At 45.9% G+C, this 139,605-nt stretch overlaps 4 protein-coding genes, 2 long non-coding RNA genes and 1 pseudogene across 8 annotated transcripts; 4 read left to right on the forward strand and 3 right to left on the reverse strand.

The window, feature by feature from the left end:
• Window positions 1-615: 615 nt before the first annotated feature.
• Window positions 616-48,597, forward strand: LOC114605181 (uncharacterized). Of its 3 annotated transcripts, none has more exons than XM_077934905.1 (11): window positions 616-744; window positions 23,686-23,971; window positions 31,633-31,784; window positions 32,349-32,634; window positions 33,747-33,898; window positions 36,079-36,364; window positions 37,380-37,531; window positions 38,083-38,368; window positions 39,238-39,389; window positions 46,609-47,519; window positions 48,095-48,597. In XM_077934905.1, exons 1-10 carry the CDS (start codon window positions 666-668, stop codon window positions 46,656-46,658), a joined length of 1,881 nt encoding a protein of 626 aa, XP_077791031.1. In that variant the 5' UTR covers window positions 616-665; the 3' UTR covers window positions 46,659-47,519; window positions 48,095-48,597. The 3 variants fall into 3 exon arrangements, with proteins under 3 accessions (XP_077791031.1, XP_077791030.1, XP_077791033.1); XM_077934904.1 differs by lacking the exon at window positions 616-744 and adding an exon at window positions 21,832-21,965; XM_077934907.1 differs by lacking the exons at window positions 616-744; window positions 33,747-33,898; window positions 36,079-36,364 and adding an exon at window positions 21,832-21,965.
• Window positions 12,758-17,876, reverse strand: LOC144328983 (uncharacterized). Its single transcript, XR_013394374.1, has 2 exons — window positions 17,704-17,876; window positions 12,758-15,673 (listed from the first exon to the last, which is right to left on the reverse strand). It is a non-coding gene; the product is annotated as an uncharacterized LOC144328983 (long non-coding RNA).
• On the reverse strand, window positions 45,937-58,012 carry LOC114605184 (uncharacterized). Its single transcript, XR_013394373.1, has 3 exons — window positions 57,748-58,012; window positions 47,279-47,488; window positions 45,937-46,629 (listed from the first exon to the last, which is right to left on the reverse strand). It is a non-coding gene; the product is annotated as an uncharacterized LOC114605184 (long non-coding RNA).
• APOLD1 (apolipoprotein L domain containing 1) lies at window positions 50,334-55,346 on the forward strand. The gene is made up of 2 exons (XM_028746118.2): window positions 50,334-50,467; window positions 52,055-55,346. The coding sequence occupies exons 1-2, from the start codon at window positions 50,465-50,467 to the stop codon at window positions 52,763-52,765; spliced, it is 714 nt and encodes a 237-aa protein (XP_028601951.2). The 5' UTR covers window positions 50,334-50,464; the 3' UTR covers window positions 52,766-55,346.
• A 46-nt stretch (window positions 58,013-58,058) lies between the features above and the next one.
• Window positions 58,059-68,958, forward strand: DDX47 (DEAD-box helicase 47). Its single transcript, XM_028746953.2, has 12 exons — window positions 58,059-58,193; window positions 59,568-59,661; window positions 61,506-61,694; window positions 62,815-62,886; window positions 63,630-63,748; window positions 64,922-64,993; window positions 65,102-65,218; window positions 65,391-65,537; window positions 65,800-65,937; window positions 66,821-66,891; window positions 67,096-67,225; window positions 67,585-68,958. Exons 1-12 carry the CDS (start codon window positions 58,143-58,145, stop codon window positions 67,711-67,713), a joined length of 1,329 nt encoding a protein of 442 aa, XP_028602786.2. The 5' UTR covers window positions 58,059-58,142; the 3' UTR covers window positions 67,714-68,958.
• Window positions 68,959-99,111: 30,153 nt separating this feature from the next.
• On the forward strand, window positions 99,112-107,775 carry GPRC5A (G protein-coupled receptor class C group 5 member A). The gene is made up of 4 exons (XM_028747361.2): window positions 99,112-99,319; window positions 101,423-102,384; window positions 103,864-103,922; window positions 105,088-107,775. Exons 2-4 carry the CDS (start codon window positions 101,469-101,471, stop codon window positions 105,178-105,180), a joined length of 1,068 nt encoding a protein of 355 aa, XP_028603194.2. The 5' UTR covers window positions 99,112-99,319; window positions 101,423-101,468; the 3' UTR covers window positions 105,181-107,775.
• An 18,316-nt stretch (window positions 107,776-126,091) lies between these two features.
• Window positions 126,092-130,305, reverse strand: LOC114605564 (retinoic acid-induced protein 3 pseudogene; annotated as a pseudogene).
• Between the last annotated feature and the right edge of the window lie 9,300 nt (window positions 130,306-139,605).

Consider the following 139,605-nt stretch of genomic DNA (forward strand, 5'->3'; position numbering starts at 1 on the left):
CCATAACAATACACAACCAAAGTGGAAAAAATTCACATAAATCAGGCCAGGTGGGAAAAGGATTAGCATTCAATACGGTCTCTTGGTTGGGCAAGGAGGCAATCTATTTTATGTAATCTGACCCAAAGGCTGCTAATGGCTTTAAAGGTTAAAACCAGCACTCTGAATTGGGCCTAGGAACAGACCCACAGCTGACGGTAAAGAGCTGGTGTGACATGATCGAGATAGCTAATCCCAGAACAAGTGTTAGATGCTTCACATGACACAGCTCTATATAGGTTTGGAGCTGGAGGGGTCTTTTTGTGGTTTGTGATACAGTGTTTGTGTAACTTTGTTCTGAAAGAAAGAACTGAACTATTTATTTACATTTAAGAGCATTGTTCATGTACTGTTTCTGATATTTTGTCTCATTTACCTCAGCCTGCCATTTATCAACCTAATCTCCTCATGTTTTAATAACTGGCAAGAGGTCAAATATTTGCTTTGACCACAAAATTGAAAGGAAACTTTGAGTGGTCTTTGTTAGGAACAGTTTTCTGATTGGAGGAGAGCAGCATCCCGGGCAGTTTAATAACCCCCTTCCCACTCTGTTGGGGGCACTCAAGTCAAGAGCGCTTCTCTCTCTCTGTAAATCTGTCTCCTGAGCCTTGCCCAAAAAGGACACAATGCTTCGAGGAAGGACTGTGAGATGCTGCCTTTTGCTGATGCTCTTGACTATCCTGCCTACACGGCCTGCATTGGAAGGTGCGTTACCAAGAATTGGGTGTCATTCCTCCCCCTAGTTTTCCTTCCTCCCCAATATTCACTGGTGCAAACCCATAGAAGGCTGGCTTAATTCCCACTGGAAAAGAATATGACAAGTTAATGGTGACTTATTGCTTTCCTGTCAGTAGGGCTTCCTATATGAGTGCCTGCCTTTAGATCTGGGCCTCTGTTTTGGTTAAGAAATATTTCTTAACAGTAGTTAATCAGAGTCAAGATAAATTCCTGAAGTGCTCAATCTGCTCTCATTGGAAACTACTGTTTGGGGTTTTTATAATGATTTTTATTTTTAATTACAATCGAATAATAGTCTCATTATAGCAATACCAATTTACAATACAATTATTAATACCAATAGTTCAAATACCAAATTGCATAATTTAGATAAGGTGCCCCCCCACATGCTAGAATTGATGGCTTGGTTATTTGCTTTATTTCTGCGTTCCAAAATCTTATTAATTTCCATTACATTCCGGTCATAATAATAATCCCTTATATACAACAACTGCAATATTAATAACTTCTATTCATGTTGACACATTAAATGATTTATAAAACTACAAGTGAGGAACTCAAACTATATCCTTCCTGTGTGTGGCAATTATTCTGTCCGTAGTTTTTTCTTCCTGTCCTTGTAAGATGTCATGTCTTTCTTTCACCCAGTTGTTGCTGTTATCCATCATGCCTTGAGTGAAGCTGATATCCCATTGTTGTTCCAGAAATTTCTCCATCACTCTGTCCCATGCTTCGTTGTTTTACAACTTTAACAACAGCTACAAAAATCACTCTGTCTCAATAAATAACCTGTTTTCACAATTTTTCCACTCAGCCTGGGGAGAACTGCAGATGACTCAATAATGAACCTTATAAGTTCATTGGCAAGTTCACAGACTCCTTTCATCCTTCTGTCCAAATGAAGATAAATGAGCAATTATGTTGTTGTTGTTGTTGTTTAGTCATTTAGTCGTGTCCGACTCTTCGTGACCCCATGGACCAGAGCACGCCAGGCACTCCTGTCTTCCACTGCCTCCCGCAGTTTGGTCAAACTCATGTTTGTAGCTTCGAGAACACTGTCCAACCATCTCATCCTCTGTCGTCCCCTTCTCCTTGTGCCCTCCATCTTTCCCAACATCAGGGTCTTTTCCAGGGAGTCTTCTCTTCTCATGAGGTGGCCAAAGTATTGGAGTCTCAGCTTCAGGATCTGTCCTTCCAGTGAGCACTCAGGGCTGATTTCCTTCAGAATGGATACGTTTGATCTTCTTGCCGTCCATGGGACTCTCAAGAGTCTCCTCCAGCAACATAATTCAGAAGCATCAATTCTTCGACAATCAGCCTTCTTTATGGTCCAGCTCTCACTTCCATACATCACTACTGGGAGAACCATGAGCAATTATACTTCCAATTAAATTAAATTCAAAGTCCTCTTAGCATTATTCAGTTCCCTCCATAAATAATAAAGGATGGAAAAGTCAGCTTTAAGTTTCCATCATAAACCTTTTGCAAAATAGAGCTTCCCTTCCCTTTTTTATTTTACACACACAGTTCCGTTTAATGTTATATTCCATATCTATAATCCAATGTCTTCCATCCTCGTTGTACAAATATAAATTGAACTAAACATTCAGAGGAGGGTTGCAAAGTCATAATTGTAGAGAAGAAAAAATTAAATAAAGAAATAAAACCGTAGGCTCCCCTCCCCCAATACCGTCTTTGGCACCGAATGAGATTTTAGCTCTAATTCAAACCTTAAAGTCCTTGCAGTTGTTTATGTTCCGCAGTTTGTGACCCCATCTTTTCCAGTACGCACCTGTAGGTAAAGGTAAAGGTACCCCTGCCCATACGGGCCAGTCTTGACAGACTCTAGGGTTGTGCGCCCATCTCACTTAAGAGGCCGGGGGCCAGCGCTGTCCGGAGACACTTTCCGGGTCACGTGGCCAGTGTGACAAAGCTGCATCTGGCGAGCCAGCGCAGCACACGGAACACCGTTTACCTTCCCGCCAGTAAGCAGTCCCTATTTATCTACTTGCACCCGGGGGTGCTTTCGAACTGCTAGGTTGGCAGGCGCTGGGACCGAACAACGGGAGTGCACCCCGCCGCGGGGATTCGAACCGCCAACCTTTCGATCAGCAAGCTCTAGGCGCTGAGGCTTTTACCCACAGCGCCACCCGCGTCCCACGCACCTGTACTTTAGTCCAATTAAGCTCTAATTAATAGGAGAATGTCTGCTTCTTAATGGTGGCATTGGAGGGTTTTCAGCAGGCAAAGTGCTTTTGCACTCAGCGCCTTCCTGCCTCTGGCAATCCATGCGAGAGCCAGGTACTGAGACAAACTGCGAGTGAAGCCCATTCCCCCTTGTCCCTAGGGGGAATTTGCAAGGATAATTACCCTCAATCACTCTTGTTTTTCCTTCTCCAACAATCTCCTGCTGTTGTGGGAGCTGCCTGCATTAAGGCGGTGTGGAACTGGAAGCCCCTCATGGGGCAATTCTAACCACATCTGCTATGGGGTTAGTTTAATTGACAACAGAACTTGCATTAGTCACAATTAACTTGTTCCTTTAGTTTCAATGGGCTTTTAGTGTCACTGAAGTTTTAGTGTCATTGAGTTCAAGGAGATTTACTCCAGGTAAGTGAGTACAAGAATGCAGTCTTAAGCACAACCAACCCATACCCTTCAACATTCCTCAAATAAAAATAGGAAAATTGCACCCTCCCCTAACAATTGACACCATTCCTCCCCCCGAGCATTTCCACCACCACTACACCAACGGGACACAGCACACCCACCCTCCACCATCCTAAGGAAACCCCCTAGTCCCAATTTTATGTTATTTTTTCTTTGGTATCTTTACAAAAAGAAAAACACACTAATAAATAACTTAAAAGGGGGCAAGGTTAGACATGGGTGCACAAAGTAGTTTTTTTAAAAGAAACCCAAGACTCCTTGCATGCTGCTCTGCTCCCCTTTTTCTGCCCAGGAAGGTCCTGCTCCGTCTGCACCTCGAAGCCAGCGGGTGGCAGCAGCAGCCTCTCCTCCTCCTCACTCGCTCTCCTGCAGCTGCTTCAAGCGGTCCATTGAGAGGCCACCTTAGAGGCACCAGGATGCTCCTGCACAGCTGCCACTGCTGGTGCCACCACTGCTGCTCCGAGCAAGCGCCAGCTCGTTCTCCTCCCCAAGCTTCGTGGCAGTGGCAATGATGGGGGAATTGGGGACATTCCAGAATCAAATCAGAAGCCAGGATGGCTTCTGTAATTCCAGAACTATCCCTGGAAAACAGGGACACTTGGAGGGTATGCTAACCTTTCGTGCTGCTTGCTGCAGTAACCTCAAGTAGAATACGACATAGGTTTAGAGGCACCATTATACTTCTGGTTTTACTTTGCACTGGAAGCTTTCATAACAAGGAATGAGGGCCTATCCACACTTCTGTTTGTGCCACAATTTCTAGGCAGAGAACTCTGATTTTTAGGCATGGGTGCAAGTGAGTGGGGGTTTTATTTGGTGCCACCGCAGAAAACCTGTTTGACTTTTGCTTTGATTAAGTGGTAAACAGTGAGTTTTCCCAGGAAAGTGGTGCAACAACAAAAAAAAGCTGTGCTTGGATCCATGCCTACAAATCACAGACCTGAAAGAAGCATTATTTTTTAAAAAATAATTTATTACAATTGCCAATAAGGAAATACAGGATACAGCTATGTGATTTACTAAGTCAATAATATAAAACATATGCAGAAGAAAAGAATGAATGGCCCATGATTACAAAGGGCTCCATTGTCTAAATCAAAACAATTACAAATATTTCTTTCAAAAAAGAAGATAAAAAGTAATCTTAAAGGTAAAGGTAAAAGGACCCCTGACCTTTAAGTCCAGTCGCGGACGACTCTGGGGTTGCGGCGCTCATCTCTCTATACTTAATTTTAAACTGTAATAAATCCAGACATTCACATAGACCTGCTGGACCTAACGCTCCAGAGCTGCCGTGGTTGTTTATGAAATGAAATAAAACCAAATGACAAATAAGCGATCTTGGGCTCTTTGGCCCATGGACACTATCAGCATTTGTGATAATTTTTTTCAAGATTTTCTATTCTTTCTTATAGTTCCCAATGTGGCTCTTGATGGTAAGGCGTCGCAGTCCAGTATCTACAATGATCTTGGAAAGCCTGAGAATGCCATTGATGGGTCACCATCTACTAACTATATGGATGGCCACTGCACACACACAAAACTAGAACGGAATCCATGGTGGACAGTGGATTTGGGAGCAGAGTTTCGTGTGTCCAGGGTTAGCATCACCAATCGAGGAGACTGCTGTGCACTGCGAATAATTGGGGCTCAAATCCGAATTGGAAACTCACCAGGAAAAGGTGGAATCACAAGTCCAAGGTAGGGTAACAGAGTGATGATATTGAAGGGGTTATATTTGACTTTTCTTTAAGATCCTAAGAAGAGCCCTGCTAGATTAGACAAAGGCCAAGGTTAAATAGCCTCTTGTTTTCTTTAGTAGCCAACCATATGCCTACTGGGACCCCATATATAGACCATGAGGACAATAGCCCTCTTCAGCCATTATCCCTAATAACTGGCATTAAGATGCATGTTACCTCTGATCCATCCTACAATATGACTTCTAGTTAATACAATACTAATCAATATGAACTGGTTCCTATTCAAGGTGTGCTACAATCATATTACTGGGCCGAGGGAGAACCGCCAATTTTGGCTGTAGAAAAATGCAAGGACGGTATGTAACTATCACCATCCCAGGCATTCGTATCCTCTCACTGTGTGAAGTTCAAGTGTTTGGTGAAAAGCTACCTTCCTCGGGTAAGTACGGAGGTTTCCTTGTCATGTTGTGGTTTGGTGGGCTGCTGACCGATGTCCTTGAAAAGAAGTGGATGGCAGATGTCTAGGCTAGGAAGTCTATAATGGCAGGGGAAGCTTTGGAGGAGGAATCCATCTCTTCAGTGGGATGCTTCTTGTCACATGTGCCTCTTTGTCTTTTAATAACTGCAGTATCACATGATTATACACAAGAGGTGGGGAATCTTTAGCCCATAGGCCTATATAGGCTTGCTAGGCCTCCCTGTTTTGGCCAGGGGGCTATATCAGGAAAGCCATGCTCACTTGCCCTACAACGGATGACATACAGGCAGTGATGACTTTAACATCTTCATGAATAAAATGCTGATACCCTGAAGGGAAAGCTGTGCCTGTAAACCTCTGCCCTGCTCGCATAGAGGCATGGAAGTTTTACCAGTAGAAAGGTGGCAACTTTAGTTAGGAGAAGACTTAGAGTCCAATTGTAGATTCAATCCAGAACAGTGTGTCCCAAAGTGGATGATACTACCCCCTGGAGGGCACTGGAATGATCCTGGGGGTCTCCCCTGGTTCTGGTGGTCATGCTGAAGATCAAGTGTTTCCCCAGGCATGGGTGAACTCTTTTCAGCTTCACCCGAGCCCGGAAAGTGGACCACAGCTTGCCAATGTATTTGGCCAATGGCAGGCGGGCTGCAGCACTGGCCCCACTCCTGGAATGGATTGTACTGAGCCAGCAGGCTTCTTTCTGGTCCGCCCCATGGGTATTTAATCCTGGGGCCTAGTCCACCTCCTTATCCAGTTTTGAAAAACCATTCGTACATATATCATCAGTTGTGTAATGATGCTTACTGATGTAACCAAGAGTTAAAGCCATAGTGATAACTTTATTTTACTTTACAAAGAAACACACCAAGTGCAAGTTATAACCGATCAGTGGTCTAGTCCTCCAACAGGTCTTGACAAGCCAGCGATGGCAGGTGAGCGTGTCGTGCATTGTTAGGAAGTCCGTCAGCAGGAATAAGTGTGCTGTGTATGTTACTGGAGGGGAGGGCGCTGATTATTATTTTTCCTTAACAGGGGGCAGTAGTCCAATTAGGTTTGGGAACCTCTGGTCTAGAAAGTTCACATCTGTTATATTCATTGATATTCCTGTGGGACATTGACAAAATTCTTCTCAAGTTCTGTGCTATTTGGGGGTTTGTGATTCCAGTGATCTCCATCAACCAAGTATACTTGGGGTTGTTGTTTTTAAGTAAGGTTTGGCATGGCTCAGATATTTTTCAACACATAGGAAGTCTTGCTTTCACATTTAACATATGTTTTGTCTAGGAGATGAAGAGGGGTCCGCATCTGGAATGGAAGAAGCATAAGGTTGGTAAATGATCCTCACATTCATGTGTTTCAAAAGCCTAAAACATTATACACTAAACATGAACAGTCAATATTTATTTAGCTGGTTAGTTTGAATCAATATGGTAAATTTGGTCTTCTTCACCTCACCAAACACTTCCAGCAACTTGACGCTTTCCCCTCTTGTTCCTAAGCCTCTATAATGCGGCTCATTTCATCTTGCAGGGCACAGCCTTCCATTCCACCCATCAAAATCTTTAAGGCAGTGACCTGGGGCCCTTCAGATCTTATTGGACTCCAACTCCCACCATTACCAGACAATATGGGCAATGGCCAGGGATGACTGGAGCTCCAGATGGGCATTTCCAGACTGGTGATACATACATAGAGTTATGTAATCATTTGTTTTTCTGCTGAGAGCTACCAAGTGGAATTATCACATGCACACTAGTGGGTAGGACAAAGCTGAGTGGATGGGGAAGCCTCCCATAAGTACCTTTCTGCTGCTCCCACCAGATGCATGTTGCCATTGGTGCATCTTCCTTGGGATATTGTGTATGCCTAAAGAAGCAGCTGGGCCTTGTGCTATCTCTAGAAAGCTGGGTTCAATCGGCACTTGATCCCCGCTTTCTAGGCATGGGTATGAGCGGTTTTCCCCTTGCCCCACTCCTTTCCAAGGGAAAACTCACTCTTCAGCAATGTTGTGTTCATGCTGATACAGAAAAATCTGTCCATGGTTCTGATCTGTGACAACTGTCTCATGCATATGCATCCTTCCATATAGGAAAAATGTCCTAGTGAGCAACACTTTTATAATAAGATTATAGTATTACTGTATATTGCATTTTTAGTATTGTTTTGCAGTACAGTCGTACCTTGGAAGTTGAACGGAATCCATTCGGGAAGTCCATTCTACTTCCAAAATCAGCAGCCAATCAGAAGTCGCAGAAGCCCCATTGGACATTTGGGTTCCAAAAGAACGTTGGCAAACCAGAACAATAACTTATGGGTTTGCGGCATTCCGGAGCCAAAATGTACAAGTTCCAGGGTGTTTGACAACCAAGTTACGACTGTATGTTGTCCAGGGAATGTTTGGGATGGGTAGATATAATCATGTAATGCAGTGTTTCCCAACCGGTGTTCCGCGGCACACTAGTGTGCCGCGAGACGTTGCCTGGTGTGCCATGGGAGGGAGGCGGGCGAGTCGGGCGGCGAGAGGCGGGGCGGCGGCGGCGAAGATCCGTGTCGAGCCGGGGGCGGCTCCGCGGTGGTGGTGCCGAGGTTTCTCTCTCCATTCTCCCCTCACACACACACACAGGAAATAACACAGGATCAGCTGACAGGACCCGGCCAATGGGGCGGCGGCGGGGCAGCGCGCGCAAAAGGGAGGAGCGCGAGACAGCGGACGAGGAGGAGGCCGGCATGTCCGGGCAGCAGCAGCAACAACAGCAGCAGCAACTCCCGGCGACGGCTCCTCAAGCCCCGGGCAACCCTACTCCCTCACCGGCCTCGGCCGCCCTCCTGCTCCACCCGCCGCCGCCTCCCCCGCCGCCGCCGGCCACCTCGGCCCCGCCGCCGCCCCCTCCTCCGCCCGCTATCGCCGCCACCACCACAACAGCCGCCGCCGCCTCAGCTGGGCCCATGCCTGCCGGGAGCGGCGGCGGCAGCAGTAGCAGCAGCGCCCCGGCGCCCTTCCCTCCCGGCGTGACGCTGCGCGCTGACGTCACGGGGCTGTAATGGTGGTGTGCCTCAAGATTTTTTTCATCAAACAAGTGTGCCTTTGCCCAAAAAAGGTTGGGAAACACTGATGTAATGAATGGAATAAATAACCCTGGGAGGTTGCATCCCAAGGAGATGCAACCTACAAATTACCCTGGTATCTCAGCTGCCTTATTTTTCTTTCTGCATAGATTATGTTTTATGGGACAGCAGAAATTGTGAAACCAAGAGCCCCTAGATTTGTGGAAAGACATCACAAATTATCATTAATCAGTGGTAACAAGAAGGAACTTGGCTGGCTGTCTAGAAGAACCTGCACCCAGAGGGACATCAACACCTTCCATGACTGCTAAAATCCCAAATAAACAGTAGAACTTGCAACTCTTTGTGGCTGGATGTACTGTCTGTTACAAGATTGGGAAACATATTCTTCTTACATATTTTATTTATTTAAATAGTTATAACTCTCACTTTTTCAAAGTGGTGGTATACCTAGCAGAAACAATTTTAAAATGGTAAACATATCAATAAAAGCTGTTGGGAAGCAATCTCAGATTTTGAAAGGCCTTCATGACTGAGTCAGACCATTATGTCCATTTAGATCAATAAAGGTAAAGGTACCCCTGCCCGTACGGGCCAGTCGTGTCTGACTCTGGGGTTGCGTGCTCATCTCGCTTAAGAGGCCGGGAGCCAGCGCTGTCCGAAGACACTTCCGGGTCACGTGGCCAGCGTGACGAAGCTGCTCTGGCGAGCCAGCACCAGCGCAGCGCACAGAAATGCCGTTACCTTCCCGCTATAAAGCGGTACCTATTTATCTACTTGCACTTGGGGGTGCTTTCGAACTGCTAGGTGGGCAGGAGCTGGGACCGAACGACAGAAGCTCACCCCGCCGCAGGGATTCGAACCGCCGACCATGTGATCGGCAACTCCTAGGCACTGAGGTTTTACCCACAGCGCCACCCGCGTCCCTTTTAGATCAATACTGTATATGAATGTACTGTAACAGAGATGTAACACATGAAACTGGAGTGTGGCCCATGGGCTTTGTTTCCATGTAGAACATATACAGTGGTACCTCAGGTTAAGAACTTAATTTGTTCTGGAGGTCCATTCTTAACCTGAAACTGTTCTTAACCTGAGGTACCACTTTAGCTAATGGGGCCTCCTGCTGCTGCCACGCCACCATCATGCGATTTCTGTTCTCATCCTGAAGCAAAGTTCTTAACCCGAGGTACTATTTCTGGGTTAGCGGAGTCTGTAACCTGAAGTGTTTGTAACCTGAAGCATCTGTAACCCGAGGTACCACTGTATAGGAAAAAACCAGCCATGTTATTCTGTTGTGGAAAAAACACACATTTGGAGTGAGCAAAATGGTGATTCTGCCCAACACGTGAGGCAAGGGTGTAGTTCTAACACTGAGCGTGGCTGTGGACCAGACTCTCCTTATTGGGTGTCATCCAGATGTTGAACTACAACCCCAGGAGCCCCAGGAGTCAGCTTGGTTGGAGGAGGTTACTGTAGGCAATGGATCTTTGAGATCACAGATTGTACTGCTTGCCTCCTGCTTCCATTCCTCCCCCTTTATGGCCACGTTGCACAAAGCTGCCAACCAAGGATTTCACTTTGTGCATCTGATAAAGTGGACACAGTCTCTCTTTTCCACAGCTAGTGTTTGTTCATAACTTGCAAACAGGTCTGTCAGGCTGTTCCCAAGGCTGCCCTATTTTCCATTCCATCTTTCAGCCTTGAATGACTATTGCTGCAGTTGTATAGTGTTTATTTTCAGGAGCTGAAGCTGCTAGCCTTGAACTCTGTTGCAGAAGAAGTTGAACGGATATTGACAGTCTTCCAAAAAACAGCAGGCAGCAGGGTTTCAGCTGTCTTTAGGCAAGACAAAACTATCTTGCATGCCTCCCACCCTGCTTTTACTCTTGGGTTGGAAAACAGGGGACATGGTCTTAAAACTGTATAGGAATGGGCACATCTGTCCATTTTGGGTTCTCTCCGATTTCCCTTCTTCCCTTCTGAAGTTCCAGTGATACCAACAGGATTTCCTAAGGCAGTTCACTGCATGTTGATTGGGGGCCCTGCATCCACCTACACAATCCATTTGGCAAGAACTGCTGCTGATGTATCCTAGTCTTGTATAAGTTACCCTAGTCTGTCTCAAAGGGCTGTTGCAAAGATAAAAAGAGGGGAGGACAAGGTTCACAGCCATGAGTTCCCGAGCTGAAAAGCAAAATACAAATATACAACAAGAATCAACAAATACGTGCAGTTTCAGAACTCTCATGGGGGCAAAAAAACCCCACAATTTTGTCAACCTTTATAAACACACAAAAAAACAACCTTATGTGTAGCCTATAGGAATTTTCACCTTCTGTAGCTGTAAGGTGTGCATTGATTATATGGGTGTATTTGCTGATTGTTAAAAATATATTTTACACTTTTGATTTATGGTTAGTGCATATGAATCAGTAACAGCCCAGTGATGACAAGCAAATCAGCAGTGGCTCTGGGGCTGACATGAAAAACCACATTGGGGTGGGGCGGACCGTATTTGCTCAAGTCTAATGCGCCAGCGCCATTTTGTTTCAAAACCCTGAAATAAAAAGCTGTGGAAAGTGATCCCTGAGTTTTAATGGCAGAATGGGTGTCTTGTTGGGGAGTTATTTGTAGCTCAGCTTGTCCTTGAATAATGTAAGGAAGGTTTTCAAAGGATTGGACTGTAAATGGATAGACAACGAGGGCAGTTAATCTCTTCACACACCAGGTCTGGGAACAGAGTGCCAGAAGGGCTGCATGCAAGAAATGGATTTCTATATGTATGGAAAACCACAATGGTGCTGACTGTATGGAAATAATCAAGGCCAGCTATGACAATGGATTAAAACTAGCAGAAGATGAGAAGGCGATGAAAAGAAGAAGGGATGTAGCAACGACAGGAGGAATTGGACATAAGTTTGTAACACGTGTGGGAAACTATTTAAAATTTGTATAAAATTTAAAAAATATGGAATGATTTGTTAAAATCTGGAAAAATAATAAAAGAAAGAAAATAAAAAAGAAACAAAAAATGTATTTGCTGGTGAATTTGGCGCATCGGCAAAATGTGCACTTTTAACAACGAGTTTCAGTCAGCCTGCTGCCCGCACTGCATTCCGCTTTCCTCCTCCTCCTCTCCCCTCTCAGAACTTGTGCAAGTGGAGGGAGCCAGGTTTTAAAATACACACACACAAACACATTTCTCTCTGCTCCCTCGGCTGTATCAACATTCCCAAATGAAACGGTGCCTGGAGCTGGCTTGAGCGCTGATTGGCCAGCCCAGGGCTTCTGATCTGCCACGCCTTCACCACTGCTACCTCTTTTGTTAGGGAGTTTTTTAGGAAAGGATTGGTTAGTTGGTTGCGTCTGTATGTTCATTTTTTAAAAAAATCTCTCTGTGTGCAATCTCTCTTAAACAACAACAACAACAACAACAACAACAACAAGCCAACCATGCTGATGGAGCCAGAAGGGGAGGGTCTCGTGGAGGGGAAAGCCGGCTTTCCCTTGCTTGCTCTGTCAAAATTTGTGGGTGCCCAGCAGCTTCATGGATAATTTTCTGGGTGCTCAGGCACTTATGAAAGCAGGAATCTAAGGGAGAGGCTTTTGGGGACCAAGGCCTGGTCAATCATGGCCTGCAAAACTACTGTATTTACTCGAATGTAATGCGCCATTGAATCTAATGCACACAGTAATTTTCGCAATGTAATTGGGCAAAAAAGGGTGCGCATTAGTTTTGAGTAAATACGGTAAATCATGCCACAATCAGCCAGTTGTGTTTTCCACTGTAAAAGCAGGACACGGGGATTGAATGAAATAATGTGGACATGCAGGACAGCACTAAACATGCATACAGCTAATCTCTTCATCCAGTGCCAGACTAGCAGGAATAACAAGATATTTCTCTCTTTTTTCTGCCACCCTGGGAGGCCATCTAGGAGTACCAGGTAGGGGTGGTCAGCATTCCTTCCTCTGATTGCTTAACAACAGAGATTAAGTTATTGTGTAGCACCCTGCTTGTGGTTAACGCTTAGCTGGAATGAAATATTCAACGCAGCAATAGAGAAATTAAAATAATAATTTATTTGTCAGACAAATAAATGAGAGGCACAGTGGTATATGGTTACCAAGCTCTGGCCTGGCCTCCTGCCATTATGGCCAGCACTTATATTCCCTCAGCCCAGCACCCTTGCTCCTCCTTTGGCTGCATCTGTCCAATCAGCCTGGTTGAAATTCCTATTGGCTGCCTGCTATATCCAATCACAAAAGATACACCCATTTCCTATTACCTTTTATGGGAGACAGAGAGCTATATTTTCTTCTATTTATAAATGGCAAACAAGTAGCCATTAACCTCTACAAGGCACCTTAATTACCAGATAACCTTTGGCCCCTCTTTCCCTATTCCCTACAAACCAGATGGTTTTTAATCTCATTTTAAACAGAGGCTCGGCCACCACATGTCAGGAGCGCTCCGATGGTGCTTCCTGCCCGGCAGGGTCTGTAGTCTCTTCCAACTCCATGATTCCATGACTCCATGAAATAAGAATCTAACATAAGAATCTAAATTTCTAAATCCTTTGCATAATTACATTTAAGCCAATATATTTAATACATAACATATATAGTTTTTTTTATAAGCAAAGACGTTCACAGTAAGAAAAAACTTAAAAACACTTTCTTCAGAGAGAAGCCCCCCTTTCCCTAGCCAGTTGCTGTTTCCATTAGCTCCTGCCGTTTGTCCTATTTGTGGCACAATACTCTTACTATTTACCAGCTTAATTGTGTTTTTGCAACTTGATTATTCTGTAATTTGTAAGTTCAGTGACCTTGCTTCTCAGCCTTTTTATGACCGCAATAAACCAATAAACCAAAGGGGCCCTCTTTAAGATGAGCACATCTGCCGATGCACTCACTGCCTGGCACGAGAGATGCTGCCTGGCATGAGAGATACAGATATTTTAAAATATATTTTAAGCTCATTTTAAGAATACAGGTATCTGATCAAAATATAAGCCAATATAAACCTTGATTAAAAATGCAGTCTATATTCAGATGCCTCATTCCCCCCTTTCAAGCTCAAGGACCTTCATACCAAGTGTCCTTGATAGCTTGACCTTCATCATATTCCTGAGGTAAAGCTCTGTATAGGGCCATGATATGAGGTAGAGTTTCATTTGAAACCATCTTGCTAATTGTACTTCTAAAACATGAAATGATACATGGCATCATACATAAAACCATTACCACTACTGTCAAGAAAAACAAGCAAGACAATAGTATCCCTTTGAGTCCTGTGACATTAGGTAACCAATTGGTGAGCCATCCCATATCCCATCCTTCCCATGTTTGTACTGGTACATGTGCTATATTCTCCATCTTTGTAGCCAACACACGGATTGCCTCACCATTATCAGAAATGTTAAAGCAACAGGCATTCCCTGTCAAGTTCAAGACTCCACATAGGCCTCCCTGCCTGGCAAGTACATAATCCATTCCCATTTTCAGCTGCAAAATGGCGGCTCTACTTTCATCCAACTGTTGTGCAATAAGTCTCAAACTCTGGGCCGTTGCATTGGTTACAAGTTCCACTACTGCTTGCAATCGAATTATTCTGTTTAGATTATAAATAGGATCCCGTGCCCCTTGTATGAGCTCACCAGGATTCCAGGAGGCAGGATCATAATAGGCTATAATGCGCTCTGGCGGCCAATCATCAGTACCGCTCCAACTTTGGGTACTTCCTCCTGCTATACGAGAAATATCAGCATTCCTTCGTGTTCGCTTGGCCGAACTAGTGGGCATAATCCACATTGGTGGTAATACCCATCCCAGGAAACAAGTCCCACTCCATTTGGAAGGGAGTTTCTTGTATGCCCATTCTCCACATATCCACCACAACCATCGGGTCTGAGGTTTTTGGTACGTGGAGTACAGAAGGCGAAATATCAAAAGAGGTAGAGAGTTCACAGTGCAGTATGTTAGATTGCCTTTTTCTGTCACAGTTATGTTCCATACCGCTTTCCATGCATGAATAAAAGGAGGTGCACAGGGCAAGGTATTCCGAGTTCGATAGGTAGTACCGTGTGCCCAGGTATGACTATTCTTAATATAATCCCAAGTATAGTGACAATGAGAAGAGCCTATCATGGTAGAATCAGCTGCATCTGATGATTTATGTACACAGAATTCCCCTTGTACAGGTATAACTCGTAATGGTTTAGTTGAGTTCCATCCGGGGAAATTCTGTATTTCTGTTTGGTGTGGCATTTCGCTTACCATACCAATGGCATCTAATGGTATCGGTAATAAGGGCATACCTCCCTCTGAATCATCTGGCCCAAGAGAGCAAACAAGGCAATTGGTCCTATTTGCAACATTGGCTACCATTTCAGCTAAACCTACCCACATATTGTGGTCATGGCTGGCTGAATCCATATTTAGCAAATTTGGTCAGATTCAAGGACCCTTCCCCTTCCCAAGGGATCAGGATTAATAATAAAATCATGTTGATGTCTAGCATATGCATTCCTTCCACAAAAGATTACCTTATTGTGATAGCAAATAAATATTAGTCCCAATATAATTCCCCCAGTGACAGAAATGGGGAACCACCAAGACCAAAACATATATCCCGAGGATCCCCAATGAGTAATATCTCTGATAATTGTTCCACAAGGGGGGGGGGCAGTCAATCAATTGTATAAGAGAATCTTCCCTTTCACAATCACTGGTTCAGATGCTCCTCAAGCTTCAGGCGTGCGCAGGTCAGCCAGCTTCCAGGTTGTGGCTGCAGCAGGCCGGTCGTCTAATGTTGCCCGTGACCTAGCCCGTTCCCGGTAGGGCTAGATACAGGGGTTTTTGGAGAGAGTCAGTTTTAAAGGATTAGAGGGGTCACCTTTGCACGTCCAACTGCCTTCGGACTTCTTCAAACGGGAGTGATGAATCCAGGGGGTCACCTCAGCTACCTTCACCGCTGTTGGAGTAGAGAGCAGGACGGTGTAAGGTCCACGCCACTTAGGTGCGAGTGGATCACGTTTCCACTCTTTCACCCATACGCTATGCCAGCCTGGAGCTGATGAATCGGCACGGCAATGCTGCACGGCGTGCGCTCGAGGACCCACCTGTTAAGATAAAAAACAAACAAACAAACACGGGAGAGAGACAAAAACACGGGAGAGATTGCACTTGTCCCTGTGTCACATGGTCTCCTATTTGTTTGAGGTCAGCTGGAATATCCTGAACAAAGGAGGGCGGCCTCCCATACAGGAGCTCAAAAGGTGACAACTTAAGTCTTTTTGTGGGTGCGCACCGAACACGAAACAGTGTTATGGGTAACACATCTACCCTCCTGAGACTTTAGACATATTAGTGGGCTTCTGGCATGCCCTGCAGATACCTTGCACAAGCGTCTGGCGGTAGGTGGTAAGCCTGGCCAGGTGAATTGCATTGTTTGGATCCCAATTAGGATCTTCCAAGGGAAAATTGTCCTGGAGATGACGGTCAATATTATAAATATTTCCCACTCTGGCCTGCTCACGCAAATATATCTGTGCCTTTTCAATTATGTCTCTCCTTTCCTCAGTGGTGAAAAGAGTATTCAGGAGCTGGCGACAATCTGTCCAAGTAGGACTATGAGTATTTACTATTGAGGTCACCAAGTCCATCATAGCCTGAGGTTTTTCTGCGAAAGATGGGGTGTTTTCCAATTCATCAGATCTGTAGTTGTGAATGGAATACATTGCAGGGTCGAAGTTCGAGGTGGCCGTGGTCCAGGTTGCCCATTAACCAGCACAGGCTCCTCAAGTGCATCAAATACTCTTCTAAGAGGGGCTACTACGTGACCTTTCTCTTCACTTTGCTCTAGGGGCCTCAAATCATAGGGGATGGTATTTGTCCCAAGGCGTTCTTTTAGCAGCTTAATACGCCTGGCTGTATTGCTTGCTGACCGATTAAGGTCTCCCTGTAACTTCTGTAATAATTCTCTAGGACTTGGATGTACAGGGGTTTGGGGTAGGCAATCAGTTGTTCCACTAAAAGAGACTGTAGATGGAGTTCTACTGGGACTCACAGATGGAATAACCACTTCTGCTTGGGCTTCATTATAGGACTCCAATGCCTCCTGAAGATATTTATCATAATCTATCAAGGAGTCAAGTTCTGTGTCTCTACCCCCATTATTCGTTCCACTTTCTTGCCTTGGGGTTACAACTGGTGGAGGGTTTGGATTAGGCTCCCTTCGATGTGGAGCATAGGGTGGAGGTGGAAGCACCTCTTCCTCTGGTCCCTCAAAAATGGGTTTGAGTTTATTTGGCAAGATTCCTTTCCTAGCTTCGGCTTTTACAGCCAATAATTTGCATCGTTGGACTTTGCATTCCCTTATCCATGGAGGATTTTTATTTAATGTGCTCAGCCAGGAATCTATATATGAAAATTGTTCTGGGCACCCTCCAGTTTCTTTGGTGATGTTAGACCAAAGTTTGCTTACTAAATTTATATCAAAAGTTCCCTGAGATGGCCATCCAGTATTTTGTTTCGGCCACTCTAATTCACATAACGTTCTCAAGCGCTCTGGCGTCATTTTGACTCCATATGCCCCTGAGAAGGCTTTCTTAAAATTATTTAACATACATTCAAGAGGTGTATTTCCCCCCTTTGAACCCCCAACTCCCATTGTATGGCCCTGTGAAGTATCCACTCAGTCGCTCACACACACGCTTCGTGGGGTTTCTTGCCCAGACGGAGTCGCCTCACTGGGAACCGAAGTACTACCCACTCCACACTCAGGTCAGCTACAGATTGCTCTGTACTTTCTCACACATACAATGCGCAAGATACTTCACCACACTCTACCTCCCATTCTTCCCTTTTCCCCCACCAGACCACCATCTGATATACCCAACCACCTAGCGTACTCAGTTCCCACTTACTGAGACGCAGAAGTTTGATCAAGACTTCTCTTCCTCCCAATTAATTGGAGGGCCAAAAATCCCTTTGTGCACTTACCCTTGGTTGGTTCCGTTTCCCCCCGGTCCGTCGCCGCCAGTGAGCAGGGTATCAGACAGACGAGACTGCTGCGTTCCCCTGGAAAAAATTTTCCCATGCGCGCTGGGTAGGCAATCAGTTGTCTTCTCTCTTGTACCCTGTCCAATAGGGCGAAGGGGCTGCATTCCAGCAGACCACTTATCCGAGTCACGGCACCATAAAATGTAGCACCCTGCTTGTGGTTAACGCTTAGCTGGAATGAAATATTCAACGCAGCAATAGAGAAATTAAAATAATAATTTATTTGTCAGACAAATAAATGAGAGGCACAGTGGTATATGGTTACCAAGCTCTGGCCTGGCCTCCTGCCATTATGGCCAGCACTTATATTCCCTCAGCCCAGCACCCTTGCTCCTCCTTTGGCTGCATCTGTCCAATCAGCCTGGTTGAAATTCCTATTGGCTGCCTGCTATATCCAATCACAAAAGATACACCCATTTCCTATTACCTTTTATGGGAGACAGAGAGCTATATTTTCTTCTATTTATAAATGGCAAACAAGTAGCCATTAACCTCTACAAGGCACCTTAATTACCAGATAACCTTTGGCCCCTCTTTCCCTATTCCCTACAAACCAGATGGTTTTTAATCTCATTTTAAACAGAGGCTCGGCCACCACATGTCAGGAGCGCTCCGATGGTGCTTCCTGCCCGGCAGGGTCTGTAGTCTCTTCCAACTCCATGATTCCATGACTCCATGAAATAAGAATCTAACATAAGAATCTAAATTTCTAAATCCTTTGCATAATTACATTTAAGCCAATATATTTAATACATAACATATATAGTTTTTTTTATAAGCAAAGACGTTCACAGTAAGAAAAAACTTAAAAACACTTTCTTCAGAGAGAAGCCCCCCTTTCCCTAGCCAGTTGCTGTTTCCATTAGCTCCTGCCGTTTGTCCTATTTGTGGCACAATACTCTTACTATTTACCAGCTTAATTGTGTTTTTGCAACTTGATTATTCTGTAATTTGTAAGTTCAGTGACCTTGCTTCTCAGCCTTTTTATGACCGCAATAAACCAATAAACCAAAGGGGCCCTCTTTAAGATGAGCACATCTGCCGATGCACTCACTGCCTGGCACGAGAGATGCTGCCTGGCATGAGAGATACAGATATTTTAAAATATATTTTAAGCTCATTTTAAGAATACAGGTATCTGATCAAAATATAAGCCAATATAAACCTTGATTAAAAATGCAGTCTATATTCAGATGCCTCAATTGAGCATTCTTGGCAATGACAGCTTCTCCAATTGTTGCCTCCACATTTTGCTTTCTAGCTTTCTTTATAGAAGTTTGATTGGCTTACCTTTTTTAAAATGGAAGTTAAGAGTTCAGGGCCCTTGCTGGGTTGGGGGCCTAGTACATGTGTGCCCCCTACATTGCCTGTTGGCAGCCCTGTTAATTTCAGATCTTCACATCACTTTGATAATTTTAGAAAAACAAGTCCCCACAATAATTCATCAACATTTTTGCATAAATTTCTCCTAATAGACATCTCTTTGTATGTCATTTTGCCCAATATACTGCTGCATGCCACTCCGATCTCTGAAAGCAAAAGTAAACAAGCGGGTCTCAAAAACATAGCACATATTGTTAAATCATTATACACATCACAGGTATAAACAAATGGCAAAAAACCCCAAGCCCTCAGGGCACGAGACTGGACTCTTGGGCTTTCCTGAGTTGGGAGCCTTTTATCACTGTGTTAACATAACTGATTTGTTCAAGCTAGACAGCAGGTAAGGCTGTGGAGAATTAGCCATGGGGAATCAGGAACAAGAGCTGTCAACTTTCAGATTTGAAATTAAGGGATCAGCAGCCTCACCTGTCCCAGGGACAGTCTACGGGATATCTAACAATCAGGGATAGCAGGTGGAAGCAGTGGGAAACGGTGCTGGAATAAGGGAATGTTCCGCAAAAAAAAAGGGGAGGTTGACAGCTATGATCAGGGACAGTTCCATGACAAAAGATCCTGAACAGCTTCCTGTGTGCTGGCATCTTCACACAACAGAGGGAGAAGAGGGAAAGCACTCATTCTCTTTTCTAAGCTCTACACAATTTCACAGTGCATGGCGATTCCTTGCACCAGAGGAGTAGTACTTTCCTACTTTGAGGGAGTCCTATCAATGGGAGAGAAATATTTTGATAGCTTCCTTTGTTGGTTTGGCTTTGTCTGGCTTGCTTAACTTGTTCCAATCTTTTTCTTTTTGCATTCTTGTAACCACCATATCAGATGGATCTACTTTACTTAATATTTTGAACTGAACTTTAGGGCCGATTCTTTTGCCTTTAATTCCTTTAATTCCTTTCAGCAACTCCCGACCTAGTTGCTAAACTCCAGGCAGGACAGGTTTTTCTCTTGAGCAAAGCAAATTTGTGCAAGATGTTACAACACTCAACGGCTTTCTTACTTGAAGGAAATGGTAAATTATAGCAATAATAGGTAGAGAGTGACACGTCACACCACCCAGTCTCTGTACTCCACAGACAAATGCCGTTCTTATGGGTTTAAAATTCATTAAAACAGACTTCCAGGTGGCAATAATTGACTGGGCTGCAGATTTTGGATATAATATAGACCTGGCAGATTGGGATAAATTATGGAATAATACGGTTAAATTTTCAGCATGCTATACATTTGGAGAAAATATAATAAAGATGGTTTTTAGGTGGTACCTGATGCCCAGAAAATTGGTAAGGATAAATAAAAGAGGATCTAACCAATGCTGGATATGTATGGATGCAGAAGGCATGTTAATCCACTTGTGGTGGCAGTGCAAAAGCGCAAAAGCATTTTGGGGGATGATTCATGAAGAACTTATGAAGATGCTCAAATGTTCATTCTCCCCAAAACCAGAAGCCTTCCTGCTAGCTGTATTAATCCTATCCCCTCAATCCACAAGAGCCTATCTTCATATGCCAGGGAGTCCCTAACACACCAAGGGTTTGAAACCCATCATCTACCCTTGACCTGGTTTAGCCGGCCAGTGAACACCATTTCCGGGGTGCGGCATCTGTTGCAGGCTGGCAGTTTCAGTAACAACAACCGAACCCCCTAGACAACGCCCCAGCCCAAGAGTCTGTTCAGCAGCCTCAGCTTCTGCAGCGGGCATTAGTGCAGGTCCCGTTGTCTCAGGCCAGGTGGAAAAAGGACTGCAAGGCAGAGAGCAGGTCTTCCACGACTCACAGCCAAGAAGGTCTCTTGGTTGGGAAAGCATGCGATCCTTCTTAGGTAATCTGCCCCAAAGGCTGCTAATGGATTTAAAGGTTAAAAACAGCACTTTGAATTGGGTACTAAAACAGACCGGCAATCATCATTGACAGTCAAGAATTGATGTGACATGATCGAGATAGCTAAACCCAGAACATCTGTTAGATGCTTCACATGACACAGCTCTATATAGGTTTGGAGCTGGAGGGATCTTCTTGTGGTGCGATATAGTGTTTGTGTAACTTTGCTTTGTCTTTTGTCTTTGTCCATGGAGTTTTCTTGGCAGGGATACTGGAGTGGCTTGCCGGTTCCTGCTCCAGGTGGATCACGTTTGGTCAAAACTCTCCACTATGACCTGTCCATCTTGGGTGGCCCTGCACAGCATAGCTCATAGCTTCTCGGAGTTATTCAAGCCCCTTCACCACAGCAAGGCAGTGATCCAAGGTTGGACAGTGTTCTCGAAGCTACCCATGGGTTTGACCAAACTGCGGGAGGCAGTGGAAGATAGGAGTGCCTGGAGTGCTCTGGTCCATGGGTCACGAAGAGTCAGACACGACTAAATGACTAAACAAGAACAAAAACAACAACTTTGCTTTGAAAGAAATAACCAAACTCCTATTTATTTTCATTTAAGACCATGGTTCATGTATTCTTTCTGCTATTTTGTCTCATTTACCACAGACCCTGCCCCTTATCAACCAAATCTCCTCATGTTGTAATAACTGGCAAGAGGTCAAATATTTGCTTTGACCACAAAATTGAAAGGAAACTTTGAGTGGTCTTTGTTAGGAACAGTTTTCTGATTGGAGGAGAGCAGCATCCCGGGCAGTTTAATAACCCCCTTCCCACTCTGTTGGGGGCACTCAAGTCAAGAGCGCTTCTCTCTCTCTGTAAATCTGTCTCCTGAGCCTTGCCCAAAAAGGACACAATGCTTCGAGGAAGGACTGTGAGATGCTGCCTTTTGCTGATGCTCTTGACCATCCTGCCTACACGGCCTGCATTGGAAGGTGCGTTACCAAGAATTGGGTGTCATTCCTCCCCCTAGTTTTCCTCCCCCCCCCCCCAATATTCACTGGTGCAAACCCATAGAAGGCTGGCTTAATTCCCACTGGAAAAGAATATGACAAGTTAATTGTGACTTATTGCTTTTCTGTCAGTAGGGCTTCCTATATGAGTGCCTGCCTTTAGATATTGGCCTTTGTTTTGGTTAAGAAATATTTCTTAACAGTAGTTAATCAGGCTCAAGACAAATTCCCAAAGCACTCAATGTGCCCTCTTCTTTGGGAACTACTGTTGCCCGCCAGCTTTTGTCACCCAGGATCGTTTGAATATCGGTTACAGCTTTTCAGCAACAATTCATAATTATGGGAACTAATGGCAGCACTCCTAACCTCTTTACCTCAGAGTAAGCTGCACTGAATTTAATAGGACTCAGGGGGAGATTCTAACCATGTTTGCTCAGGGGTTATTTTAATGACAATGGAGGTTGCATTAGTCACAACTAACTTTTCCTTTGGTTTCAATGGGCTTTTAGTGTCACTGAAGTAAAGCTCATTGAGTTCAAGATTTCCTCCAGGTAAGTGAGTACAAGAATGCAGTCTTAGGCACAACTAACCCATACCCTTCAACATTCCTCAAATGAAAACAGGAACATTTCTCAGTCCCCCTAACAATTGACCCCATTCCTCCACCCCCTAGGGAAACCCTCTAATTCCAATGTTATCTTATTTCAACCTTTGGAAGATTTACAAAAAGAAAAACACATACCAATTAATAACTTTTAGAAAGGGGCAATGTTAGACGTGGATGCACAAAGCATCTTAAAAATCGAGACTCCTTGCACCCTGCTCCACTCCCCCTTTCATTCCTCCCTGAATGGTTCTGATAGCCAACTCGCTACATGAAGCTGGATTTTAGGGTGGCAGCAGCCTCTCCTCCCCCTGACCCGCTCTCCTGCAACTGCTGCAAACTGCCCAAGAGAAAAGGCCAGCAACAGCAGCCACAGAGAGTCCCTGGAGAGGCACCAGGATGTTCCTGCAGAGCTGCCACTGCCGCCGCCACTACTGCCACTGCTCTGAACAACCTCCAGCTCGTGCTCCTCTCCAAGCTCAGCAGCGGTAGCCCTGATGGGGAATTGGGGACATTCAGGGATCAGATCCCCAGCTAGCATGGCTTTTGTAATTCCAGAACTGTCCCCGAAAAACAGGGACACTTGGAGGTGATGCTAATCTTTTTGTTTGGTTGGAGTACGCGCCTTTTGTGCTGTTTGTTGCAGTAACCGCAAGTAGAATATGACATAGGTTTAGCCAGCTTCATTACACTTCTGGTTTTATTTTGCACTGGAAGGTTTCCTAACAAAGAACGAGGACCCACCTTCACTTCTGTTTGTGCCACGATTTCTAGGCAGAGGTATGTGATTTGTAGGCATGAGTGCAAGTGAGTGGTGTGTGTGTGTGTGGTCCCAGTGCAGGAAACCCATTTGACTTTTGTTTTGATTTAGAGGTAAACGGTGAGTTTTCCCACTAAAGCAATGGGGCAAAATAAAGCCCTGCCTGGACCTGTGTCTACTTATGCCAGGCAATTGCGGAAAAAACTGGTGTGGATAGGTTAGAATTTATGTGAATGGGTTAAGAATTGATTCAGCTCTCTTAGTTTTTCCTACCTTGCAGTTCAGTGGTTGAAGCACAACAGCAACAAAATGGAACCTTTCCCCTTTCTTTCTTTCAGACACCAATGTGGCCCTTGCCGGAGAAGCTTCACAATCCAGTACCTACAGCTCGCTAGGAGCAGCTGGAAATGCCATTGACGGGTCCACAGCCAGTGATTTTAACCAGGGATCCTGCACCCACACAGATTCTGAAAGGAATCCATGGTGGATGGTAGACTTGAAGGCACAATATCAAGTACTCCGTGTCACCATCACCAATCGGAAAGACTGCTGTGCTCAGCGTCTTAATGGGGCTGAAATCCGAGTTGGGGACTCCGCAGAGAGAGGAGGCACCACAAATCCTAGGTACTGTATACGGATCGGATGCTTTGTAGCCAGGGAAGGGGAAGCTGAGGCCCCCCAGGTGTTATTGGAGTACCACTCCCATCATCTTGATCCATTGTCTATGTTGGTTCAAGCAGGTGGCAGTTGGAGTCCAACAATATTTGGAGGGCCATGGGTTTCCTATATCTTCCTTTCATGTAGAGAAGTTGTGAGGTATGATTTTCTGTTCTGCCCTGTTTTCGTCACATGCAGTTCATTGTCTGCTGCAGTTCACTGTCTGCCAAAAGCTATGTTATTATGTGTCAGGGTTGCTTCAAGATCCTAGCTCACAGAGGATCACGCTAGCCAACGGTCATTAAGTAAAAGTCTTTATTGAGTTACAGTTTCCATTCTCAAGCTGCTGCGTGCAACCCTACGTCTAGTAGCTAGATCGGCGAAGCTCCGTCTGAATCTCCGCCCCTCGTACACCAACTTAATATCCTAGCCCTGCTCCACCTTTTCCGCCTGACTGTTCTTCTCTGGGTCCCTCTGCCCCCCTGGGTCTCTTCCTTCCGGGATTCTTCGGACGCTGACCCCCCGGACTCTCCTGTCTCCTTGCGCCGGGCTTTAGGACCCGGCTCTCTTTCCGGGCTGCCTACTGCGCCTCCTTCCTGTGCATTTGAACTTGGCGCGCGCGCCCAACCTTCCACCTTCCGTCTAACCGTTTCTTCGCTCCCAGATGGAGGTGTGGCCACCCCTGACTCGTGCCCTCCCTCCTGCTGTGAGCTGCCAGCGCTTGCCCCCTGGCTCCTTTCCTCTTCCCTGCTCTCTGGCGGTGACGCTGGACCCGATCTCCAACTGCTCTCCTCTGATTCCCCTCTGGCTCTATCTCCCTGGGGTGCCCCCCTAAACTCCCCCCTTGCCTTGGCCACTGGTGCTCCTTTCTGTGAATCCTCCGACTCACTGGAGAGACTCGGAGATCTCGGGTCGTCGTCATCGCTCATCCTTTCTTCTGCCTCCTCCCCTTCGCTCTCTGTTTCCTCCCTTGCCCTTGCCTCTGCTCCTGAACCCCTGACATCCATCCCCCCCTCGAAGCCCCCCACTCCCCCTTCCCCTCCTTCCGGTGCTGGAGCTGGGTGCTGCTGCGTCAAGGAGACGAATGTCGGGTACCGTTCGGTTCCCGTAGCGGGCCTCCCTCCGAAGTCTTCCGGTTCTTCCTCCCTTCTCTCGTCGACGACGGTCACCTCTGCTTCCATCTCTGTGCCGCCGTGCTCGAAACCTGGATCGTCCCCGAAAATGTCCATGTCCGTCTCTCCCTCGCTTCCTCCAGGCGGCGTTGCTCGGCCTGGACCTTCTTGCCACTTCCTGCGCCACTGTTCCTCTGGTTTGTCGTCCCACCAATACGAGGGTTCTGAGGCAGATCCCGAGGGCGACCCCTCCGGGGAACGGACGTCTCGTATCGGGTCCTCGTCAGAGTCGAACCCCCGGAACGTGCTGCCCGAAAGCGTGGGTGTGAAAAGCCAGTCGTCGAAAAAGTCTGCTGGCATCGGTCTATGTGGGAAGAGGGCATGAAACTCGTCTTTGAGCAGAGGTTCGTCCAAGGCGTAGTCCGGCACCCAACTGTTCGCACTGGCCGGGGTGCCCTCCCTGGCGAGAAAGTATTCTACCCCTTCTTCCCCCCATCTGGAATCCAAAATCTCTGTGACTTCGTTGATGCGCTCCTTCTGTGCCACTCCTGCGTGCCCTGTTCTGTCTCTGGCCGGACTCTGCGCCGTTCCGGGTTCCTGAAACCTGTGCGGTGCCTTGTAGGGAGTGAGCACCGATCTGTGGAATACCGGATGCATTCTGGAACCCTCCGGAAGCGCCAGCCTGAAGGCCACCGGGTTGACCTGCTCTTCGACTTGATAGGGCCCCAGTTGCTTATGCCCTAGTTTCTTCTTGGCCAACGACCTGGCCGGCACTGCGTGGGCTGCTAACCAGACCCAGTCCCCCACGCGTAGCTCTTCGCCAACCCTTCTGCGTTTGTCCGCTTGTACCTTGTATGCGTGCTTGGCCAGCTCCAGGTGGCGCCTCAGCTGATCGTGGACTTCCTGCAGTTCCGACGCGAACGCATCTGCCGTCTGCGGCTCCCCTTCCCCCAGCCTTTCCAGTCCCGGGAAGGTTCTGGGGTGCCTCCCGTTGTTGGCGAAGAACGGTGTGACCCCCGTGGACACGTGCTTCGTGTTGTTGTAAGCGAACTCGGCGAGCGGCAGGTAATCCACCCACGTCGCAGGCTGTTGATTTGCATAGCACCTCAAGTACTGCTGCATGATGGCATTGACCCGCTCTGCTTGCCCGTTGGTTTGCGGGTGTCTCGCCGACGCCAGGTTGATCTTGACGTTCAGGAAGCCCATCAGCCGCTGCCAGAAATTTGAGATGAACTGCCGCCCCCGGTCGGACAGAATAGACCGTGGCAGACCGTGAACCTTGAACACGTGGTCTATGAACAGTTTGGCGGTTTGTTCCGCCGTGGCCACCTTCGCACACGGAATGAAATGTGCCATCTTGGAGAACAAGTCCACCACCACCAGCACTGCCGTCTTGCCCCTCGAGCTGGGCAGATCCGTGACAAAGTCCAGGGCCACCCTCTCCCAAGGTTCGGCCGGAGTTTGCAGCGGTTCCAACAGTCCGGCCGGCGGTCTAAGCACTGGCTTCGCCCTCTGGCAGGTGTCACACCTCGCCACGTAGTCCGCGACCTCCCTTCTCATTCCAGGCCACCAGAAATCCCTGGCTACTAGTTCCACCGTCTTCTCCTTGCCGAAGTGCCCTGCAGTGGGCGCGTCGTGCAGCTGCTGCAGCACCTTGGCGCGAAGTTCGTCTCCCGGCACGTAGATGGCCCCTTTACGGATGAGCAATCCATCTCTTAGCTGGAAACCGTCGGCCGCTGCTTTGCCCCTTTGCACCTCTGAGATCTTTGCTTGCGCGAAGGAGTCCCCTTGCAACGCTCGTCGCACCGCCTCCAGATCCACGGTTGCCGCGGCGCACGCCCACACTGTTGGTGCGAAGATGTGCATGGCGGCCGCTGGCGTTGCTTCCTCCAGATACTGTGGCTTGCGGGAGAGAGCGTCCGCCATGATGTTGGTGTCCCCCGGGACATACTCTATTCGGAAGTCGAAGTTCGCAAAGAACTCAGCCCAACGTATCTGCCTTTGGTTCAGGAACTGTGCCGTGCGCCAGTGCTCTAGGTTCTTGTGGTCCGTGCAAACTTGCACCGTGTGCTTGGCGCCGATCAGAAAGTGCCTCCACGCCTTGAACGCTGCATGAATGGCCAGCAACTCCCTGTCCCATATGGTGTAGTTCTGCTCGGACTTGCTGAGCTTCCTGGAGTAAAACGCTCCCGGTCGCCACCCCCCCTGCGGGTCTTTCTGCAGCAGGACCGCCCCCACGGCTCTGTCCGAGGCGTCAGTCTCCACCCTCATCGGCTTGCTGGGGTTGACATGAAGCAGCTGCTCTTCCGACGCGAAGAGACGCTTGAGTGCCTGAAAGGACTGTTCCGCCTGCTCTGTCCAAATGAACTTCTTTTTCTTGGAGCTAAGCGTGTCAGTGATGGCCGCCGTCTGCATAGCGAAGCCCTTGATAAACTTGCGATAGAAGTTCGCAAAGCCGACAAACCGTTGGACCTCCTTCCGGTTGCGCGGGCTCTTCCAATCCAACACCGCTCGAACCTTGGCGCTGTCCATGGCGAGCCCCTTGTCAGACAGCTTGTAGCCCAGAAAATCCACCGCCGTCACGTCAAATTGGCACTTCTCCAGCTTGGCGTAGAGCCTATGGTGCTTCAGCCTGTTCAGTACTTCCTTGACGTGTTTGTCATGCTCCTGTTGCGACTCCGAAAAGATCAGGATGTCATCTAAGAAACAGACGCACGTCTTGTAGAGAAGTCCCGCCAACACGTGATGCATGAATGCTTGAAAAACGTGGGAGCCATTTTGCAATCCAAAAGGCATAACTCTATATTCGTAGGTCCCCAGTGGCGTGAACATGGCTGTTTTCCACTCGTCTCCCTCCCGCATGCGAATGAGGTTGTACGCACCTCGCAGATCCAATTTGGTGAACACTCTGCCCTTCCGCACCTTTGCGAGGAGGTCGTCAATTCGGGGCATGGGGAAGTCCGACGGCTTAGTCACACTGTTCAAGATCCTGTAATCCACTACGAGCCTCTTTTGGGGCGTATCCCGCTTCTTAACGAAGAACACCGGGCTGCCTCCCACCGCCTTGGACTCTCGGATGAAACCGCGCTCCAAATTATGATCTATGAACTCCTTGAGTTCTTGCAGCTCGTCCTCTGACATGGAATACAGTCTCCCCTTAGGCAGCGCCGCCCCTGGCAGCAGGTCAATCTTGCAGTCATATGGCCTGTGAGGGGGTAGCCTGTCTGCCTCCTTCTCGCAGAAAACTTCCAAAAATTCTGCGTACTTGTGGGGAATCGCTTGCAGCGTGCCTAGCAGTAGCTGTGACTCCTCTTCCTCTCCTTCCTGCCTGGGCACGATGCAGTGTTCAGCACAAAAGGAAGAGCCGAAGGTCAGCTGCCTCTGGTACCAAGCCAGCGTTGGGCTGTGTTTGTCCAGCCAACTCATGCCCAACACAATGGGCGTGTCCGACAATTGAGTGACGTTGAAGCTGATGACTTCTTGGTGATTCCCAAGTCGCATCACCATCGGTGGCGTCTGCTGCACCACTTGCCCTCCTAGCAGCTCCCTGCCATCCACCGTGACCACCTGCAGGGGCAGTGTGGCCGGCAGCAACTGTATAGCATGCTGGTTGACGAAGTCCTGCCCCATAAAGTCCGCATTGCTGCCTGAGTCAATGGTGATTGGCACGTCCATGGTGATGCCATTGGGCAGCTGGAGCGACGCGGTGAGCCTCACCACTGGTTTGGGCGGGAGGGGGTTCACGGGCTGTAAAATCTCTGGGGACTGCATCATTAATACGTCTGGCTGGGCCCCAGTGCCTCTTCCTCCAGCCAGACAGCGTCGTTTCCCTGCTGTGGTTCTCCTTGCTGCGTTGCTGCAGTCGCCATTGCTGAGGCTGCAGTGAGCTTGTGGAGCCTCTGGGGACACTCTTTCGCCATATGCCCTGGCTCCTCACAGACGTAACACTTCCTGTTCCCTCTAGGAGGCTTCGCTTTCACTGCTGCTGGTGCTAGGGCTCTGGTTGCTGACTGAGCCCTGGCACCTCCAACCTCCATCGGTTCAGCTCCTCCCCCTGGCGGAGGCGTGGATTGCGTACGTGCTGCTTCTCTGGGAAAGAAGGAGGAGCCCCTGGCTGGTTCGCGCCCTCCACGCCCTTCGTCCCTGCTCCACGGACGTCCTTCCAGCCGTACCCCCACTGCCAGCGCCCTCTGCACGACCTCCTGGGTGGTCCGGGGTCTCTCCCCCCTCGCAATCTCATCTTTTACAGAGCTGTTTAGTCCCTCCCAGAAAAGGTCTCTTACAGGGGTCGCATCTCTGTCCCATTCTAGGGCACTGGCCAAGGCGAAAAAGCGGGCATGGTACTGCCGTACGCTGGCCCTTCCCTGCTTCAGTCCATGAATCTGTTGCCGAGCAAGATCCACGTCAATGCTTGATAAAAAACACGCATCCATCGCTTTAATAAAGGCATTCGCATTTTGGAGCGCCGGATCGTTATCCCTCCATAAATTGCGCAGCCATGCTCTGGCATCCCCATGCAAATAAGACATGATGAACCCCACTTTCTCTTGCTCATCTCTAAAATCTTTACTCAGCAGTTGCAGTGCACACAGTACGTCTGCTTTAAAATTGGGATACTGTTGCAGGTTCCCATCGAAGTGAGAGACCAGACCGCCTGTGCGTCTCCCCAACCCAATCCCCTCTGGTTTGGGTGTCTGTTGCCCTTGCTTCGTAAGCACTTCCAACCTGACCTGGAGATCCCTGTAGGCGGCAGCTGCGTCCTCCTCTCTCTTCCTGGATGCGAGAGCCTCGGCATTCAGCTGTGACACTGCTTCTCTGAGTTCCGCTATCTGCTGTTCAGCCGTCATGTCGGCTGCCGTTCGTGAGCTCACTAGTAGGCACCTGCTTCTCTCCTCTCCTCGAGGCTGTAGATGCCCACAATACAAGAGACGGAGCTTACTGTCAGGGTTGCTTCAAGATCCTAGCTCACAGAGGATCACGCTAGCCAACGGTCATTAAGTAAAAGTCTTTATTGAGTTACAGTTTCCATTCTCAAGCTGCTGCGTGCAACCCTACGTCTAGTAGCTAGATCGGCGAAGCTCCGTCTGAATCTCCGCCCCTCGTACACCAACTTAATATCCTAGCCCTGCTCCACCTTTTCCGCCTGACTGTTCTTCTCTGGGTCCCTCTGCCCCCCTGGGTCTCTTCCTTCCGGGATTCTTCGGACGCTGACCCCCCGGACTCTCCTGTCTCCTTGCGCCGGGCTTTAGGACCCGGCTCTCTTTCCGGGCTGCCTACTGCGCCTCCTTCCTGTGCATTTGAACTTGGCGCGCGCGCCCAACCTTCCACCTTCCGTCTAACCGTTTCTTCGCTCCCAGATGGAGGTGTGGCCACCCCTGACTCGTGCCCTCCCTCCTGCTGTGAGCTGCCAGCGCTTGCCCCCTGGCTCCTTTCCTCTTCCCTGCTCTCTGGCGGTGACGCTGGACCCGATCTCCAACTGCTCTCCTCTGATTCCCCTCTGGCTCTATCTCCCTGGGGTGCCCCCCTAAACTCCCCCCTTGCCTTGGCCACTGGTGCTCCTTTCTGTGAATCCTCCGACTCACTGGAGAGACTCGGAGATCTCGGGTCGTCGTCATCGCTCATCCTTTCTTCTGCCTCCTCCCCTTCGCTCTCTGTTTCCTCCCTTGCCCTTGCCTCTGCTCCTGAACCCCTGACATTATGTTTTGCTTTCCACTGTGGCAAAACTTCTGTCATGAACACACCAGCTCCAAGTGTAATCTTGCAGCTGGCTGCAGAATGCAGTCTGGACAGGGGGGCTGGGCTTTCATGCTGCCATAGGAGAGCCTGCAGCTGCCAGCATCAAGTCCCCCTGATCTTGGATGGCTGGCTGATAAGGAAGGAACGGAGAGCAGGCTGGAACACAGCCAAAGCTCCCCGGAAGCCCAAACAGGCGTGGAAAGTCACAGACAGCTTTTCGGAACAGGAAGGGGCTGCAGCACACTAAGTAAGTCTGAGGTGTAGGAATATAGGAAGGCTCCTAGACAAATCAAAGGGTCAATCTCTTCTGTTGACACAGGAAGAACCCCTCAGAAAAGTCAACTGAGTAATGGGGGCTGGAGGTTTGCTAGAGCCGTCCGGAAATAGATTGCTTGGGGTTTTTTTTTGCAATAAATCCTCCTTTTTAATTACTTGCGCTTACTGTGTTATCAGGCCGGGAACCTGGACTCCTAACAACTACATAACTTATGTAATTTATATAATTCAGTATGTAAATTATGTAGGTTGCATTGTTCTGTTATGCCACACCAGAATAGCTCTGACAGTAGAGCATGAGACTTTAAATCTCCAGGTCATGAGTTCAAGACCCACACTGGACAAAATATTCCTAATTTGCAGATGTTTGGGCTAGGTGACCGTCATAGTCCTCTCCAACTCTACTGTTCTCTGATTCTATGTGGGGGTTTTCGCTGAAAAAAAATCTTCCATTATTGTTTAATGCTATTCATTATTTTTTTAATGATTTCGTTTCTTTTCTAGATGTGCTACAATAAGTTCTTTGGGTGCTGGGGAAACAGAAACTTTTTACTGTGAATCATCGAAGGGCCAGTTTGTGACAGTTACCCTACCTGGGAAAGAATACCTCACGCTTTGTGAAGTCCAGGTGTTTGGATGTAAGATAGAGTCCCCTGGTACGTAGAAAAGATATTGTCATCTATTTGTGCACAAAGAGACTGAGGCTGTGGACACACCCTGTATTTAAAGCACATTTAAATGCATGACTTTCCCCCAAGAATCTGGGGATCTTTAGTTTAGGATTGGCTTCTGTGATTCTGGAATGTTCAGCTTAAATGGGGCAGTTGACGGGTATTGTATACAGGCATAAACTCTTACTTTCCATGCTCTGCTGCTACTAAGCCTGCAACTGAAATAACGGTTTCCCCTGATTACACCCAGGCTCCTCTTCCCTCCCCTTCCTCACTTGTAAGGGATTCACCCACTGCTGAGATTTTGTTTCAGCACCAGACAAATACCGTACCCTCCAACATGTTGAGGCTGAAAACTGGGATGCACATTTTTGGGCCCTAGGACCTCGCATACGATTGTGATCTCACATGTTCTTAGGCACCTGCTGAGAGCATGGCGAGAGCATTAATTAAGAATTAATTCAGCTCTCTTAGTTTTTCCTACCTTGCAGTTCAGTGGTTGAAGCACAACAGCAACAAAATGGAAACTTTCCCCTTTCTTTCTTTCAGACACCAATGTGGCCCTCGCCGGAGAAGCTTCACAATCCAGTACCTACAGCTCGCTAGGAGTAGCTGGAAATGCCATTGACGGGTCCACATCCAGTAATTTTAACCAGGGATCCTGCACCCACACAAATTCTGAAAATAATCCATGGTGGATGGTAGACTTGAAGGCACAGTATCAAGTACTCCATGTCACCATCACCAATCGGAAAGACTGCTGTGCTCAGCGTCTTAATGGGGCCGAAATCCGAGTTGGGGACTCTGCAGAGAGAGGAGGAACCACAAATCCTAGGTATTGTATACGGATCAGATGCTTTGCAGCAAGGGAAGGGGAAGCTGTGGCCCCTCAGGTGTTATTGGAGTACCACTCCCCTCATCTTGAGTTCAAGCAGGTGGGAGGTGGAGGCCAACAATATCTGGAGGGCCATGGGTTCCCCATCCTTTCCTTACATATAGAGATGTCATGAGGTACGCTTTTCTGTTCTGCCCTGTTTTCGCCACATGCAGGACTGTTTCCATTCCACAACAGTTCGCTTTCTGCCGAAAGCTAACTTACTTTGTCTTGCTGGCTGCTGTGGCAAAACTACATAAGTTATGAAATTTAGTACAGTGGTACCTCAGGTTACATACGCTTCAGGTTACATACGCTTCAGGTTACAGACTCCGCTAACCCAGAAATAGTACCTCGGGTTAAGAACTTTCCTTCAGGATGAGAACAGAAACCATGCAGCGGCAGCGGGAGGCCCCACTAGCTAAAGTGGTGCTTCAGGTTAAGAACAGTTTCAGGTTAAGAACGGACCTCTGGAATGAATTAAGCACTTAACCCGAGGTACCACTGTATGTATATTAGGCAGGTTACATTGTCCTGTTATGCCATGCCACCATAGCTCCGACAGACTTTTAATCTCAGGGTCATGGGTTCAAGATTCCTAAATTGCAGGGGGGTGGACTAGATGACCCTTGTGGTCCTTTCAAACTCTGCTGTTCTATGATTCTGTGATTTCATTGGAATGGAAATGCAATGCAAATCAGGGAACATGATTTAGTCAATTACATACTGGTTTTGGACTGATCAGCAAATACTGATCATATCCACTGGATCAATTTCTGTTCCTCTCATGGGGTGAATTTGTCAACACTGGCCATTTCCACTTCTATTTTGTCAACATTTTCTGGCATCCCTGCTTTACAGGATTATGGCACAGGGAGGACAATGGAGTGTAAATGTTCCAGACATATCCCTAGCAGTTTGATTTCCCAGAACATAGCAAATATTTGCTTTCTTTTCTGACTTTTTCATGTGAGTTCAGGTTACTGAAAAAAATTCTTCCATTACTGTTTAATGCTATTTTAAAAATAATAATAATAATAATAATAATAATATATGATTTGGTTCTTTTCTAGATGTGCTACAATAAGTTCTTTGGGTGCTGGGAAAACAGACAGCTTTAACTGTGAAGCATCAAAAGGGCGGTATGTCACTGTTACCCTACCTAGGAAAGAATACCTCACGCTTTGTGAAGTCCAGGTGTTTGGACGGAAGATAGAGTCCCCTGGTACGTAGAAAAGATATTGTCATCTATTTGTGTGCAAAGAGACTGAGGCTGTGGACACACCAACAGAATGGTTGGGGCCCATTCCGCGGAGGGGGGGGATGAACGGGGACACCCATTCTCAGGGATCACAGGGAGGAGGAGGAATTGTGCTAAGACCAGACCATGTCATTACCGAGGAGGCAAGTTTAGTCATTGTTTGAAGTCTATCCCTGCCTCCAGGTCTGGTCTAGACCAGAAGGATACTGGAATCAACAAGGGAGACCCACATGCCAGGTGAATGATTCACAAGACGGCTGTCACCCACGACTTGGTCGTGGATGGAGGACTTGACCTGGCATGTGGTTCGATGAAGCAGATGGGCCTGTCCTTGCTGCAGGTTTCTCTTACGCACAGCACCCCAGGACATATGGACGGGTGGGTGCTGCAGTAATATTTAGAAAGTCATTAGCTTACACCAGGCGTCCTATTGGGAAGACCCAGTTGTCTGAGTACATGTTCTGGAAGGTGGGCGATAGGAGCAGTACAGGATTCCTTTTGGTGTACTGACCTCCCCGCCGCACCAAGGATTCCCTATCCAAGCTGCTTCAGGTCATGGCAGATGTTCTCCTAGGGACACCTAGTTTGGGGATTTTAACATCCATGCTGACACGCTCTTACAAGGGGCCCCTCAGAACTTCATGCATAGTATGACCTCCCTGGAGCTGTCCCTGAATAAGTTTGACCCAACTCATAGTCGTGGACATGCCTTAGACCTAGTGTTCACCTTTATGAATGTGGGTGATCTGACACTAAGGAAAAGCGAAACAAAAGAAGTTCCATGGTCGGATCACTTTCTGGTGCACCTGGACTTCTCCACGACCCTTCCCATTTGCAGGGAGGTGGGGCCAATTTGTATGGTCCATCCCCACCACTTAATGGATCCAAATGGTTTCCAGAGAGTGGCAGGGAATGTTTTATTCCGTATTGATGGTCTTTCAGCTGATTCCCTGGTGGCCTGCTGGAATGTGGACTTAACCAGGGCTATTGACTGTCTGGCTCTGAAGCACCCTCTCCGATTGCATGGAGCCTGGACAGCCCCATGGTTTCCCCAGAGTTGAGGGCAATGAAACAATCGCTGAAATGGCTAGAGTGCCAGTGGTGGAAATCTCATTTTGAATTATACCAGACATGGGTTAGAGCTGAACGTTGAGCCTACCAAGTGGCAATAGTGACACCGTAGAGGACCTTTCATCTGCAGAAGACAGCTGCAGGAGACTCTTTCAGGTGGTTTGCAATCTAACGGAACCACCTTTGCTGTTGGGGCCTGGTAAGGACCCCAAGATCTCCTGCAATGATTTTGCAAATTTTTTTGCAGATAAAGTCTGCAAAGTTTGCAGAGTTGGAAGGAAGTAGACTCCACCTTCCACCCTGGGAGCAGGGCTGGGGCAGAAGAGTGCTAGAGTCTTGTCTAGTCAAGTTGTATAGGATCGATTCCAATCTGTTACCTCCGAGGATGCGGACAGGCTGCTCAAACAAGTGAAACTGACCACCTGTCTCCTTGATCCTTGTCCATCCTGGCTCATAAAAGCAAGCCAGGAAGGGCTGGGCGATGGGCTCTGCAGGGTGGTGACCTAGTGCTGGACCTTGGCACTCTGAGGTCACCATGCTCACAAGCACCAAAGTGAGAGTCTTTTGGTCTGGTGCTGTGGCATGAGGACTCACTCCAGAGCACTGGACCAAAAACGGAGAGATCTGGCAATCAAACAGAAGCCAGGATTGGCTTCTGTGATTCTGGAATGTTCAGCTTAAATGGGGCAGTTGACGGGTATAGTATACAGGCATAAACTCTTACTTTCCATGCTCTGCTGCTACTAAGCCTGCAACTGAAATAACGGTTTCCCCTGATTACACCCAGGCTCCTCTTCCCTCCCCTTCCTCACTTGTAAGGGATTCACCCACTGCTGAGATTTTGTTTCAGCACCAGACAAATACCGTACCCTCCAACACGTTGAGGCTGAAAACTGAGATGCACATTTTTGGGCTCTACCACCTTGCATACGATTGTGATCTCACATGTTTTTAGGCATGGCGAGAGCATTAATTAAGAATTAATTCAGCTCTCTTAGTTTTTCCTACCTTGCAGTTCAGTGGTTGAAGCACAACAGCAACAAAATGGAAACTTTCCCCTTTCTTTCTTTCAGACACCAATGTGGCCCTCGCCGGAGAAGCTTCACAATCCAGTACCTACAACTCACTAGGAGCAGCTGGAAATGCCATTGACGGGTCCACATCCAGTAATTTTAACCAGGGATCCTGCACCCACACAAATTCTGAAAATAATCCATGGTGGATGGTAGACTTGAAGGCACAATATCATGTACTCCGTGTCACCATCACCAATCGGAAAGACTGCTGTGCTCAGCGTCTCAATGGGGCTGAAATCCGAATTGGGGACTCCGCAGAGAGAGGAGGGACCACAAATCCTAGGTACTGTATACGGATCAGATGCTTTGTAGGCAGGGAAGGGGAAGCTGAGGCCCCTCAGGTGTTATTGGAGTACCACTCCCATCATCTTGATCCATTGTCTATGTTGGTTCAAGCAGGTGGCAGTTGGAGTCCAACAATATTTGGAGGGCCATGGGTTTCCTATATCTTCTTTTCATGTAGGCAGGGAAGGGGAAGCTGTGGCCCCCCAGGTGTTATTGGAGTACCACTCCCCTCATCTTGAGTTCAAGCAGGTGGGAGGTGGAGGCCAACAATATCTGGAGGGCCATGGGTTCCCCATCCTTTCCTTACATATAGAGATGTCATGAGGTACGCTTTTCTGTTCTGCCCTGTTTTCGCCACATGCAGGACTGTTTCCATTCCACAACAGTTCGCTTTCTGCCGAAAGCGAACTTACTTTGTCTTGCTGGCTGCTGTGGCAAAACTACCTAAGTTATGTAATTTAGTATGTATATTAGGCAGGTTTCATTGTCCTGTTATGCCATGCCACCATAGCTCCGACAGACTTTTAATCTCAGGGTCATGGGTTCAAGATTCCTAAATTGCAGGGGGTGGACTAGATGACCCTCACAGTCCTTTCAAACTCTGCTGTTCTATGATTCTGTGATTTCATTGGAATGGAAATGCAATGCAAATCGGGGAACATGATGTAGTCAATTACATACTGGTTTTGGACTGATCAGCAAATACTGATCATATCCACTGGATCAATTTCTGTTCCTCTCATGGGGTGAATTTGTCAACACTGGCCATTTCCACTTCTAGTTTGTGAACATTTTCTGGCATCCCTGCTTTAGAGGATTATGGTACAGGGAGGACAATGGAGTACAAATGTTCCAGACAGATCTCTTGCCATTTGATTTATGAAAACATAGCAAATATTTGCTTTCTTTTCTGACTTTTTCATGTGAGTTCAGGTTGCTGAAAAAAATTCTTCCATTACTGTGTAATGCTATTTTTTAAAATAATAATAATATATGATTTAATTCTTTTCTAGATGTGCTACAATAGGTTCTTTGGGTGCTGGGGAAACAGAAACTTTTTACTGTGAATCATCGAAGGGCCAGTTTGTGACAGTTACCCTACCTGGGAAAGAATACCTCACGCTTTGTGAAGTCCAGGTGTTTGGATGTAAGATAGAGTCCCCTGGTACGTAGAAAAGATATTGTCATCTATTTGTGCACAAAGAGACTGAGGCTGTGGACACACCCTGTATTTAAAGCACATTTAAATGCATGACTTTCCCCCAAGAATCCGGGGATCTTTAGTTTAGGATTGGCTTCTGTGATTCTGGAATGTCCACCTTAAATGGGGCAGTTGACGGGTATAGTATACAGGCATAAACTCTTACTTTCCATGCTCTGCTGCTACTAAGCCTGCAACTGAAATAACGGTTTCCCCTGATTACACCCAGGCTCCCCTTCCCTCCCCTTCCTCACTTGTAGGGGATTCACCCACTGCTGAGATTCTGTTTCAGCACTAGACAAATACCGTACCCTCCAACACGTTGAGGCTGAAAACTGGGATGCACATTTTTGGGCTCTAGGAACTCACGTTTGATTGTGATCTCACATGTTTTTAGGCATGGCAAGAGCATTAATTAAGAATTGATTCAGCTCTCTTAGTTTTTCCTACCTTGCAGTTCAGTGGTTGAAGCACAACAGCAACAAAATGGACCCTTTCCCCTTTCTTTCTTTCAGACACCAATGTGGCCCTCGCCGGAGAAGCTTCACAATCCAGTACCTACAGCTCGCTAGGAGCAGCTGGAAATGCCATTGACGGGTCCACAGCCAGTAATTTTAACCAGGGATCCTGCACCCACACAAATTCTGAAAATAATCCATGGTGGATGGTAGACTTGAAGGCACAATATCAAGTACTCCGTGTCACCATCACCAATCGGAAAGACTGCTGTGCTCAGCGTCTCAATGGGGCCGAAATCCGAGTTGGGGACTCTGCAGAGAGAGGAGGAACCACAAATCCTAGGTATTGTATATGGATCTTATGTTTTGTAGCCAGGGAAGGGGAAGCTGAGGCCCCTCAGGTGTTATTGGAGTACCACTCCCCTCATCTTGAGTTCAAGCAGGTGGGAGGTGGAGGCCAACAATATCTGGAGGGCCATGGGTTCCCCATCCTTTCCTTACATATAGAGATGTCATGAGGTACGCTTTTCTGTTCTGCCCTGTTTTCGCCACATGCAGGACTGTTTCCATTCCACAACAGTTCGCTTTCTGCCGAAAGCGAACTTACTTTGTCTTGCTGTCTGCTGTGGCAAAACCACCTAAGTTATGTAATTTAGTATGTATATTAGGCAGGTTTCATTGTCCTGTTATGCCATGCCACCATAGCTCCGACAGACTTTTAATCTCAGGGTCATGGGTTCAAGATTCCTAAATTGCAGGGGGTGGACTAGATGACCCTCACAGTCCTTTCAAACTCTGCTGTTCTATGATTGTGTGATTTCATTGGAATGGAAATGCAATGCAAATCGGGGAACATGATGTAGTCAATTACATACTGGTTTTGGACTGATCAGCAAATACTGATCATATCCACTAGATTAATTTCTGTTCCTCTCATGGGATGAATTTGTCAGCATTGGTCATTTCCACTTCTAGTTTGTGAACATTTTCTGGCATCCCTGCTTTACAGAATTATGGCACAGGGAGGACAATGGAGTGCAAATGTTCCAGACATATCCCTAGCAATTTGATTTCGCAGAACATAGCAAATATTTGCTTTCTTTTCTGACTTTTTCATGTGAGTTCAGGTTACTGAAAAAAATTCTTCCATTACTGTTTAATGCTATTTTAAAAATAAAAATAATAATAATATATGATTTGGTTCTTTTCTAGATGTGCTACAATAGGTTCTTTGGGTGCTGGGGAAACAGACAGCTTTAACTGTGAAGCATCAAAAGGGCGTTATGTGACTGTTACCCTGCCTAGGAAAGAATACCTCACGCTTTGTGAAGTCCAGGTGTTTGGACGGAAGATAGAGTCCCCTGGTACGTAAAAAGATATTGTCATCTATTTGTGTGCAAAGAGACTGAGGCTGTGGACACACCCTGTATTTAAAGCACATTTAAATGCATGACTTTCCCCCAAGAATCCTGGGATCTTTAGTTAATAAAAGGGTTTTGCGAACTGTAGCTCTGTGGAGGTGAATTACAGGTCCCAGGATTATCTACAGGAATCTACCGTATGTCCTTTAAATAGATAGTGTGTACTCAGCCTAATATGCAGGAGAAACACAGTGTCCATAATGTGGACTGATTCATTAATGGTCATTCAAGAAGCAGATTTTCTGCATTGGGAAGAGGTTTGAGTAGATTTCCTTTGAGGTTCCACCTAAATGTTATGATTCTGCCATGTCAGTGAACCCTGGGAACTGTAGTGTTAAATGAGGGAATCTTTCATTAAAGGAAAATTTCCCAGAATTCTTTGGAGGAAGCCATGACAGTTAAATCATGATAGAACCCAGAAGCAAGATTCAACTATTTTGTTTCTTTGTATTTACTGTAAATGATAAATCAGGTTAAGTACACAGTATACTGTCCATCGTTATCATACCTGAAATCGGGACATGTGTTGCTGCTGGGCGAGTCACACGAGATGTCCCACACTCTCACCCCTAAAAAAGTGGCACTCTGGGTTCATTAGAAGGCCGTGCCAGAGTGCTGGACCTTTGACACTGTGATGCAATCTTGCTCACGAGCTCTAGAGTGAGAGTCCTTTGGTCTGCCACTGTGGCAGGACTCGCACTAGAATGCCGGACGAAGAAAAGAGAGATTCCGGAATCAAACAGAAACTGGGATTGGCTTCTGCGATCCTGGAACATTTCCCCTAAAATGGGGCTGTTGACGGATATGGTACTCAGGTGTAACATTATTTAAAAGACAATAGGTTATTGTTATGTAGTGTAGTTTTCACCCTGGGCCAACAGGGGGATACTGTATATAGTTTTCACTCAGGTCTGTAGATAGTTTTCACTCAGGTCCGCGGCAGTTATTTTAGGCGGGAACTCTGGGCTGTTGTGGTTACAATGTGACAGCCGGCTGCCTATAAATACAGGCCGGCTGAGCTGTTCACTGTCAGTTCTATTCCAGCTTACCAGAATAAAGAGCTACTTGAAGAAATCGCTGTGCCGGCTGCTATGTCAACCCACGACTTAACACTGGCGACGAGGATGGGATGGATGGACATCAGAGCACAGCCAGATGCGGCCAGCCTCTGAACTGAGCTGAATCACTGAGCTGAATCACAGAGCGAAATCACTGAGCGAAATCACTGGGCAGAACCAGTTCAGAGCTGACTGTTCTGGCTAGAGCACTGTGTTCCATCCATCGCCCTTCACGCCGGCATCGGAATCATGGCTTCACTTGTGCCTCTACCGCCGTTTGCGCCAGCCTCTGAATCATGGGACTCCTACCTCGCTCGGTTCGACTGCTACCTCCAAGCCAACGAACTGACAGCAGTATCACAGGATCGGAAGCGGGGCCTATTCCTCAGCCTCTGTGGGCCTGAGGTGTTTGAGACGGCCCGAGCGTTGGTTGCGCCTGAAGCAGTCCAGGCATCACCATGGGACACGATCCAAGAGAAGCTCCGCAACCACTACGCACCAAAGCCGTCCAAGATTGCTGCCCGCCATGCGTTCTACCACAGGAACCAGGCAGAGGGGGAGTCAATCAACAACTACACCACCGCCCTGCGACAGGCTGCAATGCACTGTGAGTTCCGAGACTTAGACGATGCCCTGATGGATCGAATCGTCTGCGGGGTCAGGGACATCCATCTGCAACGGCGTCTCCTAGCCAAGCCAGACCTCACGCTACAGAAAGCCATTGAGGAGGCTGTGGCCTCAGAAGCTGCTGAACGCTCCGCTCAGGAGATCCGCAAGTCCAGCAGCCTGCGTCTTGCTAGGGAGCCCGTTCCGGTGCATCATGAAGAGGCCAGCAGTGAGGAGGCATCCTCCAGTGAAGACGATGATGTGCACCAGACAAAGCGGGAGCGCAGGAAGTTCCAACAGAAGTCCAAGGGCCAACCGGAATGTGCTGGCTGCGGAGGCAACCATTCCCGTGCCAAGTGTCGATTCAGAGACGCCATCTGTAGGAGGTGTTCCAGAAGGGGCCACATCGCTAAGGTCTGCCGATCGGCTCCGTCTGACACCCCCCCTTCATCGACTCGCAAGTCCAAGTCTTCACTCCAGTCTGCCAAGGAAAGTTGTTTCGCTCTCACCAACTGCCGCTGCCCGTCTGGAACCACGATTGGCCAAACCGACTCGCCTACGAGACGCAAGCTGAACGTCACGGTGCTCATTGAAGGAGCTCCATGTGACATGGAGATCGACACCGGGTCTGCCCTGTCCATCGTGTCATGGAGCACCATCAAAAGACTGGTACCCAGAGTGTCCAAAAGGCAACTCGACTCTCACCGCGTACACCTGAGAGACTACCAGGGAAACGACGTTCCCGTGGTAGGCGTTGGCCGGTTCCGGATCGCCTTCAAGGATTTTTCGGGCCTGCTCCGGTTGGTGGTGGTCGAAGGTCAGCGGCCAAGCCTCCTAGGGCTAGACTGGTTTGATGCCCTCGGCCTGGAAGTCACCGGCATCAACTGCATCTCTAACGCAGAGACTGAGGGTCTGGTCAAAGACTTTGCCGAGGTTTTTGACGGCACCTTGGGCCAATATACAGGTACGCCCATCTCCTTTAGCCTGGATCCACAAGTCGCCCCCATCAAGCTAAAGCCACGCCGGGTTCCCTTTGCTCTCAAGGCTAAGGTGGACGAACAACTGGACAAACTGATCGCCCAAGGAGTTTTGGAGCCGGTTGACCACGCAAAGTGGGAAACCCCCATCGTCACGCCTGTCAAGCCAGATGGGTCGGTGAGAATCTGCGCTGACTACAAGTGCACGATCAACAAGGCACTTCAGCAGCACGCTTATCCGGTTCCTGTTGTCCAACACCTGCTGCATTCCCTGGGTGAGGGTAAGGTCTTCGCTAAGCTGGACCTTGCCCAAGCCTATCAACAACTGCCAGTCGATGATGCCACTGCTGAAGCCCAGACGATCGTCACCCACCGGGGGGCATTCCGTTGCCGCCGGTTACAGTTCGGGGTGAGTGTGGCTCCTGGCATCTTCCAAGGCCTTATGGAGCGTCTCCTGCAAGGGCTTCCGGGCGTGGTACCATATTTTGATGACGTCTTGGTGTCTGCAGACTCACACCAGCAGCTGTTCGAGCGCCTCCGTGCCGTGCTGACCAGGTTCCAGGAGGCCGGGCTCAAGGTAAAAAGGGAGAAGTGCCAGATCGCCGTTCCACAGGTAGAGTTCCTGGGCTATCTTATCGATGCCTCCGGTCTTCATCCAACCACATCCAAGATCCGCGCTATCCAGCAGGCCCCCACTCCAAAGAACAAAACGGAGTTGCAGGCGTTCCTGGGGCTGCTGAACTTTTATAACATGTTCCTGCCCCACAAAGCCACAGTGGCTGAGCCTCTTCACCGACTCCTTAGCACTAAGACGCCTTGGGCCTGGGGTCATCGGGAGACGGCGGCCTTCAACGCGGTCAAGGCTCTCCTTTCTTCGGACAGTGTGCTGGTACAGTACAGTGAATCCAGGCCGCTGGTCCTTGCCTGCGACGCCTCACCTTTTGGCATCGGGGCTGTCCTTAGTCACCGTTTTCCAGATGGAAGAGAAGCACCGCTCGCCTACTTTTCCAGGACACTATCTCCGACGGAACGGAATTACAGCCAGCTCGACAAGGAGGCATTGGCACTTGTGGCTGGAGTGAAGAGGTTTCATGAATACCTCTATGGCAGGACTTTTGACCTCATCACTGACCACAAGCCACTCCTGGGCCTCCTCGCCGGTGATCGTCCAACTCCACCGGTCCTCTCACCACGCATGCTGCGATGGACTGTTTTCCTGGCTGCCTACCACTACCGGCTCATCCACCGCCCGGGGAAATCGATGGGCCATGCCGACGCCCTCAGCCGTTGCCCTCTTCCAGCATTTGTGGAAGACCCGGCTCCAGCTTCATCGCTCCTTCTGATTGAGGATCTTCCGGCAGCGCCTGTGTCGGCTGCCACTGTGGCCTCCGCATCTGCCCAGGATCGCACCATCAGCCGGGTGCTCAACTGGGTGTGGAGGGGGTGGCCACAAGGGCCCTTTGCATCGGAGTTCCAGCCCTTCGCAACCAGACAACATGAACTCTCAGCTCATCGCGGCTGTCTGCTGTGGGGAGACCGCGTCGTGATTCCCCAGGGACTCCGTCAGCGCGTCCTGGAGGCTCTGCACGTTGGCCACCCGGGAATTGTCAAAATGAAGGCGTTGGCTCGGTGTTACGTCTGGTGGCCTAATATGGACGATGCCATCACTGCCTGGGTGTCCGCCTGTCAAGCGTGCCAGGAGTCGAGGCCTGCACCACCGGCAGCTAAGGGATACACGTGGGAGACGCCAAAGACACCCTGGTCGAGGGTGCACATCGATCTGGCTGGCCCCTTTCACGGCCGGACCTTTATGGTAGTGGTGGACGCCTATTCCAAATGGCTGGAGGTCGCCCTGATGCCCTCCACCACTACCGAAGCTGTCATCCGGGTGCTGCGAGGCCTGTTTGCAACGCATGGGTGTCCTGATGTCCTTGTCTCTGACAACGGACCGCAGTTCACATCAGGCACGTTTGAGCGGTATCTTTTGGGACTGGGCATCCGCCATGCCCTAACGGCACCCTTTCATCCATCCAGCAACGGGCAAGCGGAAAGAATGGTGCGCTCGACAAAAGAGGCACTGGCGCGCCTGGACCGGGGAGACTGGCATGAGCGGGTCGCCGAATACTTGTTCGCGCAACACATCACCCCTCATGCGGCCACAGGGAGGAGTCCTGCGGAACTGCTTATGGGCCGCCGCCTCAGGTCACCGCTCGACCGGCTACACCCAGACTTTGCCGTGGCTGAACCCCCAGGCTGTGCCAACGCACCACGGTCATTTGTCCCAGGAAACCAGGTCTTTGCCCGGAACTATGTGGGGGACATCCCTTGGGTGCCAGCCACAGTAGTGGGAGTCACTGGACCTCGCTCGTACCAGGTGGCACTCGAAGACGGGCGCTTGTGGCGACGGCACATAGACCAACTTAGGCGCAGGGTTGGGGACTTGGACACTACCGAGGTGCCCCCAACTGCGCTTGCGGCTCCAGAAGAGACACGTACAGATGGCGAGGCCCCATCTACACCTCCCTCGCAAACTGCCAGCGTGGAGCCGAACCAAGCCGTCTCAGAACAGACTCAGACCACTCCACTTGCGGAGGCTCCACTCACAGCAGCGGATCCAGGGGAGTTGGTTCCAACGCCACCTAGGGTCGCACCACAGCCTCAGCGAGAACTGTGTGGCCCTCCGGACTTGGCTACCAGTCCCCGGCGGTCTGGCAGAGTTTCCAAGCGCCCAACTCATTTAAAGGACTATGTTGTTGGACAGGTATCACTGTTGGTCTAAGTATGGGAAATGTAACCGATATGCTTTTGTGCCTAATTGAACCATTACGCGTAGTGCTGTATATAAGGAAACCATTACGATTGTAACTAACGCCTTATCTCGGTGGGGAGGGGTGTTATGTAGTGTAGTTTTCACCCTGGGCCAACAGGGGGATACTGTATATAGTTTTCACTCAGGTCTGTAGATAGTTTTCACTCAGGTCCGCGGCAGTTATTTTAGGCGGGAACTCTGGGCTGTTGTGGTTACAATGTGACAGCCGGCTGCCTATAAATACAGGCCGGCTGAGCTGTTCACTGTCAGTTCTATTCCAGCTTACCAGAATAAAGAGCTACTTGAAGAAATCGCTGTGCCGGCTGCTATGTCAACCCACGACTTAACAGTTATCACAATTGCCAATAAGGAAATACAGGATACAGCTATGCTATTAACGCGGGTGGTGCTGTGGGTTAAACCACAGAGCCTAGGGTTTGCCGATCAGAAGGTCGGCGGTTCGAATCCCTGCGATGGGTTGAGGTCCTGTTGCTCGGTCCCTGCTCCTGCCAACCTGGCAGTTTGAAAGCACGTCAAAGTGCAAGTAGATAAATAGGTACTGCTTTGGTGGGAAAGTAAACGGTGTTTCCGTGTGCTGCTCTGGTTCGCCAGAAGCGGCTTAGTCATGCTGGCCACATAACCCAGAAGCTGTACGCCGGCTCCCTTGGCCAATAAAGCGAGATGAGCGCCAGAACCCCCGAGTCATCCGTGTCTGGACCTAATGGTCAGGGGTCCCTTTACCTTTATGCTATAAACTAAGTCAATAAAAAACATATTAAGAGAAAACAATGTGTGGTCTATTATTATAAAGGCTTCACCCAGGCCCTGAAAGTGGACCACAGCTTGCCAGCCTAACTGGGCAATGGCAGGCAGGCTGCAGCACTAGCCCTGCCTCTGGGTCTGATTGGACTAAGCTGAACAGGCTTCACTCTGGTCAGCCCCATGGGTATTTAATCCTAGGGTCCAGTCCATCTCCTTGTCCAGTTTTGAAAAAACTATTTGTATATACTTCAGCTGTTGTGTAATGATGCCTACCAATGTAACATAAAGTTGTAGTGATAACTTTATTTTACTTTACAAAGAAACACACCAAGTACAAGTTATAACCGATCAGTGGTCCAGTCCTCCAACAGGTCGCACATTGTTGGGAAGTCTGATGGCAGGAAGGAGTGTGCTGTGTATGTTACAGGGGGGCAGGCACTGATTCTTTCTTTTCTTTTATGAACAAGGGGCGGTAGGCCAAATAGGTTTGGGAACCTCTGGTCTAGAAAGTTCACATCTACTATATTCACTGACATTCCTGTGGGATACTGACAAAATTCTTCTCGAGTTCTGTGCTATTTAGGGGTTTGCGATACCAGTGAACACCATCAACCAAGTACTGTATACAGTGGTACCTTAGTTTGCATACGTCTTGCTTTGCATACGTTTTGGATTACAAACACGTCAAACCCGGAAGTGCGTGTCCCGGTTTGCAACCTTTTTTTTTTTGGATTACAGCCCATTTTTTTTGGATTACAAACAATTTTTTTTTGGAGGCCCCATTGGCAAAAGCGCACCTTGAGTTACAACCTGTTTTGGTTTACAAACGGACCTCCGGAACGGATTATGGTTGTAAACCAAGGTGCTTTGTTTCTTTTAATAAGATTTGGCATGGCTCAGGGAAACACATAGGAAGTCTTGCTTTGACATTTAACATACGCTTTGTCTAGGAGATGAAGAGGGGACCGCATCTGGAATGGAAGAAGCAGAAGGTCAGTAAATGATCCTCACATTCATGTGTTCCAAAAGCCTAAAACATTATACACTAGACATGAACAGTCAATATTCATTTAGCTGGTTAGTTTGAATCAATATGGTAAATTTGGTCTTTTTTACCTCACCAAACATTCCCAGCAACTCAGCTCTTGTCCCTCTTGTTCTTAAGCCTCTATAAGGCAGCTCATTTCATCTTGCAGGGCACAGCCCCCCATCCCACCCACCCCCATCATAATCTTTAAGGCAGTGACCTGGGGCCCTTCAGATCTTATTGGACTTCAACTCCCACCAGTCCCAGCCAATATGGGCAATGACCAGGGATGATGAAAGCTCCAGATGCGTACAGTTATCCAATCATTTTTTTTTCTGCTGAGAGCTACAAGTGGGTGTGTGTGTGTGTGTGTGTGTGTGTGTGTACACTCTTTTAATGTGTGCATCCTGCTATATTCCATGCACACTAGTGGGTAGGACAAAGCTCAGTGGATGGGGAAGCCTCCCATAAAAACCTTTCTGCTGCTCCCACCAGATATATGTTGTTGTTATTGTTGTTATTTATTAATGAGGCATGGCAGTGCTATCTGGAGCAAATAACCCAATAATATAATGCTTCTAGTCAAGACATACCCACTTGGAATGTACAAACTGCAAAAGTGAACAGGGACTTTCATCCCAATAGCCAGAAAGCAGCCACTCTAAGGAGACAGGTGGAGGTGGGCAGATGAGGACCCTTTCCCCTCATCAACTGAGGAAGCTCAGTGTGTCAGAATTGGACAGTTCTTGTTTTGGATGTAGACCCATATAATCTTCTCCCCATCTTGAATTCTGCAGGACAGCCTGTGTGAAAAGGAAGAAATATAAGTTCAAAGTAAGTTCATTTTCACTTCTCTTCAAATTCACTAACCTCAAACTTAGGCCTACCTCATTTTTTTTGCAGAGGTTTATAAGGGCTGGTTCTGAACTCTGCCTTGGACTGAATTTTGGGTGAAATTTTGGGCTTCCACTTAGACAGATCCCCCAAATTTGGCAGAGAGGCTTGCTTCAAATTGGCACCATTATTTCACATGCTGAACAGCTACCAACCTATAGGAAGTGATGTTTTAGGCTATGCAGGTCTGCCTTCAGTCGCTTCCAAACAAAATGTATATCGATCAATTGTCCTGATTTGTTTCCCAAAACTTGCACAGAGGTTTTATGGCGTCACCATCAAAGGATTATTCTGCATTTCCACTATGGTTTCACCTCATTTTTCTTACTGGAAACATTGGGGGGAGGGTTGGGGGGAGCAGATTTGTTGTAAAAGAGCTGTTTATGGTTGCCAGAACAGTTTCCATTGGTTTAGGTGTACTGAAGGACAGCAGTGTGAAAGGGACCAGCTAGAATTTGTTGAGATTTGCGATTCTGTTCTTTAATCAGCTCTTTTTGCCTTTTTTTGTATTCTAGATCTGTTCGGCACAGCTTTCCCTTTTCCTGACGAAACAGACAAAAGCTATTATGTCTTGGATTCCACACACTAGTACTGGCAGCATTTATTCTTTGCAAGAGATTAGTTCCAGAGTTACAGACATGAAATCCCTTTTCTTTCCTGTTGGTACTACAACAAATTCAATGTCTGGCAAGAGACAAAGGAACCCTCGATTTACACCTGAGCAGTACCACAGTCTGCTCACCTCAAATCTGCTGTCCACAGCCCTGTCCTATTAGGCACATTTCCTAATAGGAATTCTCTTTATCTTACTATTCTCTGTGATTTAGGATGTCTGTCTGATTTTTATTTTCAGAAGATTGTAGGTGGAAAATGTATTATACGTGTTATAGATCAACGTCATCTGATTTATTTTCACATTTCCATGTTTGTATGTACCAAGGGAGCAATACATAAAGAAGAAATAACTATGTAAGTGCTTCTTGTGTTAACATAGAGATTAAATATGGTTGTGCCTCAATTTTTTTCATTTGTATGTTTTGTATTGGATCCTATTGATTGGAAGAAGAAAACAGAAGACTTGGATCTGACAGCTGTCTACATATAGTTCCATTTGATTATTAAGGAAAGGGCCTTAGCTTAGTAGTAGAGCTCTGCTTTGCATGTAGAAGGTCTTGGGTATAATCCCTGGCGCCTCCAGCTAGGGCTGGGAGAAACTCGCGCCAGGAGCCCTGGAGAGTCGTTTTCAGTCAGTGTAGACAATATTGAGGTAGGTGGACCAATGGTCGGATTCCCTATAAGGCCAGCTCTCTCTGTGTGTCTGTGTATAATGTATATATTTATCAGGTTCAATTCCTACCAGCTCCAGGATCTTGGGCTGTAGAACACCCCTCTCTGCCTGATGCCTTAAGATAGAGTAGATAAGATTAGTCTGCCAGCTGAAGTTAGCATCGTAGGTGAGCGTCCTCTTCCAGCATGTGGATGGCTCTGTTGCATCTGGAATATTGCTTTGTAAGCAATCTTTTGTAAGCATCCACTTTCTTTCTGCTCATTGCAGAGCATAGGCTGTCTTGCATGCACTGGCTTTGTGGGGGAGTTGATGGGTTAAATCAGTGGTACCTCAGGTTACATACGCTTCAGGTTACATACGCTTCAGGTTACAGACTCCGCTAACCCAGAAATAGTGCTTCAGGTTAAGAACTTTGCTTCAGGATGAGAACAGAAATCGTGCTCCGGCGGTGCGGCAGCAGCCCCATTAACTAAAGTGGTGCTTCAGTTTAAGAACAGTTTCAGGTTAAGTATGGACCTCTGGAATGAATTAAGTACTTAACCCGAGGTACCACTGTACAGAGAATTGTAGCAGGTGACTTTAAACCAGAACATTTTCCTCCATAGCATAGCATCTACCTGCTGTGCAGGGGAAAAGCCTCTCATTTCAGTGGCCTTGCAAAAAACAAAATATGAGTGTGCAGTGGTGTGGCTTCTCAATGCGAACCTCGGGTCAGACTATTGAGCCATCTTGCTCAGTACTGTCCAGTCGCAGGCAGTGGCTCTCCAGGGTTTCAGCAGATGTCTCTTTCAGCCCTGCCGAGAGATGCCAGAGACTGAACCTAGCAGCTTCCGCATGCAAAGTAGGTGCTGTAATCCTGAGGGCTGGCCCTTCCCCAAGTCAGTAGCCGGTCAGCACAGCCACCAGAGAATATCTACCACGGCCACCCACCACACAACCATTTATCCATGTGCATCCTGCTAATTCCATGATGTCATTAGGGTAGCTACTACGATAGCTGCTTGCACTATTCTTTTAAAAGCTGGATTGCTTTCCTGCCCGCTGTGCATCCCAGACAATCAGAAAGCAGCAGTTCTATAAAACATTTCATTTCCAAAGTAATTGTGATGATTGGCTGAGATCATACCTTATTTTCTCTACATGCACACAAGACTCTGAAGATTCAGTCATCTGGCTAGCATAGTGTCACCAGTTATTTCAAGAAGAGGAAGGGTAGTGTATTCCCTTTGGGAGATGACTACATTCCCTTTGAGTCAGGAATAGTGTGTGTGTGTGTGTGTGTGTGTGTGTGTGTGTGTGTGTGTTTGTAAATGTGCTTTGGGAAAAGCGAACACATAATGTTCACTTGCAAGGATTGTTTCCTGAATACGATACAAGCTGCACTGTCCCCAGTCAGTTTCCAGTGTGTCACATCCTTCTGAATTAGTCGGGCAGGGAGGGGGGTGGCGGTGGCAGAGGGAATGTCAGGAAACGACAAATTCCTGGTGTGATGCAAAGCAGTCCCAGGGGGGCAATAGGACTGTAGTAAGTATAAATTTGGCTTGTCCAGAAACAGCCTGAGAGTCATTCTTGGGAACACTGGATTGAACCGAAAACCATGGTAGGTGGGATTATTCCTTTGTCCTCAAAAACTCTGTAGCCGTTTATTTAGAAGAGCTTTGTCCTGGTTTCTGCTAGTTTATAAAATAATGGAGTTTACCAAAAAAGAGAGACCCTATTTCTTACCCCACTGATTTAAGCAGAAGGTAAAGTCAATGATTATAATCCTGCTTTACTTTCTGTCATTCTTATGGGTCACCACTTAATTGGCGAAACTTCCAACATCTGTGATATGCTACAAGCAGGTAGATGATACACGGTGCTTGTTTTGAAGAGTATTAAGGACAGGTTTTTATCACTTTGGAAGATACCTCCAGATGACACCTTGTGTTATTGCACAGCATTACAAATGAATGAATCCATAAACAAACTAGATAAAGAAGCAAAAATGATTGCATGGTCCTCTTGCCCTTGGAAAAGTCATCCAGAAGGGGAAATGTTAATCCAGGGGGAATCAATTAATTACAATTTAAGAATTAGTAAATAAGTCCAGCAAATGAATATGGGATATTAGAGAAGATGGGTTTGCTAGCAAGTGCCAGGAATCTTGCTTTGGAGTGGCTATGTTGTGGAAGTTTCACTCAGAGAAGTTTTTTGTCTGGAGAATAGGTTGTGTATGTGAATTATCTGGGTGTCCTTCCTTTCTTTTCCCTGTGGGCTGTAGACACTTCTTGTTTGATAAGCCCCAGGGCCTCCTGCTCTCTATATCAGCATGCTACAATCTACTGCAGGAGTACTTGTCAAACGTGACAGGGTGACATTAGATTAGGGCTGTGGCTGGTAGCGTGCATTTGATAAGACAAGCAACGAGGGCAGATAATTCTTTGGTGTGTGATACGAAGCACTGAAGGAGAGTGACAACCATGTTCTTTTCAAAAGAAATGATGACATTAATAAAGAAAAACATGCAGTTGTGCCCAGGCCTCCGACAGACATAACGGGTTGTATCTAACTTTAATTATACACAGACAATTTTCAGAGGGGTAGATGTGTGCTAAATCTGTTGCACCCAAGAACAACAAATAAAGGGGTGAGGTGATCAGGCTCCAGCCTTGCTGGATCACATCAAGGCTTTTCTAGTCCAGCAATCTGTCTCCTACAGTAGCCAACTTGTGCCTATGGGAAGTCAATAAACGGGACATGAGTGCAATAGTGCTCTCTCACTGTTGTTCTCCAGCAAGTGGTATTCCTTATCCTTACCTTTAGAGGCAAAGTCTGATAGGATTTGCTCAAAGGAACCACTGGTGCTTATAGGATCTCGCTATACAGTGGTACCTCGGGTTACAGATGCTTCAGGTTACAGACTCCGCTAACCCAGAAATAGTACCTCGGTTTAAGAACTTTGCTTCAGGATGAGAACAGAAATCGTGCGGCGGCAGCAGGAGGCCCCATTAGCTAAAGTGGTACCTCAGGTTAAGAACTGTTTCAGGTTAAGAACGGACCTCCAGAACGAATTAAGTTCTCAACCTGAGGTACCACTATACTAGGGGTGAAGGTGGTGTCAATGTCCCAGCTGCATCTGTAGGCCTGGCTGCCAGAGTGTGCTGTTACCTTTCTAAATGCGCTTCTCTCTCCCCTCCCCCCCCAGCTTCCCATCAAGGTTATGGAGGACAACTTCCCCCCTCACACTTTTGATCCTACACATCACTTCCATGTCGTACTGCTGGATCAGAGAAGCAGGCTTCGGGAGCACATCAGGAGTCTCCGGGAGATTTCACGGAGAATCAACAAACTGCACAGACGCTCTCTCATCGCCAATTTCACTGGGAGTTCGTTAAGCGCCGCAGGAGCCATCGTGGCCATCGTGGGGCTGTCCTTGAGCCCTGCAACATTAGGGGCATCCCTATTGGCTTCCGGAGTGGGCCTAGGAGTGGCGGCTGCAGGAGGGGCCGTCACGGTGACTTCCGACCTCTCCTTAGTCCTCTCTAATTCCAGGGAGGTGAGGAAGGTCAAGGAGATTGCAGTGAGCTGCCATGCTCAGATGAGAGAAATCATGCACTGCCTGGAATTCTTGCACCGCAGCCAGGGCCCGACGGATCCTAGGTTACTGCCGGCTGAGAGAAACGCCTCCGTCACACTGTACAACTCCATCTGCTTCATGGTGTTCTGCGGCTCCCACAGCTTCCTGGTCCCCGAGCACAACGAAGAGGTGACCAAAGTGAGTCAGGCTGTGCTCAAGGCAAAAGTCCAGAAGCTGGCAGAAAGCCTAGAAGCCTGTGCAAGGCCCATGGATGAGATCTGCGAACTTTTGGAGAACAGGAAAGAATCCCCCCTGAAGACAAGAAGACTAGCACTCTAGGAGGATGTCCAGGGTCAAAATCACCCACATCCTCTGAAAACGACGAAGGGGGCCTAAAAGACCTAAAACACACTGTGTTATTCCTATTAGGATTGTGCCAAATCAGAGTTTTCTCCAGGCATTTCTCAATACTTGCAGCCAACGCCCCTCAGGAGCTTGGTCTGTATTGCTCTCCTGTTATGTCTGTGCACAGCAAATAGAAATTGTAGCTACACAAGTGCTGGTCTATGCTCTCAGCACATTCTAAGGTCTGGTGTCTGCATATGGCTGTCTCACAGGACATCATACCTTGCTTTTTTAGGGGGGTTGGGGGAGACTTCCACATTTCTCATTTGGTGCTAAAACACTGAACTCAGTGCAATTAATGCTTCTGCATGCATGTACTCCAGCATACTTTCCCCCATAGCTGTCAACTTTTCCCTTTTCTTACGAGGAATCCTATTCGGAATAAGGGGATTTCCCTTAAAGAAAGGGAAACATTGACAGCTATGCTTTCTCCCCACCTACCCAGGGTAATCAGGAGAAGTGGACGGGGACACTTGCCAAAGCTCTGATTAAATTTTTCTCCCACAGCGCTGAGCTAGGTGAAAACTGTGGTCGTGAGGGAACCAGAGCCAGCCTAGGAAGGAAATGGCTACAGATTCCAGAACTTGCAGTTTCCAAAGCTCTGCGAGGCAGATAATGAGGGAGTCAAAGGCCAGAGAGCCTGAATGAACCTGAATATTTTCCAGTGATGTTCTTAGTAGCGGATGGGAACTGCACTCGCAGTGCGGCAGGAGTTTAATGAGTTTGGCTTTGGTTTGTGGCTCAAACTTCATCCGCTCTTTATCATGCATTCTTCCAGTACAGGCAGGCAAATTAAGGCTCCACTAACTTCAGTCTTAGAATCATAGAGCGGGAAGGTGCCCAGAGGTCACCTGATCTGACACCCTGCAATGTAGGAATCGCAGCTAAAGAATCCCCATGATTCCTCTTGATTCCTGTGTGCTTATTCCTTCAAACCAGCCCTTGGGGGGGGGGGGTGCTGCCTGCCTGCTTCCTTCTCCTCACTCTGGGTTTTGCCCTTGTAGAACTCAACAGGGAGGAGGACGGGGACAAAGGTAGAATCAGTGCCTCCACCTGCTATTGGCTGTGGCTCAAAGATGGTTGGCCTCCCTGCCTTCTGCCCTACGAACCTAGTAGGCAACAGCTGCCACTCCTAGCTTTAACTATCACCTATCTAAAGTTGGTGGTCTCCCCTCCCACACCACATGCTCAGGGACATGGTGTATTGGTGTATTTTTGTATTTATTTGTTTTGGGTAATTTAAATGTGGATTTGAAGTTTCTATTTAAAGAAATAATAATACAGCCACTCCAAGATGGAAGAGCTCATTCTACAGAGCCAAAGTTTGTTATATCTGAGGCACGGAAATATCCTTGTTTGATGTCCCCTTCCCCTTGTCCGTTCCCCACAGACCCCACCATCAAATGACCTGGGAAAGAAGAGCAGATGGGACTAGCAATTCACGTGTGAATTTTTTTAAAAAGCCACTTCTCCCTTTTTTAAGATTTGAAAAGTGGAGAACTGAACTTACAATTAGAAAAATGAGCAAACAAGGGAAACCAAAGCTGACAGACACATTTCCACATGCCTACTCTAAGACAGAGCTTACGGTATGTTATGCAAATGTCTGTAAATATATGCTGATATGAGGGTGACTTGAGAAATCAGTTTTGTGTCTTCAAAACACTGCTGATGAGCAAGAACTAAGCAGAAGAATTAGGTAGAATATAGGACAGCTGTTCTTGTTGGCATCAATTTGTCTAGAGAGACAATGGAATAGTGCACCATCGGGGGTACAGTCAAACCATTGGAGAGTTACAGCGCCTGCTGTGGCTGTAGAGACCAATATGGGAGAGACATGTTTTATTGCAGCTGGGGCAGATGAAAGCATTCAGTTGTGCTGTTACAGGTACATTATGGCGTTTCCTCTCTCCGCCTTCCTCCCAGTGGTCATTTCTCCTCTGGTCACTTCTCCTCTGTGGGATGGTATCCCTTGGAAAATAGCAATGAAAAGTTGGAAGAGAGAAGAGGTAGAACTGGGCAGTGGGTACGTTGCTTACAAGGGCAAAACAACTTTACATGAGTAGTGGGGAGGACACTGCATAATGGTACGGGTGGCCTGTGAAGGTAAGGAGATGGTTTGAAAGGTGCATGTAAGCTCAGACGCAGGTTTACCAGCTTGGTGAGAACTAGGTCATAGATTACACACAATGATGCTATACTTCAAAGACCTGTTTGATGCTCTTTATTTCCTCGCTTGTGGCTCGGGTGAAAGGAGACACATTATAATCTTAAAGTGTGGAATGGTGGGCAAGAGACAAGATTTAAATGCACTGGATCCTAGGGAGTTTGGGTACGGGGTGAGCTTCCTCTAAACTGATCCTTGACTTTCTGCTCTTTGGGGAAAGGGACAAGAGAAGTGGCCAAAAGGATCTGCTTGCTATTTTGGGTATTTGTAAAACCAAGGAACAACTTGCACAGATAACTAACTCTGATCCAATACAAAATACAAATTAAATGAATGAGCACAAAGTAACCTTGTGTCTGCGTCTATTTGTATATATTGTTTACTCACAAAACTGCTTATTCAAGCAATGGGAATGCCACAGCAACCTTAGTGGAGACAGGCTGCTCTGAATATAGTTAATGAAGAGTTAAAGTGCATTCGTAATAATGCATTTATTTTCAAACATGCAGGTTGTGTAGGTATTAAGGGGTGCAAAAATAAGCACACTGGCTGTCTCCATAAATCACAGCAGAATCAATCTGTTTCTTTACAAGTTCTTCTCATGAGGGAGCTTTGGGCTTCTGGACTCGCCAATGCTATCTGTCACACAGAGTGCTTGTTTAGATTTCCTGCCTATTGCCTATTGTTATATAAGGACAGGATGTAGCATAGTTGGGCTCCAGTAACTGAGGGCTCAGGGACGTCATCATTTCCACAGTGCTCACGCACGTAGCCAGGAGTTTTTGCAATCATGCCTCTTGGGTATCGGAGATCCTTCAGTATCCAGAATGCGTCCCCGGGGATACTTTGCTGTGACTTTCTGAAAATCACTGTCAATCAACTGCTAGGTTTAGGTTTGGCAAATAGTCCACATCCAAGGAAGAACTGCTTCTGATTTTATGTGGCATTATTAATCATAAGGATTTATACCAGACCTTCGACAAGTTTCCTTTTGCAAGATTTGCAGGCAAATCTCTTAGACTCATTTATTGAATCTAATATCAAAGGGCTGGGTAAGATGTTGCTGTGTGAGTCTGTGAAGAACCCTCTACTTTCATACAATTTGTGACTTTTAGTCCCCTCCCTGCTATTTTGTTAAAACACGTGTACAAGTGAGGATCGCTGCCATGTTTTTAAAAAGACACTTGGAAGGTGCACTTATGAGCATGCACAAAGGGAATGCTTCCTCAACAATCCAGAAACTATCAAACTGAGCTATGTGATTTAGTGTCCTTCGCTAGCCTGACCCAGCAGTGGCTAGAGGGCTAAGAGTATACCTCGGAGGACTGGGTTCAAAGGGCCACTTACCCACAAATCTTTGCTGCGTGACTTTGAGCCAGTCACCCTTCCTCAGCCTAGCCAACAGGGTTGCTATGAGGCCTCTGTTGTGCTGCCCTCTTTTTGTGCAACTTAAGAAAATAATTAAAAAGTATTAAAAAACAACAACAAATGCAAGCCAATTAAATACAGCATCAGCTTCAGAAGAAGATGTAACTAAAAACTTCATTTTAAAAAATGCTTTCAACAGCTTTGTTGTTTCTATGATAATAAAAGATAGGGAACTATAGTTGCTTTTTGACTCCCCCCATCATGGTGCCCCAATGGACCATTACAGATCCCAACACATCAAAACTAGTTTATGTTTTATGTTTAGGTTTGGTTGTAAGTCGCTTTGGATGGTCCTGAACAAGATAAAGTAACTAACAAGTTCAACAAACAGACAAACTTAAACTGTAAATCACTAGAGATTCTATCAAGCAGGATATATATGTTGTTGAATAAATTTTGTTAAATAAATATATGGATTTTATTTCCCTTCCCCCAACCCCTTCGGGATCTCCTAACATTTATTTATTACACGACAAAAGTGCTCCCTTTTCTTTCCGAACTCGTCATCCCTGCAGTTATTTTCCTCTTGTTAGTTCCCGACCTCGCTTGCCCTCCAGAGGTGAACTGCAAGTCCCAGAACCCTCAGCGCGGACAGCAGCCCTCGCGGCTTTTTGGACTAGAGAGATAATAGAATGAAGAGTACCACATCTCTATATAAACTTTTGAGCGCTACATTGGAATCCATTTTTAAATCTCACCAGGGGAGGAAATCAGCGCTGTCCATAAAAATTAATGAGAACACCGGGATTTTACTTGGCTGTGACTAGGCATCAGCGCGCCCACATGCGAACAAAAAGGAGCAGTAAAAAGCAGTAGCTCGTGGCTTTTCTAACGTAGTTCTTGCGTCAGAGTGCTTACTTATTTTATAAAAGAACGTTTTAAAAATTTGCTTAGCTAATGCCAATTCCCCGATATGACCCCTCCCCCCCAATATTGCAGTTTGTGGGGAACGTGGCTGACAACCCTGCAGTGTAGTCCACTATTAAAATTGCAGTTCACATACCAGGCTGAAGGTGCGTTTGAATCCCTGGCTAAACATTCCGCATAGAAAATGCACTTTTAAGCTACAGCAAAGGTCAGTTTTGCTTGCACAGCGTTTCAGCCAGCCAGTGTCCTTCCTCCCGGCATGTCACATGGATGGAAGCGCCGTGCATCCTTGACTTGCACGTGGACGACCTGCGCTTTTATTTACTTCTTTTTAATTCCATCGACACCCTTTTCTCCCGAGAAGCTCGAGGAGGGGTAATGGGGTATGCGTGGCTCGTCCCAGCTCCATAGTACACTCATGATGACGACAGCCCTGCGAGATGGGTTGACTTACCCAAGATCATTCTGCAAACTTCGTGGCCGAGGAGGGATTCGAACTCAGATCTCCTCCTATGTGCTGATCCTACACTCTCACCACTACACCAGCGACGTGTTGTTTTTGTTTTGTTTTTAAGTGCTTCCAAACAATTACATTCGCCGCATGAAATAACACCCGAGGTATAAGGCGCAGGCTTCTTTCCCCGTTAAGCGCCTCCAAATTCCGGCACAATTTTCTCCATTGAAGTGGAAGACGGCTACACTGCAACCGGAAGTTGGCGTCGCGTGTAACTCTACCCCTTTCCTATCTCTGCGGCTCAGAGGCTCGTTCCGAACGCGCTTGGACTACGAGTCCCAGGGTACCTCGCGGCAACCCGGAAAACGAAGTGGGTACCGAACGTGGCGGCCGGCATGGAGGGCGAGGGAGCCGTCGAGGAGACCGCGAAGACCTTCCAAGAACTGGTGAGCGGGGAAGACTCGTTGTCTCTCTTAGCTCCCGACGACCCTTTACTTGCCCAGCGGTTTGCCTTTTGAATTTTATTTTAAAACCAAGTCCAGCCATTGCACCGGAGTAGACGAAGCTGCCCCTCCGCCCCGCTCTGCTAAGTTCTGCGGAGGAGCTGCTATGATGGGGGCAGCATTTCTGGAACCAGCCAGGCAATCGCAGTGCTCAAGGCTGGGGTCGCCCAGCTAGGTAGTGCTGTACAGCGTGGCAGTCATTTCCCACTAGTCGCTTATACAAGCTTTCTTTCTCCACTGAGAAAATGCCCCGTTGAAACCATGGGAAAGCGCCTGTGCAGAGAAAGCTAGAGGGGTTATATTATACTTTGGTTGGTGGTGAGGGTGTTTATGGCCTGGTTGGCCCAGCTCTCAGAATTGCTTAGCGGGTTTGCATATTGCTTTGAAACCGACAATGTCCTAAGGCACTGCAGTGGACAAAACGAAAGGAGAAAGATAAATGTGGTTTCCTGTGTAAAGGGATATTTTGCTACGTGATTGTGTGCTGCCGTCCTGTTAAGAAACTAAAATACGATTTCTCAGTTTTACCATGACTCAACAGAACCAGGTAAGGTCAGGTGTTTGGAGCAGGTGGTGCTGTGGTCTACTCTAAACCACTGAGCATCTTGGGCTTGCTGATCAGAAGGTCACCGGTTCAAATCCGCGCAACAGGGTGATCTCCCATTGCTCTGTCCCAGCTTCTGCCAACCTAGCAGTTTGAAAGCATGCCAGTGCAAGTAGATAAATAGGTACCGCTGTGACGGGAAGGTAAACGACATTTCCGTGTGCTCTGGTTGCCATCACAGTGTTCCGTTGCACCAGAAACGGTTTAGTCATGCTGGCCACATGACCCGGAAAGCTGTCTGTGGACAAATGCCAGCTCTCTCGGCCTGAAGTGAGATCAGCGTCACACTCCATAATCACCTTTGACTGGACTTAACCATCCAGGGGTCCTTTAACCTTTTAACTTTTGGGTGAGGAGAAGCTTGGCCTATCCACAGTACTAGTGTCCCTTTCCTTATTTTGCTTGTTTTTATTTTTTTTAAAGGGTCCCATGTTTACAAGTTATCAAAGTTTTGAGATGAAAATAGACTTGTAACTAATCAAAAAGACCATGGTCAGATTCACATTTAACAACCAAACCATGGCTTAGCCCAAACATGCAGTCTCCCTGAGAGGAGATCGCAGGCAAACCTTTGCTTAGGTGTCATGCTGCAGTATGCTGAAAGGACAGGAGAGGATAGGTTGGTTTATCGAGTTGTGTGAACCAGGACTTGCTGGATTCTGAAGATTGGGGACCCTTGCTAATTATGGTTTCTTTTCTCTTTGGAATAATAGGGAGTGACCGATGTGCTGTGTGAAGCCTGTGATCAGTTGGGATGGAAGACACCGACAAAGATCCAAGTTGAGGCCGTTCCAGTTGCACTCCAAGGTGAGAGTTGGAAAAAGAGAAATCTCTTTCTAGAAATAAGAAGAGGCTCTCTTGTGTTTCTTGTGTTATAGAACTGGTATTGCCAGTCATTTGTATTACACAGACTTGGATCCATGTGGAGTTCCTCTCAGCAATACAGCTTCCTGGTCTGTCCTGCGGCAGAAGTGTAAATCTCCCCAACTCCACAAATCTTCTGGCAGGGGAGCTGTACCATTTGTAGGGAAGCCCCATCAGCAAGAAGTCAAGTGGGACCTGGGCTTTTTTAAGCAGTGAGACAGCCAATTTTGTTCAAACCAAAAGAGACTGTGAGGAGATATGATAGGCATCTTCCAATATCCAAAGGGCTGCCACATGCAAGATGGAGCAAGCTTTTTTCTCCTGCTCCGGAGGGGAGAAGCTGAAGCAATGGATTCAAGTTATAAGAGTGGAGATTGAGGCTAAACATCAGGAATAACTTTCTGACAGTAAGAGCTGTTGAGCTCCCATGAGGCGTGGTTGGCTGTTCTTCCTTAGAGGTTTTTAAGCAGAGGTTGGGTGGCCATTTGTCATGGAAGCTTTAGTTGAAATTCCTGCATTGCAGGGGGTTGGACTCAATAATCCTCGGGGTCCCTTCCAACTCTGCAGTTCTATGACTGAATTTATTATTATTTTTTTAATTATTGTTTGTTGTTGTTGTTGTTATTATTATTACTTGTACCCCACCCATCTGACCTGGTTGAAAATGCTTTAATATTACTTTTCTCGGTGGTGAATTAAACTATGTTATTTGTCAGGAGAGACTTCCATTTTCATCAACTGCCCTCCAAAATGTCACCTGTACAATAAGGCAATTAAACAGAGAAGGGAAATGTCTTTTGAAACTCTTCATGGAGTGTTTAGAAGTGCAGATATCCACTGCTGCTAGTCTTCCTGTGCCAGCTTCTTTTCCTTCCCTTGGTAAGAGCCAAGGTTGAGGAGCTGTTAGAACAGGGGTCTTGTATAGAATGGAATAGGAAAACTGGTGGAAGGGAAGGACGGAAGTCAACAGCTCTACGGAGCATAAAGTAGGATATTTGTTGTTGTTGTTTAGTCGTTTAGTCGTGTCTGACTCTTCGTGACCCCATGGACCAGAGCACGCCAGGCACCTCTGTCCTCTACTACTTCCCGCAGTTTGGTCAAACTCATGCTGGTAACCTCAAAAACACTATCCAACCATCTCGTCCTCTGTCGCCCCCTTCTCCTTGTGCCCTCCATCTTACCCAGCATCAGTGTCTTCTCCAGGGAGTCTTCTCTTCTCATGAGGTGGCCAAAGTACTGGAGCCTCAGCTTCACAATCTGTCCTTCCAGTGAGCACTCAGGGCTGATTTCCTTAAGAATGGATGCGTTTGATCTTCTTGCAGTCCATGGGACTCTCAAGAGTCTTCTCCAGCACCATAATTCAAAAGCATCAATTCTTCGGCGATCAGCCTTCTTTATGGTCCAGCTCTCACTTCCATACATCACTACTGGGAAAACCATGGCTTTAACTATACGGACCTTAAAGTAGGATATATGTAATAAGATTTGATGTTTTATTGGTGTTGGTGGGCGATCTTAAATCTCAATTAAAAATAATAATAATAAAAAAAGAACAGGGGTCTTGTACAAACCTTCCATGGCCTGTACTCTGTATCTTCTAATAATACGCTTATTACATTGGTTGATGTTTCTTAAGTTATGTTAGCTGATTTCAAGCTGTCACTAGTGCAAAGATTTCTGTTCTAGTGCTGCTCTTGTTACTTTCCAGAACTGCTTTTGAATGTCCTCCATCTGTGCTCCATCTGTATTCCTTCAGCCCTGCATGTGACACACCTCTTTTCTTGTAGGCCGTGACATCATTGGCTTAGCAGAGACTGGATCTGGGAAAACGGGGGCTTTTGCATTGCCCATCCTTCAGGCACTGCTAGAGACACCTCAGCGCTTCTTTGCTTTGGTCCTTACCCCGACCCGGGAGTTAGCCTTTCAGATCTCGGAGCAGTTTGAGGCCCTCGGATCTTCCATTGGTGTCCAGAGTGGTGAGTGGCTTTGCTGCAGTGCTAAGAATTAGCAGAAAACAAAATGGAATTTGTAAGGAGAAGAAGCAGTCACATGCTTTTCAAAATAAGAATAGTAAAATATCAGATTCAAGAAATGGGACTATATCCCACTTCAAAGTGTGAATCTTAGTATGTCTCTAGTAGAGGTGGATGGAGCAGCCTATTTTCATTCCTCGTCAGTTTCGCATGCATTCAATCCATAAATTTGTTCTTTCCTGTCTTTAAAAGCGATACAAAAATACTTTCGTTTGTGTGTGCTCTTCCCCCAAATGCACATATTTCAAGCATGTCCCCCCAAACACTCATTTGTGTATTTTTTTTCCTTTTGCATTTCTTTTTACATATTTTTGAAGCCAAAACTGCTTTGTGAAATTTGGGGAAGTTCGCAACCTCGTTGTTAATTGTGTTCTGGTCTGCATATCAATGAAGGAACTGCAAATTAGGTGGGTTTGTGCTAAAACACACCCATCTTATGATCGAAAAGTTAACACTGGAAGTTTCTGGCAGTTTCTCTTAAAAACAAAGAAGCAAGCAGAGAGAGATTTAATTAGGTGGGTCTTATTTCACTCTCACCGTTAATATTTCTCCATGTGTATCCCCCCCCCCCAAAAAAAAAAAATTGTGTAAGCCATGCAAATGAAGAGTGCTTGGTTTGCACAATTTATTCCAGTTTCATAATCTAATTGCCTTTTAAGCATCAAACTTGTTTGCTTTGGATTCATTATTTACCTCTTGCAGGTCCCCCCCCCCCCCGAATATGTAGCAGTTGATTGTTTTGGTTGGAGCTGCTTACACTAGTCCCTATGAAATAGAATGGAAGCTTGGCTGAGACTTGCTTCCTGAAGCTAATGCAGGGTTCTTTTTTATAATATGTATTTGTCAGTGTTGGGGTGTCTTGTTTGAAGAATGCCTCGTAGCATCTAAACGTAGTAATCCAGTTCCAATACTAGGCCGTGCCTATTAGCAAGCTCGGCAATGGATAAGGGGCCTGAATTTTGCCATTTATTTTACTGTAAAGGAGGTGATGGGGAGGGCGGTTGTGAACTGGCTCAATTTCAATGGGCTTCATTTAACTTGTCTTTTATTTCTCCCCTCAAAGCTGTTATTGTGGGAGGAATTGACATGATGGCGCAGTCTCTGGCCCTAGCCAAGAAACCACATGTAATAATTGGTAAGAAACAGGCAGCATCAATGATTCAAATTATTGTAATGAGATCTTAATAATTCATATGAATGAGGCCTATTGCACATCTGTGTCTTTTACATCTGCATAAATGAGGTCATGAAAAGCAGTAGGCCAGCAAACATCTCCTTTATTCACACTTCTGATACCTTCCCAGTTTAATGCTAAGCATCAGCCACAGGTCTTGTACTTTAATTTGAAACAGGAGCAGACATGGGAATTCTCCCCACCTCCCCCAACTTCATCCTAGGGTCCACATGGCTCAGGCAGAGCATTTGCCTTTGAGCCACAAGTTTGCTCATTTATCATTTCTGATAAATTAATGTTTCTCTCATAAGTGTTAACTGATGCGTGCTGCTTGACTGGAAGGGCTGGAGTATTTGTCATCTGGCTTGAGAGTGAAAAACTGTATTATGTTGACCAGACTTGACTGCAACCTCCATGGAGCAAATCTCTCAAAATAACTTCCTGATTTACGTCAAGCCTCCTCCACACACACACACCCCACTGGGATACAACTAGCCATGCCGTATTAAACCTGCATAAAGTTCTGACTTAATCCATACTCCAGTGGCTGTGCTTACAAAGGCTTTTGGCAGAAGGAAGTCATGGGACTCTGAGATTTGGCAAACTGGAGTACATGGCAATAGTGCTTTGTGTGTTGTGTTTAGTGTTTCTTTTTGAATGCTCTGTTTGGTAAAGTTGAAAGTTTGTTTGGTTTTCTCCTGTAGCTACACCTGGCCGCCTTATTGACCACCTTGAGAACACAAAGGGCTTCAATTTGAGAGCTCTGAAGTATTTAGTTATGGATGAAGCTGACCGGATCCTCAACATGGACTTTGAGACAGAGGTGAGCACTGTCAACTCTTGTCGCCTTAGAATGGTCCTTTGCAACATCATGGAGATGGTGCTTTTCAAAACCGTTTAACGTGTACTTTAATCACACCATCATCATCATCACACACAAGGTGGCTTACATGACAAGAATTAAAAACATAACATTCATTAACCAATAAATAAAATGCGTAAAAAGTACACAACCAAATTGGAACAGTGTCCACATAATCATAATAAGATTGAAAAATAAAGATACAAAATTTAATGTCAGTAACAGCAACAAAACCCAACCAAGCACCCTAAACAATACCACAGCCCAAGGGTCTGTTCAGCAGCTTTTGCAGCTGCAGTCAGTCCTGGCCCCGCCCTCTCAGGCAAGGTGGAAGAACGTCAAGGCAGAGAGCAGGTCTTCCTGAGTTCACAGCCAAGATGGACAGTAGGACCTGCAGGTCAATGGGAATTGCCTCTGTTTGATTCCCTAATATGAAACACACAGCCTCTGTTGTCTTCACCACTTAGCAGCTAACAGTATGGTGTCATGCTTCCTGTGTTTCCCTCTCCAGTGGATCCTTGTTGACTGTTGGGATCTGAAACATTTTCACATACAGTGGACCCTCTAGTTACGTACTGCTCTGGATATGTAACTTTCAGGTTATGAACGCAGCAAACCCGGAAGTGTATATTCCCAAGTTTTGCCTTGCGTGCATGCACAGAAGCGCTTAATCGCACCGTGCGTAGAAGCGGCGCCTCTGCCTATGGATTTTCAGGTTGCGGATGAATTTAATTCGTATCTGGAGGGTCCACTGTACTAGGTTTTAAGATGTAGCAAGGCATTTGGATACTAGACTTGTAGTCTTGTTATCAACTATTGCTCAGGTTGCTGTCCGGAGAGTCTTCCCTTCCCGGTTCATGTGTAGTAATCTGCAGTTGTAGCCCGAGTAGCAAGACCTTATCTGAAGGCATTGGGATGCTTTCTCCCCCATGTTGCCTCGGTCCCCCTCGACCCTCACAGCACCACTCCCTCCTTTCTGTGGAGCAGTACAGTGCCTTGTTTTTCAAAGGAGGCGCTTCCAGTGTTGCTTTCATCAGACTGGATTGTGATACCACTCCCACAGTGATGCAGTATTGCATGCACAATAATTACCTTTCTAGTTGTTTCACTGTCACTTGCCTTCTCTTTTCACAGGTAGACAAGATCCTGAAAGTCATTCCCAGAGACAGGAAAACATTTCTCTTTTCTGCTACCATGACTAAAAAGGTAAGGGAAGGTGTGGCATTTTGCATTAGTTCAGCTAAGGTAGAGGTAGAAATTAACAGGTCATACCAGCTAAATTTGTGTCTGAAAACATTAATTATTTCTGTTCAGGTGCAAAAACTCCAGCGTGCAGCCCTTAAGGACCCTGTCAAATGTGCTGTTTCAACCAAGTACCAGACAGTTGAAAAACTGCAGCAATACTATGTCTTCATCCCTTCCAAGTTCAAGGTAACATTTATTTTTTTCAGCTATTTTATTTCCTTTAACTTATTTCCTGACTGTTGTTTCTTACTCCACTAGGATTTTCTCTGTCCCTTTGTGCTTTTTGAATGTGTTTTCCTTTCACCTAATCTCCATTAGTTTCCTTTCTGATTTCAATTTCTTTCCCCCCTCTTTTTAGGACAGCTACCTGGTCTATATTCTGAATGAACTTGCTGGAAACTCATTCATGATATTCTGCAGCACCTGCAACAACACTCAGAGGACAGCCCTCCTCCTTAGAAATCTGGGCTTCACTGCCATCCCCCTCCACGGTCAGATGAGCCAGGTACAGGTTGACCTGAACGCAAAGTATTCATTTCTGGAATACCACACTGAAATAATGAACATATTTTAAGGGCAAATATGATTTGTATGTGTCACCAAGCTTGCTTTCCCTTTTGTTAGCTTATCTTTTACAGACTTTCATTTCTGTAGAAGAACAGACTGTAACAGCGGAACGATTCACAAAACCTGACTCATTTCGCTTTTCCACGCTGGAAAAATCTAAAGCATGTTCACTTGCCCTTTCTCTCTCTCACTCCCCCCAGAATAAGCGATTAGGGTCGCTGAACAAGTTCAAGGCTAAAACACGTTCCATTCTGCTGGCTACCGATGTTGCCAGCAGAGGCCTGGACATCCCCCATGTGGATGTTGTCGTGAACTTTGACATTCCTACCCATTCCAAGGTGAGTTACGAAGGCAGGGTGCTGGGTTACAATTGTGCAGCCCCTAGTCTGAGATGTCCTAGTGGAGTTTGCAGAAAGAGATGACCCTCTTCTTCTATAGTTGCAACATAGGATTCCATAGCGATGGAATAAAACCCCCACCTCCATGTGAGCCCTCAAAAAGCTGAGCGTTGAAAGGATGGGGAACCATTAATGCACCAATAAGACAATGGGGGTTAGATGGGTCTTTAGCTCAGAGAGCTGGTCCTGCTCTAGATGTGACTACACTCCTTGGAAGGCTCAGACTTGCAACTTGAGGGTGTTCTGGCATAGGTCTTTGCTGCTTGGTTCTTGGATGAACAGTTGTGGCTAGGTGTGCCTTCTTAGTTTTGCTTGGTGCATTGCCCCAGTTGTAGAACTGCCTGCCCAGGAAGCTTTGCTTGTCTCCATTCTTTACTGGCCTTCAAAGTAATCCATTCAGAGCTTTAATCTGAATTGTTCATTTTTAATCCAGAGAATTGCTGGGTTTCATATTTGTCTTCTGCGACGCTTTATGAATGCGGGTTTACAAACTTGTTTCATGGATGTTGCCTATGGTTGCTATATTATTAAACTGCCTGTGAAGCCTTTCTACGGAGTGGTATAGAATCTAAAAATAAAAAATATTATTGTGTTGATACAAAGCCTGCAACTGGATGAGGAGGCGGATGGCTACAGCCACGTGGTCAAGCCCATCTTTTTCACCTCCTTAGACACTCTTGAAACTTACGGAATACATAAGGAGCTGCGTCTAGTGAGCATTGTGGGGTCTCTTGCATAACTGCTTCGGATTACACTTTCTTTTTAAATGGTGTTTTGCCTTGCTTTGCCTTGTGTTCTGTGGCTTATTCTGGATCCCTTTCAGGATTACATTCATCGTGTGGGGAGAACAGCTCGCGCTGGGCGCTCTGGAAAATCCATCACGTTTGTCACACAGTAAGTCGTGCCCTCTGCTCCTTCCGCTGGGCCGCAACCTTTACTCCTCTCCTCTGAATGAGTGGGGAAGCAGCTTTCTGAAGTGGAAATGCAACTGAGTTGGGGGAAGAGGCTTTTTTTAAGGGGGTGGGCTCTTAACTAGTTTATGGGCCACTGGTTAAGAAGAACCATTTGGATGAGAGAATTTTGTCTCACTTCCCCCAGGTATGATGTGGAGCTCTTCCAGCGCATCGAGCACCTGATAGGAAAGAAGCTGCCTGCTTTCCCCACGCAAGAGGAGGAGGTCATGATGCTGACCGAACGTGTGGCTGAAGCACAGCGATTTGCTCGGATGGTAGGCTGAACTTAAGGCTATGTTTGCACTTCTGCAGACCCGTGTGGGTCCGTTTCTCTGTGGACATGCACGTGCAACAAATCATTGGGGTTCTATTGTGCAGAGGTGTGGCTGAAACGTTAAGATTTGTACTGCATTGAGAGTAGTGTTAGCTAATTCTACACAAGGCCGTTCCTGGTTATAAGGGGCTCATGCATCCTTGCAAGCTGGGTCTCGGCTCTATTTGTTTGTGCAGTGTTTACCGGCCACCCTGCATGGTGACTGAAGGTATTACGCTTTCAGCTCTTGAGCTTCTTGATTGCTTCTGTGCCTCCATGCTTTGAATGCTCAAGCAACTTGCTGTCTGGCTTTCCTTGCAGGAGTTGCGGCAGCAGGGGGAAAAGAAGAAGCGTTCCCGAGAAGAGGAAAAGGAAGAGGATGACACCGAGGGAGCAATGGGGGTCAGGAACAAAGTGGCTGGTGGGAAAAGGAAGAAATGGAAAGCCTGAGAACGGAAGACACCCAGAACTATTTTTCCACGTTTTTAAGCTGCTTGGCTTTCTGAGAGTCACCAGTATCGGACTTGACCTTTCAGCATATCCCAGAGAGCAAAAGGTTTCCTGATCCACTAGCACCTTTTGTAAACTTCTGTAATCCAGATGCAATTCTCCTGCAAGCCTGGGAAACCTCTTTTAATGCTATGGGGAGGCCTGTTACTTCTGCTGCCAGCAGTTGTCCCTGTCTACCAGCAGGCCACAGTGGATTCCCTAAGCTACATGAAATGGATATATGGCAGAACCTTTTCAAGCTGCTACTATCAAAGTCAATGGAGAGAGACATTTGCACCCCTAATTTTATAAGAAAATTGTCCAAAATAAAAACAAAGTAATAAAAAGTGCATGCTGTGCTGGTTCCAAGACGTGCAGGCAAAGAAGCCTGCATCTTAAAGTTACTTATGTAATCACAGCTTTGTGCAGGTGTTTGTGGGCAAATAAATAAGTGAGAGCAGCAGAAACCTGCTCTCCATTTATTTATTTCCCACCCACGTGCACAAAGTGGACTTACTCGGCTTAGGGAATGCAGTGCTAGGACTCTGGCAGCATCCCAAAGTTTCTGTGTTACTTTCTCAAAGCTGGGTAAGTGAGGTGCTAGGCTTAGGGAAGGAGGCACAAGAGCTCTGGCAGGGTCCTAGAAACCTTGAGTCTCCTTTCCAAAGCTGGCCAAACACTTGCAAGACTTAGAGGAGGAGGAGGAGGAGGGAGGGCTCTAGGACCCTGCCAGAGCCTCACACTGCCTTCTCAAATTTGGGTAAGCGGCTTTACACCTTGTGGGGTGGGGCAGTTCCAGGGGTTCCTGTTATATTTGCATATACACGCAGACCCCCAGAACCGAAGATGCAAGTTACCTGTATTTGTGATAGCATCTGTCACTTGTGAATGCTTTTATGTCCAATGCTGCCTAGTAACCCAGACCAGTGTTATGTAGAAAAGACTGATCCCCCAAATAGGGGAAAGTCTGGCAGATGCTTGGCTGTTTGCCTGTGAGTGCAGAATGCTGTTGAAGTGGGTTTTTCTTTCCTCATTATCTCAGCCCTGAGGCCATTCTGCCTGAACGCTAAAGCTGAGAGGCAGTGTTGATTTAGTTGAGGTGTTTGGCAAGGTGGATTGTCTTACTGAGATCCTGCCTGTCTGCAGTGTTGAGGTTGGTGGAATGAGAGAGCTTTAATTAAAGTCCTTCCATCCTCTTCCCCTTTAGCTGTCTCTCTTTCATTGTGGCTCTTTCACAGTCTGTGAACGTTAAAGGTGACATTGCTCAAGCAGATCCGTCCAGTCAGGGGACTGGCTGATTATCTGGTGCTTCTAAGTTGTTTCTATTTTGAACACACCCTGTTTTTAGAATAGAGCTGTGAGCAGTAGTGGGACTCTGTTCTACTTGCTACTTACCAGGCATCTTTGATTTTCAGTCATGCATTCTGACAGCCCTAACCTGAACAGACCAGTTTTCGTCTTTGGCAATTGTGCAATGCCTGTTTGTCATCATGGGTGGAAATGTGAGTGTGCAGGGTGGGGTGGGGGGACTTATATATAGCAAGGATCTTTGTTTGTATGTGTGTGTTTGTGAACACCTGTGCAGCAGCCCAGTAGAAAACACTTCTCTCTAGGAATGGATGACAGCTCTTCTCTATTAGAGAAAAGAAAGTCAAGCACCTAAGAGGCAGAACTTGCCTTGCAGGGTTAAACCTGCCTCCTCCTTTTGCTGACCTCAGTAGCAGGAATGAGAAGCAGGCTTTGCCTCTTCGCAGTTGTATCCTAAAATTGCAGTCTGTTGCAGAGAGCCTATCCCAACCGCGTTCCTAGAGGTTTTGTAGGAGCAAGTCAGCTATCTGCATGATCTGTTGCAGCCACACTGTCATTTTGAGTAGAACACCTGCTTATTGTGGGGAAGGAAGGGAGCCCTTTTGGGGACACATTTAGATATTGTAGCTAGGAGAATTTTAAATTTGAAAGCAAGCCTTTCAGATACTTTTCAGAACTGGCCAGTGTGGCGTTCCACACATTTCCCTTCCTCAACTGCTATTTGTGTATTCGTGTGATAAATCTCAGTTAACCAGTGATAGGTAAGGGACATGCCCATTTTCACCAACAGTCCTTCCCAAAGTAGACCTGCTGAAATCAATAGACCTAGAACCATAGGCTCATCTAGTGCAACCTCCTGCGATTCTGGAATCTTTTTGCCCAGCGTGGGGTTCAAACCCACAACCCTAAGATTAAAGAGTCTCCTGCTACATGACTGACTTGTGTCCATTAATGTCAAGGGATCTATTCTGAGTGCAACTTAGTTGGCTATTGCCTTCTGTTTGGAAGTATTCTGGCCTATGCATGGGTTTTGAACAGTGTATCCATGGTCTTTTCATGTATATTTTGCACAGGAGCAAAGCCTATGGAAGAGAGCCATCATCCCTGGCTTAAGGCCCTCTGCTATTAAACCAGTGGGCCGCACTCTCCTCCCCCCTTTGCCTTATTTTTAAACTTGTACCCTCCTCCCAGGCCGATTTAACATGCAGCTATGAAAACCAAACATTAGAAAACCAACATAGTTGCTACACCCACTTTCTTCACAGCAGCCTCACCTGCCAAAGGTATGCACATCCAGTTTTCCTATAAAAAATCCCCCAAACCACCCTCCTCCTAGTTTCAGTGCTAAGAAGTGGCTTCTTTGTTTGATCGCGATGACGGCAAGGACGATGCTTATATAAACAAAACAATGTGTGTGAGGTAGCATGCAAGACTTGATCATAGCCCTACTCTGTGAACTCGGGGGCATGCGTGGAAACAGCTGAGTTGCTCTAAATGGGAAGCACTTGAATTCGGTGTTCAGTTTCTGGGCGAGGCTGTCAACATGGCTACAGGGAACTGATACCAGTCAAGAACAAGGATGGGCTAACTGGCCCTCGGGCTAATTTTGTGCAGCCCTCAGTCAGATTTCATAAGCCCTCTGTGAGCAATCAGTTCAAGTCTCAGGCAAGAGTGAGATGTCCCTTTCCCAGAAGTTTGCTGGGGAGAGAAGGGGGGGGGGGGGCGGAGGAAAAAGAGGGTGTTGTATATAAGAAAAGGGGAAGTCCCGCCCACCACTGGGTTTGGCCCCACCCACAGTTGACATGTTTCCCCCTCCCCTTGGGCCCAAAACAATTTTCTCCAGAGGGGGGGGGGAACTTGCCCATTCCTGCTCTAGGAAAAGTTTAAGACTTAATAGGTTTGCAATGGTTGTGGAAGTTCAGAACGTAAGCAAGTAGCAAAAGTTCACTGGGGGAACTACAAGATCACCCCACCACAGCCACCCCAATGCCATCTTCTAAATTTTGCCACCATGTCCTCCATTCAGATGACTGACCATTCTTGCACCCCATTCCTATTTGCTCTCCCTGCTCCCAATGTTTGCTTTCTTAGCATACGTAGAATCAGCGCTATTTTTTCTAGAAAAATAGGGGTGCCGGAACTCACCACAAATGCCTCCCTCTTAGAATGGCAATGGTGCCCACCTGAGAAGTGCCAGGAATGAGTTACTCCTGGAAGAAAAGCCCTGTGTATAATTTAAAGGAAGCTTTTCAAGCCTCTTTGCCAAATGCGTCTGCCCTGTTCCATGTGTGTGTACACAGGCTGCTGATACCAGTGTTTCGAGACGGTGATAGGATTGTCTTTGAATCTCTTTTTCTGCCTTTGTTGCCAGTTCTGGGTCATTGTAACGGTGAGTCCAACTGATTAAAAGCAGTCTGGCTTTGCCCTATTGATTTCCAGGAGGCTCAATGCACTTTACAGACACACAGGTTGGGTATGGTTAATTCATTGGTTTCTAGAGACTTTCTGGGAAACTGGTTGTGAAAGTAGGCAGGGGAAGCAATGTGATCTCTGTGGACTAGGGGTTGCCAGTGTGGCACCCATGGGTGCGCATGAATTCCCAGAGGTCTTCCCTGGTGTCTGTGGTTCCTCCTGCCCAGTGAAATCAGACATGAAATAAGCATTCTAGTGTAACCAAATAATACATTGGTGTGTGTGGTACCCATGACAGTTCCTGCAGTTTGCAAACACAGGACCAGAAAGTTTGCTGACCTTTGCTTGAAACTCCTGAGTCCCTTTGAATATTAAGCTGAGCTGTGGCCGTGAGAGGAAAGGGGGGATGTAGGGGGGCTCCCAGAGATACCATGATGCTTGCCTTGTTCTTCCAAAAGAGTCGTTGCAGGGAGGTCAAAGACACACCTTAAATTTTCTCCTAATAAATTGCACACATAAAATTTGACTTCTCACTCTCTGACAATGAGCTGCAACCACTTGGTCTGTGTGTTTATGACGGGGCATTTGCCAGGAGTTTTAGCCAGGTCTTTATCTACACAACTATGTGTTCTCTGATAAAGATTCCTTTTTTCTTACAAAATGCTATTTGGACATTCCACTTTCTACTGTTTTCAGCGTTAGCTGAGTGTGCTTGCAGTGAAGCGAGAAGGTCAGCGTCTACAAAGGAATCTTCCCTGAAAATATTGCAGAAATGGTACCTCATACCTCTTCAGCTTACACCTATTAACCCTTCCCTTCACCTGGTCTGTAAGCAAGGATGTGGAAGTAAGGCACATGGCAGCATATGTGGTGGTATTACGTTATGGTGTCAGGTATTGGGGAGACAGTCTTTCTAGAGATACATATTATCACTGGTCAACAAATAACTCAGTCCCTTGTGTTAACTTTACTGAATACACAGGGTCAGAATACAGGTATTTGTTTTAGAAATCTTGGTTATTTATTGTTAGTAATTAGATTTGTTATAGCCTGTTTGGGGGGAGACTTGGAAGGGGCATCCTTATCCAGTTGGTTTAACAGAGTCTGGCAATTGCCCTTAATAGATAAATTGACCGTCAAAATAAGACTGGCCAGAGACACCAAGACTCATTTACAACTGGCTGGTATTGTCTTATGGATTACATGAATAAGAAAAACAAAAGCAACATTGAACTTTCAAAGACATCCAGATATTTTTGGTTGCTGTAGATTAAATATTATATGCTTAGACTGAGGACTGGGTATTCTTATGCCATATCTTTGTTGTATACCTTACGATTTCTTTTAAGCATGTGTGTGTGTGTGTGTGTGTGTGTGTGTGTGTGTGTATGGTTTTAAATATATATATCCTAATGAAGCTATTTGAAAAAGGTCATGCCTGCATAATGCTTCATCTATTGATTAGTATAGCCTTCCTTATCCAGCTACCTGCCTGATGTTTTGAACTCGGCTCCCATCTGTTCCAGCCAGCATTGCAAATGGCCAGACAATGCAGTGCCAAACATGGGAGGGCACCAGGTTGGGGGAGGCTGGATCAGTGAGCATGTTTAGTTGCGAAAACCTATCGCAAGTAAATTTAGTTTTGCGCCCAATCGGGTTGGCGTTGGACAGGTCAAACAAAAATGGGATCAGTGGTTGAAAGGACATTCAATAATACTTGAGGATCTAAGGAGTTGACTTTGCATGAAATGTTCGTAGCACAGGTGTGTGCACTCAGGCTACAAACTCAGGCCCCCACCCAATGCAAAACCTTGTTAGATGTGTGCAAGAGGCTGTTGTGCAAGAATAACAAAATGGGCTTGGCTTGCATTTGTTTCTGGCTTTGCTTCCTTCCTGGTTCTGGCAAATGGCCCAGAGATTTGGCTGGCAGCTTAGATCTCTGGTGCTGCCCTGGCTGTTTTTGTGTTTGCCTCATGCTGCATCCCAGTAATGAACTCAAGGCGGGAGTTTGGAGCCGAGGTCCAGGAAGTCACTCGACAGGAAAATACTTACCCTTGCCTGAAATTCAGCACAGCTGGCTTACCACATTTGGAAACAAGCGAATAAAGACGCTATCATCTAAAGACACCCCCTCCACACAACGAGTCAATTACATCCAGAATTTTAGGCTCACGGCTGCTTCTTTCCAAATCCAAATCTGGCCTCCCTGTCGGAGGATGCCTGCAGTTGCACATAGAGCCAGCAGAAGGCGCTGTGGCTTCACTAGGATGGAAAAGGGCTGCTTCTTGCGAAAGGGAGAGATATTTGCAGGGCTGCCTCCTCCATGAGGAATGTGTGTGATCCTGACTTCTGGCAGCCCCAGCTGGCCCTGCCATTATTCAGTGCTTGCCTCCAGCAGCACATTTCTGAAAGGTTACAAATTGTCAATGATTTTGTTTATTATATTTTTACTGCTGCAATGAGGTATGGAGAGAGATGGAGATTTTCCGCCTCAGGCGTCACAGTACTCGGGTCGGCATTGCTTCCAATAAACCTGAGGTGCAAGGGCTCCTCGCTCAGAGGAGGATATGCTTACTTAGACCGATAGATGCAAATGCAGAAATAGGAACACAGTGCATCTCATCATCATGGGGAAGGCTGGGACTGGACGGTCTGCTCATGGCTGCTGTCCAGGTGCTTAAACCATTCGAACAGAAATCAAGCATTGCTCTGTCTTTCTTGGTTCCCAGCTTGCTGCTTTGCTTCTACCTCACATCACTCTTGCCTTTGCCTTTTTTCTAACCACCAGCTAGTTGAGGGAGGGGGGGGCACCCATTTGCCATCTCGCACAGATCCACATCCTTTGCTCTCTTAATGGTCCGTCACTCAGGCTATTGTCTCAACAGAAAGCCGGCCTGGCTTATATTTTAACACTTGCCACATCCAGGGGTTAGAAGGCTCTTGGCATAAGAGCCTGCCCACCCCCACCCCCAATGCATGACACTATCTTAAGCAGCAGCAGAATCAAAAGCTTGTTTGGAAAATAATATTTTCAATAGCTGGTGGAACATGGCACCTAGTCCAGCAATGTTGCTTATTGCTGATTTTTCACTTCTGTAGGCAGCCAGCTCAGGGGTAGGGGACCTCTGATATGCATGGCAAACACATCTAATGGACTCCCAATCAGTTCTGAAAAAATGAAAACCAGTCCTGGGAGGCAACCATTTTGATTAGGCACATGGAGGGGATTAATCCTTTCCTTGTCAGCCATTTTCCTGCTCAGAACCATCCCTCCTGAGCTGTTTATCCCACTGTTCTTTATTGGGTTACAGGTGTGTCTACAGTATAAACTTTGGATTTGGCAGTTTGCCTCAAAATTTGCGGCTTGGCACTTCTTGACTGATTTTATATTCTCAGGTGTCCTGTATGAAATCTTTTAAGAGGTCATCTGCATGTGATCTAACACATACCATATTTGCACTGGGTTATCCCATTAGCAAAGAGCTTTGCTAGCTCCAGGGCGTATCTTTGTCTTACTGCCTCAAATGTCCCTCATTTCAGAGAATATAACAAGCAACAGAACACGTAACAGGGTTTTATAGTTGGTGAGACCATTCTGCTTCAACAACTTCCTCATTGCTCCTCTAGCCTGAACACAGAAAGCTAGCAACCAGGTTTTTAAAAATTCACACAGCTCCCATGTACTCTGTACATCAGGGATGGGTGAATCCCTGGCCCTCTAGATCTTGTTGCTGGACTCTAACTCCCATCAGCCCCAGTGAGCATAGTCAGTGGCCAAGGATGATGGGAGTTGTAGTCCAACAACATGCAGAGGGTTGTACCTTATCTCTTGCTGCTCCACAAAGATAACAGTCCTCTTCTCAGCCACACCAAGACTACTGATTTCCAGCCTATAATAAGTGATGTTGGGCCAAGGGAGCAGAATTCACAGTTCATGGTTCATCCTTCTGGGTTCCTGAAGCAAGTAGTCAGGGTGGCTTTTCATATAGGGAGGCAGGAAGAAACATGATTGAATCTGCACCCTGGACTGCTGCGCACCTTGTAAATTAACACAAGAAACTTGGGCTTGGTCCATTGGCTCAGCGACAGCCAGGGCAGGCTTTAAGCCCTGGAGATATGTGTTGGATATATTTTCTCCCCCTGGCACAGCGCTGGAGAGCAGACTGACTAGGCACACAGGTCACAGTCCTCCCTGCTATGATGAGATGAACTGTATTTCTATTTAAACTATAGTAATTATTTCAAAATGTCCATCTGTACATATATGTGAGCATATGCAAATCGGTGTCCTCTTTTGCCCTCTGTTTTGGTGAGGCATAGCAGAAGGGGACATGTCCTCTAGAACTCCCTTCAATGCTTAACATGGCCTATGAATGTTAGGTTTGATGTTATGCAAATAATGGCATTGTCCAGAGGCTCTTCCTCCCCCGCATTTGATTCTAAACATTTGTATCCCTGTGATATTCTGCAGTTACGGAAGTGTAGCGGCAACACCATAACATTGCACTTTCTGACATTTCTCTGCTCTTGCCAATCACACTTCATCCTAAGCGCCGGCGGACACTGGCTGTCAGAAGCAATACTTTGCTCCAGAGTCAAACACAGACTTTTTACTTGCATGCAACTATGAGGATATAAACCTTTCCATGTTGATTTTAGCATGGAGAGGTTTTGTGAATTTTTTTTTTTATAACATCCAACAACAGAAAAGCAAAATGGGGTTTGTGTGTGTCAAGTTCTAAGTAACAGTTGTGCCATGTGCAATCACAAGTTTTCTGTAAATTATGTTACTTGGAAGCTGGTGTTGACAGAATGATTTGTTAGCTTACCCTGTATTTGACATTCATATTATCACAGGATAATTTCCCCTGTTTCAGTTTATACCCCTGAAACCCAGCGGTGTTTAGCATTGCTTTACATTTTAAGATGCTAATGAGCACGTGTTAACGAACCTGGATCATTCACCCTTTAAAAGTGACACCGTTTGGAACATGCATGCCGTCTCTCCCTCCTCAAAAAATGTGGAAAAGCAGTGTGGTTCTTTCTGTCATGTACTAACTGTATGAACTTCAAACATTATTGAGTACACAGCAGGGTGCTTTCATTTGTATCTGTTAAAACCATAATGCATGAAGGAGAGCTGTAGCATGCAGTCCACTCCATGCTGCTGTTACATTGCCTTTTCTTATTTCAATAGATTTTACCTGGCTACAGTGCAGTGACAGTTCTGAATGGAATCCTGCCCCTGGCGTGTGGTCTTCTTGTATTAATGAAGGCACTTTTGCTCTGCTCCAGGAAGGAAAATTTGCATGCATAAGCAGCCTTCTGAGTGTGTTGCCAATTTGGTGGTCTTTTTTGAGTGTAATACTAAGCTATGGTCAGGGCTGTCTTAAGCATATGTGGCACTGGGGTGCAAAGATCCACCTGCCCCCCCCAGTTACCCAGTTCCAGGAGCGCAGGAGGGAGGAGCTGGCCAGCTGCCTCAGCGTCTCGCTGGCTCGGTTGCCCCCGAACTCACAGCACAGAGCCGCTCACAGCAGAAGAGCCCACCGCGGCACTCCAACTGACGGGCGGGCTCTTCCCCGGACTCAACTCTCAGGCCTCGGACTCTCAGCCTGGCGCCCCTGAGAGCCCGGTGCCTGGGTGCCCTGCACCCCTAGCGCCTATGGGTAAGACAACCCTGGCTATGGTTTAGAGTTACATGGGCGAGTCTTGGGCTTGGGAGTTACTCTCCTCCTCCTCCTCCTCCTCCTGGTGTGGCTATGAAGAGACAGGAAGCTTCCACCTGTAACTAATTGTTATCATACTGTCTCAAACCCGTCAAACTGTGGTTAGCCTTAACTAGGCCCATGCAGGGGTGTGAGGGAAGCCAGGTGCACTTGCCTTGGGCTTTGGAGGGCTAGGCTGGCCAGAGGGCCCTGCCAGGGGCCTGCTGGACTTGCACTGTCATGCCAAGAACAAGACTTCCATCCGGGGCCTCAGACAAGCTCTGCACAGGTCTGGCCTTAACTATGGTTTATGATTGAAATGAGCCAATTTCAGACTATGGTTTATAAAGCTGGCTTAGCTCCCTAAACTATGGAAGGGAAACGTGTGGTTCTCCGGATGTTAGACTCCAGGGCCAGCATAGCCAGTGGCTGGAGATGATGGAAGATGGCATCCAACAGCATCTACAGGCTGCCGGTTCATCATTCTGGTCCTTAATTTTAGATATGGTTCATCAGAGTTTAGGGTTTGCAGTTAAATGAAAATGGAAGCAAATGCTCCCAGCACACATGGTCAGACAGCATTTCCCTCAACCTGAAATAACCACCTCATGCTGTTAAACATATGGATTGATGTGGGATAGGCGGGGGCAGAGCTTATTACAAATTAAACACTGCCAAGCAAATCTCCTTTTTCACCTTTATTTTGGTTAAAGTCCACATAGCAAGAATGCTGTGAGTGAATGCCACACATGCTTTCCTTGTGGAGAGAGCTATTCCAGCACAATCTCAGTTGCTCAAAGGGAGACTTCAAAATGTGTCTGGTTTAGTGGGTCTTTTGATTCACTTTTGAAAGCTCGAGAACAAAGGCAGCACTCGCAAAAGCACATCGGGAAGCATGCACAGTGTTTCACCAGAACAAGGAGAGAGGCCACTCTTCCTTTTAGCCAAGGAAGATTGTGGAGTCACTCCCAAAAGGGTGTCTCTCTGTGTGTGTTGCTGTTGTTGACAAGGTGAACTTAACGAGGAGAGGGAGGGAGGGAGCACGCACACAAATGGAAAGGAAATCTTGAAGCAGGAGTCCAGCTCCTTACCTACACTTTTGCTGTTGTTTTGCTAACAGTTAGAATTAACCAGTGTTTAATCCTTTCAAGTTCCATGGAACACTTTAAGTCAAAGAACAGATGAAGCAAAGCAAATAGACCATGTTCATGTAAGCATGTCTGCAGAGAGAGTAAGATAGTGAATTCTTGCGTGTTCCTTCCTCCTGTTGTAAAAAGAGCTTTAACATTCAAGGTCACCTATACTAGGCCAGATTATTGGGTTTTTGAGTAGGTGCCGTAACAATGTTACGAGGTGTATGTCTGAACCCACGTGTCTGTCCACCACCTATCTGCTCCCTACACACACTTCCAAGAAGTTTAGGATCTTTTGCTGGAGTCAGTATGCATGCCCATTGCCCCATAAAGAAGGCACATATCTCAATCAATCAATCAATCAATCAATCAATCAATTAATTCTACCCCACTCATCTGGCTGGGTTTCCCCAGCCACTCTGGGCGGCTTCCAACAAAATATTAAAATACAATAGTCTGTTAAACATTAAAAGCTTCCCTAAACAGGGCTGCCTTCAGATGTCTTCTAAAAGTCTGGTAGTTGTTTTTCTCTTTGACATCTGATGAGAGGGTGTTCCACAGGGCGGGCGCCACTACCGAGAAGGCCCTCTGCCTGGTTCCCTGTAACTTCACTTCTTGCAGTGAGGGAACCGCCAGAAGGCCCTTGGCGCTGGACCTCAGTGTCTGGGCAGAAAGATGGGGTGGAGACGCTCCTTCAGAAAGCTTGGTTTATTATGTGAAAAGAAAGAAACAAGAGTATATGGGTTACAGTCAGGTTCAGATATGCAGGCAGCAAATCATGCAGCACAGACACATCTTGATCTGAAAAGGTAAAGGAATCCCTAACTATCCCCAAAGCCTAGAGAGTGGGTGTAACAGTGTGCCACAGACCCATGCTAAAAAGAGAAGAAAAGGGGAATATACCTGATATTGAAGGAACACTAAGTCAGGGATCAGAGATCAATGCAAGAGTTAAGCTCTTCCTTTAAAATCCTGTACTATCAAGGCAGCAGGAATCTCACCCGTTCCTTTGCTCTGTGTCCAGTGAATGTATGTTTACTATTCTGTTGACTTCACCAAGTTTGAAGTTGAAAGGAAAGGACCCAAGTAAGAAATGACTAACTGGTTATCTGCATGTTTCCTGAATCTGCATGTTTCCTGAATCGTGAGTTTACCTTGGGATGCAGATCCTATTGTCTATGTGGAACCAATTCTTTCTTACAGGAGGTGATAATTAATCTCAGCTGTTGTCATAGGATTAGTGTGCCAATCTCCACATTAAGAATTAGACGGTCAGGATATTTACTCATGCCTTCCATGTCACATTTGAGACAAATATAGTTTATTCAGGGGTATCTTTTTAATATGAAGTTATGCCAACTGCACTGGTGCCAGGATCTACCAGATTACAACCTGACATTGGCTCTGCCTTCAGTTTTATGGTTTAGACATTGCACAAAAGGAAACAGGTCCAGGGAGGAAAGAGTAAAACAAGCAAATTCAGTACCAAAATGTTTCAGATGCACAACCACCAGGTAGAATGGGCCGGGGAAGATAGTTTTAGGAGAGGAAGAGTCAAAAGGCCAGTGCATTGTGTTAAAGCAATCACTGAGTCCTATAAAATATACCCTTTCCTTTTGTGTGTGTGGCTTGTCTCACCTATTAACTCATTGTGTTCCTTTTTTGGGGACTACTGAAAGGGTAGGAAGAGCACCTGTAGTTCTGTGGCAGAGGCAAAGTTCCTGACATTGCAGTAATAATAAAAGGGTGTCTGTGGTACCTTGGAAAGACTTCTGCCAGAGTGCCTGGAGCCAGGGCCAGATTTGCAGATGAGGCCCTAAGCTACTGAAGGTAATGGGGCCCTTTATATGTCCAGCTGTCCTTTGCCAACAACAAATTGGCACTGTTTTTTGTGTTGAATATATGCTATCTGGTAAGTTATGGACCTAATAGGTATCTAAAGCCATTTGCACATAACAAAATATGTATTTTATCAAAGTAATTGTTGAACTGAAATACAATTAAGAAGTATATAAATAGTGAAATACAATTAAGAAGAAGTATATTAATACAGTGGTACCTTTGACTGTGTCGACCACAGCAAACTATGGCAAGTTCTTAAAGAAATGGGAGTGCCTGATCACCTCATCTGTCTCCTGAGAAATCTCTATGTGGGACAAGAAGCTACAGTTAGAACTGGATATGGAACAACTGATTGGTTCAAAATTAGGAAAGGAGTACGACAAGGCTGTATATTGTCCCCCTGCTTATTTAACTTATATGCAGAATTCATCATGCGAAAGGCTGGGCTGGATGAATCCCAAGCCGGAATTAAGATCGCCGGAAGAAATATCAACAACCTCAGATATGCAGATGACACAACCTTGATGGCAGAAAGTGAGGAGGAATTAAAGAACCTTTTAATGAGGGTGAAAGAGGAGAGCGCAAAATATGGTCTGAAGCTCAACATCAAAAAAACGAAGATCATGGCCACTGGTCCCATCACCTCCTGGCAAATAGAAGGGGAAGAAATGGAGGCAGTGAGAGATTTTATTTTCTTGGGCTCCATGATCACTGCAGATGGTGACAGCAGTCACGAAATTAAAAGACGCCTGCTCCTTGGGAGAAGGGGGTTGGCAAATCTAGACAACATCTTAAAAAGTAGAGACATCACCTTACCAACAAAGGTCCGTATAGTTAAAGCCATGGTTTTCCCAGTAGTGATGTATGGAAGTGAGAGCTGGACCATAAAGAAGGCTGATCGCCGAAGAATTGATGCTTTTGAATTATGGTGCTGGAGGAGACTCTTGAGAGTCCCATGGACTGCAAGAAGATCAAACGCATCCATTCTTAAGGAAATCAGACCTGAGTGCTCACTGGAAGGACAGATCATGAAGTTGAGGCTCCAATACTTTGGCCACCTCATGAGAAGAGAAGACTCCCTGGAAAAGACCCTGATGTTGGGAAAGATGGAGGGCACAAGGAGAAGGGGACGACAGAGGACGAGATGGTTGGATAGTGTTCTCGAAGCTACAAACATGAGCCTGACCAAACTGCGGGAGGTGGTGGAAGACAGGAGTGCCTGGCGTGCTCTGGTCCATGGGGTCACGAAGAGTCGGACACGACTAAACGACTGAACAACAACAACCTCGGGTTAAGTACGTAATTCGTTCTGGAGGTCTTTTCTTAATCTGAAACTGTTCTTAAGCTGAAGCACCACTTTAGCTAATGGGGCCTCCGGCTGCTGCCGCACAGCTGGAGCACAATTTCTGTTCTCATCCTGAATCAAAGTTCTTAACCCGAGGTATTATTTCTGGGTTAGCGGAGTCTGTAACCTGAAGCGTATGTAACCTGAAGCGTATGTAACCAGAGGTACCACTGTAGTGAAATAATTATTAATACATACTGTTGCTGTATGTAGGTTTTATTTTATTTGTTTTTTTATCTTATATTTTGGAAATGTACATCCAGTTATTTTCCTTTATTTTTTTTTGGGGGGGGGCAAGAGAGTGGGGCCCTAAGCTATAGCTTGAATAACTTATACATAAATCTGGCACTGCCTGGAGCAGAAGTGTGTTGCATGCACCACTGCTCTAGCTCACTGGAAAGTGATGCCCTCAGCAACACCCTCTTCACCTCTTCAGGTGTCCTTTCCTGCAGGACCACTTTGCTGATAGCAGGAAGTTTCTCTGGCAAGCTGTTGCCCATTGGGAAGAGTAAGGATGTAAGCAGCCATCCATTTCTGTTCCGAGACGTATTTGCTGCATGCAGTGCTGCTTCTGTTCTGCTGCAGTTTGGCTTCCAGCAAAAAAGACGTTCATGTTGCCGTCTGTCATGGTGAAATTTGGCACAATTCATTGATTCCCCAGCATTCATTCCCATGCAAAGGAAACACAATGCTTACTGACAGCAGTAACAAAAACAGCGAATACCGATTGCATTTGCCAGATCCATTTCTCTTCTGGATACGAGATGAAGTGAACGTCAGCAATTTCTGCTCCAGTTTCCATTTTTGTCTGAATTCTCTGACATCCCGAAGGTGGAAGAGGAAGAGTGCAGTCTGAAGGCTCAGTATACACATCCCATTTTGTCGTGCCAGCAGAGCTGCAAAAGCAAATTCTCTGTGTTAGTTACAGTATAGGAATCATCCATCAAGCTATCACCTTCCTGGAATCCATTTATTATTGGAGGCTGGATTCTGTTGATAAGAACAACAGTAATGTTGACATTCGCAACACAAAGAACAAATTCAGAGAAAGAGAGTGTCTTGGTAAAATCTGTTCCCGGCATCAGGTGAGGCTTGACTGAGTGCTGGCCATTGCTGTCAACAGTGGGAAGGTATCCTGTGTTTTCAGTTATTGGAGTCTTAGCCTCTTAGCAAGCCATTTCCACGAAGTGCATGAGGTCCATTTCATTATCAGAAAGATGCTCATTATCTGTCTACTTGATGCTAGGAGGAGACCCTCTTCCTGCTGGCTAAAACCAGCTGAGGTGTGCCCCAGATGCTGCCTCAGGTTCTCTCCCTGCATTCCTCCACCCTTCTTGACTTGGTTGGGTTTTCTTTCGAAGGTTTCAATTCAGCTTTCTTGCACGAGCAGGTTAAAATATTGCTGGTACTTCTTTGAGACACCAAGGAAAGTATCAGATTTACTGCATTTTCTGGGAGGTGACGAGGATGATGAGTGATCAGAGCAGGGCTAGCAACTCAAAGAAGGATGTCTATTCACCTACCCAAGCTCTTTTTGTTCCTGACATCCCTTTCACCCATGTCATGTGTCTGGTGGAACTCCCTGTTTCTGGCCCGGCCACTTGTCAAAAGAAGCCTAGCAATTAGAGATGAGAAATCCATGACGGAGATGAGAAATCCATGACGGAGATCATATATCTTTTCTCCCAGTCATTTCTCAGCAATTTTAACCAGTGTTTAATAGCTCTCGTGGGGGGATATTAATCACAGGAGTTGACCTAATTGAGGAAACTGAGAGATCTCATTGTTAGCACACAAAGGGGGTGGGGTGGGAATGATGTCTTTTCCATAACCTTTAGGTAGCAAATTATTTATCCATAAAGATACTAGAGTCACTGAAGAAATCACTTCTGTATCCTGCAGCCATCATGAAAACAAGCAATGCTGGGGGCTTTTTTATATTGGGAAAGGTACAAGTGGAAACTGTGGCATTCAGAATTTTAACCCGCCAGCCATGCCCTTTTCCAAGTGCCTTCATTACATTTCTCCTTATTGTCTGGTTTTCTGTGCACCTGCCCCAACAGTTAGAGATGGTTAGTATCCCATACTCATCGGACATGCTCTGTCCCCAATGAGCTGTTTTAATGTCCCTCCTGTTTACTTGCCCCCTTAAAGAGTTAGTGTGCTTCTGCAAAACTTTGGTTCCCCCAAGCCTGTTGATACCTCCACCTTGTGCACAGGTGGTACATTTTGGGTGCATAAGGCTCCACACTCATAGAATGGATGGCTCAGTGAGTAGAGCATGAGGTTTTTAACCTCAAGGTTGTGGGTTCGAGCCCACAAACGATTCCTGCATTGCAGGGGTTTGGACTAGATATCCTTTGGGGTCTCTTCCAGCTGTATAGTTCTGTGGAATTCACTATTGGTATATAAGATTCAAAGCAGGAATAATACCCTCCTGTTGAAATAATTAGTGCAGCTACATTGAAAAATACTGACATGCTTTCTCTGCAAGTTCGATATACAATACAATACAATACAATACAATACAATACAATACAATACAATACAATACAATCACATTTGTTCAACACTTTATGTAGCATTAAATTTAACACTAAGTAGACCACAAGCTTAACATGAGTCAACAGTGTGATGCAGTTGCAAAAAACGCTAATGCTATTCTAGGCTGCATCAACAGAAGTCTAGTGTCCGGATCAAGGGAAGTAATAGTCATGCTCTATTCTGCCTTGGTCAGGCCACACCTGGATTAATGTGTCCAGTTCTGGGTGCCACAATTTAAGAAGGATATTGATGAGCTGGAACATGTGCAGAGGAGGAGGACCAAGATGATCAAGGGTCTGGAAACCAAGCCTTATGAGGAATGGTTGCGTCAGCTGGGCACTTTTAGCTTAGAAAAGAGGACACCGAGAGGAGATATAATAGACATCTTCAAATATCTAATGGGTGGTCACATGAAGATTGAGCAAGCTTGCTTTCTCCTGCTCCAGAGGGCAGCACCTGAACCAAGGGTTTCAAGTTCCAAGAAGGGAGATTCCGTCTAGACATCATGAAGAACTTTCTGACGGTAAGAGCTGTTTGACAGTGGAACAGACTCCCACATGAAGTGGTAGACTCTCCTTTCTTGGAGATTTTTAAGCAGAACTTGGATGGCTATCTGTCAGGGATGCTTTAGCTGTAAGTGTAAGCTGAGCATGTGTCCCCCATTTTGGCTTGATGCACATCAAGACAAGTGGCAAAACTTATCAAATGCCCCAAAAATAACAAGTGTCTAAATCTGAGGCCAAGGCAGGTCCACCCATGAGGTGGATTGAGGCAGCCATCTTGAATGGCAAAATCCCATGGGGCGTTTGCCCCCACAGGTGCCACCCCTGCTACCTCCACCTGAGAAGTGAGGAGCCCCGGTGGCGGCTTCCGGCGAGATCTGGCAGAACTCTCAAGAGATCTTGTGGAGCTCACATGAGATCTTGCTGGAAGCTGCCACCTCATGACCCCGGTAAGTGAGGCTTTGGTAGAGTGGTTTCAATGAGGGGGGGGGGCAGCACCTTCCTGTTTTGCCTCAAGCATTGAAACAGAATGAGTTACCCATGTCTGAGGCCCTCTTTGAGCTAAGGCCCTCACTCCCTCTCTAATGAGCTATGGTTCTGGGTGGTGAAAGGGGATTTAAATTCACATACCTAGTAGCAGGATTTGGGAGCAGCAAGCATCTAAAGTGGAGGACCCATTTGACCGTTAAGTCCTGAATTTAACATTTCCTGGGAGGGCCTTCTCGGTAGTGGCACCCTCCCTGCGAAATGTTCTCCCTTCAGATGTCAAGTAGATAAAGAACAACCCAACTTTTAGAAAACATGTGAAGGCAGCCCTGTATCAGGAAGTTTTTAATGTTTTATGTTTTATTATGCTGTAAGCTGCCCAGAATGGCTGGGGAAACCCAGCCAGATGGGCAGGGCATAAATAATAAAAGATTATTGTTGTTGTTGTTAAAGAGTGATCTTTTCCAAAATAAATCCAATAAAGCTGGCCTAGTTTCCCTGATCTGAAGAATCACAATTCTTCTTGCAGCTCAACATAGTGGAGACTTGCAGACTTGCACCAATAATAATAGTGATAATAATAATAATATCATTTCCCCCCATAGAATAACAAAGCTAGACATTTGTGACCAGTGCAAAATGTGCAAATTAAGCAAACCTGAAACATTTGTTGATTCTCAACCATTTATATCTGTTTGTGCTACTCATAGGGAAGAACTATTTGTTAAAACTCTCTTAGTACCCCAATTTTATTAAATCTCACCGGGCAGTGGCCAAATCTGTCTTTTCAGCCACGAGGGCTAGAAATTTGTACTTGAAATTTAAGAGGAGATTCCAAGAACCCTGGATTCTGTGCCCAGTGTGTGTTTCTACTCTTGAAGTTGTAACATCAAGAAATGCCAGCAGTTCTGTTGACAGGGCAGACAGTGCCTTCCTCTTTTCCTCCCTCTTTCTGACCGTTTTCTACTCCTGCTGCACTTGCCAGCCATGTCTGTAATTTGTATTGAATTGGGATTGCTTTCCACATCTCACAGGCCGCAAATTGCTGGTTAAACATTCATTAAATCTTTCCCTGGGGCATGGCTTGTGACCCACACATTTTCCTTCTGTTGACCAAACAAGTGGAGGAATGTGTCCACAGGCTATCAGCTCCTCCAGAGTGGGCAAGGAGCCCACAAATGTGATCTAAACCCTGACCGGGACTAAGAAGGAAAGGCAACACCTTTTTGTTGTTGTTCCGGCTTCTGTCCCTGGGAAAATGCAAGCTTTGTAGTGAAGCAATATAGCAAACTATAAATAGAACCTTGCTGGTAACCCAGCCTTTAGGCATCAGAGAGTTTCTCTCTCTCTTCTCTCCACCCCACCCCGTGTGTGTGTGTGTGTGTGTGTGTGTGTGTGTGTGAGAGAGAGAGAGAGAGCAATTTCACTTGCATACAAAATACCAATAGTGATACAACCAGTGGCAGATTTATGGTCTGTGGGGTCCTGTGTGCCGCCCTTTGGGGGAGCTCTATTCTGTGGGTTAAACCACAGAGCCAAGGACTTGCTGATCAGAAGGTCGGTGGTTTCGAAACCCCGCGACCGGGTGAGCTCCCTTTGCTCGGTCCCTGCTCCTACCCACCTAGCAGTTCGAAAGAACGTCAGAGTGCAAGTAGATAAATAGGTACCGCTCCAGCGGGAAGGTAAACAGCATTTCTGTGCGCTGCTCTGGTTCATCAGAAGCGGCTTAGTCATGCTGGCCACATGACCTGGAAGCTATACACCGGCTCCCTCAGCCAGTAAAGCGAGATGAGCGCCGCAACCTCAGAGTCGGCCACGACTGGACCTAATAGTCAGGTGTCCCTTTACCTTTACTATTCATTCACCTATATAAGCATGACTATGTCAAAATTAGAGGTGGATGAGGAGTTGGTAATAATAATGTTTCTGCACTGTGCTTCCTCCTCCTCAGAGAACTTGGGAACAATCTCTGCTGTGAGCCAGGAAGGAAGAAAAGATGATGGGAATCATGAGGCTCTGAAATGGGTGCTGTTCCCCCCCTCCCAGGGAACAATCAAGGGGGGAAATGGATAATAGTAATGATGATATTGCCTCTGCACCTTCCCATCACCAAACAACATGGGAATAACCTGGGAAACATCTGGCAGCTGGTGTAGCACAGTGCAGAGAATGTTGGACTTGGACTGGCAAGCCCTGGGTTTGCCATGAAGCACACAGAGTGAGCCAGTCACGATTTCTCAGCATAACCTACATAACAAATTAGTTTTGGTTTGTTTGTTTTTTTGTCCTGGAAAAACTATTAGGTGGGGCAAACCAGAATACCGGGTGAGGTGATGCACCCAGGGGTCTTATCCTGGCTCTGCAACCTTGACACCTTCATGATCCTTGGCATATGGTTCCTTCACCCACCGTTCCTTGTCATCACCATGCAAGATGCTTTATGTACCTTTGGTGCTGCACCTTGTTTATGATTCCATGGAAACTTCACCCTGTGCAATGTTCTGGGCTGAGCAGTACTTTCATGGTCTCAGAATTGCAGGCAAAGTGGTTTCTTTTTAACTTTTGTAAACAGAGCTTAAGAACATAAGGAGAGCTCTGCAGGACAGGTAGAAGGTCTGTCTGGTCCAGCATGCTGCTCCCCACATTAAGATATATATTAAGATATGTATTAAGATCAAATGTGAGGCATGGCAGGGAGGTTCATGTGGCATAGTGGTCAGAGTGTTGGGCTAGGAGTGCGGAGACCCAAGTTCAATCCCCACATAACTACAAAGCTCAGTGGGTGACGTTGGGCTAGCTGCTATCTCCCTCAGCTTAGTTTACCTCACAGAGTTGAGGATAAAATGAGGAAGGGGTGGCTCTCTGGAAGAATGGTGGAATAAAAAGGAAATAAGTTCTTTTTAAAAATAAATATTTTTATTATATTTTCAGCATAGAATACAATAAAAACAGATCAATCTAAATAAAAATGAAAAAAGAAAATAACATAAAAGAAAATAAAAAGAAAATAAAAGGGGGAAAAGAAGGGGAAAGAAGAAATACAAAGCTATCAGAGGTAGATCTTAGCCCTTGTCTCACACAATAAGGTGTGGACCCTCCCAGTTCTCACCTGGTTGCTTCCCTTTCTTCTTCCGGCCTCCCACCCTGGAAGATCTTCCCTTCTCTCCCTCAGAAGGTCTTTTACCTCCCACCCGTCATCTCCCTGTGATGATCATCTTATCCTGTTTCATATCAACTTCTTGCATCCCACTTGCTATGTTTCTTTCTTAGTCTCCACTATACATAAAGGGTAATCAGAGGTTATCTTTTAAAATGTGTGTACAATAAACTGGTCTTATTTGGGCAACAGTGGGAGCACATGATATGCCTTCTCATTTTAATTATGTTTTATTTGTGTTTTTTGAAACAGATTTTTTTAAAGGAGGGGTTCTCATCTTCTTGTAGGATTGGTTCTGGTGGTGATTCCTCTGTTTCGCTCGCAGTATTCTTGATTTTAGAAAGCTGTAGTGAGGGTAAAGGAAAAACCAGCCGGTTCTATTTCCAGGGCCAATGCCACTGAACATCGGCCATATTGGCTGGGGCTGATGGGAGCTGGAATCCAACATTAATATCTGGAGGGCCACATGCTCCCTGTCCTTGTTCTACCATTTTGTCTGTAATATCTCTGAGGGTGGTAAGGATTTGAATCCAGAAGTTCTGGGTCAATGGACAGCTTATCCACATATTATGAATCTAAGCAGCTTTTTAGACTGGGTGTCCCTGGCATCAAGTACCAGGAAATTAGTGCTTTGTAAATGTTCTGTTTATATTCAGTGTACCATTTAGTAGTGTTGTTCCAAACTTCATTTGGAAGTTCAGAGCCAAGACGGGTTTCCCACTTGGCGACATAGCTAGTTTTCTGGGCTGAAGGTCTAATTAGAGAAGGTGTTGTAGATCCTGACAATAAGGCTTTCTCTGTAGGGATAGGGTACCCATGACCCTCCAGATGGTGGATTCCAACTTCCACCAACCCCCAACCAGCATGGCCTGGGATAATGGAAGCTGTAGTCCAGCAATATCTGGAGGGCCACAGGATCACCATCTTTGATTTACAGATTGCAGTGGATGGAGTTACCTGGACGCTTGCCAAGCGAGATCTTGTTTCTTCTGTAGGAAACTCTGGACGGCTCCTCTTGAATGATCTGGTCAAATGGCTGACTTTGCTCAGATGCCAGAGCACATAGCAGCCAGTATGTACAGAGCAAACAAAGCTTGGCTTCTAAAGTGCTACTGGAGCATCGGCCAAGATATCTTATACGATCTACACAGGTCTTGTTGACTCAAATCATAGTGCAATTCAAGAAGGCAACTCCCATCCACCCATCTGTAGGAGGAAACACCAGAGGAAGGGCATTTTGGTGTCTCTGCCATGCCAAACATGGCACAACAGGAGGACAGTCCTTCCTACGCTAGTCCCAATGCCAGGTGAAGCTGTGACCACCACGGGCTGCTGATATTTTAACAGTAAAAGCTTGCCACTCTATAGTATATCCCACCCAGATGCAAGTCCACCACACCTCTGTCTTACAGCTCACATCATATGTGATGTCAAGTGTGGGGCAGGTAAACATGGGGCTGGACCCAAAAGGGGTTCATGGCTGGCCTGCAAGGCCACCTGAAAAGCACTGACAATCAGTGGATTGTTCATAGCGCTATGCAAAAAAACAGGTCCCCTGGTGTGTTTGTGACATCAGCTGATTGTCAGGCGGACAGTCCTGCCCACGTAGCAAATTTGACCTTTGGGTGGTGCAGGAAGTAAGGATCTGGCTCACTAGTCAGATCCAGTGCCTTATCCCCTGCTATAGTTGTTCTAGGCACACCCTGTCTGTGCCCCCCCCGCCACCTGTGCTTCTGGTCCTGATATTAGGATGTGAGCCAAGAGGAATGGGTACAAGGTGTGGAGGAGGAGGAGGAGTTTGGATTTGATATCCCGCCTTTCACTCCCTTTAAGGAGTCTCAAAGCGGCTAACATTCTCCTTTCCCTTCCTCCCCCACAACAAACACTCTGTGAGGTGAGTGGGGCTGAGAGACTTCAGAGAAGTGTGACTAGCCCAAGGTCACCCAGCAGCTGCGTGTGGAGGAGCGGAGACGCGAACCCGGTTCCCCAGATTACGAGACTACCGCTCTTAACCACTACACCACACTGGCTCTACACCACACTGGCTCTTCTGGAGATCAGACAGAAGGTGGATGAGGGGTGTAAGGGACCCAGTGTGTGTTTGTGTCTGTGTAATTTTTATTGATCTTGGGGGTGAATTATAAAAGTGAATTGGCATTTATAATACTCAAAGCAGAAACAGTCTTTGAACCTTATACATAGTTCAACCCAAAGAAAGGAAAAGAAAGAAAAACAAATTGCAGATTAATCATTGGAGTCCTTTTAAACTACTTCAACCTTTTTCGTTGCAGGGTTTAGCAAATGCAGCTGGAGATGCTTAAGACATGGAAGGTCTACTACAGCGATGATGATGATGATGATGATGATGATGATGCACATCCTGCCTTTTTTCTCTGATAGGGACTCAGGGTGGCTTACAGTTAAAATAGAAACAGTTATAAAGAATTCTATATACTCGCCTGTGTAGCTGAGGTTACTGGAGCCTCAATTACTTCATTAATAAATTAAATAAAATCACACCATGTCAAACAAAACTTATTTTTGTTATCCTTTTTGTTTCTTTTGGGTTACCTTTTCAGATAAAGCAAAAAGCAAAACAAGAATATACCAGTATTTTAAAGCGGCATTTTCCAAATGTTTCCAGAACCTTGAAGTGGTTAATCTAGCCACTGATAAGAGGAACCTGATTAAGTCTTTATTCTTGCCGTCAAGATTTTGCCCATCCCAGATATTTGAAAATGCTAGGGATGGAAACAGAATAACATCTGGGTGAGTAATCTTCTGTATTTTCTCAAAACCCTTCCACAGTGGGACATGTACCTCACATGCAGCAAAGAGAGAGAGAGAGAGAGAGAGAGAGAGAGAGAGAGAGAGAGAGAAGCTTTTGAGGCCTTTCATCTCCAACAGCTTGGGGACGACATATGTGCGATATGTGACAATCTGGTAAATGTCAGGTGCCATCTAAAAATACATATGAGGCTTGTTTCCTTATATTTCCTTATTTCCGCAATGATGAAATTGAATACGTAGCTTGGTCTCCCAGATTTTTTTTGCTAAGTATCTTCGTTGAGATGACAGCTAAATTCTTTTTCACAGCATTCGTTTGGTGACAGTGATCCTGGTCAGGCTCTCACACCTATGGTTTCCAGTGAGGGTTTTAAAACACAGTTTTAAGGAGTGTGTTTGACACCAATTGTAGTTTGGCCCAAAGTCTTATGAAATCAAAGTGCTAAGAAACAGTGACTAAAAAATGCCCCAAGATTCAAGGTTGCCATATATCTTGAATAGCTAAGGAGGAATGTAGAAAAATTAAAGACGCATCTGTTCATTAATGGAGCTGCGGGATGGAGACAAGAGAGAAAACGAAGCACACAAGAGAGCTTAATATAGGCCTCCACACTTTGTGACCCGCCAATCAAAACACAGCTCAGCAACCGGGTCTGGCAGTCCACAAGGGGCTAAATAAACCTCCTTTCAGAAATGCCTGACTGGGATTGCAGGAGAATGTAGGAAGTGACAGACTGTGGCGACTGTTGGTCTGTATTCAACTTGGTGGGTCATAAGTTGTGCACGCCTAGTTTAAATATACACAGGGAGACATGAAAGTCAGTGTTCTGGAATGCATCTGAATAATGTGCTTTTTGGCCTGTTGGCTGGCTACCAAATATGCCTGCTTCTTGCTGCTTAGCTACATACAAAATATGTATTAATGACATCAAGGAAACTCCCTTTATATTCAGGTTTACTTGGGAACACATACACGGCAGGTTTTACGTGCTACCAAAAATCCACAAAGGCAAACAACCTTGAACATTCCAACAACCAAAGAACCTTGAACATCTGCCAACCACACAGCTACTGAAAGGATTTATTTCTATATTGACTTAAACTTACAAAACATAGTGCAAAGCCTCCCATCACATATCAGAGACACTAATGACTTCTTACTTGAAGTCAAGTCTCTAAACAAGCAGTGCCAATTCCACACCAATACTATACTTTGGATGTCACAGCTATTTACACCAATGCCACATAAAGATGGTGTTCAGGCTTTAAATGAGTTCCTTAACAACAGAAATTCTAAAAATCTTCCAACAGAGGTTATTTGCAGTGCTTTTTTAAAATAGAAAAATAGGTGTCGGTACTCGCCATGAAGTTGCTACAGTAAGTGTCACACTTTTTAACCAAAAAGAGAGAGGTGCTGGTGCTTCATACCCTTCAGTAAAGGTAAAGGTACCCCTGACCGTTAGGTCCAGTCGCGGACGACTCTGGAGTTGCGGCGCTCATCTCGCTCTATAGGCCAAGGGAGCTGGCATTTGTCCACAGCTAGCTTCCGAGGCATGTGGCCAGCATGACTAAGCCATTTCTGGCGAACCAGAGCAGCGCAGGGAAACTCCATGTACCTTCCTGCTGGAGCAGTACCTATTTATCTACTTGCACTTGACGTACTTTCGAACTGCTAGGTGGGCAGGAGCTGGGACCGAATAACAGGAGCTCACCCTGTCGCGGGGATTCTAACCACTGACCTTCTGATCGGCAAGCCCTAGGCTCTGTGGTGTAGACCACAGCGCCATCCGCGTCCCCATACCCTTCAGTACCCTCTTTAAAAAAGCACTGCTTACTTGTAATAACAACATTTAAAGGAGAGCATCACTTGCAAGTACAAGGCATGGCTATTGTGCTACTGTTGCTCCATTTTATGGAAATATATTCTTGGGAAAACTTTAACAAGACAACCCATAAGAGCTCATTAAGAAACCACCTGCATGGTGGAGCCAATATCTTTGTGGTCTGAACTTAGAACAATTTACAAATTACATCAAAACTCTGTTCACCCAGCTAAAGGTAAAGGACCCCTGGACAGTCCAGTCAAAGGTGACTATGGGGTGTGGTGCTCATCTCACTTTTCAGGCCGAGGAAGCTGGCATTTGTCCACAGACAGCTTTCTGGGTTATGTGACCAGCATGACTAAACTGCTATTGGCGCACAGAGGACTGTGACAAGTGCCGCAGTGTACAGAAATGCCGTTTACCTTCCCACTACAATGGTACCTACTTATCTACTTGCACTGGTGTGCTTTCGATCTGCTAGGTTCGCAGAAGCTGGGACAGAGCAATGGGAGTTCACCCCATCACACGGATTCGAACTGCTGACTTTCTGATTGGCAAGCCCAAGAGGCTCAGTGGTTTAGACCACAGCACCACCCGCATCTCTCATCCAACTATCAAGTTTACATTCAGCAGCACCACTGATAATCCACACATCCCTTTTCTTGATGTCCTCCTCACAATTGCAAACAATAAAATAGCCACTGTTCTTTATAACAAATCCCCTGATAATGCCCACATCTACCTATGCTGGAAATCCTGCTATCCAAAGCATGTATTTTTAAAAAGTGTCTACACCTTGGCTTTCAGGAGCAAATTCATTTGCAGCAACAAAGATAAATATCAATGAAGGATCAGAGAGCTGAAAGAACACCTTCTGCAAAGAGGGCATCCTCTGCATCCACCAAGCTTCCATTTTGTTTAGAGAAAGCCTCCTGCATCAAATGAGGTGTCAAGTAACAAAGAGCAATATATCTCATTTGCGGTAGATTTCCATCCAGCATCTCCTATCACCTGGTAATAAGAGAAAGCTACCTTTTGTTAGCAAATACTGAATGGCTTGCTAAAGGTATCATTCTGCCAGCTTCCAAATCTATGCAAACTATTAGTGAGAGCTGTACCACAGATCAGCAATCACGGATCTCATCCATGTAATTCCAAACCCTGAATCACCTGTGTGGATCTCTTGGTGACAGCTACCTTCAAAAGCACCAGAAGAAGTAGAACACAGTTTTAAACTCTTTAATATTGTGTTTCAATATTGTAACTCACCCTGGGACCTTAGGGTGAAGGGTGGGTAAATAGTAATAATAGTAATAGTAATAATAATAGTAATAGTAGTAGTAGTAGTAGTAGTAATAATAATAATAATACATCAAACAATACATTACCTGTGGGTCCTGCAATATAATTTATATCATTGAATGCAAAAAAGGGATGTCATATCCTGTATGCAGGTAAAGCTACAATTGACCTATGCAAACTTTTTAGAAACCACAAATTGGTGATTTTGACAAAAGGAATTGGAGTGACCTGCTGCTAAATGTTTTAATACAGACAAATTCTTTATCAATAACTGCTGTAGAGATGCCAACAAATCCAACAATGTTAGCAAAATAGGAGAACATCTGGAGGTACATGCTGGATGCATTAAAATCACAGGGCCTCAGCCAAGAGGGTAGTGACAGCATCTCTGAGCTTCAGCAAATGAAGGTCTTCTGAGCACCACAGCCTCAAACCTGCAACTTTGGAAAGAGCAGCATTTTCATAAGAGCAACTGTTGAAGAGCAACCGGTGAAGGCAGAACCTCAGATGTTTAGCTATCAGAATTTAAAATTTATGTTTCCTTTATCACAGTAACAAAATATATTGTTTTAGAGATTAATGGCATCCTACCAGGATCCAGAACAAACTTGTCCAGAGTGCTGTTTGACGCTTCCATTACTTTCTCTCCCTTCCCCTCTCTATATAAATCATAGCAAATTTACATTTGACTTTATATTTTGTGTTCTTTTGGCAGCTTTACATATCACACTTCCAAAGTGCCCCTGATGATGTGTATGTTTGCTATTCTCCCTAGCTGCTTCTTTACCGCATATTTACACCGGAAAGCCACTCCTTAAAACTCTAGCCCAAGTAAGAATCAAATGACTCATTATGTTAAACATGCCAAAGGACATAAGTAAAAGGTGAGGCATCTAGTTCCAGATTTATTTTAGTTTCCCTTTATTTTAGCCTCCTTATTTTAGCATGAAAAGAACAGCATGGAAGAAGAAGCCCCTTTGCTGCCCATGGGACATTCTGCGACATTCTGGTACCCTTTTCTTTTCACGCTCAAGCCGTAGTCCTTCCCAGTGCTTACATGTTTGCTACTCTCACTCACACCAAAATATCACTCCAGAGCTTCCTGAAGCACTGGAATCTGTTGCCTGTTTGTTCATCCTCCCTTTCTTAGCTATCTCTCCTCCCAGTCCCTTCCCTTTCCTGTAGGCACAGAAAAATGGTACTCACAGCCTTTGATGAGACATAGGTAATGTCCCCGAGTCAGACTAGGTTGTCTCATTTGGTGGCTTGACTAGTGACAAAAAGCTTTAGAGCTCTATTCTGGACTTTGAATCTTCACATGGTTTGGAAAGTGACAGGGAAATGCATTGAAAAGTATGGAATGACTAAATAACTAACGGGGAGACATGTAAACTCCCCAGTAAGCAAGTCAGAATGAATGCAGGATGGATGTTCATTGCTGTATAACCACCCCACAAACCAATCAGAACAAATGCTCAATAAAAGCTGGGTATAATCTAACCGCTGCATAAGCTTTGTGAAAGCAAATCAAGATGAATACTAAAAAAGAGAGAGATTGTTTAGAGGGACCCAGAGAGAGAGAGAGAGAGAGAGAGAGAGAGAGAGAGAGAGAGAGGAAGCCACTTTGTACTGTCTTGAAATGAAATCCCCACAGCATCGCGTTGCTGGAGACTGAACAGATACCTTCTTTTCAGGGGATAGAAAGATTCTTGAATTCTGTGTAGTGTCAAATCTGAAGCAGGAAAACCTGCATTCAGATATGTGCTAACATAAGCACAGTAAGGCTGGAGCAAAATATATACTGTATCTCAGACTCAGACTGAATTTCTGAGCTGTCAAATGGCAATATTAAAGAACAGTGTCACACACTGTTGTTTCAAAGCCTAAAATAAAAGACGGAAACATCATTTGCAGTAAGCATCATGAATTATAAACCATACTAAGATGGAACAAAATAAAAATAAATATTAGCATTAGTAATATTATTAGTAATATTTATATGGGACTCTTAACTTTTAGTGACATTATCAAATGTGTCTTTGGCCACACCCAGAGTATATAGTAAAGGATATTTGTCACTGAACTTGGTGCCCTGATTATATTTGCTTTTTCAGCTATCAGAGCAAATACAGTATTCTGAAGCTCTGATTCACAGTCCCATATAAGATAACAGCACTGAATGGAGAATTCTGGGGTGGGTGAATGTGGCATCACAGTGATAATACAGCAAAAAAACAGGACAGGACAGAGGGTGGAACCTATTTAAATCAATAAGTCTCAAAACTCATATATCCACAGTTGTTATTATTTATTTATATTAGATGTCCCATTGATAGCTGAATGTCTCTAAGAGGGTTTGCTGCAGACAGAGACACTTTCTGACTTGGTTCTGTTGATGTTGGTCAGAGCTTCCCTAGTCTCTGCCAGTGAATCCAAACAGCACTGTTTTGATTATATCTTCCCTGCTTGCATCTTGACTCTCCATTTTCCATTGTGAGGCTATTTAGGCCACAGGAAGAAATCCCAAATCCTATGTGTCCCTTATGATAGTTATCAGCAACCAAAAGCACACAGGACACAATAGTATGTGCCTTGTCCTGCCGTGTGCATTTAATATTTAATAGCCTCTCTTCTGTTTTTTACACATCGTCGCTTGACGCTTCTTAGAATAAAATCAATGAAAGCATTCTTGGCAAAGCTGCTGTCAAACCAGCCAAAAGGCTGTTTCACGTGGCCTCAACATATTCGAGATTAGCTCAGGGTGTGGTTGCACCTGCGCTGCTTGGGCCCCTAGGGCTAACCTCAGGTATTTGGACAGCCCAGGTGAAATATTAAAATGATGACCTGCACTCCCATTCAGACTTCAGTTCACTGCTCTGCCAAAGCCTTCCTCATGCCTGGCTAGGTGACTTGCAACAGACTCCTTCCATTCTAGAGCCGAGTCTGCTGGGATCATTGACTGGCTCACCTCTGCCCCTCCAGAGGTTCTGTCTCCAAGTCCTATTAGGGTGGTACTGCCCAACTGCCAGGCAGTTAAATCTAGCCTGAGGCACCCACTGTACCATTTGTCCTTCCTTGCTTCCAATAGTATGTAACCAGAGTCCATTGCTCAAATTATTTGGGGGTATGGGGCACTGCCCCACCAACCTCAGCCTGCCCTCAGCCAGCCTTCACCTGCCTGCCTTCTTTCTTACAACTTGCTGTGATGACGCTGCCTGCCATTGGCTCTAGCTCTCTTGGATGTTGACCTTCCTGCCTCCCGCCCCACCAGTCACATTGGCACCAGTCACAACCGGGGGAAAGGTAAAGGGACCTTAAGGAAATCTACAACCCCCTGAGTCACCTCCTCAGCTGTTGTTGAGATGATGCCCACAGTGGCCTTTGAAAAATAGTAACTGGGAGGGGGCTCATCATCATCATTTTTTATTTATACCCCACCCATCTGGCTGGGTTTCCCCAGCCACTCTGGGTGGCTTCCAAAAAAGTATTGAAATACAGTGGTCTGTTAAACATTAAAAGCTTCCCTAAACAGGACTGCCTTCAGATGTCTTCTAAAAGTATAGTAGTTGTTCTTGTCTTTGACATCTGGTGGAAGGGCGTTCCACAGGGCGGGTGCCACTACCAAGAAGGCCCTCTGCCTGGTTCCCTGTAACTTGGCTTCTCGCAGTGAGGGAACTGCCAGAAGGCCCTCGGTGCTGGACTTCAGTGTCCGGGCATCACATCTCCTTTAATGTGAACACTGAGAATAGATATGTTCTGCTACTACGTCATCAGCAAAACGGCTTCCCCAGTTAAGATGCCTGTGGCAGACACCTACAGTTACCTTATATCAGGTTAGTTTCATACACTGCACCCATTTTGAAGTAATAACACAGAGCAAATGTCATAACCTGTGATGCTTTTTCCACTCTCAGTGCTGGCCTTGAGCCTGGTTTGGCTGTGGTAAAGTGTACTTGTAGGAAGTGCAGTGTGAACCTGAGGTGAACCACAAAATGGCATTTGTTGCCAGAGAAGAAGGGGGAAATAAAGATCTACATCAGGTACAAAGGGGTGAGTGAAAATTCACATCGGGAAGAAAGGTGTGTGTCAAATCAACCTTACCCGATGGTTGAAGGGAATCAAAGACCATCATGGGAGGGAAGAGGCCTGTTCTAAATCAAGCTGGGCAGGTGCAGAGCCTAGGAGACTCCAAGGGCAGCTCCGCCATTTCCTCCCTAGGGGTAGGAGGACACCAGCAGCACCTCTTATTTGCCAAGAGGTCGCTGTAGCGGTGACACTGGGTGGGGGGCTGCCAAGGTGGTGGCAGATCTGACTTCCAAGGCTTGTACCACAGCCATCGCTGCCACTATGGCAACAACTGTGGGCAATGCATTCTTGGAGGCCAGATCTGCTGCCCCATGGATCCTACCACCTAAGGCAGTTGCCTTGCCTTGCCTCATAGGTGGGCCGGCTCTGAGTGTGAGTCTGTGCACATATCCTCTGTATATTTTTTCTTAGCTGATCTGGATGGCAAAACACCTGATTTGCTCAGAAGGATAAGCACTGGAAATTCCTGAGCGTCTACAGGCATGAGCAGCTTCTGCTCCAGGGATTGAGTGTACAAAGAAGAAAGAGAACAAGGGAGAGGGAGAGAGAGGGAGACTTAAAAGACTGTTTCTCATGGTCACTCTTGAACTTCCTCAGTACATTAACTTAGCTGAATGTTAGGTAAGTATAGAAAGCAATGAAGGGGAGGAGGAGCACAATTGTGTTATTGTTGGCCAGGGGTCTCCCACCAGCCCATATCCTCTTGGTTTCTCAACTCCCAGAGAGGTGCAATTTATCAACTGACTTGATGAATGGTCACGGATTCAATTGTGGGGTGGGGAGAGGCGCAGGATCCTTCCCCACCCAGCTGCTGGGGTGACTGTCCTGTTGACGTCAGACATTTTTACCTCATCTCCTGGCACTGGGACGTTATATTTATAACAGCACCAGGAGTAGTGGAACTGGAATAGGCGTGTCCCTACTCCATCATCTCTGCTTTTTTCCTCATTTGCTTTTAAAGCTGCCCTTAGAGTGTGAGAGAGCAATTTTGCTGCTTGTCTCGCTCGGGGAGAGAAGAACGAGCAGAGCTGAGATTATTTGCCGAGTGGGTGTGCGGCAGGAATTTCCCTGGTTTGCCCTCTGCTACTGAAGAAGACACGTCTAGCCGTGGGAGCACAGAGCACACTCAAGGTAAATCAAAGACCATGATGGGATCGTAGAGCAAGAGGTTTGGTATGAGGGAGTCCTGTGGCTCTTTCTCAGCCTGACCCCAGGGCATGCTGCTGTGGTGCAGTTTGTAGCTTCATTTCTGGATTGCTAGTCTGCAGATGGGATTTTCCTTTCATTTTTTTAGCATTACAAAGACACCCATCGACAGCTATTCTCTGGCTCTTTCGTAGTATCTGAAAAGTGCAAAAAATTTCTTATTTATACATACGCACTGGTGCGCAAAGCATGCCACGACCGACGCCTTCCCTGTAGATTTATTTTGCGTTCTCACAGCTAGCAAGTCTTAACTGGAGTACCTGGAATTCTGTTGATTTAGCCCTGCTATTATTAAGCAAGTCGGTGTCCCGTTGGCGTCAGTGTGTTCATTCTGTTGAAACGCATTCAGCACTGTTTAATTGGTTTGTGGATCTGGCTGTTTGACCTCTAGCTATCGGCTGCATGTGGTTTTAAGATAGCTATACACCCTTAAGTGGAGGGTAGCAAACCAGGCAGTGAATGAATGATTTGCAGCCCGATACTACGCATGTTTACTTGGCAGCAAGTTTGCATAGGTCTACAGCCTGAGTGCTTAAAAGTATTTTTCTTTTTCTCAGAAATGGAGAGGGTGGGGGGATTTCTGCCTGGCCCTTGTAAACCAAGGCAAGTGCTAATGTTAAAATGACGCATAGGGGTTCTGATTTGGAAATTTTGCACCAGAAGAAGCAACTTACTCTGCATTCAGTCTTTATGGTGAATTTTCTGTATTCAGTTATCTGAAGGAATGTCTCTGAGGATACGGCAGATGGAGGAAAGGGGTGTTCCTGCTTGATACAGTGTTGACAGTCCTTTGGAGAACGCGGTGCATTCGCCTGCACATGCAGGCAGTTGGGGCCTGACTCAAAACATTAAAATTTGGTGGCCCACATTTGCCCCGAAATGTCACATTCCATTAGAGGGCAGTGCCAGACCCTAAAGTGAGTGGGGTCAGACCTACACACAATTACAGTGGTACCTCGGGTTAAGAACTTAATTCGTTCTGGAGGTCCGTTCTTAACCTGTAACTGTTCTTAACCTGAGGTACCACTTTAGCTAATGGGTCTTCCCACTGCCGCCATTTCTGTTCTCATCCTAGGTAAAGTTCTTAACCTGAGGTACTATTTCTGGGTTAGCGGAGTCCGTAACCCAAAGTGTTTGTAACCTGAAGCGTCTATAACCCGAGGTACCACTGTATGCACTCAACACACACAATCACACACAGAGAGGCGTTTTTCATGGGAAAAATTGATATGTATTTGTTTTTCAGTAACCCTGTTCAAGTTTCACTTTCCATTTTTCATTCCTTTGGACTCCCCACTCCGAAAGTTTGTAAAAACAAGCAACCCAACAAAGTTTGACTGTGCAGAAGGTAAAAAGGAACCAGTAATGCCCACTGGAGATTACACTGCCAAACTTCAAGCCATGCCATATATAGCTCTTTAGTCTGAAACTTCAAAAGGCAATTGCACCCTGAAAATACTATACCTGAGTTTCAAAATGTATGCCTTTTGATTACATGATCCTCACTGTAGTAAATAAGATTTTTAAATATAATGGTACTACTAGATTAGTTCACCATATGCCTAGATTCCATAATCCATAACTCAGTTAATGAAATAAGGCTTTATCTGAATCAGTTTAATAATTATTATTTTTTATAATAATATTTATTCCTTTTACAACAATTTAAACACTTACAAAAAAACACAAAGAAAAAACAGTACATTACAATACAAAAACACTACATAAAAATTAACAAAACAAAACAAAAACAATTTAAAAACACATCAAAAGAAAGAAAAAAAGAAAAAACTTCCAATATCTTATCTTTCTTTCACATATTTCCACAGCCTCCTCACACCTCCCTTTTTGTATTCCACTTCTATTAATTATTTCCAGTTTAATAATTATTTCCTTTGACATCTCTAAGTAGTGTCTGACTTGGTTCAGCTGTTCTGATATTATCTCCTTCATAGAATTGTAGGGTTGTAATCCATTTCGCTCTCTTTTTCAAATCATGCTTTATCATGCTTCTCTTAATTTCTACAGGTCTTCCTTTAAGGCGGCATCCACTTTAGGGCTGTCCTGAGGCACCATGACCTCCCAGCCAGTCTGTCAAGGCTTAGATAGAGACTATGACTTCCTCTGTGACACCAAGGACTATTGGGGCGTTGTTGTGGAATCCTTTGCTACGGCTGGTGCTGTCGTCACAGCCATCCTGATCCTTGTGCTCATTTGCCTTGTATGTAAAGTCCAAGACAACACAAAGCGAAGCCTGATCCCTGTCCAGTTCCTCTTCCTTCTGGGCACTCTAGGAATCTTCGGCCTCACTTTTGCCTTCATTATAAGGCTCAACGAGAGGACTGCCCCCACCCGCTTCTTTCTTTTTGGGGTCCTCTTCGCCCTCTGCTTCGCCTGCCTCCTGGCCCATGCCTTCGACCTCGTCAAGTTGGTGAGAGGAAGACGCCCATTTTCAGTACTGGCGCTGCTGGTTTTCGCAATCAGCCTGACCATTGTGCAGATTATTATCGCCATACAGTACGTAGCCATCAACAGCCAAGAGCTGAGGGCCCTGAACTCCACGGAAGGTTTGACACAAAAAAGCCGCGTGGACTTTGTTCTGCTTCTCATCTACGTGCTTTTCCTGATAGCCCTCCTCTTTGTGGTCTCCACTTTTGTTTTCTGTGGGTCATACAGAAGGTGGAAGAGGCATGGCACACACACCTTCTTCACAGCCCTGTTCTCCATAGGCATCTGGGTGGCGTGGATCAGCGTGTTCATGACAGACTTTGGGAAAAGGCCAGAATGGGACGATCCCACTATCAGCATTGCTCTGGTAGCTAATGGGTGGGTCTTCCTGATGATATATGCAGTGCCTGAGCTCTGTTTCCTCACCACGCCACGGAAGCCTGGAGACTACCCTCCGGAGAATGATGCCTGCCAGCCTAAAGTCCTGAAAAAAACCTACGGAGTAGAGAATCGAGCCTATGCTCAGGAAGACAACGCACAAGGTATGGCTATCCATAGCAATGACTGTATGTCTGGGACTGGCAAGTGCTTTGTGTGATAGAGAGAGCATCTTTGGCAAGCTAAAAATATTCAGACTGTTTTAGGAATGCTGCTGAATTATTATTTTTTAACCCATTTTAAAGCATTCCCTATGACAGCTTCCCTTGTTCTCATTTGGTGTTGCAGAGCACAAAGAGGGCCACACTGGAAGTGTCCTTGGAAAGGCAGGCACTTTTAAGGACAATCCTGGGCCACAGGGAAGGTGGGAGGCCAGCTTCCTAGTCTTTCCTGTAATGCAAGCTCACTGCCACCTAAGTAAATGCTTATATAGCCAATGCCTATATAATGATTTATGGCATTCATTTGTCACTTTTCTTTCTTTCTTAAATCTTAAATCTCAAATCAACATGTTGCACACCACATGGATCAGGATTCAGTCAGGTCCCAAAATGGGAAATATTTTTGGGTGACTGAAATCCTAGATGCACTTACCTGGGAATAAGGCCCATTAGGGGCATCTATCCCAGTATCTAACCCACTGCCAGAGTTCTCTCCCAGTCCTACCTAGAGATGTTGGGGATTAACCCAGGGACTTCTGCATACAAAGCAGATGCTCTTATAGCCAGGATTTTTGTTAGGGAGCAGGTCCTTTGTTAGGCGGGGGCAGAACCTCAGTTAGCTATGTATTTATATTTATTTTTATTGATTTAGGGGGGCAGCTGCCCCTCCCTGTCCCCCCTTGGCTACGCCCATTGATGCTCTGCCTTTGAGCTACAGCCCTTCCTTTATGCAAAAAACAAAGGATTTCATTCTGAGTAAAAATTGGACTGGGCTGCACAACACACTACATCAGAGGTTTTCGACCTTTTTGGCTCCACGGCTTTCTTGACCAACTACATTCTTTCTGTGGCACCCCTGTGGGGCTCAGGAGCCCAGTTATGCCACCCCTTGCCTGCAGGGCTGGCAGCCTCTCATGCTTTTTTGAACACCCTCCCTTGTGGAGTGTTCCCTCAGCCTCTTCCCCTCTCCTCTCTCCTTGGGAGTCCTCTGGGCAGCCACAACTGCTGCCCCAGTCTCTGAGCTGCCCACCCTGCCAGAAAGAGAGGTGCTCCTCACACTGCCCCACAGGGGCCTGGGAGGCACCCCCTGGCCAGCCCCAGAGGCACCATTTGCCTGCAGAGCTTGAAGCCAGGGCTGCTGTAACAAACAGCCATGCAAGCCTTTGGGAGAGATGCAAGAGGGTGTCAAAGAGGAGGGAGAAAGGGAAGAAGGAACAGAGGCCAGTGTTGCCCACAGCACCCCTGACCATCCTTCAAGGCACCCCAGGGTGCCACAGCTATAGTTCCAAGTATGCTTTAACTGTATTGTGAATACACAACTGTTGCTGTAGATGGTTGTCTGGAAGCAAATGGAGTTTTCTTTGTTTTTGTGGCAATATTAAATACACTGACTCACTGCCTCCCCTTGCTTGTCTTTTTCAGTTCCAAATGCAAACAGTGGTCCTTCGTATCCTCCATATTCAACTCACTTCCAGCTGCAGGTAAATAAACAGTCTTTGATTTTCAGTACGGGAATGATTCGTTGCAATGCAACTTCATTCAATCAAGTGGCCTATGAAGGAATTTCAACATGTTTGGATAATTATTAAACATTTTTGAGTTGGTGGTGGAGCTGCCACTCACATGAGGTTATGTGGTCTTGGGGCTGTGTGGGACACAGAGAACAACTCAGCTAACAAGCTGCATTTGACATCTGGGTAACGTAGTTCTTTTTGGCTGCATCGAGACAACAGAATAGTTTATGTTGGAGCAGGTAACAGAATTGTCTGTAAACTGCAGAATGTTTGATGCAGTTGTATAGTTGGCCCTGTAAGCAACGTCCCAGCCAACCAGAGACCACGTGGTGAGCATTTCGATGCCACTGCTGATATTACTGGGGACAAACAAAGTCAAGTATGAGTGAAGGCGATGCTTCCTTCTGATCACATGGTTGTTAACCAGTCAGGAATGTGTGTCTCTCCCCTCCAAGCAGTCAAAGATGATTGCTGTGGAGGTGATGAGTCTCTGTGCTTATAGCGAATGGTGGACGAGTTGCTTCTTCTCTAAAGAGGCAAAGAAAGAGAGGGGATTGTGGGGAGCTTCCATGCCCAAACTTCGAACGGAAGATGCCAGTAACTGGGGAAGGAGGGGTTGGGATCACACTGAAGCACTTTATTCACCTTATGCAGCATTCTAGAAAAATAATTTAAAAGGATTCATTTTTTGCAGCTACCAAAAGCTTTCATGACCCCAACCCAGCCCCATTGGCTCAAGTATATTTCCTTGCAAAACTAACCATGTGGTAATGTATCTAGCATGCAGTTTTGTACGGACGGGTTCTCTTAAAAGGCCTGCCACATCAGGAATCACCGACTACAGACTTAAGTGTTTGGTTGACCTTTACCCCCTGATTAATGAAGGATTTCCCTATACATTGCCCAGGCTCACTTCCATTATAAGTGACCCAAGCATTGGATTTTCTTCTAGGTCTTAGGAAAAGTTGGCTACTACCAACCTGCCACTGCAAAAGTTGGGGCAGGGGGCTCTGAGTCTCTTCTTCAGCCTAGTTATAAAACAGTTCTGCTTTCTCAAAAGAAACATTCAACAGAACATAAAATGTCACTTAAAAACCTTATAGATCCACTTTCTTCCTCTTTTTTTGCCTAGAACCTTGAGCCCCAGCAGGATTTCTCCATCCCACGGCCGAAAACCCGAACCAGCCCATACCAAGAGTATTCTGGAGGGAAAGGTGTCAAGTAGCCGTCCTGCTACGAATGCCAGAGAAGCCATTCTGAGTCGGTGGAGGTGCTGGAAATCATCACGGATATAGCGGTGCTTCAGTTTTTATTAAATCAGGGACAGAACTCAGCGCTGCAGCGGATGAAGGAAGATGCCTGTCCTTTTCTCCTGCACACCTTTTATATCTGCCTTCGTACACTTGGCACTTTATGTTTTCTTTTACCGTGTTCCTTCATTTAATGAATTGCTGTAGGCTTTTTTTGAGGTAGCCTCTCCCCTCGTGTGGTTACAATCATGCCACTCTTGCTACCTTGCTGCCCTGCCTTCTGCCACCCAAGTGCTGTGGGGGAAGATCTGAAACATGGAGCTTTCTCTATATTGCTCTCAGTGTGGTTTAGACCCCTGATTTGCACAGGACTCTATATCACCCGGGAGGGGGGAGCCCATAAATTGGGGGGGGGGGGAGTGAGCCTAGCCATGCTCTTCCCCTCCACACCTGCAATTGCTTAAGAGGCAATCTCCCAAATAGGGCTTATGGCTTCTCTCAGTTCCACAGAGAATTCTATACCTCAGCATTTTGCCCAAGCTTGTTTTTCTCCTCACAACATGAACAGGAAAGATTATATCCATCCCATTCACTCGTGGGGTTCCCTGTGAGTAAAAATGTGAGTAAAGCTCAAGGAGTATTCTTGGCCCAGGCCACATACCTGAAATGTATGTATTTGTGTTTTCTCCTAACCTCCCCCCACTCCACCTTTGAAGCATTGGAATTTGCAGGAATATTCGATGTTAACTGTACCATTTAGAAGCCTGTGAAATCTCCGAATGTCTTCTTTTTAAGAGGTGACCTGTATCAGTGACTGTCTTTTGTCCTACGTGCAATGCCAGGCCTGTAATAGCACTGCTGTCCTCAAATCCTGTCAAATTCCCCCTGCCTGATTTTGTGGAACTGAGTCACAAAGGGAAGTGGACCAAACAAAAACAAATCAGTTTTCAAACAAGGAAATCACAGTATTTTTAAAAGTGAAAGTCATTCCAAACTGTCTATAGATCTGCTTTAAACACAGGAAGAAAGCAGAGGGAGGGGGAAAGAAAACAGGTTTTAAAACTGTGTACAGCTTTGAATGAGATTTCTTTACAGGCTTCCTGCTTTTGCCATTGATGCCTAATCTCTCCCCTGGTGAGACTTCCAAGCCCACTGAGCCTGCTTAGGGGACCTAACATGAAGACTGTTGGGAGATGGGGAGATTGCTCTGCTTTGCAGAGGACAATCCTGCCGTTTGAAGGCAGTGATGTGCGACAGCATAGAAACAGGATAGTAGATTAGAATAATTATCTCTAAATATGCGTCTCTTCCTATAAATTAGCACATGCAAATTTTATGTGCTGTTGTGTAGAGAGGACCATTGACTATATGTAATACACAAACACAAACATAAGGAAGTCCTCTGAGTGTGTGAACAGTGGTGTGAACAACCAAAATAATGCATTAATTTTTTTGGGGGGGGCAGAGGCAGATTGCAAGAAATTGAGGGATGGGATGGGATGGGCCAACTGATGCATGGCCATCTCCTGCCAAAGCTACATGAGAGATAAACATGATCTCTTGAAGTCAACATGGCAACAACTCTACAGAGAGCAGTTAGTCAAACCCTCCTGGGGGAAAAAATCCCTACTTATAGATCTTCTCAGCATGGGTTTCTACCTGTCATTATTAGCAGATTTCAGTGATAGAGAAAGGGAAACTTTGGAAGCATAATGGTGGTGGAGGAGGGAATTCACTGAATGCCACTAAGGCTGAAATCCTATACCCGCTTACTCTGGGATCAGCCTCATTCAACTCAGTGGGGTTTCCTGCAACTCTTTTACCACAGCATTTTAGGACATACTAATGCTAACCTCTAGCAAAATGTTGCATATTGGAGTGCTGCTGTTCAGGATTCCTCCCACTCTGCTCTGCTCTATTCCCCCTGCCCTGGTTTTCCATTCTCCTCCCTGCAAGAGCCAGTCACAATTTTGTGGTCACTAAGCTTGCTCAGTCTCCTCATTGGGCTGTTTGGAGAGGTGGTTTCCTCCTAAGAGTTTCGCACCTTCCCGAAGATTTTCTATACTTCTGCAAACCTTGGGGTTCCTGCTGATAGCTTCCTCTTGGTGCAGTTTTTGGCTATATAAGGAACAGCACATAATAGTATTAAGATTGATATTATATGATTGCTTTATATGATGATTGCAGATGGGGAAGAACACTGGCGATCACAAGCCTTACCCATATGGCAAACACTTCCAGAAAGTTGTTTCAGATTTTAATGGGGAGTTGAGGAAACTCTTTTACAACTGGCTCAAGAAAAATAAGACACAATTCAGAGAAAGTCAAGCTTCTTTTTCCATTTATTATAATGGGATACGTTAGTCCTGTGCTTAACAATGCTCCCATTAAAATCCATTGGGGAGGGGGGAGTGCACAATTTTGCTCCTTAACCTGTGGGAAAGGATTCTTCAGGTTTTGTTTTTGCTCGTGTGCTTGTAAATGTATTATATTATTAATTATTTATTTGTTTATTTCTCATACCACACGGAACACATTGGTCTGCATTTAATAAATAATTATAGATGGTGTGCATTGATAATGTGTTCTTTGGACAATTTCTGTTCATGGTACATATCCCCCAAAGCACTTTGCATAGGTACAAAGACCATAGCAGGGTTTCAAGATACAGTGGTACCTCGGGTTAAGAACTTAATTCGTTCTGGAAGTCTGTTCTTAACCTGAAACTGCTATTAACCTGAAGCACCACTTTAGCTAATGGGGCCTCCCACTGCCGCTGCGCCAGTGGAGCATGATTTCTGTTCTCATCCTGAAGCAAAGTTCTTAACCCGAAGTACTATTGCTGGGTTAGCGGAGTCTGTAATCTGAAGTGTATATAACCCAAGGTACCACTGCACTATATCTTCGCATATCTAAGGGGCTACGACCAGATGCGTCAACTCCAGGGGACTCCAGACCAGGGGACTGAGGTGTCTTCAGCACCTTTGATATTTGTTTGAAGGGAGCCCAGCCCCCTCAGTGTTGAGGGGCTTGACGTGCATTGCACACGTGTGACATCACACACATGACACATCACGGCTTCAGCACCTGGCTCTGCCAGAGTGCTCAGCCTCTTCCAGAGGACGTGACGTTGCACATGCTCCATGAGTGATGTCACACACATGTGCCACATGCATGATGTCGTATGCATGTACCATATCCTACGTCCCCTCAATCTTGGGGGGAAACTGGCATCTCTGACTGAACCTAGGAGATCATATTGCTAAGAGAACTTTTGCTGACGCACAACTCCCGCCATGCCTGGCTATTGGCCATGCTGCCTGTGGCTGATGGAAGTTGTGGTTCGGCAACACACCAAGGGCCTAAAGTTCCCTGCACTCCTGTTTTAAAGTCTTCAACCCTCTTTGTCTCATGGCCAATGAACCCTGAAAAAGGAAAAGAATATTTTTTTAATAGTAGTATGATTCATATATCATCATGACACTCCCAGACCATTTTTAATTACCGGCATTTCTGTGTATTCTGTGTATTTCTGTGGCATGTGTGTGCCTGGGTGTGTTCATAGAGATCCTTACATTGTACAGAGAAAGGAGGGTGCTGGGTGGGGAGGTGTTGTGAGAGCGTCTGGGATCATATACATGCAGAAAGATGCCAAAAATAACCATGAGATGAAAGCAGCAAAGATGCTATAGGAAGTAGAAGAGGCAAAAAATTAGTTGCATTGGAGGGCAGTGAAAAGAGGTGAGACAAAGGGAAGCAAGGGAACTTGCCTCTATGGCAGGGATGGCCAATGTGGTGCTCTTCAGACATTATGCGAATGCAACTCCCATCAGTGTTGACTTTCCCCAGATTAAAAATGCACTGAATAAGTGAATTCATGAGTCTGACATCAGATTTTCAACCGATATTTCTGCTCATCACACTTTGATACATCATTCCTCCCCCTGGGAGTGACAGTACAGTATTGCCTGAATGTGAGGTGTTTTCTTTTAACCATTGCTAGCCCTTTTCAGCTGCAAGCTATACAATCAACATGCCTAGTTTCTCAGTTAGGAGTGCAAAAGTTTATAAAGTTTAATGTTTATAAACTTTTGCACTCCTAACTGAGAGCAGGCATTGTGGGAGCATCACATAAAGCCCTTTCTGACTCTGGGCAGGAGAGGGGGTTGCGGTCTAGCCCCTCCCCCTTGCGGCGCGGGGGCTGATGTAGCCCCCGCGAGAGGTGAGGGAATCCCTGGGCGTGCTCGCGACCCTGGCCGCCTATCGGCGGGCCGGGGGGAGGCGGGGCTTAAGGTATTTAAGCCGGGCACGCCCAGGGTCCACCCTCTTCTCCCCTGATCGGCCGAGAGGTTTTCCCATCCCACCCACCCTTAGAGGCGTAGGCAGTCGTAGGTCGTCATGACCTTGCTATGGACTTCGGTTGGTCGCCGCAAGGGGCCTGGTAGGAATTTTTCCAAGTTGGCAATCTTTGGCCAGTTGGTTTTTTCGCCTACCTCGTAGCAAACGTCACAACTTTCCTTGTATTGGCGGTTAGACATTGGCTGGGGTTCTATGGTTAGTCAAATGGATGGGGGGGAAGGAACGCCATCACCTTCCCCAGGAAATGGGGTAGTCCGGTACAGGACTCCGAGGGGCGTTGTCTTGTCCGAAACCTGGCTAGGTAAGGGCCCCCGGCACGCCCCAAGCGGTGACACCCGCGGGGGCCCTAGTTGGCGTACTCCAACAGGGGCTTCCCCACGGTTTTGTGTTAACCCTTCCCGGACTACATGCCGGGTAGCAGATAGGAGCCAATGCCTAGGGCCAATACCTTCAATTCTTTAATCAATAAAGTTGTGGCCATTTCAAGCCCATTAAATCTTAAACGCTGTGTCCTGTGTCTTTCTTTCTGGGGGGAGGGGTTTTGACATGCAAACAAGTTCAGCTCTGGGTGGTTTATGGAATATGTTTTCTAGATTTGTGCCCCCTTACTGGTCCAACAACAGCCTTGGGTAAAATTCTTGTCCTCCACATTTGGAGTGCACCCTTTGCACAAACTTTTACCACAGAGCTGCTTCTTTTTCTCACATCCTTTGAGGACAAGGAAAAACTATGGATCAGTCTGATAAGGTCGGCTCAGTATATTTCCCTCAAGGCGTCCCACCAGGAAACAAATGACACATCAGTTGGCTTACTTGTACTGAAGCAGCTTTAGTTCTGCTAACATTCATGTGTGATAGCAGTAATCCTAAACATACTTACTAGGAAAGGTATCCTTTTAAACACAGTGAGGCTTATTTCAGAGTAAATGTGTTTAGCCAACTAAGCTGGAAGTAGGAAGGCTTAATCTGTTTACAGATCATATTCTACAAATGTGCCAATGGCAACAGGACAGACTGATTTCTGACACAGGAAATTAAGAAGACTCTGATTGGATAGCCCAAATGCCCATCTAGTTAACCATCCTTTTCCCACCAACCAAATGCCTGTGTGAGAAGGTCACAAGCAGGACATGAGCACGATAGCATCCTCCCCACTCATGTTCCCTGGCAACTGGCATTCAGAGACATGTTGCCTCCAGTACTGGAGAGATAGTACACAGCCATCAGGACTAAGAGCTGCTGGTAGACTGATCCTCCATAAATTTGTCTAACCCCTTTCTCAAGCAGCCCAAGTAGGTGGCCATCCCCATGTCTTGTGGTGACAAATTCCATAGTTTAACTAGGAGCTGTAAAACTACTTCATGTTGTCTGTCAACATTCAGTGTCACTCGTTTAAGTATTACCAGAGAGGGAGGGAGGGAGAGAAAGAGGGAGAGAGAAACTTTCTTCTGCCCATTTTCTCTGTACTGTGCATAATTTTATACACTTCTACCATGTCTTCTGTTTACCTTTTTTTCTGAACTAAACAGTCCCAAATGACCATGAGCTTCCTCTCAGGACAAGGTGGCCCTTCCAAGTAGGTCCCAGGCCTGTCTGAAATCCCAGATAGCTGCTGCTATCCATCAGTGTAGACCAGCCCCATACAAGACATCTAGAGCAGTGGAGTGGCTCCCAATTTGCTAAGTACTGTGGAGCCCCTGTTTTTCAACAGCCAAGCCATAGACCCCCTACTTTTGAAGCTTTTGATATTTCTGTGGTAGTTTTTGTTACATGAATGGTGCCACGGACCCCCAGAGTGGGTTACATGGACCCCCAGAGTCTCCAGACCACCAGTTGGGAACTGCTGATCTAGAGGGCACTAGGCTGGGGAAGGCTAATGTACTCAGTAAGAGGGACCGTTGGGCTGACTTGGTACAAGGCACCGCTCTGCCTTTCTCTTTCTCTTCGTTCTTCGAAGGTATGCTGCCGCCTTTTTGCTTCCTCACATTCCCCCCTCTTTGCTGTTAACCTCCATGGATTCCCTGGGGGGTTGCCCTCCACCTGACCTCTCCTGCTCCGTACTCCATGCTTCATGTCTTTGAAGGCATCCTCTCTTTCAATGTGTTCTCCTCGATCCCTGCGTAGAACGTCCTGAAGTCTCCCAGCTTCTCCTCCACCCTAAAAGTCAACATGCTGCTATGCTGTGATCAAAAGTTTCGAAGGAAGCTGCTGTTTGCTTTTCTCTTTGCCATGGTGACTGCACACAGCACTGGATTATGTAATGAATAATGCACCCCTCCCATTTTAAAGCACATGGACATGGCTGATGAATAGAGGGCCTTTTCTTTCTTTCTTTCTTTCTTTCTTTCTTTCTTTCTTTCTTTCTTTCTTTCTTTCTTCTCTTAAAAAAAAGTCTTTCCCACCCAGTCCAGAACATTAGGCTGGGTCCCAACATTTGGCTTGACAACAGCAATGACCAAATTCACCCAAAGGTTGAATGTCAAGAGGTCTTGAATATTTCAAGGTGGATTTCACAAGTGCTCTGACTCAAGGAGTGGAGAGCTGGAGAGCTGCATGCGCTTGCATCTGCTGCCAGAAAAGGGATCAAGGGCAATTGGGAGACTCTCTGGTCTTCCGAGAAGAGCATAAAGGCAAGGTGGAGACTAGCCTGGCACCATCCATCAGCCAGAGAGCAGGGAGAAGGGATAGACAAATCTTTCCATTCAAGTTTATCTCTTTTTTCCATTCACAAATTCAGTTTTCCACATTTCAATACGTGTGTGTGTATGTGTGTGTGTGTGTTAAAAGTCCAGCATTTCAGTGTGAATTATTCCTGATATACACATATTTGTATGCATTTTGTACATACACATTTATTTACACTTTGTTTGCAAACAATTCCCCCTGATATAATGCATTTCTGCACAGTGTGTTTAGTTGGAGAATGGCATCGCAAGATGTGGAGATGTGCCATTTTTTAAGAACATCTGTGTTTCAGTTAGCATATTGGCTTGAGAAGTATGAATTATGTCATTTCACATGAAAATGCAAACAAAATCCAATTTATCTCTCCCCCACCATTCCCTAGCACTCTGCTGTTGCTTTCCAGTTGTGCTGGGATTGCAGAAGAAGAGGAAAAGACCCTCAGGAAGAAAGGCTGCTGGGTTGCCATGAGTTTGGCTTTGTGTATACGCAGTGTGCGAATATTATTACAATCTGAGGGAAGCTGCCATGCAGATCATTCAGTCATAAGGCAGGATGCAAATCCTCTAACTAGCCCATAACCTAGTCCAGTCTCCCCTGGCAGGATTTAATCATGACACCTAGGAGTGAATATATATGCATATGTATGTTTGTGTGCATACTGCTACAAAAGTCGGGTGCCTCCCCCAATCTCTGCCATGCGATAGCAAGATCCCAGGGGGCTACTAGGCACTCACCCAGGGCCTGTGTTCCTTTGGAGAATTGAGACACCACAGAGACTGTCACAGCTTTAAGAAATATGGTTTGTTCGCCTTCAGTCTGTAAGGACGGAGTCCAGATCTTACAGCATGGTCATTTCAAGAGGGGCTTGTCCCCACAGCAGTGCAGCCAGCCTTCAGCCATCCTGCCCAAGATGGATTCCAGTCCTTCATTTCCCTTCTTCTTCCCAGAACAGCTTTCTAAAAACTCTAATTTCCTGTCACTTCAAACTCACACCACACCACCTTGGCAGCAACTGTCTCCCCAGGCCAAATGATTCCTCTAGGGTGGCCCATCAATACCTTTTGTCATGTTAACAGATTGGCTCTCTGCTAGGCCAGCCAGGCTGGTTTGCATAAGCCAGACCAGAGATTCTTTTTCTGGCACAGCTCCGCAGCTTGTGCTTTCATCCATACCCCACTTAATAAAAATCCTGCCATTTATTAATTTCTAGGGTTTGGGGGGGTCCCTCCGTGTGTGTGTGTGTGTGTGTGTGTGTGTGTGTATGCTCTCTCTCTCTCTCTCTCTCTCTCTCTCTCTCTGGCAACTCATGTACATCATCCTTCTATGAAGGATTACAGTATGTCAGGGAAATGGTTGCATAACAGCAAAGAATGGCCACTCTTTCCAATTTGCATGGAATCTGAGGTGAGTAGATGGGTGAGATTTATCAAACTGGAAATGAAGGTAGGCTGGGTGTGATCTAAGCAGATGCTTTGCATGCCTAAAAAGGGCTGTGGACCACATTTCCACTTGAGCCTTTAGAGGAAAGAACAGCAAAAACAGCAGTTTCGGCAGAAACTTCTATAATTTTTTTACCAAGTCCACAAATCCCGTATGAGTTGAGTGGTTTACTGTAGTTACATGTGCTTTGCTGGGTCTTGAGACTGCGCTGATAGCTGTGCTCAGAGTGGACCCATCAAAATCCAGTGACCTTAGCTTTTTCTAGACTAAGTTAAGTCCATTGATTTTCAGGTCTTCTCTGAGCATGATTTAGTCAGATACAACCCACTGTTTTTACATTAACTTTCAGTGTTATTGGATTGCATTTTTTTATTTTATTGATTGATGTCCAGAGTGGTTTAACAATCTGTCCCTCTACACAGGGAACTCGGGGAATTGTAGTTCTTTGAGGGGAGCAAAGGGTCTCCTCACAACCCTCAGCACCTGCAACAAACGACAGCTCCCAGAATTCTTTGGGGGAGGCTATGACTGTTTAAAGTGGTATCATAGCACCTTAAATGTATTATGTGAATGCGGCCCAAATTGTGAATCCTTCTCTTTTTTTCTCGTGGAAGCCATATTTTAAGGGTTCCAACAACCCACTCTGAAGCAGAGTCTCCACACTGAGGCTCTGTCATCACCACCACCCACAGCCTAACACGGGGAGGCCCCGGAAGCTTCCGCAGTATTGCAGAGGTCTCATTTGCTGACTGAGGAGGAAAGAAGCCTGAAGGCCAGCAAAGCACCGTGAGAGAAGCTGCTTTTCACCTCTGAGGATGAGCACATAGTCATATGAGGTGGCCGGAGTATTTGCCCAGGGGAATCATTGATTCAGATATTGGGGTGTTTTCCCCACCCAGCACATTAAAATGGAAGGATACTCTGTGAGAGGCATTGTTAGGGGGTGACCCAGGAAACCCCAGGTCTTTTACAGCAGGCCCCAGATCTCATACTTCTCAACTGTCCTGCTTTAAGTGGGACATTGTGGACTTACAGAAGCCATCCTTGCTTCTGACTGGATCCCAGGATGTCCCGTTTTGACTCTCACAAGAGTGCAGCCCCACAAGATGTCTCCTTTGGGGCGCTGTGCTTACACACGAGTAATTTGGTGAGTCAGTTGAATGGCAACATGACATCAGGCAGTGTGCTCCCACCAGAGTACCTGCTGTTGAGGTTCATGCCGCTAAGCTGGTGAAAATCTCTGTCCCCCCCCTCACCAACTGCCTTCTTGTTCATGGTTCTCTCCAAGCCCCACCTCTGGTGGGGGTGAAATGCAGCCACGCAGAGAGGGCAGGAGCTGGGGCAGGGCATATTCATGGATGAAGAAAGTTGGGGTGACAATTGTTTGGGATGGAAAAAGGAAGGGGTGCATGTGGAAGTGAGTGGAGGGGAGGAGGAAGAAGGATAAAAGTGAGGTGTCTGGTGATGGAATGGATCTAGGTCTCTCTCTTCCTCTGTCACCCATTACTGTGATCAACAGCAGTCATTTTGTCACCAAAAGGCACATGTTCCAATTTTCCCCTGCAGCATGTTGGAGGGTATGAGCTCTCCTGCCCTCTCTCTGCTCCCCCCAACTTTCTTCTTCTTCTTCATTGCTTATAGGATGGCTGGACACTGCAAAGCACAATGCCAGGGAGATTCTAGCCAATGCCATCTTACTTTCAGAGAGGCAGCTACATATGCAGATTTGTGTCGTCAGCCTGTTCTCCAAGTCCTTTAAGTATCTTGCAGTACTCTACAATATATTACATAGGCCTGCAAGGTGTCTGTTCATTCTTTAAATAAAAGCTGCCAGGCCACAAATCTTCCAAGCCTGTACTTTCTTTTTTAATGATTAGGTGGAGCAAGCCAGTGTTCCAGGTGAGGCTGTGCATTCCTGGTCCCCACCCTTCCTATGTCTCTCTGGGCATGAGGTTCCAAGTTCAGTCCCCAGCGCCTCCCCCTCTGAAAGAATCCTGTGCAGCCCGAGGGTGAAGGATCTCTTGCCCAAGATCTGGAAGAAGTACAGTGGTACCTTGGGTTACATACGCTTCAGGTTACACACTTTGCTAACCCAGAAATAGCGCTTCAGGTTAAGAACTTTGCTTCAGGATAAGAACAGAAATCGGGCTCCAGCTGTGCGGCAGCAGCAGGAGGCCCCATTAGCTTAAGTGGTGCTTCAGGTTAAGAACAGTTTCAGGTTAAGAATGGACCTCCGGAACGAATTAAGTACTTAACCCGAGGTACCACTGTACTCCTTGTTTGGAGCAAAGCAGGGTGGTCAATGTGGTTTCCCCACTTCATAGCTGGACTCCGTCTCCCATCATCCCCGACCATAGGCTTATGCTGACTGGGGCTGATGGGAGTTGAAGTCCAGCACCATCAGTTTATGTGTTCATCTGAAAATTTTAATTCTCTGACTGGGGAAGAAAGAAGGTAGAAGTTGGAAGGAAAGACCTTTGCCCCTTTCTAGCCCTAAATATTCCGTATTCAACCCCCAAAGAAACCTGCGCTTTCCATGGTTTCTCATGGTGGCCATACACTCCCAAGGCTGGGCTCTAAGGGATAGGAGAGCCTGAGGAAGCATCTTTAGTTCAGGCACAGGGAACCTGTGGCCCTCCAAATTTTGTTGGACTTTTGTTGGCTCATGGTCAGGGATAATGGGAGTTGTAGTCTGATAATTTCTGGAGGGCCACAGCTTTTGCCACCCACCCCTGCTTTAGGTTTGGAGCAAACGCTTCTTGAGAACATGGTTCTGCTCCACGTAGAACCAATCATATCGTTTCTTGTCCCTTCTCTCCCTTTAACGAGTGTTAAAACTATAAACCAGAGGGGAAAGTGTGTAGCCCTTTAAGCTACAGTCTAAATTCATCTTTCTCTCTCTTTTCCCTAGCTCCCCTTCAGTTTATTACCGTAATTTGCCCCAATGTGTCCCAGTCTTACTTATTTAATCCCTACTGAGACCTCTCTGGAATATGCAGGGCAGGGATGCTTCTCCATCCGTTTTGTGTGGTTATTATTTTTTCTGAGTGTGACATCATGTGGTGAGATATAGCTGTTGCATCATGGCAGGAAGGGCGACTCTCAGTTTTTGGACAGCTTCCCTCAGGTGGTGCTCAATAGTGAGGGTGTGTGTCCTGGAGTGCGACAGAACCCGAATCCTGAAATGCAGTCCCTCCTATATAACATATTTTGCCCTGCACGGTCTCAATCAAGAGCAGACTTCAGCATGAAAAAATGAAGGAGGAAAAAATGCCTTTTTGTGCTCCTACGCACATGAAAAAGTGCTTTCCGTATGTTTGTAATACAGGCAACTCCCCATTTATGCTGGGTTATTTTCCAGCCCCCCTTGTGCATAAGTGGAAATCACTTTTAAACACTTTTAAAGTGCCCTTTTTGCTGCTTTCTCTCCAATCCCGTTCAAAAACACTGTACCAAAAATATCCGAAACTGGAATTGAAGCTCTGGAGCAAGCAAGGAGACTGGAGGACGTGTGGGAAAGAAGGTGGTGCTGCTGTGCTACCCCACACGCCAGCTGCTAGGTGGGGAGGCTGAGCAGCCTAAACAAAGTCCCACTGGGCTTCCGGTCTCTTTGGGGCTTCCTCTTCAGCCTCCAGGGAGAGTCTCCTCATGAGCCACAAGGACTCTCCTGCTCTCTCTCATGCCATTTCTGGGTATGATTCTAGTTATTTAATTATTTCTCGGGCCCACACATATTCGCAGTCACACACGAGTTGATCACATGCAAGTGGGGGGGGGATGCCTGTAATTATCAATGGAAATTAATACCAATGTAGTTATATCACATTAATGTGAGAATTGGACCTGAGCTGGTACTGATGGACAGCAAGAGGGAAGAGGAGGAGAGCTTAGAGACTAAGCGTATGTGTGAGAGAGGAAGAATTTGAGAGGAAGCACCTGCACCTGTGTGTGTGTGCATGTGAGGAAGAATTCATCATGTCCCACTGGCATTATCATGAGCATTCATTACATTTCTTCCCTTCCCTTCGCCAGGAGGTTTCAGGGCAGGTTATAGCAATTTGAAATACGCTATTAAAATCAGTTAAAACAAATGGCCGTCCAGAGAATAGTGGCATTTGCAAAGCCAAGCTGCTTACTAGTGCGCTTCAAGAAGAGCCTCTAAGAATGGATTAGAAAAGCAGAGGGTCCTTTTTCAACTTGAGAGCCACATTTCCTTTGGGGAAACCTTTGGGTGGGTGCACTTTTGGGTGGTGGGTGGAGCCAGAGGAAAAAGTAGGTGGAGCAATGAATGAATTCTACCTTTGTACAGTCGTCCACTTTCTAACACACTCACACCCATCCCTCTCTCCTCCATGCAGGCCATCGAGAAGCATTGTCAGAGTTGTTGTTTTTTTAATGTATTTTTATTAAAGATTTTCTTGTGCAATGGTATGTGCAATGCCTCTCTCTCGTATTCCCCCCCCCCCCCCATGTAACATGCCCTGAGTCAGCTCCAGCAATATGAGGGACCTCATGTATCTCTGATGAGGGACAGCCTAGCCTGTTACCAGAGGTGGATTTAGGTGAGTGCTTCAGAGCTTTGGGGGTGCTGCAACTATGAAGTAGAATGGAAGGTGAGAGGCAGGGCGTGCCAAATTTTGGTGTCACATAGGGCGCTACCGAAATTTGAGACCCCCGGTCCGCCTCTGCAGTGACACCTCATGCCACACCAAAGTGCCACAAGACTCTCTGTTCTTAAGGATCAAGCATCCGTTGAGTTTCTAGAAAGCTACATACCAAACCACTGCATTGTGAACCTTAAGCAGCGCCACGTTCTTAGCAACAAACCAAGCAGGTTCTCGATTGTGTTTTGAATTTGTCAAATTGGAAGTTAATGCCTAGTATTAATTTCATCACCAACTGCCTCCTTCAGCAGACAGGCACTGCTGTGCTGTAATAACTTTCACTTCATGATATGGTTAATGAGAACTTGCTCATAAAGAATTGTCATTGTCTTTGTGCATGTTTTTACTGCCTTGATAAGTGTTTATATTTGGAAACAGGTGGCTTGTAATAAACCTGCCAGCTCCTGCTAATTGAACAGGTGATATCTGAATAAATACTGATTGCTGAGCCGCAGAAATGGATGTTTCAGAGAAAGTGGTCCTGGGCGAAGGGCTTCGCTTGCACTTTCATAAGCTTGGCCACTCGATGGCAGCCTTGCACCAAAAAACTCGCCGTGTTGCCTTACGGCTGAGCTTAAACTAGATCTGGCTAGGAGAAAAGTCAAATCCTCACTCTGTCCTCTTGTGCACCATTGTCTTTAATTCTTACAATCACAAGCTTTCCTTAACAATGACATGCTCTTGTTCTTCATGTAAGTGCTGAGTGATTAGACTGCCGAGTGTCTTAAGCATTTTCCGATTATGATTTGGATGATAGGACAATATGGCAATTAGATTACAGTGTGGACTGAGCGGGCATCAGCATCAAGATCAGAATGAGAGGCTGTGATCTCATTATCCTCTCATGCAGGCTGCCACTTTGAATCATATAATCATGAAGCAGGGGAGAGAGCAGCCAGAATGCCCAACCCGTTAGCTCTCTAAGGATGGAGCCACAACATCTGAGACCACAGTTTGCTATCAGTAAAGAGCAAGTGCAGGCAAGGGGAACCACAACAAGGTGTTTACATAACAGGGGGAATCAGGCGACTCAAGGAAGGGAGCCACTCCGCATACTTGAAATGCAGGCAGGTTCTGAATGGCGTCAGTTCTAAATGCCGTCTTGGGGAACGTAAGACAATACAGTGCCTGAAAGGCCACAGCATATGAGGCAAATTAAAAGCAGCATTTCCGACCTCCGTTTAGTGCAGCACAGAAATCAAGATGTTGCAGTTAAAACAACATCAACATATGCTCTGTTTCCATACCAGAATTAGGAATACAGAATATATGATAGAAAGACCCTTTTCAGTTTCTTGGAAAGCTTCAACAATGTTGAAAAACAATAACACAATTAAATGTTAGGAAAGTATCTTCAAATGTTGATAAAGATATTTACTATATTTGAATAAAATTGAACACACAAACATACAAGGCAGAAGTCCATCTTTGATTTCATTTTCTTATTTCCAAGCGCCAAAGTTTCATGCAAAATTACTTGTTCTGTGACAGTATTAGGTAGATCTATTTGCTTATGTCAGTCAAAAGGCTCTAGATGTTTTGCACATAAACATTCTGTTTGTGGTCACATTGCATCATAGGTACTGTAGCCTTAAAGCTAACTAAATTGCACTGTTTTCACATAAATGTGTCTCCTGAGAATGATGATGGTCTGACATGAGAGGATTAAAATACAATAAGGAAGTTGGTTTGGTATTTAGATTAAGATACTATAGTTTTTGCATAAAGTGAAATATCATGAGAAAACAGATAAAACTAGTATATATAATGCTTATTCATAAAATTGTGTTTCCTAAGCAGATTCATCCAAAGCACAACAGATCAACCACCAGCATGTTTGGATCAGATAATGGTAGAACTATGATAGTTAACCTAGAGATGCAATTTTCAGAAAATTCTGGCAATTCTAAAATAACTATATCTGATTGGGAGAAAGAGGGAACCAAGCCAAGGACTCTGTGAGCATTTACACCTGAGGAGTGCTGCCATTTATCAGAGTGTTGCAAGTGAAAATTAAACTCATATGCACACTGGGTTCTCCTTGTGCCACTCAGGAGTGATGTGATAACTTCAGCCTGGGGCAATGTGTTTTGACGTCAGCAGGGACTGACAAAAACTTTAAGCGGCTGCACAGTTTGAGGCAGTTTGTGCCATTGAGCCCTGTGTAATTTCCTCTACTTGGTGGCTGTAGGAAACAGCACCTTGGAAAAAATGAAAGCGGTGGTGTCACAGGGAATGTGCCTCAGTGTGTCTGCTTGGGTTGGGCCCCAGCCCATGAGGAGCTGATTGTGTCTCCCTGCTACCAGTGTATTCGACTGGGAATTTATCTATGCATGATTCCTCATCTCCAACAGTACCTTTGTTTACACATTCCTCTTCTTCATTACCAGGACTATAAATCATTCTGTGTACAAATACTATATTCGTGGTTTTTGTGGGCAGGATCTCCGCCAGTAATCCCAGTGCACTCACAGGGAAAATTTGATGCAACCCCATCAGTTTCAGTTTGTCCCAATTCTTGCATTGTTCCAATGGCAACAATGCTTTGGACTACAACTCCCATCATCCTGGCCACACATACATACATACGTAATTTTATTTGTATGCCACCTTTTCACCGTTTAAACCATGTTCAAGGTGGCAGACAACATGGGGGGAAAGTACATAACTACAACATAGCAAAAGTAGTCCTAAACAAAACATTAGAAATATACAGTACAACCAAACTGAGCTGTTTCCACATAAATTGCAACAAGATCTTTAATAAAGATACAAAAAAACCAGCAGCAGCAGCAACAACAACTACCCCCATCAAAAAACCCAACAACAACCCAAACAACACTCCAGCCCAAGAGTCTGTTCAGCAGCCTCAGTTTTTCTACCTGGTGATGTCAGTCCTTGCCCTGCCCTCCCAGGCCAGGCGGGAAAAGGTCTGCAAGGCAGGGAGCTGGCCTTCCAAGACTCTCAGCCAAGATGGTTTGGTTGGCCGTGCTGGTTGGGACTGATGGAAGCTAGAATCTAATGGCACCTGGAGGGCACTAGCCTGGGGGAGGCTGATCTAAAGAAAATATGCAGTTTCACAGCCAAGAACAGAGCAGAGTCCAGGTTTGGTCTGGTGGGCCCCGGTGGATCCCCTCCTACATTGGCTGTGGGTGGCGCTGTGGTCTAAACCACTGAGCCTCTTGGGCTTGCTGATCGAAAGGTCGGCGGTTCGAATCCCCGTGACGGGGTGAGCTCCCGTTGCTCTGTCCTAGCTCCTGCCAACCTAGCAGTTCGAAAGCATGCCAGTGCAAGTAGATAAATAGGTACTGCTGCGGTGGGAAAGTAAATGGCGTTTCTGTGCGCTCTGGCTTCCGTCATGGTGTTCCGTTGCACCAGAAGTAGTTTGGTCATGCTGGCCACATGACCCGGAAAGCTGTCTGTGGACAAACACTGGCTCCCTCGGCCTGAAAGCGAGATGAGCACCGCAACCCCATAGCCAGCTTTGACTGGACTTAACCATCCAGGGGTCTTTTTTTTTTTTTTTTTTTTACCTTTTTGCATTGGCTGGGTTCCAGTAAGCTCCCTGGTGGATGCGGTGGCAGTCCTGTGACAAGTAGCAAAGGGAGGCTTGAAGTCACCTTTTCGATTTCACTCAAAGCCTATGAAGTAGCATAGCTCTGGTGCATTGTGGGAAAATGGCAGCCAGCTCCCCTACCCAACCACCTGGTACAGAGCATTCCTCAGCACAGGTGTTAGTATTGTGGAGAACCCTAGCAGGCCCAACGGTGCTGAGTGCTGATGCATAGCCTGGCCACAAGTGTGCGCTTGGCACAATCTCAGTGTTTCAAAGAAACATTATGCATACTACAAGGCCTATGCAGCCACACTCGTGCCTCCCCCCTAGAGCATTTCCTATCATCCTGAAGGCCTGTGCCCACCTGAGGCTGGGCCGAGAGGTTTTAGGCTTTAGTTTTAAGCCCTGTTTCATGCCGGTGAAGTAATTGCTTCTCAAAATGCTCAGGCTTGGGTGGTGAATCAGAGCCAAGGGCCTTGTGAATTCTGTACGTCATAATCAGAACTCAAAGTTGGGAGCAGACAGGTCCAGATGTGCAGGCCCCTCTGTTTAAATAAAACCCACTTCCCCACCCGCCTCATTGCTGGCAGCTGCCAACTTATCTGGGCTTGGTTGCATTGCATTTTGGTGATATACCTTGGTCTTCATATCACCCATGAATCGTGGGAGAGATAATAAAATGGAGAATTAAGAAGCTTCCATCCAGGAATGGTTGCGATTTCCATGAAGTAGCAAAGCAGAAAGTGAACGTTCTCTTCGTTTAAGTACACATGGCTGAACGGGTGCTGACCTCTCCCCTAACTGTCTTGTTAGGCATGACAAATCTCTATCTCAAATCTCTATAAAGGACAGTCCTTGGCACATTGCTGTCTCCAAGTGCCTGGTGGCCGTCCTTGAGAAATGAATAATGGATTTATTCGACCCACAGTCTCTAACGCTTCCAAGAGAAATCATGGGCCTCCTGTGGGAAGCTCTGCATAAGCAAACCTACGCGAACTTTCTTTTTACCCCACAATAAACTTCAAATGTAAAATGCAGAGAATGAGGGCCCTTCCAGACAACCTGTCTATTGTGCATCCATCCTGATTTGTTTGTGGGGAGGCTAGACGTGTTGCACTGAAGCAAGTGCTGTCTCACACTTTCCGGGGCATTTTCATGTCACTTTCCTTATTGCGAAAAGTTTGATCTTTGGGGGAAGTGGGTTTGTCAGGAGGATCCTGTCAGGAGGATCACGCAAGACATCCTTCCCAAACGGAATTTGGCGGCATGTGACTGAAGCCCACTCCAAAACAGCAATGATCTGGAAGTGCCCCGAGGAGAGGTACACCCACCTGGGTAGGTTTTCATGCTATTTGCTGCTAGGATTCAAAGAGACCATCTTGTATCCCTGTCTTGTGATCTGTTGCTGTTTGTCCTTCACCTCCCAGGGCTCTTACACAAATCCACACAGTTCCATAAAGAGGTGTACAAGTGGTTCAGAATCTACATCATGCCTCTTCCTGGGCATTGACCCAGCTGTTCCTCTTTAATACCAGGGCCTGTTTTAAATCTTGAATTTATACCACCGTCTCTGAACCAGGAAGCAGCTGGCCAATCGTGCCTTCTATCAAAAGTTTTTTTTAAACCCTGGACTTTAAAAGGTGTCTCTTACAATCCTAAAAACTGGCTTTTTCAAGCATTCCCCCCACCCCTCCCATTTCCCCCGTATATTTGCACAGATGCAGTTGTGAAAATCTGTTATTTTAGTAATGAAATGCTCTATATGGGAAGCACAAAAAGTTTATTCCGGGTCAGCAAGCAACTCAAAGTGAAGTGAAATTTCAAGGGAAAGAAAGACTTGCCTAGATAGAGATTCTTCTCTAGAACATGGTTGGAGAATCTGTGGCCCACGGGATGCTGCTGAGCTCCTAACTCCCACCATCATCTGGAATATAGGAACCAGTGGACAAAGGAACCAGTGGTTGCTAAGCTGAGGTCCTCCAGATGTTGTTGAACTCCCATCTGCTCTACCCAGCGCCACCAATGGTCATGAGAGTTTTATAGTCCATCAACATCTTGTGATAAGTTTTTCTCCCTCATTGGGAAATTGTGAGCAAGGCTGGCAGAAGGCTTCTCTGGGAGAGTTGCATGGCAGTAAGCAGGGAGACAGTGGTGCAATCCGGCAAGTTTAGAGTCTGGGCTTGATGTTCTCTTGAGGTGGTTATGTGTATTATTTCACTTACATCAATATGTGAGAAGAGAGACCTGCTATGTTTGTGTGTCCCCCTGCTCATTTTTGCTGAGTAGGGACCCTGGACTCTTGCCCCAAAGTCCTCCTCTGATGGCACCACTGCGGAGCGATAAGGACATAACTAAGGAAACTCTTGGTTGCCACCCCAATCTCTAGAATCACAAATAGGACAGAATCTTCAAAGGTATCTGAAGTCAGAAGATCACAGTCATGTGACCCAAAAAAGAAAAGTTATGATGAGGGACAGTGGATTATGTTTGGAAGACTGTTTTAATTTAGAAGCTGAGCTTAAAGTGGAGCAGGCTGGAGAAGCAGGAGCTGAAGGACAAAGGGAAGAGCCATAATTCAGAAAGCCATTAGACATCTCTTTCTGGATTCCACTCAATGGATGTCTGCTCTTGGTTCCTTGGCTTCAGCACACGCCGCCACACTTGGCCTGTATGCTGGCTGCAGGGTTGCCCGAGGGATCTGGAAACATAGTTTGGATCCAAAGATCTGGAAAGGAAGGAGGATTTCCTGTCAGTTGTCCTGGAGAAAGTGGAAAGACTAAACCATTTATAAAACAGATAGTTGTCAAGCTTCAGAGGATCCAACCCCCCACAGCAGGTTGCCAGGAACAGAGAAGACGAGGAAATTCTTACCAATGCTTTTTATTCCATATTCAGAGGAAGAGGCTTAGAAATGCAGCCTCTTGGGGTAATGGTGTTGTTCTGAGTGAAACCCCACCCCCTCCATCCCTCCCATTATAAGTCATCCCTATGGTGGCTAATCTGTGCCTTCTGCCGAAATGCCTTAAGGAATTAAGCATAAATAAGTATTATAATTTTAATGGAAAATAAGGTTAAAATATGTTAAGATAATCATATGGCAGAAAATAGAGAAAGATGGAAAGGATTTGCTGAAACAATTAATAGAAATGGAATACAAAAAGGGAGGTGAGAGGAGGTCGATGAAACAAGGGAATGAAAGAGAGGATATTGAGATGGTATGATGTGTGTTTTTTGAACTGTTTTTGCTTTTGCTTTGTTTAATGTGTTAATGTTGTGTTGTGTATTGTTTATATATTGTATTGTATGTTTTTCCCCCTTCTTTTTTCTTCTTTCTTTTTTGTAAGGTTTAAAAATAATAAATATTATTTTTAAAAAAATCTGTGCCTTCTGCCTCTGAGCTCTCTGCTCTCCTTCTTTTAATGCCCACCAGGTTCTGGGAAGGTGAGCCTGGAATGCTTTCTAAAGACACTGAGTCTGTCAGCTGTCTCTCCCCTCGTGCTTCTTCTTTCTCCTCTCCCATTATTTCCCAGCTTTTCCCCTCATCTACCTCTGACCCATGGCCTCCCTCAAACCCCTGTTGTAATTCTGAACTGTCTCCTTCTTCTCTGGAAGGGTCAGGCTGGGGAGGCAGTTATCACCATTCCTCCTCTGCCCAGTCTCTGACAATAGCCATGCCAGGAAGCTAGAATCAAAAGTATACAAAACAAAAACAAAGCAAAAAGCTCACCCAAAAGGCAGGGGTGGGGGTGGGGAGCAGGTGGGAGGACCCAACACAGGAACCTGCTTTACACTGAATTAGACCAGTGAACATCTAGATCTGCATTGTCTACACTCTGGCGGGTAGCTGCTCTCAAGAGTTTCCGACTGGGGATTCTCAACCCTACCTAGAGATGCAGGGGAATGAACCTGGAACCTTCTGCAGAGATGCTCTTCCACTGCGACACCACGATTTGACTACACCTGCCCTATCTTTCCAGCGAAATCCAGATTTACCTTTGACTGAAAGCGGTTCTCATCTGTGAGGAGCAAAACATCTTCCTCAGCTCCTTCTTTGTCTGGGGCTGATGAATAGGGGTGGAAAAAACAAGAGGGTTAATGCCACAGAACTGATACCAGAAGTCTGGCAGGGGCTCCATTCAACCAATTGGGTAATAACTTATGCCAGCAGTTCCCAGATGGTGTCTCAGTACGGAAGAGTGAGGCACACATTGACCCCTCCTCCCACGGTGTGGTTGTTGCCCCAAAGCTGCTGACTGACATTGGTGGCATAACTATTTGGGTAGCCTGGGTAGCCTGAGCCTCCTATGGCAGAATCAGTCATGGGGTCAAAGGAGGACTACCCACAAGGCATCACTTCCAGGTTGGCAAATGGAATCAAAGTTCAAGCCCCAAACCAATAATTTAAGTACAGTAGTTGATGAGCTCAAAACATGCCCTTCCTGATGACCTGTTCATTGAGCCTGATTTGTTTGAGGAGAGGTTCGATTACACTGCATGAAGGAGGAATATCCCACACTTCCAAGTGCATTTCCCCATCACTTTCCTTGGACAATTGCAATGCGCTCTATGTGGGGCTACCTTTGAAGGTGACCCGGAAACTACAACTAATCCAGAATGCGGCAGCTAGATTGGTGACTGGGAGCAGCCTCCGAGACCATATAACCCCAGTCCTGAAAGACCTACATTGGCTCCCAGTACGTTTCCAAGCACAATTCAAAGTGTTGGTGCTGACCTTTAAAGCCCTAAACGGCCTCGGTCCAAAATACCTGAAGGAGCGTCTCCACCCCCATCGTTCTGCCCGGACACTGAGGTCCAGTGCTGAGGGCCTTCTGGTAGTTCCCTCGCTGTAGAAGCCAAGTTACAGGGAACCAGGCAGAGGGCTTTCTTGGTAGTGGCACCCACCCTGTGGAATGCCCTTCCATCAGATGTCAAAGAGAACAACAACTACCAGACATTTAGAAGACATCTGAAGGCAGCCCTGTTTAGGGAAGCTTTTAATGTTTGATAGACTATAGTATTTTAATATTTTGTTGGAAGCCACCCAGAGTGGCTGGGGAAACCCAGCCAGATGGGCGGGGTATATTATTATTATTATTATTATTATTATTATTATTATTATTATTATTATTATAATTATTATTATTATTATTATTATTATTAAAAGTCTGATCTTTGGGGTAAGTGTTTCACAAGAACTTCAGATCAGTTTTAACTGTGCAGTCTGGTAAGTTGAATCCCACCCTGAAACACTGACAGTCTGGAAGTGCTGTAAGTCTTTGCTGAATAATCCTGTAACTCCTAATGCAAAAGCAATAGAACAATATTGTTTGTTGTACTGGCAGGCAGTAGCCCTGCTGTTGTCCACTCCATTTTTTTTTAATATAAAAAGAAAACAAGTTGACATGTATATTTTGCTATATGAGATGGGAGTGCTCAACCTGAGAAGAGGTGACCAGCCTCATGACGAAAGCCTTTAATTATATATCATGCACTGGTTCTATTTTACCAATGGAATTTTGGTAAAATTCTAAATGTATTGTCATCACAAATGACTCTTTAAGAGAACTAAATATCCAGCTTGCATTTTATTTCATCTCTGTTTTTCTTGTATTAAAAGATTCCCCCCCCCCTTACCATATTTATGTGAAGGTAATGCGTCATCGAATCTAATGCGCACCTCGATTTTCAAAAACTTGAAACCAAAAAAGTATTTGCTGGCAAATATAAATGTGCCATAAAATCTAATGCATGCCCTAATTTTTTGGCCAAAAAAGGTGTGCTTTACATTCACGTAAATACAGTGTTTTCACTATTTTGATTCCGAGAGAATGCTTGTGTACTGTGTACCATATTTTTTTAAAAAAATCCCAAATATGCATACCTGGTGTTGTTATTGTTTCAAATGCACAAGTCAAAACAGTTAATGTTCTTATTCTTTTTAAGAGTGTTGCATCCAGACTAAAAGCCTATCCACTCCTCCGTTTGCCCTGCTGCTCCTGCTCCACCTCCCGTGGGAAAAGCCACTCTTTAGCTATTGGGTTTTCTGCAGATTGCTGTTGGTTCCAATTTATTGCTAAAGAGTGAGTTTTCCAGGGATAGCAGAGCAAAATCACTCAGACTGTCCCTAGAAAGAGCGAGGCAAGTGGAAAACCACTCAGACCCATGCTTTCTAGGCACAGGATAAGCGGAACTGTGCACAAGCCCTTATTTAGTGATGCCTCAGCACAACTAACTTAAGTCCCATTGATTTCAATGGATTAAGAGCTATTTTTTTCTTTTTTAAAAAAGAGTTGGATTCAGACCATGTTGGTCACATTTTAGGCCCATTGAAACCAATTGTACTTAAGCTACTCTAACTTAAACCTCATTGAGTTCAATGGGATTGAGGCAGGGCTTCATCCAGATGTTGATGAACTACAACCCCCATCATCCCTCTGGGTTGTGTTGGCTGTGGTTGATGAGTGTTGCAGTCTAGCAGCATCCGGAGGACCAGAGGTTCCTCATTTACGGCACAAGCCTTGGTGAGTTAAAGTGTGACTGACTCCAAGTAAGTGAGGACAGTAAGCACACAACTAGCACACATTTAACTGGTGCACATTCAGCTTTACACGCATAACAACAACAAATAATTAATTAAAAAGGGGGCAGAAACTGAGGGGTGAGGGGAGAGACTTTGGCAGTCCCACCCACCATTGAACCCAGTGGGTTTTGGCTATATGTGATTTTAGCTTTAGGTACGATTCCCAGACTGTAACCCTACTGGCCTACTGGGCAGGATTTCAGCCTTAGTCAAGATTCAAACTATGGTAATTTTCTTTAGCATTTTCATATGCTAAAATTATACTAAACTGTCATCCACTTGACTTCATCCCTGTATTTCTTAGCTTAAAATATCCCTGCCATTCTGGTTTTCTTGTTTACGCATCTACTCTTAGACATCAGAAGAGCTGCATACCTTGAGTACTTGCTGCTTCAATGCTCTGTTGCGTGGTTGTGGTCTTCCGGGGATTTTTTTCTGGAGTCTGGCATGGAGTAGCAAGAAAACAGATCTCAGGCACTGTGTACATCATCAGGAAAACCCATCCGTTCAGCACCAAAGCAACACCAATGAGTGGGTCATCCCACTTGCTTTGGGTACCATCGCCAGGGAAGCCACTGATGAACAGCACTGTGATCCACGCAGCCCAGATGGCTTTAGAGAAGAGAACGGTGAGAAAGATGTGCATCCCATGCCTCTTCCAGCCCTTGCACGGTCCGCAGAAGGTGAACATGGAGACCACAAAGGTGAGGCCCATGAGGACGAGCACATAGGTCGAGAGCATGACAAAGTCCTTGTTGCGTTGTTCTCTCCCCATCCTCTCCAAATCAATGCCGTCTCTTCCGACTGTGATGAGGATGTACTTGACGGCAATGATCAACTGGACTGCAGTAAGGCCCAAAGTGTATACCAGCATAGACCGTAGTGAAAGGGGTGCCTTTCCTCTCACCAGCCTGACGAGGTTGAAAGCATGGGTCAGAAGGCAGGAGAAGCAGAGGGCAAAGAGGACCCCGTGTAAGATGAAGCGAGCAGGGCCAGTCTGCTTATTGAGCCGGATGATGAACACAAAGGTGAGGCTGAAGATTCCCAGGGTGCCCAGAAGGAAGAGGAGCTGAATGGGGACCATGCTTTGCTTGGTCTTGTCTTTGACCATGCAGCTAAGGACAAAGAATGCCAGCAGAAGCGCCAGCGAGACCAGGATGCCTGCAGCAGCCACCGTCTCCAGACCGATGCCCCAGGCTTCGCAGATGTCACAGAGGTAATAATAATCGGGGTCAATGTTGCCGCAGCCTGGGGGAGGTGCTGTGGTGTTAGCAGCCATGACAAACGATGCAGGTGCCCTAAACTGAGGGAAGAAACTTGAGGGAAGAAAAATAAAGAATTGTGATCAAATACCTTCACGCAGGTAGTCAGTGACCCAAAGATCTGAGTGCAATTACTGACACTGATGTGTAACGCTGTCAGCGGGCAGGTAAATGAATCTTAATTTTACTGTTGGGTAAAAATTAGCAGTGACAAGAGGTGACTTTCAAAACACAAATATATTCCAGTTTTGTTTTTTCCATGGAGAGGGGGGTAGCCAACAGCCCTCCACCATCAGCCAGTCTGATTTATTTTTGCTTTGGGACAGAGGAGCCTCTCTCTCCTCCCCACCCCAGTTCTGTCACCTCTGTTTTGCTCCCCGCAGCAGCCATTTAGTGCTAGCACCCACAGCATTTTTATCAAGATTCGTGGCACCCTAATTTTTTTTATATACCAAAAAGTAGTCCTGTTTAAGGGTGATCCAAGATGTGCTCAGATTCGCCCCCCACCCCCCGGAGGGGCTTAGAGAGCAGCCCACACTCAACCATTTGGTGTTTCAGCTGAGGTGGCCTCTCCCACAACTGCCACCCCAGGGATATTCAAAGACCATCTTTCTCTAAGGGCAGGGGAGATCTAGTGTTGGAAAGGGCTTCTCCCTTGAAGCCTGCCTTTGCTGTTTAATTATATTGTTGCAACTGATGCTTATTGTATCACTGCTTCATGAGGTAAACTGCTTCATGAGGTTCACCTGAATGGCACTATATTCATATCTTAAATGAATATGCCAGCAGTATAAATGAATAGCTTTATTACCATTCTTGTTGTTATTATTATTTAATACTTGGTGAGGGCCGTGCAGTTGCACAACTCTTCCTACAGAAAAGAGCCCTTAAAATATGCCTTGAAGACTTAATTGTTCCACTCTGCCTTTTTTTTTACAATGCTTTTTATGCCATTTATTTCTAAACCTCGGTACTTCCTTATGATTCTGGTTTTGTATATTTTCCACAATTCAGGTGTCCCTCCGTTGGATTTCCTTTGGTTGTTTTCCGCTATGTGAGATCTATGCCATAAAACGCAACATATAAATATTTTAACTAAGCAAATTTGCCACCCTGTAATTGCAATCAGAATCTGTTACCTGAATCAACCATCTCACTCTGCCCAGTGATAGGTCAGATCCTGGCTTTCATCCTGCTGTTGCAAATTATTTTGTTGGGTGTGTATATCTTGTTCTTACCTTGTGGTGTATTCTTTTCTCTAGCCATTCATAGTTTGGTATCATTTTGGCAAAGCCAAACATCCTGGGTTGGATCTAGACGCTGTTAATTGAACTTAAGTCACATTGAAATCAGTGTGTCAAGTTAGTCTTGACTTAAGTCTAATTAATTTTAACTGAATGTGACTAACCTAGTCTGGATCCAGCCTTTCTCTCTGGGATAAATGTGCCCACCAGGAGAGTTTTTTTAACCTGAGTGTTGCCACTATTTAACCTGGCAAATGATGAGCGGTCTCTCTCTATGCATTGATTCAATAGAGCAAAGTATGACAAATAAATCAATAACCTTTATTGCACTCAGTGGCATAGCGTGGGTTGTCAGCACCCGGGGCAAGGCAAGTAATTTGCGCCCCCTAACCCGTGGATTTGCGCCCCCTAACCTGTGGATTTGCCCTAACCCCAGATGTTGCGCCCGGTGCGGCCGGCCCCCCCTGCACCCCCCACGCTACGCCACTGATTGCACTAGCCACTCATTATGGCAATTATATATTTGTGGACATCTGATAAGACTTTTATTGCCTATGAGGCTTGAAATCATATCTGGTATATAGTATTGGGCTTGGACTAGGAAGACCTGGGTTCCAAATCTTGCTTCTCTACGAATCTCAATGCGTGAGTTTTCAGAGTGGCGCAAGAAAAAAATAATACACTATACATAACCCATAGTTTCTATATCTTCCCTTTAGCTGTAGAAGCTCTCTTCCTCCACCTAGATATTTTTTGAAATAGAAGGCAGTGCTGAGAAAGCAAATTTGTACATATATGAATAATTCTGTATATTCAAAGAAAGGATGGGCAAACTCCTTCAGGGATACTTCATCTAGTTATTATGGAGAAGACTCATAAAATGTGACTAGCCCCCAAACACAATGAGTAGAAGCAAGCAAGCCTATCTACCCACCCCCAGCACTGCTTTAGGCAGAAAGCCCCTCAACTGCCAACTGAACTTTCATGACTTACCTTTGCTGTGTTCTGGCTGGGAAAATGAGACCTTGGTGACTGGAGAGTGAGAGCAGGGAGCCCTTGATCCTGTCTGTCCTGGCAAATATACTGAGCCTGCCTGAGCTACACGTTGCGGGGAAAACAACATATCTATGACATTATTATTACTATTATCTTTGCTTTCTTTGGGGATCAAGAACACACTCCCAAGGCAGCTAAAAATCACAGGGAGACACACCTATTCAGGTTGATCCACCACCAGCTTGGTCATTGTCATAAATAAACTCCTGGACCAGATATTCACTAAATGTCATTTTTTCCTCATGCATCATCCAATCTTTTGATTTTTGTGGTTTTTATTTCCCCCTCTCCCCCGCCCCCCTGCAATGCAGACACAGATTTCCGGCATGAAAAATGGTTTGAATCATTTGTGGCATGTGGACAAGTATATATTTTAATGCACTGGGAACTTCAGTACACTGATTTGCAGGGCTATTACTTTTCTGTTCCGATTGGATCATTTTCGCAGTGGTGAAATTAAAAGGAGGGAGAAGCAAAATAAAGAAGAATGAAATTCAATTTTTAAAATTTTACAGTCAAATTTCTAGGCTAGTCATCTGCCAAGAAGGCCCTCAAAGTGGCTTACAGCACACCATGAAAAATACACTGGGCATAATCTTAACCACCATGGATACAGTGCTTGTGCGCAGAGACTACCAGAGCCCTTCTGATAAAAATTGCCAATTAGGGGGAGGGTGACCAAGGCAATTTGTGCCCTGGCTGCAAGCCTGATTGAAAAGGATTTAGACAATCTGTTTCATCCAAAAGTACCTGAGGATGATACAGCATCACTTGCTCAAACGTTTTGGCCAGGAACCACCCATTTTATATCTTTATTTCCCAGAAGGAGTCAGAGGAAGACTACTTTATCATATGATTACTTGCTAGAAAGCAGATGGCATTGCTTTTCCCTGTAAAGAAGTGTGAATGACAATCAAAGCTGAACAGCTTCCCTCAACAGACCTTCACCCGCTGAGATGAGCAGTGGTCAAGTGGACACATGGATGATGAAGGAGCAACAGCCTGCATCCTCAGATGTTAATGACTGAAACTCATCCGAAACAAACTGGACAAGATGAGGCTCTGGATACGCCTCCTAGGTTCTGTTCCTAAAGTGGATTCCAGGTCAGAACAGCTCTGAGCCGTCTTATCAACAAAGTATTCCAGAATATTGTCACAGCATGCTACGGAGTATTCTAATGGCCCCATGACTTGATTGAAGTATTCATGTTTTCACTTAGAAAAGCTCTGCTGGATGTGATTGTGCAAACACACTTGTGGCAAGAGGAGGGGAAGGTTCAGAAGAGGGCAACTTAATGATGATGGGTATGGAGCTACTCTCCTTTGAGGAAAGGTTGCAAGATTTGGGGCTTTTTACATGAGGGAAAAGGTGAGAAAGAGGGGACATAGTCAAGGCTTGGGACGCGGGTGGCGCTGTGGGTTAAACCACAGAGCCTAGGACTTGCCAATCAGAAGGTCGGTGGTTCGAATCCCCATGACGGGGTGAGCTCCCGTTTCTCGGTCCCTGCTCCTGCCAACCTAGCAGTTCAAAAGCACGTCAAAGTGCAAGTAGATAAATAGGTACCGCTCCGGTGGGAAGGTAAACGGCGTTTCCGTGCGCTGCTCTGGTTCGCCAGAAGTGGCTTAGTCATGCTGGCCACATGACCCGGAAGCAAAGCGAGATGAGCGCCGCAACTCCAGAGTCGGTCACGACTGGACCTAATGGTCAGGGGTCCCTTTACCTTTACCTTAGTCAAGGCATAAAACATTATGCATTATGTGGAGAATGTGGACAGAAATTCTTTTGTCCCACAGAAGCAGCAAGGATCCTAATTGCTAAGAAGTGGAAAAAAAGAAACTGTGCCAACAAAAATGGAATGGCAAGACAAACTGTTAGAGTATATTGAACTGGCTAGATTAACAGAGGCAATTAGAGATCATACTAGACAAGAGTTTAAAAAAGCATGGGGGAAATGCATAGAATACTTCACAAAACAGTGCCCTAAAATACATACCTGGACTTGTTTTGATTAATGTCTGCAGGAGACTTTGTGGATATTTAAGTTATAATTAATAATTATTCATAAAGGAAACAGTTAATTCTTAATAATTATTCATAAAGGAAACAGTTTATAAGAAGTAAATAAGGAGGCCAGATACAGGATAAAGGAAGTCTTTTATTTGGTTGCTTGTTTTGTTTTATGTTATGCTCATGTTATGTTATGTTCACGTTTAATGAGGGTGGATTTGTGTATTGGGGGTGGGGTTTTTTGTTATGTTGTAAATAAAATTCCAATAATTTTTTTTAAAAAAAGAAATTCTTTTGTCCCTTCCTCATATGACCAGAACTCAGGGACATTAAATGAAGCTGAATTCTAGAAGGTTCTAGACAGACGAAAGAACAGCTATGGAACTCATTCCCACAAGAGGTAGTTGTGATGGCTTTAAAAGAGGATCAGACACATTCATGGAGAAGGCTGTCAATGGCTGCCAGCCATGATGACTATGTTCTGTCATGAAGCAGTACACCTCTGAATACCAGTGGCTGGGAATCACAAATGGGAAGAGTGCTGTTGCTCTTGTGTCTTGCTTGCAGGTTTTCCACAGGTTGTCTGTGTTAGATTTCTGTTTGTGTCACTGGTGCAGTGCTTAGAGGCACAGGACTCTGTTTACATTCCAGGAATTAGCCACTGTGAGAACAGACTGGCATTAGATGGGCGCTTGGTTGGCTCCATCAGGCTCTTTTTATGTTGACTTTTTGGCGCCAGGTAAGTCTGGTCAGGGAGATAAAATCCTGGTGGACTTCAGAAGCTCCACCTCCCTCTCTTTTGCTCTTGTACAAAGTGCCCACTGGACACAACTGGGTCCTCCTTGCCTCACTGAGCCAAAGCTTCCTAACTGACAGCCTGTGTGGTGCAGTGGTTAGAGAGTTGGGACTACATTAGTCAAGAAACAGCGTTTTGAATGCGTTATAAACATGTGACACCAGGTGACGCCAGAGAGCAAAATAAAATGTTTAGGTGATTGTCCATAGCGGTTTTTTCTTTTGTTATCACGATTTAATTTCTGACATATTTATTGTGTGTGTTTTTTTCTTTTGTGTAGCTCCACCCTCGGACTAGGACCTGGGAGACCAGGGTTTAAATCCCGCCTCAGCCACAAAGCTCACTAGGTGATCTTGTGTCAGTCACTGCCTCTCAGCTGATGATGATGATGATGATGATGATGATGATGATGATAATGTTCTCCTTCTCCTCATTTAATCCTGCACAACAACTCTGTGAGGTAGGTTAAGCTGAGAGGCAGTGACTGGCCTCCAAGGTCACTGAGTGAGCTTCATGGCTGAGGATTCGAACCCTGATCCCTGCCTCTCAGCATAATTTACCTCACAGGGTTGTGGAGGGGATTAAATGATACCAGGGAGAACTATGTACACCACCTTGAACTCCTTGGAGAAAAAAGTGGGATGTAAATGCAAAATTCAGTTAATGATAATGTGTATGGTTATTTGTCGCTATAAAAGGTAATATATTATATAAATAAATCACTGCCCCGAGCAGAGCTCTTGCTGCTTTTTGAAACTGAAAAGTTGAACTGTAATGTCGCATTAACCTACTTGTGTGAGCTTTATGGAACATTTAATTATACCTCGGTTAAATGATGTTACATTTTTGGAGAAGGGATTTCAACTGTCCATTAGAGGTTGATTTAGAAAGAGCTTCCCTTACCATGCTTGCCAGAAAGAGGATTTAAGAAATTTTTCAATCTTTGATTAAAGCAGTAGAGTCCGTAGGGCCCAAGCTGCAGCAAAACAACAACCCCAGACCTGACACACATCACATTTCTTCCCCATTTGCATAGGATTTCTTGTTCAGCTTCCTAGAACCTGACCCATCCCAGGGCCTCTTTCATCATCGACAGTATTAGTCTTGCCAACCTTGCATTTCATCAAAAAGGTGATTTAGCGCTATTTAAATAAGAGGATGTTTCAGTGACTTACTCATACGGAAAATATGGAACAGCTGCAGATGGGTAGTAGGGAGAGGACCGTTTCCAAGCTTTATAGGATTATTTCTGTAAATAATGGGATAGAATAATAAACTATAGCATATACACACAAAAGTAAAGGTGCTCAGCTGATTTTTGTACCCCCAGAAATGAGGGAATCAACCACAGTTTATGCTTACTGTTCCCAGAAGTCCTTAGCGCAGGAGTAGCCAACATGGTGCCCTCCCGATAGCCATTGGGATGATGGGAGGTGAAGTCCAACATCATCTGGGGGACATCCCATTTGACTACCTCAGCCTTAGTGCAACCTGATACCTGCACAACACCTAAAAGGCCTCCTTTGAATGTATTCTCCCTCCCTCCCTCCATCTTAAGACTCCTATAAGATGCAGCCAAAGGAGTCTTTATAATCAGCCTGATATTTTCTCTCTCCTTTTTGCTTGGTTTACTATCTTGTGTGAGGGAAGAGTTCTGGAGAACACAAAAGTTTGCACCCACAAAAATTTCACAATAAAGGCATTGCCCAAATATGGGCTGTATTTTATGCAGACAGAGGGCATAGAATTAATTCTTCTATACCCTGCTAAAAATCAAATAAGAGTTTACACAGGCTGATGTCTTCAAGCAGGAGAGCCTGAAGGATTAGAGAACAAAAATTCAGTAATACCACGACCCGTTCAACACAATGTGTTTCATTTTGCGATAAGCAGAAAGGTTATGAATGGGCTGACAAAAATGGTTTGTTGCTGGCTCGAAAACTCGGCAAAGATGGAGTACCCAGATGCACAGCATTCCATCTATTTCTGTCAAGGACGCCATTGTTACCAATGATCCTGATACAATAAATTAGGTTTTTGAACAGCTTTATAGTAGCTGTTATACATCTCTGGCTACTTACAGTCCAGTTAGAACCAAAGTGCTTGGAGATAGATGTACTTGAAATGCTCTTTCTGAAGAGCAAGCAGATGCACTTGATAACCCTATTGCAGAAGAGGAATTGCTGTGGCTACAGCTCCGGTCAGGTTACAGTCCAGCAACCCTTGAGGCAGCTTTCCAAAGCCAAAGCGACCACGAAAATTGATCAACCCAGGCACAAATCTACTCAGCTGTCCTTTACCCCAGTAACCTAGCGAGAATGGAAATGATGAACGCATTCCACCTGGTCGGCTAGTCCCTCTTTCAGCAGCAAAGCTTCCCCATCTGATTGGAAGACGCAGAGAGTCACCTCTTAAGAACGTTTAATTTCGTGTTCCCTAAATGCTTTCCTTATCCATCAATTATGAAGGGTTGATTAAGTTGATTGATGACACGGAGAACAAGCCTAGGAACAAATACTGTGACTGCAAAGAAGAGCAACTGACAGTCTAATCCCGAGCATGTTTACCAAGAAGCTCAGCCTGAGCGACTTGATGTCAATTCCCAATTGTCCTAAATGTTCAGCAGTGCTTGATTAAGGCCATTGTCCATAATGAAGAGGACAGCCTTTGTAACTTCTCCAATATCAAAATCAGCTCCAATAAACAAGAGGGGAAGACTCGAGAACAACAGAAGCAGCCTTTGGAAGGCACAGCCCATAGAATGATTCCTGCTACTCCCCAGAGGAGGGGGAGATGAGTCGGGGTGATAGGTGACCTCTTACTGAGGGGAACAGAGGCAGCAGTGTGTGGAGGAAACAGGATGTCACGGGAGCTGTGCTGTCTTCTGGGTGCAAAGATTCACTATGTGACAGAGACGTTGCCAAGTCTTATAAAGCCCACTGACTGGTACCTATTTATCTACTTGCACTTTGACGTGCTTTCGAACTGCTAGGTGGGCAGGAGCTGGGACCGAGCAATGGGAGTTCACCCCGTCGCGGGGATTCGAACCACTGACCTTCCGATCGGCAAGCCCTAGGCTCTGTGGTTTAGATCACACCACTCTATTCTGCCTTAGTTAGACCTCACTTGGAATACAGTGTCCAGTTCTGGGCACCACAATTTAAGATGGATGTGGACAAGCTGAAACATTTGCAGAGGAGGGCAACCAAGATGATCAAGGGTCTGGAAACTAAGCCTTATTAGGAGTGCTTGAAGGAGCAGGGTATGTTTAACCTGGAAAAGAGGAGATATGATAGTCATCTTCAAATATCTTAAGGGCTGTCACATGGAGGAGGGAGCATGCTTGTTTTCTCCTGCTCTGGAGAGTAGGACTCAAACCAATGGCTTCAAGTTGCAAGAAAGAAGATTCTGACTAAACTTTCGGGAAAACTTTCAGACGTTAATAACTATTCAGCTGTGGAACAGACTCCCACGAAAGGTGGTGGACTCTCCTTCCTTGGAGTTTTTAAAGCAGAGGTTGGATGGCCATCTGTCATCTGTCAGCTTTAGCTGAGATTCCTGCATTGCAGGGGGTTGGACTAGATGGGGGTCCTTGGCGTCCCTTCCAACTCTAAGATTCTATTATTCTAACTGTTTCTTCCCAAGCAGATAGGAGGAGGGGAAGGTCTGGTCTTTCTGTGCCATACAAGGACAGCGAAAGGGATTTAACCTAGTGTGATGATCTGGGGTGAGGGGCGGGGGATGCTGCAAAGCAGAGAATGTACTCAGATATTGAACATGTTCCTCCCCATTGCATAAGCCCAACCTGTCCAATCCCTGGCCTGCGTGTGTTTTACAAGCCTAAATGTGTGGAGCCAAAGGCCCTACCTTTTTTCTGTTCTATGTTTCGTTTTGTTTTACATCAGCACCACTTGCTTAGGGAACCGAAAAGGGATGGGAGAAGCTGCACATTCTCTAGCGAGGCTTTTTGTTGTGTTTGCATAAGAGCTGTGCAAAGGTTGTGAGGAAGGCAGAGGCTTATTACAGTGACGAATTCTAGTAAATCCCCACCTTCACACCAGAAGGGCACAGACGTAGCTGCAAAGAACAGAAGCACATTGTAGACAAAAGCCAGTTGTTTCTTCTCTCCAGGGAAATCTAAAAATGTAAGAATAGTTCGGATGGATTGTGCAGGGGTTCATCTAGCGTTCTGTTTCTAGGCATGGCCAATCAGATGCTTCCTGGGAGTCCATGAGCAGGGCAGGGAAGCAACAGTCCTTCTCCACTGCTTGCATCCTCCCAGAAGCTGGGATTTTGAGGAAGCTGCTGCTGGAACAAGGAAGGGCCATTTAGCTATCCTGGTTGTTAGCCACAAATAGACTTACCCCCCAAGAAATGTTTTTATAATCTTGCTTTAAAGCTAGTGGTTATCACCATACCCTGTGGCAGTGAATTCCATAATTATGTGTAGTTAGAAGAAATTTGCCTCTTTAGCCTTTCTGAACCTGTTATCAATCAATTTAAATCAGGGGTCAGCAACCTTTTTCAGCTGTGGGCTGGTCCACCGTCCCTCAGACTATGTGGTGGGCCGGAGTATATTTTGGAGAAATAATATGAACAAATTCCTATGCCCCACAAATAACCCAGAGATGCATTTTAAATAGAAGGACACATTCTACTCATGTAAAAACATGCTGATTCCCAGACCGTCCACAGGCCGGATTTAGAAGGCGATTGGCCCAGATCCAGCCCCCAGGCCTTAGGTTGCCTAC

The sequence above is a fragment of the Podarcis muralis genome, chromosome 10 (genome assembly GCF_964188315.1).
Source record: "Podarcis muralis chromosome 10, rPodMur119.hap1.1, whole genome shotgun sequence".
Classification (NCBI taxonomy): domain Eukaryota; kingdom Metazoa; phylum Chordata; class Lepidosauria; order Squamata; family Lacertidae; genus Podarcis; species Podarcis muralis.

What these genes read in the sequence shown, in the direction of transcription:
- LOC114605181 (XM_077934905.1), top strand. Translation starts at nt 666, where the DNA reads ATGCTTCGAGGAAGGACTGTGAGATGCTGCCTTTTGCTGATGCTCTTG. An exon ending in ACGGAAGATAGAGTCCCCTG is followed by an intron (nt 33,899 to 36,078) that starts GTACGTAGAAAA and finishes TCTTTCTTTCAG; the next exon opens with ACACCAATGTGGCCCTCGCC. An exon ending in GGAGGGACCACAAATCCTAG is followed by an intron (nt 36,365 to 37,379) that starts GTACTGTATACG and finishes ATTCTTTTCTAG; the next exon opens with ATGTGCTACAATAGGTTCTT.
- DDX47 (XM_028746953.2), top strand. Translation starts at nt 58,143, where the DNA reads ATGGAGGGCGAGGGAGCCGTCGAGGAGACCGCGAAGACCTTCCAAGAA. An exon ending in TTCCATTGGTGTCCAGAGTG is followed by an intron (nt 61,695 to 62,814) that starts GTGAGTGGCTTT and finishes CTCCCCTCAAAG; the next exon opens with CTGTTATTGTGGGAGGAATT. An exon ending in GAAACCACATGTAATAATTG is followed by an intron (nt 62,887 to 63,629) that starts GTAAGAAACAGG and finishes TTTCTCCTGTAG; the next exon opens with CTACACCTGGCCGCCTTATT.
- GPRC5A (XM_028747361.2), top strand. Translation starts at nt 101,469, where the DNA reads ATGACCTCCCAGCCAGTCTGTCAAGGCTTAGATAGAGACTATGACTTC. An exon ending in TCAGGAAGACAACGCACAAG is followed by an intron (nt 102,385 to 103,863) that starts GTATGGCTATCC and finishes TGTCTTTTTCAG; the next exon opens with TTCCAAATGCAAACAGTGGT. An exon ending in CAACTCACTTCCAGCTGCAG is followed by an intron (nt 103,923 to 105,087) that starts GTAAATAAACAG and finishes TTTTTTGCCTAG; the next exon opens with AACCTTGAGCCCCAGCAGGA.